The sequence below is a fragment of the Peromyscus leucopus genome, chromosome 19, assembly GCF_004664715.2.
Source record: "Peromyscus leucopus breed LL Stock chromosome 19, UCI_PerLeu_2.1, whole genome shotgun sequence".
NCBI classification, from domain to species: Eukaryota; Metazoa; Chordata; class Mammalia; order Rodentia; family Cricetidae; genus Peromyscus; species Peromyscus leucopus.
In genome coordinates, this window is record NC_051079.1 from 10339620 (window position 1) to 10480989 (window position 141370).

Here is a 141370-nt window from a genome sequence, read left to right on the forward strand (position 1 = left end):
AAACCTATCATCAAGTTCAAGGACACCCTTTGGCTCTAAAACCATTCATAATCACATCTATGGGTTTCTCTCTTCTCACTTCCTTTCATGTTTCAGTTCAGTTCAACGGACTACGGAAAGCTGCACAAATTCATCATGGTTTCTCACCCCCTCATCTAATTCCCATGAGCCCATACTTGCCTGCTAAACATGATATTAATGTCTACTCTTCAAATAAGGAAACCAAGACATATTCATTGATTTGACTAAAGCCTCACAGTGGAAGACCCAGGCTGGAGCTCAGCTCTGTATGATTCAAAAATCTCTGTTTTTCCTCTGCACCTGATGATTTTCTCTAATCAGGAGCAACATCCATACAGTCAGAAATCCTGTAAACTAACCAGAGCATATCATGTAGAGATTTCCGGAGTCTTCAGTCTCTGCTCATTTTTAGGATATTTCTGATACACACATTAGAACATTGTGGTACACATCTTGCTAACAACCATGTTCCCACATCAAAGGTCTTCAAATTTGAAAAGACATCTGTTTCATTATGGAAACTTTATCTAAATAGTTTCCTGGGCCCGTTCTCTCAAAAGATGGACTGAATGATGTAAAATCTGGTCCCCCACCCCCAAATCCACATTTCCATTACATTCTCAGAAATAATTTCTATATGCTTTTTATATAAGACATTTATTACCATATCTCCAGTGTGAAGTATAGTTTGAATTTGGTTAGAGTTTGGTTTGGGTTAGGGTTCATGGTAAAACATAGACCCAACATCCTGACAGACTTGGGCGTTACTGTCACATTCTTAATGTCTCTGACCATATGCAGATTCTGCTGGGTGTCTTCTCACTGCCTGGAAGTCCACCACTCTGTGACTCAGAATATACAAGTTGGACAGCTTGGATGTGAGTTTGCAGAGGTTAGTCATCAGCGTTTCAAAGTGCCTCACTGATTGTATCATGGAATTTTGATGATGTTTGCAGTAGCTTGAGTTGAAAAAAAAAAAAAAAAAAAAAAAACTTCTGCCAAACCAGAAACATGTTTTAAAAACCTGTTCTCTGGTTTCTTGTTGTAACCCTTGTCATAATTGCCAGACTCTACCCTCTGCTCACTCGCTACAACTACAACTGAATCCTTGAAGTTATCAATAGTAGAAAAGTTATATAAAATATCAGTGCACATATACATGTTATACATACCTATCTCATTGTTTGAGACCAAGTAATGAGAAAGCAGTTGATTTAATGAACATTAATTATTTAATTATTCATTCAAGAAACTGTAATGAGGTTGAGTTTGTACAGAGGTTACCATGAGGTAGAGTTGAAATAAGTACTACAAGAACAGGATGTCAATTTCTAAAAAATGGAGCTTAATTTAACTGATATATTTTGCACACTTACTAGGTCCCCATGCAAGACAAGCCAAGGGAAGGGAGGAGCTTCTTTGAGGACCTGGTCACTTCAGGGAGAATGCACACAGCTCCAGACCATAATTCATGCATTCATAAAAACCAGTTCCCAGAGCCACACCCTAAATCTTTTGAGATCCGACTTCCAAGCATGTGAACTCTAAGTGAAGGTTTGGGGCCTCAGTCTGCTGTCCTGGAGATCCCATTCACATCTGATGTCTGTTTTACCCCAGGAGACCTCATGCCTCGTGTCTCCTAATCACCACTCATCGACCATTCATAACTTCCTTTTCTTTGCCTCCCAGAACAGCCCTTAGTCCAGCTGTGGGGGCACTCTTTCCAAAGTCCACCCTCTCATTATCCGAGATAGTTCTAGAATTCACTAAATCTGTTTGTTGTTTCTAGGCACTTAATTTCACCTGCTCATATTTCTCAATAAAATTTGAAACACATATGCTTTATTCTTGAACCTTCACTTTATTTTTGTTTACTTGTCAATTAATTCAAAAGTATTTACAAAGCAATGTCATTTGCTTTGTTTCTAGAACCTTCGCATAACAGTCCAGTAGAAAGTATAGATGTTAAGCAATCAAACATATAAACATAAGCTGCTTCTATACTAATTGCAAAGAGGCTGTAGCAAGGTGATGGTCACTCTTACGTGATATAAAAATGAAGTATAAGTTGGTACTAGACAACAACACACCACATACCTGAGACCAAAGTCTTTTCTTTCCCTCTATTCTAAAGGTCTGTGAGGTTTTTTTAATTGCTAGATTTTTAACTGGTCATCTCAGGGTTACTCTTTGACATTACTTGCAGTCACTAGCATGGTGAAAAGATCCATACTTACCACAGTGGAAGCAGACCTGGTAGTATGGTATATCAACAACCCAGGGGAAGGAAAATAATCGCTTAGTTAAGTTACCAAAATGGAGAGAAGGGGTGTTACTTGAGATATTTTAGATGAAAAATCAGGAGACCTTGGTGATGGATCAAAACTGAAAGAGTAAGAAGAGAAAGATTCATAGCACTTGCTGGGCTTCTTTCTGTCTTACACAAATAGATGGCTGTCTTCAACCCCATTTGCCCAGTGCTGATGATGGGAGCATGAGTTTTGAACCCACTGAATTCCAATTATATTTGCAAATTCTAAGCTATCAAGGAAACTTGTAGATGTAGAGGTCTGGTGTTTGGGAAAAGGCTGACTCTGATGCAGTTCCTACAAGTTGGTATTGTGTGAGATCACTTTAGAGGAAACTATGAGTGAGAACCAAGCCGTAAAGGACACATTGGATGACTGGTTAAGGAAAATACAGGAGCAGATAAACAAAAAGCCAATAGCTAGAAAGCTCAGAAGGAAAATGTTCATGTTTGGGGACCTGGGGGAAGGGCTTGGGAGATAAAATGGTGACGGCACAAACACGAGGGTCTAAGTTCCATCTCTAGCAACCACATGAGATCATAGTGTGGTGGCCCATCTCTGTAACCCCTGTGCTGGAGATGGTGCAGGGAGCTCCCAGCCAGCCAATAGAGTAAACAAGCAAGTTCCAGTTCAGGGAGAGATCCTGCCTCAAAAACAAAGGGAAGGGCAGTAAGAGAAGAAAGTGGATGTGGATCTCTGGCCTCCCTCCCAACACATGCAACCTGCACACATACACTGAAGTGTGTACACACACACACACACACACACACACACACACACACACACACACACACTGAGGGGGGATAGCTCTGTTCTCATGTTTCTCTGATCTTCTGGACTCCTCTAGAAGCCTTTTGTGCTGAAGCCCTGACTATGATTTGAATTACATGGAACAGAACTGGCTCAAACACTTCTTTGCAGCAGCTTTTCTGTCTTCTGTGTTGACTTTTTTTCCAAGCAAATGTAGGGAGGAGTTCCCCCTCAGGTACTATCTTCTGCCTTTCTCTCTAGGCCCTCTTTAGACAGTCTCTTCCACTGAGCAATTTCATTAGTGCGTTTCAACTGACAGTCTTCTAATACCTCTCTGTTGCAGATGGTCATTCAACTTGACTGTAGGCTTACACCACACCAGAATGACAGCCATGAAGCCTAAAATGTTTTCATTGTTTATTATAAAGTAAGAGTGTTTTCAACTATCAAAATAGCTTGAAAGGGTATAAAATTAAGCATTTCCTTGTCCTATATGAAGATCTATGTGAAAAATTCCAGACAAGTTTTGGGCATCTATAGATATGTATCCATAACATAGTTTTCATTTCCATCTTGTCTCAGTTACCACACTTACTATGACTTCGACATCTTCCTCTATTGGCACCTAGATGTATCTCCTAGTTTTTTCATTATGCAAATGTCCAACAGTTTACTCTGCCAACTCTGATGTGATTGGCATGTAAGTTGTTGCAATTTTTCACTATTCTATCAGCAGCAATGCAGCAAATACTCTCACATGTGATTTATAATCTATTGAATTTCTATACCTGCGACTAAGTTCAGAGCATGAAAATTGCTGCATCCAGGACTAGAAAGATGGCTCGGGGCTTCAGAGTTCATGCTGCTTTTGCAGAGGGCCTCAATTTGTTTCTCAGCACTCACATCGAGCAGTTTCATGGGGATCTGACACCTTGGCTTCTGTGCACATTCACACACACACACACACACACACACACACACACACACAATTAAAATATATCTTGAAAGCTTGTTGCAACAAAGTGCTTATGCACTTTTAATTTTTGTTAGACTTTGTCAAATTGCCAGCCCAGCACATTAAGCCAACACAAATTCTCACTTGCAGAGAGGTGCTTCCCGGGTTTCCTATCCTCTTCCTCAAAAGGTATTGTCTAATGTTTTGATGTCAAAGGCTCGTCTGACTGGTGAAACACTTTTTGTTTGTTTTGTTGTCTGTCGGTGTTATTTTTATGTTTCTGACTGAGGTCAGCCATCTTTCCGTCTGCCTGTTAGTCACTGCACATCTGTTGAGTGGCCGCTCTAGTTACAGCTCCTGCTCTGGTTGGATCATGGGCTTTCTTACTGGTTCGCAAGTGCTCATTTTGTGTTATGGAAACCGGACCCTTGTATTTTACACGTGTAAATGGTCTTGCCCTAATTTACCACTTTTCTTCTGTGCTAATGTTTACTTATCAGATAGACTTTCAACTTCCATCTTGGCAAAAGTCACCAGCCTTTTATTTTATGCGTTCCGGGTTGGCACAGGTAGTACTCAGTTCAAAGTACTTCAAGTACTTAAATCTTTACTCAGTTGTTTTCTCCTATAACAGGCATCTTCTCTATTTTTTAAAAACCCTTCATTAATTCTTTGAGAATTGTGTATGTTTTTTACCATATTCACCCCTCCCCCAACTCCTCCTAGATCCACCCCACTTCCCTACCCACCCAACTTTGTATCCTCTTTTTTATATGTCTTTCTATCCATCAGGTCCAAATTTGTGCTGCCCATGTGGAGAGCAGCAACTTAGCAGGGACTACACAGTTCCTGACTCTGCCTCCAGCGGCTCTCAGTTGCCCCTAGCTCCTCAGACAGGCGTGGGACCTCATGTCACCTGCCCTCCCCATGCTGGGACTTAGTCTGGTTTGAGCTTCCAGGGATTATAGAGTAGGCTTCTCTCAGCAAAATCTTCACTCTATTGGAGATTTCTCTGGTATAAGGAGTAGACTAACTTCCTTCCAAGAGCCTAGTCATATTTCTCAGCATTAACACGTTGTCTTTTTTTAGACAGGAGATCATTTCTTAATACACACATGCACAAGCACACCTACACACATGTATGCACTTAGGGGTATGCTTATAATATTGAGTTTCTCTGCACAAAAGCAAAGTTGTTGGTTTTTTTAATCCAAGTTGTCTCCATATCCCTGAGGAAATTTTCAAGTTTCATCACATGAGCTCTGCACTCTTTTTAACTTCACTATGAAGTACTTTACATTTACAGTTGGTACTTTGAGTGGCATGTGTTTCTTTCATTATACACTGCATCTAATAACTGAATTATTTTTCCTTCACTTGAATAATGTGACACTAAGAAGGTTGCTTTTATGATACAAAAGTTTTAGTTTGGTGACTATGCAATTTATTTGCATTCCAGCTTTTCATTTTAAAATGAGGAGTAACATCAAAGTTTTCTAGTTCTGTTTTTGCTCTTTCTCAGCTGTGGATAATCTCTGAGTGAGAACTTGCTCTTCTTCGACATTCTCATCCAAGGAGCCCCACGAGCTCATGTGTCTTGCGAATTCTTTTTCAGTCAATGTACCAGGGATGATAAGCATCATTATTCTTTTGATACTTCTTGCATCAAAGACACTTAGGCTATTATTATGCAGCAAAAGTCTGTTATTAAAAGATACAAAGTATAGCACTTGGAATTAAAGTAACATGATACCTTCAACTTATATTCAAATCTTTTAACAGAATCAAAACAAGAAACATATGTGGAGAAATAGACAGGAAGACTAATGTGACAAAATGTTAATATACTTTAGATCAATTATCTTCCTTTTGCATCTAATTTCTAAAGAAAGAAAGCTTTCCTCCCAAACCCTCACTTCCCCTATCCTCTACTCCCATGTAGCCTCCACTCGGATAATCTACTTCAACTCCATCATGTCTCCAGCATCCTTTCCTAGCTCAGGCTCATTGCCTTAACTATTATGATTGCTTCCAATGTGGCTCCCTAGCGTCTCTTTTCTAACGGTTCCTCACAAAGCTTACTGGACAAACTCATAACACGTGATGTTGACAGTGGATCTCTGTGGTGTAGAGCATCACACTCATTCCTCAGCAGGGCCATCAGAACCCTTCATAGTCGGTCCTGCTCTGTCCCTCACCAACCTCTCACAATTAATGGCTTGAGAAATAAAAATTCCTTTCTGCCTTTGTTCTCCATTTGTTGTGAGCATGGTCATCGTGGAAAACCCCAAATCTCCCTTGTAGATTTCTTCATCTATCTTCCTTAATATGGAAATTATTATCTTAAAAGGGAAATTTGAGATCTAGACAAATTACCATCATCTTTGTGATGAGAACCTTTTAAATTTTGTTTTTATTGTTTGATCATTTCATACATGCTTATAACATGTTTTCATCAAATCCACATCCATTCCCTCCCCTCCAATTCCTCTTCTATTACTCCACCACTCATCTCTCCTAACTTCTTGTGTTTTGTTTTGTTTTGTTTTGTTTTGTTTTGTTTTGTTTTGATTTGTTTTTTAATCCACTGAGTCTGCTTGGAGCTGCCTGTGTGTTCTTGAACATAAGACACTCTACTTGAGCTTAGGTAACCTCCCTGAGACTGTATCCCTGGAGAAAACAGACTCTCCCTCCCCCAGCAGCCATCAATTGCCAATAGGTCCTCAGCTAGGGGTGGGGTTTTAGGAGCCCCTCCAATGTCCTCATGGGGATTTTTGGATGGCTTGATCATGTTCAGGTCTTATGCTTACAGCCATAGCTACTGTGAGCTGATGTGTACAACAGCCCTGGAATATCTGGAAGATATTGTTTCGCTACAGACATCTACTACTTCTAGACCTTACAATGTTTCAACTTCTTTTTCCATGATAATTTCTGTGCCTTGGTGAGGTGTCTCTGCAGGTGTCAAACAGAGAAGTGAACAGCAAGGAAATGAAAATGAAAACTTGGGTCAGATTGACTTCAAGAACCTGGATCAAGACTTCTAAAGAGTCTGATATCAGGAGGTTTATTCCCGACACATTTAAGCCCAGTATAATTTGGGGGAAAAAATCCTGGTGTAATACAATCCTTAGTGCACAAGGAAGCCTATTCACTCAACTCAGGGTGCATGTCATTCCTTCCAAGAAGATGTGTTCTAGAGATAGACTACCTGTGCTAGCTTAAGGGCCTAAGGGTCTGGTCTGGTCTTGGTCCTACAGATAGCATAGAGGTCATTTGGGCTATTAGCCACTCCTGGTCCTAGTTGTGGGACCTTGGGGAACCCCTGACTGTAAGGGTCAATTAGGTTTCTAACCACCTCCGGTCTTGGTTGTAAGAGCTTGATGTGGCTTGGCCCAACAAAGAGCACAGATCATCAGGCTATTAATCACTTCCAATTCTCAGCTTTCTGGATAAAAGAACACATTTTTCATCTTTCCCATTGGTAAGACAATCCTGTGAGCTTAACATTCCTTGTTTGTCTGGAAGTCTATGAACACAAGGACCTTTATACTGTGCTCCCAACAATGTGGAAAGAGGAGTGTGATATAGATATCCTATTTAGAAATGACTGCCCCATAGTCTCTTATTTTCCACACATGGCCAATTCTGGGTCTCTGTGCTAATGGCCATCTACTGCAAAAGGAAGCTACCTTGATGAGGGCTGAGAGATGCACTAATATATAGGTATAAAGGTAAGAACTTGGGGGGACAGTTTATTACTATGGCCATTTTGCAGAATAAAAGGATTAGGTTTTATGACTTACAGACTTTTCAAGTCACAGGTTTTTTGGTTCAGTTACTGATACCAACATGAGTTCCATCTTATGGAGCAGATTTTAAATCCAGCAATTAACTGATCTGCCATTGTCTTAGTAATTGTTCTATTGCTGTGAAAAAACATTATGACCAGGGCAACTCTTATTTAAAAAAAGCATTTAATTAGGGACTTGCTTACTGTTTCAGAGGGTTTGGTCCATTATCATCATAGCAAAAAGCATGGCAGCAAGCAGACAGACATGGGACTGAGAGCTTACATCCTGATCCACAGGCAAGCAAGCAGGCAGAGAGAGAGAGAAAAAAAAAAAAAAAAACAGAGGCAGAGGCAGAGAGACAGAGAGACAGGGAGACAGAGACTGGGCCTGGCATGGGATTTTAAAACCTCAAACCCACCCCATTGACACACTTCCTTCAATGGGGCCACACCCCCTAATCTTTCCCAAACAGTTCCACTAACTGGGAACCAAGCATTCAAACATCTGAGGCTGTGGGAGCGGTTCTCATTCTAACCACCATAGTCACTGCTGTAAATGTAATTCGTGCTGGTATTGAACCAGAGCATCCTCTGTCAAGCCAGTTGTTATTGTAGCTTTCAGTGTTTGCAGCTGGCCGGTGAGACTGCCCATGACTTTTCTTCCCTCATAATATGTGTAGAACACCCAGCACTATGAAATCTAGGCATTTGGGCATGAGGCTTCGATGTCAGTACCAGCTTGAGTTCTCATTGTCTTTTTGTCCAAGTATGTGATGTCTTCAGCATTATGGTCTTACAATCAAGTTCTGGGGATTAACCAAAAGCAACGAAAAGAGCCTGGAAAGTTTGGGGTGTCAATGAGAGACTCAAGCACTAGGCTTTTCATTTAATAGCCTATGGTGTCTATGAGAAGCATTGTCCCCTTACTAATATATATATATATATATATATATATATATATATATATATATATATATGAAGTCTTCAAAATAATAGATTTCCATATGGATTTTTCAAAGGTTTTAAGTGTTAAAACCTTCCCATACTCCCTCCTCTAACCTGTCCTCCTACCTCCTACCTCTTACCCCATTTAGCCCTTCATGATCTATTTATTATTCCCATTTCCTCTTCATACCACCTGTGTTCTATCCCTCTCCCATAAAATTCACCTCCAATGGGCCTCACTAATTTTTCTGACTTCTACATGTACTCCAGTTTAAGCCCACATATCTAAAGATTCAAGGCTGACATCCATGTATGAGAGAGAACATGAGGTTTTTGTCTTTCAGGGTCTAGGTTACTTCATTCTGAATGGTTATTTCCAGCTCCATCTATTTACCTACAAATTTCCCAATTCCGTTTTCTTTACAGCTGAGTAATACTCCATTGTGTATGTGTACCACATTTTCATTATTCATTCATCAGCTGCTGGACACATAGGCTATTTCCATTTCCTGGTTGTTGTGAAAAGATCAGCAATAACCGTGAATGGGAAGCATCTCCATAGCAGGATAGAGGGTCCTTTGGGACAAGTCACAGGAATGGTATAAATGGGTCATAGGGTCAGTCTATTTCTAGATTTTTGAGAAACTTCTATCCCGATTTTCACAGGGGCTATACCAGTTCACACTCTAACCAATGGGAAATAAATGGGAACTTTTGTGATCTGTGTTTATCTCCCCCACAACCACTGTAGGTCCATAATAGTCCTAAGAAATGGTGGAACTGAATTTTAAAAAGACAATAATTTCTGAAAAAAAAAACTGAAGCGAATTGTTTACCTCTTCACAGACTGTTCTCAAAACCTTAATGAAAACCATTCTGAACAGATTTCATTCACCACCGTCAATAAAGGTTAGACTGATATTTTTTAGCTTTTCAGATACCCTGCTCTCTACAAAACTCACTCTGCCTATGCAGAATAAAATTACCCATAGAAACTGTAAGTCTGGTGGCATTCCAATTATAGACAAAAACAGTCTGAGAGCCAAATTTGATCTATGTTTGTAATTTTTCACACCTACTCTACTCTATTACTTTTATTTTATTATAGAAACTTTCAAATAAACAAATCAGAGAGAATACCTTATGCTACCATTGAGCATTAATAGTTGTTAACATTTTACTGTATTTATTTCATCTATTTTAACTGCTGAATGATCAGGAATTTACATTATTACAAGAGTTCTTTTCATAATCAAGCATATATGATATATGTGTGTGTGTATAAATATGTATTGTGACTTACCCTAGCAAACCTTATATTAATTCTCTAATAATCCTGTTTAAACTTCCCTGAAAATCCCCATAACTACTACCAAAACAGCTTTGTTAAACCAGGGATCTAATAAGCATAAAACTGCACTTTTATTCATATAAGGCAGAGATGCATCTTTTGGATATCGTTGTGTATGACACTAACTCATTAAGGCATCATCTCATTTTGAGCAACATAAAACACTCTATCCCTGGAAAGTTAGTACAGATGTAAAACAAACTTTATGAACTGGCCACAAATTTACTCTGTAGCTGAGGATGACAGAATGTCAGGATTACAGGCCTGCACCACCGCCTGGGTTTACACAGCACTGTAGCTGAAAGCCCCTCAGCTGTCCTACATAAGAGAATGTGTAGGGCTGGGGAGGATAATTTGGACCCATACTGAAGTCAGAGGTTCGCATATGTCAAAGTGGCACATTCTCAACGGTTCCTCCAAGCTGTAAGCACTCTGCAAACGAACTTAGATAAGCAGTGAATTCTGTTAGTTATGCCAACAGAATGCAAGCTCAGTAAAATCTATTACCCTTAAGGATTTTGTGTGTGTGTGTGTGTGTGTGTGTGTGTGTGTGTGTGTGTGTGTGTGTGTTCCAAGAAAGGGCTATGCTATCCCAAGTGCTGAGCAAATGCGGAAATGTCATCCCTTTAAGGTAACATTCTGGGGTTTAAAAGAAAATCCCTTCACCAGAATTCTGATCCCATTGTCAAACTTGGTCAGCTCACTCGGGGAACTCCAACTCAAAAATACCCTCTGCCCCCGCCAAATTTCATGAAATTTCTATGAAATGAAACTCACATACATAGTCACCAACACTGAGGGGCGGTTTGGAATGTGTGGTGATGTACAGATGCAAACTGCGTAACAGTTACACCACAATGAGGAAGGGGCCACCACAAGGAGACCACTTGGAAGAACTGGAAACACATGAAGAGGGGGAAGAAGAGATTCGCAGTCTGCTTAAAAGTATCTTCTCAGCATCAGGGCACAGGAGCAGTAAAGAGGCAGGAAAGCATCTGGGCCTACGATTCAGGGAATTCCTGAAAGGAAGGGGAATGAAAGGATAAGCAGACACTTTGGCACACAGCTTCAAGACTAGCTCTAGGGAGGCTGTGGCAAGGAGGTGCTAAGTTCAAGGCCAGCTTGGGCTATGTAAAGAAACTTTGCCTTAAAAATTAAGTGCTAGTTGGAAATGGGAATAAAAGTAGCACACACGTACAAATACATATATTTGCACTACATACGAAGTAAATAAATGCACCTTGCAATGGTCCTATTTCAAATGCTCATCAGGCAGTTAACAGTCAGTGGCCTCCGTATTGGACAGAGCGGTGACTATATCTGCGTTGTCGAAACTTAGACGGCACTGAGAAAATGAAAAGATGAGGAAAGAGGCCAATGAAGAGAAAGGATGACTTGTAAGCGCCCGCCTCACTTTGCTTGATGGAGCTCCTCTCCTGTTGAGACTGCCATTACTCAGAAAGATTGGGGCTCCACCCTAACTCCTCCCCCAAAAGCTGCTAGATAAGTTGCTGCCCCCCAAACCATCTGGTTGGTTGGGATTGTTGGAACAAGGCCTTGAGTTAGGGTGGAGCCAGGGATGGGCTCAGGGAAAGATAATTCAATGGATGAAGGAGGTCCATGCGCTCCCTGGCACCAAGCCCAGAATTCCAGGTGGATAGACCACTTTCTTGTCGCTGACAGCCTACGAGAGTCGGTCCTCCTGCCTTCAGTGCCCAGTGAGTGTTCTGTCATTCCTGGCCACGTGATCCACCTACAAACGCGTTGTTCAAACTAAGTCATAGTTTGGAGTGTCATAGACGGATACTCACATTCCCATTTACTAATGAGGAATTTTGTCTGCTCCTCTCTTACGTTGTTTATTCACACCAGCCAATCCCTACCACAAGCATTTTTACTAACTGCACACACAGGCTCCCTTTATCCACCCCTCTGAGTGCTACAATGAGTTATGTGACATTTCAAACCACTGTCAAGTAACCGTTGCCGCATACCCAGAGCAAAATGACAACATTCTGTAGACTGGCCCCCAGAGAGCTCTCTCTGTTCTGGGATATGTTTAGCATTCTCTGACAGTAATCTACATATTATCACACAGGTCTTGCTTCAGCGTGCCATAGCAAACGCTGGCGATATCCAGCTCCTATAGGGTTCCTGAGACAGTATTTAAGAGAAGATATCCCAAGAGAGTTTCTGAACGTTGCCTCGTCTGGGTCAACATTCTTGCTAACCTCAGGCTCTTGCAGCTCTACATGTGTGGGCAGCCTTTCCCTGTGTTCTAATTGGCTCAGTGTGTAGTCTTGGCCCTGTGCTTGGGAATCGTCACTGACTTTTAACCCACCTCACCTGGAGTACATCTGCTGTTTTCTCATTAGTATTTCAACACCGGACCTCAACAGGATTTTAACTGGGGGCTGTGGTTGTTTCCTTTACATCTACCTGGGCTCAGTTTTCAAGTTTGCTTTACTGTCTTTTCAAAGGACGGACTCTGAAAGAGGAGAAAATTGAAGACGGAGAAAAAAACATCCATAGAGAGAAAATAGAGGCCTCCTGGGACTTAAACAGGTCACTGAAAGGAATTACACAGAGAACCAAATGATTGTAAGGGTCTTGTCTGTTCAGAAATGCTTTTTTAAAAAAAAGTCGTCACTAATCATTAGCAATTTTTTCTCTTAAGAGCTTAGGAAATAGCTGCACCTTTCCTAACATCTACTAAAATGAAAAGCTTATAATTTTCTACTGTGACCTGAGGGTTTGGCTCTGAACATAAGCTGTGCAAGCCTATGAACGACACGGACACTCCAGATACACTCTCCTTCTCAATCTGACAAGGAGCTAACTTTCTAGCCGATGTGGAGCCCTCAGCACGAACAGGAGCCCCCTGTGCTTTGACCATTTTGACTGTCTGCCACCAAAAGCCTTCAGTAGAGAGGCACATCCTACCCCATAGAGAGCAGCTTTCCAGCTGGCAGAAGGGTGTGTCCCTGGGTTTTTACCTGGGAGCAATGATGATCTTGTCAAGCATTTCACTGAGACCAGCCCAAGTTTTTAGGGTGGGGATCCAGACTGGTTATACGTACCTTCCCTCCTTCTCCCAGTGGAAGGCAGAAACACCTCAAAGCCTGCATGTAAGAACATCTACTAGGAAATTATTTTAATCAGACACCAGCTGAGTGGGAGAAAGGAAAAGAGCAGAGAAGAACAAACAAAACTCCCTTGGTCGTGGATGTAACAGAAGCCAGCGGCAGCGATGGACTGGCACTCCTTCAGAACAGCTGCCACGCTGCTCACTTTCCTGGTAAGTGGATTCTGCTGGAAGCCACCCTTCACCCTCCAGCCTCAGCATAACCGAGAAGGCCTTTTCAGAGAATGTTATTTGCAGACACTTCTCTGCTAAACCATTAAAAGTTTATGTTAATGACAAGGTGGTTTTTTTATGAACTGGGATTTTAAGTGGTGTTTCTCTCTTTAATTGAAGACTCCAGATCATATTAATGCCGCAGAGTCCACTCATCATACCACGTCTCTGACATCCCAGATACCGATTGGTCACTCTGGGAAAATATTGAACTGAAAAAAAGTCCTAAAGTTGCTGTATTTGCTTGTTCAAATTCTCATTGGCGGGGATGGGGCTTTTGAACTAAATATTCCAGGTGTGTCTGAGTTTTCAGTCTAAACACTTTCCCCTTCTTTGGGTCTTTTGATTGACAGAGTGATGGCATGTTTTAAAGCCATGAAAGACTTCATATACATTAGGATTGCAGATGTTGTGATGAGCCTCACCGTCCTAGTACCCTCTTCCCTTCCAGATGTTGTCAGACTCCATCCAACTAACACCCAAAACCCTACACTGTTTGCAACTTGAATTAAAATGCCATTGCTAATGTCAAAAACTGCAAGTACAGGAAATTTGTAACTAATAGAGCAGGTGAGGGAATGAGCATAACTAAGGGGTAAACGTAATTATTGATGTGGCACAGAAGCCACACATCTGATGGTCAGACCATGCAGTGCAATGATTTATTGTCGCCCCTCTATGGGTCATTCGTTTTCTCTTTGAGTTGGTAAATGTGCCACACCAATATATCAATGTTCAGCAGTAAGCTTTAAAGTCATAGTCTTTCTCAAAGTTCAAAGTAGGATAAATGTAATCTTAAAGGGCAAGTGCCAGGTAAATCCCCCTCCAGGTTTGGCAGGATATGGCTCTTATCTGTTTTTACTTGCTTAATTTTTGAACTGGAATGTTGAATTTGTATTGTAACAAGTTAGAGTTTTGGTTTACTATATGCTGGCTAATTTGAATTCAGTTTATTCATCAAGAGGGGTCATAGGGCTGGGGATGTCATTCAATGGTGGGACACTTGCCTAGCATACATGAGGTCCTGAGTTCAGTTCCCAGAAGTGAATAATAAAAGGGCAAGGGAATTGTGAGCAGTAACATGTAGTTATAAATGACTCTCAATGGCTTTAGTTCTAAGCTGCCTTTTAAATGTGACTTTTATTCTATAGGCTTTTTAGTGGATTTTTAGGTTCAGTTAATGTCACAACCTGGGCTATGGCAAAGATCAATGAGTATTATATAGCAGATCATTTGACCACAGGAATGTTTGTCTATTGCTAAATAATCAAATACTTTAATTTTTAATTTCATATAAATTTGGCTTATTGTAGCATTTCCATCCATTAATGCAGTTCCAACAACTGTATGCTTTTATTGAATTGATAAGTAATTCTTTATTTATTGATTTCTGTGATTATTTCTAATTAATTGCATCTTATGAAATTCCTCCAAACAGCTATTTCCTGGTTAGTCATTCATCAGTAAAATACATCATTTTATCAAAGTTCTCATGGAACTGTCAGCCCAGAGAGAGAAACTTCTGAGGATTTGTACTTTACTCTCTAAGCTTGGATTGCGTGTGTGTGTCTGTGTCTGTCAGCAGTCTGTGTCTGTGAATTAGTCTTGGGAAGAGGGGGAGTCTATGGCCATATTTACTGTGGAATCCAGCACAAATTTTTCAGATGCCTTACAATATTTATCTGTTTTCACTTAGGTGTATGTATGTGTGAGTCTGTGTAAATGTATGCAACAAATGTGTGGGTTCCCTGGAGCTGGAATTATAGGCAATAGTGAGTCAATGAATGTGGATGCTAAGAACTGATCTCAGGTCCTCGGGAAGAGCAGTGTGTGCCCTTTACCACTGTGCCAGCCCATCTTTAGAAAGCTTTACTGTAATGAATTAAAACACTTTATTTTCAGGTTAATACAGCATTTTTGGTAAGATGTTTCACTTTTGAAGGTTTTGAAGGTCCTATTTTCACTACTAATTTTAGCAGACGACTTGCAATCCCAGTCTTCTGTCTCTAGTCTCACTGAGTGTGTTTTTCTTTATCAAAGGAAAAGGTTAAAAATAAATAAATAAATAAATAAATAAATAAAGTTTTTATAGTCTTCACTGCTCAAAGTCAATAAATGAAAATACATGGTAGAAATACATTTAGAAAAATGCAAATATATTTAAGATGTTTAAAATAATATTTTCATATAAAGCTATTTAGAGAGCTTAGCAATTATGTGTTGGTGGTATATTGCATGACCTGCTCAGCACATGTGGAAGTGGATGCTTTAAGCTTTGTCCAAATTAGTAAGGTAGACCACAGAGACTAAGCAGAGAAGCTGCTCCTTAAGGGATCAAGGCTACTGTATGAGCTTTCTACCAATCCAGACTTCTACTGGACAGATGGTAACTCACATCTGTTACAGCACTACAAGCTGAAGGCATGGGTTGATTCTTTCCCCCCTCCTCTTTCTTCTCTGCCTTTTCCTCCTCCCCTTCTTCCTCTTCCTCCCCTTCCTTCTCCTATTATCTATCTATCTATCTATCTATCTATCTATCTATCTATCTATCTATCTATCTTTCCATCTATCTATATGCAGGAAGTAGTTATAATTTTCTCCTGCCAGAGAACAGTGTTATACCTGTGCATCAAACAGGAAAAAAATCTGTGCAGATAGATGTAATGATTATGAAAGGAAGTCCTTAACCTCCGTGAGAAGGAGCACAGTAAGATCTGAGAACTCTGGGGACTGCTGGGAAAATCACCTGCAAAGTCACCACGTCTGACTACTCCGTTAAACATGAGCACAAATCTGATGACATCCTTTTCTGTAGAGGCACATTCTGCAGATTAAGTTCTAAGAACAGAGAAGAAACTTATTTTATCTGTTAACAAAAATGATGCTAATCATAGTTTTGGATTTTTCTTCATTTTAGATTTTTGATTGAAGGTTTTACTCTGCAGCCGAGGCTAGCCTGCACTCACTATGTAGTAGCCCAGGCTGGTCTTAAGCTCTATGTCCTCCTATCTCAGCCTCCTAAATGCTTGGGTTACAGCCACGCACCACTAGACCAGGCTCTAGTTTACTCTTTTTATGATAATTTTATGAGATTACTACTTCATTCAATTAACTAACACCCAATAAACTAGCCCTACAATTTGAGCTTTGTTAAACTTTTTAAGAATACGAACAGGAGTTAAAATGGTACTCATTTATGACATAGTTGATTAACTTTCTTTATTTGAACCTGACATTGTAAGTTCTCTTATTTACATTCACTGACACCAAAAAAGAAAGTACTGAAGTTCACTGACACCAGGAAAAGTACTAAACTGCTGGTATAGACCCAACAGAAGACAGTCCTGAAGGGACTCTGACGCTTTCTTGTACATATATTAAATTGTTGTGCACTGCAGAGGAGAGCATTTCAGACCAAAATTTTATAGGGAATGAAATCAAGTGTTTCTATTCCTCTGGTTAAGCAGGATTATCTCTGCAGATGTGGTAATGGCAAAAGCTTCCTTTTTTTTTAGACAGGGTTTCTCTGTGTAGCTTTGCGCCTTCCCTAGAACTCACTTGGTAGCCCAGCCTGGGCTTGAACTCACAGAGATCCGCCTGGCTCTGCCTCCTGAATGCTGGGATTAAAGGCGTGCGCCACCACCACCCGGCTGCAGAAGCTTTCTTTACTCACTGGAAATCTAGGAGTAAAATCTTCCTCTTCCACTTTCCATCCTCACTTAATAAGGGCTGTGACAGTGTAGAAGGCATTTCAGTGACAAGAAAAGCTAGCACACAAATGCTGGAGGGATGCATCAAGATGCAGCTATTGGAAGAAGCTGACGGATGATGACAAAGGACATGTGGGTCCCTGTGCATGTCACTTACTTTCTGATACTTCTCTACTCTGCGTTTAACAAGGACTCTGGTGCCGAACATCTGGTGTCATAAGAAGAGACATTGCTTAACATACAGGCAGGAAGCTTGATCTGCGAGGCATTGTGCTTAGATTTCTTCTGCTCCTTCCGCTGAGTTAACACCCTCCAGGGTACTGGGTCATGCCGCCCATTCTAGTTATGCTTGGCCTGCAAACTCTTGTAATGTACCTGGACAGGTCCAGCCTTTCTCATGCCAATGGCTGGTGATCCATGCTCTTAATTGCTCTATGAGCGTGGAGTACAGTCTTTCATACTTGTCTAATTAGAATCACATCCCTACAAATTAACAGCTGATTGCTGCTTGTGAAACTCTTTGACTCTAAGCCATTTGAAGGCAAGCTCCATGTCTGATTAACCTTTGGATCACTCACAGCTCTCTCAACAAAGAGACTCCATACACGACTGAGAGCCACAGTGTCTCACTGTACTGAACAGAAACACCAAAAGGGAAATTGGGGGTATTTCCTTTCTCACACATAATCCAAAGAATATCCTTTCAAGGTAATCAGTGAAGAAATAATTGTGTTGCCTTTTCCTAATGTTTTGTGGTATTGTGTTGCATCCACTTCAAATTTCATTCTAAGCTTACCAGAACTTTCAGGGTCTCAGCCTTCCTAATGCTGCGATCCTTTAACACAGTTCCTCATGTTGTGGTGACCCCCAACCATAAAATTATTCCATAGCTACTTTATAACTGTAATTTTGCTACTGTTATGAATAGTAATGTGAATATCTGATATGCAGGATATCTGATATATGACCCTTGTGAAACAGTCATTGGACCCCAAAGGGGCCATGACCTACAGGTTGAGAACCACTGTTTTAGCACCATTATGCTGTCTTAGAACATTGTAGTACACATTTCTCAAAGAAATGAACAGTCGTGAATAAATATGAAAAATTAACTCACTGAGGTATGGCCAATCCCAACATCATATCCTTTGTCACAGAAAGACAAAAGAAGGATTTTGTTGTTTTGTTTTTGGTTTTGGTTGGTTGGTTTGTTTTTGTTTTGTTTTTTGGTAAAGAAACAAATTTTATTTTACTATTCTTTCTAGCTTATCCTTGTGATGTACCTAATAGTTAACAAAGACATTTTATTCAACAAATTGCCACTATCTTACCATTATTAAATACAAAAGATTTTCCTCAGCAAGAAATTACCCTTCAAGTCAAATTTTAGTATATGGAAAAGACAAATTTTAATTTTAAAAAAACTTGCTGAAATTTACTTTAACTAGATAATCATTAAAAATGTCATGAATTTGCATCCTGTAGCTTTAAAATAAATATGCTTTGATTGGCTGTGGAAGCAGATGTGAAGGGAAGAGCTCACTGAGATGAGCTATTTACTGTTGTTACAGAACTTTTGGACTCCAAGGGAATTTAGTTTTCAATGTTTGTGACAAAACTGTGGCTCAGACAGATTTCCATAAGTTTCCAGTGGGCACAAGAGCAGAGTCTTTTTAAACACCTCAACAACCCACGTCTCTGGGGGAATCTCCACAGCTGTCCACATTGCACAAAATCCAGAATTGTTTCTGAGCCCCAGTTACTCCACCATCATCAGAAAATCACCATACCTCTGCCAGGGAAGAGGGCTCTGTCCTTTAGAATACCTTCTCTCTGACTTTGCTTCCCCTATCCATGTATCAAAATCCCCATCCTTCGTCTCTCTACCCATCCTTCCTCTCTGTACCCATCCTTCCTCTCTCTTTACTCTTTCCCAGTCTGTCTTCTCCTGCTCTCTCTGTCACACTTCTTTTACATGGCTTTTTTCCAATCAAAATCCCTTCTCAACCTTCAAACATAGTATCTCCCTCACCCACACAATTTTCGCTGATTCCCACACCTAAAGCTCATTTGGTCTTTCTCTTTTTTTATCATCAAAATTCCATGGAAAGTATTTTCTGTCTTCCTTTCCTCTCCACCCCTTGTTCTCTTTGGAGAGGGCTGATCTTTGTCTTGTCTACCTGAAAACGTCCTCTAAAAGGACACTGAAACTCTACTATTTCCTCAAATTTTACACAGTTCCGTTTTTCAGATCACCTGACTTTCCTGTCTCATCAGTCTCTGAATGCCCCTTCTTTGACAGCTGTGAATCATTTTATCTCCCCTGGTCCACATGGCACACTTTTGTTTCTGCCTTTCTTCCTTCCATCTGCCTCCCTCCCTTTTACTGTCCTTTCTTCCCCGTCTCTTTTTCTCTCTGTGTCTCTCTCCCTCCCTCCTACCTCTTCACTCCCTCCCTCCCTCCCCACACCCCCACGTTGCACTTATTCCCAGTTAAACAAATGTAGGAGTTCCCTGTGCCATCCTCACCCACAGGCTGTTTCTTTACTACACCCTCCTCTTTATAAGTATCTAATTCTCCCATGATTTTAACAGTTCTATGGGAGTGGATGCACCTCGACGTTACATACCCAATCTAGGGTTTTGCTCAATGGTGTTCCTCTAGCACCTCGAACATTGTCCTATCTCTGGCCCTAGTCCACTCTTTGGGACTGCTAGCTCCAGGGACCCCTCCTGCTCTTTATCTGGCATCCCATCTGCTCTCTAACCTTGCAGATCCTGTCTGTCCAGATCTTTCCCTGTGGCTCCCATTGCCTTTGCATCTACTTAGCTCTTCCTCACCTCTACTTTGATTGGTGCATAGGATCCAACAGCCTTCAGCCTGTAATTTCCAAGTCTTCCCACTGCTCCTACTGACTATTGTCCAAGTAAGCTTTCAAACCTATAATTTCAGCATGCCTTTCCCATGACCAAAATACTTCAATATCCTTCTACGGTACACAAGGATTTGATGGTAGGACTGGAAAGGTATTTGTGTAGAGTCTGTCTACCCACTTCCCAAATGAGATAAAGCTCAGAGAATTACTACACACACACACACACACACACACACACACACACACACACACACACACACACAAACACACACACAATATATATATATATATAGATATAGATATAGATATATAGTTTTTTGACAACCCAATTATCTTTCCATGTCATTATTTTGTCTTTAAAAGCCTAATACTTTGTATCTGAATTTATTCTACACTCTGATTTAAAAGAAGAAGAAGAAGAAGAAGAAGAAGAAGAAGAAGAAGAAGAAGAAGAAGAAGAAGAAGCAGCAGCTCTCATCAACCCACCACATTTTAAAAAGCAGACTAGGCGGTTTTTTTAATTACCCATCCAATTGTGATTCTGACACTGTGGTGAAACCTACTTGGTCTTTTGCCTAAGTTGCTTCTCATGGGAAAGAGAATGACCTGGCTTCATAAAGTTGGGAAGAGTTCTTAGTCACCTGGCCAGTTACCCAAAGCAGTAAGACCTGGCGCTTCACTCCAGGAAGGGAAACGCAGAAACAGATAGCAGATGAGTAAACAAGAGGTGTAGCTATGAAGAAATGACTTCCAAACAGACAGATGAGGCAGTCTTGCAGGCCTGTCCCACCCACAAGCAAGAGCAAGAGAAGGGTGCCCAAAATACCACAAGCAGCAAGAACTCACTGGAGTAAGTGAGGTCTCTAGTCAAGCTCGGCTCTATAGACAACATTGCAGTTGTCCACCTTAACCATTAAGCTGTGTGGATTCCTTTGTTGCCTTGTATTGCTGTTGTTGCTGCTGCTGCTGTTTCTATATAACCAGTACCAGTGGGTCTCGGGAGATGGCCCAGTGGATGAGAGTAGCGCTGCTCTTCATCCATGAGGATCTGAGATTGAATGCTCAGCATCTACATAAAAAGCTTCGTGGCCACAAATGCCTGTGGTCCTACTGCTGTGGAGACGGGGAGAGGATTGCTGGAGCTGGCTGACTGCCAACATATCTCCAGGTTCATTGAGACCCTCTATCAAGGGAATAAGGCTGGAATCATTAGATCAGAAGACTCAAGTGTCATTTTCTCTCCTTTGCACATGTGCACAGGCATTCACCTGAACACACATGTGCTCATACACCAAACACACACACACACACACACACACACACACACACACACACACACACAAAATAACTAATAAAGATAATGTGAAGTTAGATCAAAATAGTAACTTTTAGTTTTCAAGGATGTAATAACAATTCTTGCTTATGTTTCACTTAATAATTTATTTGAGCAAACAGACTGTCTCATACTTGATTGTAAAACAAACACATATGTAGGATGAACTGTATAGGATTGCATTTTGCCATAAGTTAGTAGTCAGGCCTCAGTTTCCTCCCCTATGTAAAGGAGACAACAATAATAATGTCCGTTACTGGGTTTGTAATGATGAGAATGGACAGATTTTTCTGATCACATTGTCTTATACTTAGTTATCACCCATTTAATGGCAAAAGTAATAATTACAATGACTGACATGGTATCGTGGGTAACAATTCTCTTCATGACACTCATGTTGATCATAAATACATGTTTGTTTGTTTAATTTTGCTGTTTTGACTTTTTTTTCAAAACATCTTAGCAACTGAAATTTACATTTTCCTTAAGGATGAAACTGACACCAGGTGTGAAAAACTAATCACTATGTTTAAAATTATTGATATTCATTTTTTAATGCACACTATAGCTTTTAATATCAGTGCTAACGTCTGATTATGAGCATGAGTTTCAGGCTTTGCTGTTAGGAGAAAACTCAATTTGAAGTTCCATACCTCTTATTTGAAAAGATATTTACAAAACTTAAGGGTGTACATTGGTGTTAACTGATCCTCAATGCAATTTAAAACAATGAATGCAAAAAAAAAATGCTTAAGTTTTAAATATACATTTGCCATGTCTTAAACAAAAACAGACACATTACTTTGACATGCAAATTTTGGTGTTTTAAGTGATGACTTTTTTAGATTTTTGGATTCAAAATAATTTAATATATCCTGAGTTCTGTGCAATGCTCCAATCTGGAATTCAACTTAAATGGAGCTCTATTTAATAGCACATGTTTTACTGCAGAGAGAAGTTCCCTAGTAAGAAAAAAAAATGGCTAACAAACATTTACCGCCATTAACTGAGCCCAAATTTGCATTGTTTGGTTTTAGTTTTATGTGTTTTTAGTTATCTGTTAACATAGAATTGAAAACACTCATTAAAAATGAACTATTATGACTGCTTTTTACAGGTGGTGCTTGAAGTTAACAGTGAATTTCAAGTCCAGGTAAGAAAAAGCAAATTTATTTTTTCCATACTGAAAAATAAAAGGGCCAGGCATAAAGTGCATGTCTGTAATCCCAGCATTTCCAAGACTGAGGCATGAAGATTATGAATTAGAAGCCAGCCTTAGCTACATTAAAAAAAAAAAACTCTCAAAAATTACATAATAAACAAACACATTAAAAATAAGAAAGAGAAAAAGAAGGAGAGGGAGAGAGAGGGAGAAGACCAAAGGGAAAGATAGATTAGCAATGCCAACAATACTCAAGAAAACCCTCATTCTTCCAAATACAAAATTACTGCAATGTTGTGATTGCAAATGTTAAAGTTATCAGAATTCTTAATTTTCCGCTTAACTGTCTTCTCTTCCTGACATAATTAGTCTTCCTCCCAAATCTCCACTGGAATACCAATAATAAGTAATAGTTAATAGACACTATGTTTTACTCTCCCTATTCAAGGTAAGAGACTATAATGCCAAAAATGGTACCATTAAGTGGCACTCCAACAGAAGACAGAAACGTGAATGGATCAAGTTTGCCGCAGCTTGTCGGGAAGGTGAAGACAACTCAAAGAGAAACCCAATTGCCAAAGTGAGTATCAACCTCACAGGATGCATCCAAACAGCACAATGGATAGAATCACAGTTCTGGAAGGACTCAGCTTGCATACATTTGGTGCACACATTCCACTGAAAAGTTATGGCCTAACGGCACCTCCCTATTCAAACTACGAAAACCAAAATTCCTAAAGGGATAAACCAAGAAAGTTAGTTACTTGGGCAAACAGCTAAATATTGTCTCATCTCATTGGCAGAAATAATGCACATGAATATTTGTTATGCTAGACTCCAAAAAGACCATGGTTTACTGGTGGGTTTACAGGTCAACATGTTCAGAGTGTGTGATCTCTCTGCTTAGTAATCTATTAGAACTTAACTCCTATTTGTCTGTATTTATAAACATTCAAAGCATGCCTCATTCATAACCTCAAGTTCCTATCATTTTCCCTATTCTCCTTTCTTCATACACAAACTCAGGAAACGACTCTGACCATACACACAGATTCACACCTGTAGACATATAGAAACATATGCAGATACAAGCACAACCATTCATACAGATAGATATGACAACTGCCTTGTAAGATTTGCTTATATTCATATGTTTATTTGAACAAAACAGTCAGACTTTAATCCTTTATTGAGATTGTCTCTTTACTTTCCCACTTTCAGAATTAAAAGTTTCAAATGATTTGTTACTACAAAAGTCTATTTAAATATTTTTCTGTTCTTTGTAGTTTTTAAAGTTGTTTTTTTAGTTAAAGATCAACATTATGTGATAACTGCATTATAAAACTCTCTAAGAAGGCAAGGAATAACCTACTTTAGATAAAGAGCTAGCATAGAGTCCAAAACTAATACAAAAATAAGGCTATAAATGTTTTATGATTATGGCATCTATGCACGACATCTACGAAGACTTCTTAGGGTGACATTTGATTCTTCATTGTTTGGTAGACATAGAAATAAGGTTTGGCAGTGATGGTGCACTTCTTTAATCCCAGCACTCAGGAGGCAGAGGCAGACAGATCTCTGTGAGTTCAAGGCCAGCCTGGTCTACAAAGTGAGTTCCAGGATAGCCAGGGCTATTACTCAGAGAAACCTTGTCTCAAAAACAAAAACAAAAATAAACAAACAAAAAGACCTAGAAATGGAATTATATTGTTACATTGTTATTTACCATTAAAAATACAATACTGACCATGTACCTACTACTCCATTTCCATGTTTTTGACACCTCCCAAGTGATGTCACAGACAACACATTCAACAATTCCCAAGGACAACAGTTGTCATATGTCACATTGAGAAGTCCACACGGCCCCTGTAACATCTTCACCTGTATCTTTCTGCAGATTCATTCTGATTGTGCTGCAAACCAGCAAGTGACGTACCGCATCTCTGGAGTAGGAATTGACCAGCCACCTTATGGAATCTTCATTATTAATCAGAAAACTGGCGAAATCAATATAACATCCATCGTTGATCGGGAAGTCACCCCCTTTTTCATTGTAAGTGGGCTTTGTTTCAATATCTGTATGTAGGTGTAAATTATTCTTGGAAAAATCTTAGACCATACCAGATTTGATTTCAAGAGTCCCAAAATCGGGATTTCTGAGATCTCTCTTAATTCACAGGTACCCTAATAGATGAGAAAAAAATTAATATAGAAACCTTTCCCTCATATGTTAGCAAAAAAGCTAGTTAACATCAGCTTCATGACAAACTAGAGTATTTATTTGGAAGGGCAAATCTTTAGCTTTTACTCAATCTTAAAAAAGAAAATCAGTGGAAATCAATGCTTCCTTTTAGCTCCACTGTCAAGTGATGAGCCTGGAGCTGCTTGCTATTTGTGCCATATGAACATACTTCATCATAACTTCACACTGTTTGAGATCATCTGAACTCTAAAGGAAATTCGAAAACTCACTCATCTTTAATCTCTCTCTCTCTCTCTCTCTCTCTCTCTCTCTCTCTCTCTCTCTCTCTCTCTCTCTCTCCCTCTCTTCCCTTGTAGAAGCTGACACACAACTTACATAGCCTCTCTTCTAATGCTCCACCTCATTTCTCTTTAAGCAGTTCACTCCCCACCCCCAACCATGCCACCTATCCCAATACCTCCCATTCATACACATAGCACTCTCTTTTCTGGCTCAGATACATTGGTCGCTGAGTTTAAAAGCATGATCAGCTTTCTGCCTTCCTGGAGCTTTCCCCCAGGACATGTCTGCCACCCTATTGTTCCTTGTCTCTCGAAGAGCATTATCCTATCACCGACTTTCCCCCTTTTATTCTCCTTAGCTGTTTACTGTCTCCATTTCCATCGATCATCATGGCTAATACTTCTTAATCAAAAACTAAAAGAAAATAAGCTGGGCGGTGGTGATGTGTGCCTTTAGTCCCAGCATTTAGGATGTGGAAGCAGGCAGATCACTGTGAGTTAGAGGCCAGCCTAGTCTACAAAGCGAGTTCCAGGACAACCAGGACCACACAGAGAAACCCTGTCTCAAAATAATGATAGAAAAACAATCTTTCCAATGACCTTGTAGTCTCTTCTATTAAAGTCCCATCAAAGGTCTGAGGATGCAACTCGGTGATCATCATTTGCTTATTGTGTGTAAAAGCCTAGGTTCAATTCCCAGGACTGAAAAAAAAAATAATATTCCAAACTAAGTCCGTATAACCTTCAGTCCTTGCTGTATTCCTTCACACTGCTCATCTCCATCCCTAGAACTACTCTAATTCCTTAACTTCCAAGTCCAAATCTGTACTCTTGACTTCTTCCCTCCAGTACCTCCCTACAAATTCAGCAAATCAGCAAACCAGTCCACCTAAGGCACAGTGTATTGTTACACAGAGCAGATGACCTCTGTGAAATACTACACTTTACACATCTTCACAAGGGAAGCAGTAATAATGAAATAAACAGCCACATAACCCCCCCCCCCAACACTTAAGAACTACACATTGATTTTAAAGTGTTCCACTGACTCTCTGACTGCATTCTCCAAGGCCCTTCCTCTGGTATTTTTTCTTGATTTTAAGCATAGAATCTGCAGCATTTCCTTTGTCTAACGTATCAAGTTACCTTTTTAAGTAGCATTTTGTGCTCTTGTTTGCCTTTTCTTACTAGTTATATGTGTTACACCTGTCTATATTTTAGTAGGAAATAATAATATGGTGTCCCTTAATCCTATGTGGTACCAGGGCAATATCTCTTTTTTTCTTACTAGTTATATGTGTTACACCTATCTATATTTTAGTGGGAAATAATAATATGGTGTCCCTTAATCCTATGTGGTACCAGGGCCATATCTCCATTCTGTAAGAACTTACAAATGCATCCCTCACCACAGATCCTTTTCCTTCATGTCTAGATCTATTGCCGAGCATTGAATGCACAAGGTCAAGATTTGGAGAACCCACTGGAGCTAAAAGTTAGAATTTTGGATATAAATGACAACGCTCCCGTGTTTTCCATGACTACATTCACAGGACAAATAGAAGAAAATTCTAATGCAAGTGAGTCACCTGTTCTACTAAAGAAATTATGTGCTGATGACTAAGTTACTGTTGCTAGGCAACTGGGCTGAGCTGGGTCAAGGTAAACATCAACTGGGAGAGAAAATGTAGAAAGCATTCAGGACCAATGACTCAGTAATTCCAAAGCAAAAAGTGGGATTCACACTCATGCCTCATGGCCTAGCTCCTAGGAGAGTCGTGCAATAAATCCCAAAGGATCTGCACAGTAGTAACAGGCTTAGAGGGATGAGAATTTATTCTCTGCCTGAGTGTGATGAAAAGAACCCCACTCAGATGTGATGCAGTCTTTTTTTCTTATCTGCTGGGTTTGGCTCCAAGAACCCTAAACATAAAGAGATCTAGGGAGCTCACATCCTTTTACAAATTATGTCTTGTTTGCATATAACTCGCATATATCCCTCAATAAATTTTAAATTATTTCTAGATGACCACAATGCCAATGCAATGTAAATGTCATATAAATATTTATTGTCCCATGTTTCTTAGATAACAATAACTAACGATATGAACGGGCCTTTATAGACTCAGCCAAGTTCTTTGAATTGTTCCCACTCATTATGGGCTGAACTGTGGGCATGGAACCCACAGCTGCAGAGGGCACACTTCAGTAGTTCTGTTTGCTCTTTGTTCACGTTCCTGGGTTTTTACACTGGAAGTGTGTTATAAATGTGATTGCATGGGGCTTACTGTGAATATTTGAAGCATATCTCTCAAATGGTGAGCTGGTACTAAGTAGGTAGCACTGAAGAATCCATTCCCCTCTAGCATTTCTCTGCAAGGGCTCTGACAATCTCAAAGCAGAGTCGCTACCCTGTGACCTCCTGAACCTACAAATTTAATTACCAAACACTCAGTGGTCTAAGTGGGACCATATATTAGCCATTTGTACACCACTAAAGATTATTCAGGAGGTATAGATCTAAGAGGGAGAGATGAGATGGGGAAAGAGAAGAGAAGGGATGGGATGCCCTGGCACACTAGCAAATTATTTTGGAAACAATTTAGAGAGTAGAGCAGAATTCCAGTAGATGAATGAATGTTTTCATGCCCACTAGTATCATTCATCAAACTACTTATTAGATTTAGAAAGAAGATAAGGACAGGGCAGTGTATGTGATTAAACAAGCATTTCCCATAAGCTCCTAGTTACACAGGACCTACACAAGAGTCAATTCCAATCTAAACAACAATGCCACTTTTTAAATGCCCAAAATGGACAATAATGTTCATTAAAAGTACATTATTTTGTAGACACTCCATCAATATTCTCATTTGTTATTGAATTCTCGCATGAGTGTGGTGTTATTACAATTCTCATTTGTAACTATGGGAAGTAAAAACAAGACCACATAGTAAAAATAAGGTCATATAGCACAGTTGGGAAAACACTGAATTTTAATGCTATTTTACTTCACCATAAGCATCTTGTTTAAAAGAAGTTGTATCAGAATAAGAAACAGAGAGTCAGAATAAAAGACTGCCTTTTCCCTTCAGCAGTGTCTAGGCTCCTATTCAAATATGGTCTTTTTATCAGGGCAAAGGTAAAGAAAGAAGTTAATATATTGGTATGCTGATGTTATACAGAGCGAAGAAAGTTGAACATACACTGCTTAAACATAGATAACATATTGGATTGTAATAGTGTTCATTGTCTAATTGTGGCAATTGCACTGGATTCCTAGACACGCTGGTCATGGTACTCAACGCTACCGATGCAGATGAGCCGAATAACTTGAACTCGATCATCGCTTTCAAGATTGTAAGTCAGGAACCTTCGGACTCACCAATGTTCATTATCAACAGAAAGAATGGAGAAATCCGAACAATGAATAATTTCCTAGACCGAGAGGTAATTCTTCATCTTTAAAAGGTTTTCATTCAAAAGAATATGGTTCTAGCCGGGCGGTGGTGGCGCACGCCTTTAATCCCAGCACTCGGGAGGCAGAGCCAGGCAAATCTCTGTGAGTTCGAGGCCAGCCTGGGCTACCAAGTGAGTTCCAGGAAAGGCGCAAAGCTACACAGAGAAACCCTGTCTCGAAAAACCAAAAAAAAGAAAAAAAAAAAAAAAAAAGAATATGGTTCTAAAAGTAAGGGTACTTAAGAGAGAGGAAAACTAAAAGAATGTGTTCAAATTTTGCATATTTTTATGGTATTTATTTATCTCTGGGGGGCATGTGGTCATGTGCGTCCTATGATATGCTTGTGAAGGTCAGAGGACAACTTCTAAGAGTTGGTTCTCTCCTTCCATCATATAAGGTGTCTCTCAAATTGTCAGGCTTTGTGGTAACTACATTTACTTGCTGGGCCGTCTCACTAGCCCTATTTTTACATCAACACTAATTTAAATGTTTTTATGCACAGGATATTTTGATTATGTTCTTTTCTCTCCTCTAACTCCTAGATTCCTCTCCTCCCTACCCACCCAATTTCATTCTCTCTCTCTCTCTCTCTCTCTCTCTCTCTCTCTCTCTCTCTCTCTCTCTCAGAAAACAACCATCAAAACAAATTAACAAAAAAATAAGATAAAATATTAAAATAAAAAATTCACATACACACACAAAAATAGGAGTTGTTTGGTGTTCACCAACTGCTCCTGGACATAGGCCCTGCCCTGGTGTGTGGTTGATATGTCTAGTGGCATTCCACTGGAGAAAACTGTTTCCTCTTTCCCAGTGGATATCAGTTGCAAGTAGCTTCTTGGTTAGGTTTGTGTCCACTTCACCTCAGTGCTGAGATTTTTGGAATTTTTGTGGCCCTCCACAATCACAGGGGATTCTGGGACCATGAAGAGATGTACTGAAGTTATACCCATAAATGGGAATTATTATGTTTGTGCACAAGTCTAAGGAAGGTTCCATAATTTTCACTAACTTCTAAAAGTGGAGGCACCACTGAATAGAATCAAAAATAGAAACATCAACAGTGACTCCACTGCCCACCTCTTTATTTGCCTTGAGTACTCAGTGGATCTTCGCTCATGCTATGTATCTTTGATGAAGCATGTCTCTCTCATCTTGAACATTCTGGCCTGCCTCATCCTTTAACGACTTCTCCTCCCTCTGGACATACAATGAGTAAGAAATGAAGTCTTTAACAAAACGGTTGCTTCTTTGAGATTATGCTAGGGAAGCATCATGGAAATGGACGTGACAAATTCCATACTGAGTGATGTGAGATCTGTGGATTTTCATCTCTGTTACCTTGTCTTCTATCATGGATTTGTGTAAATGTTGAGCCAGTGTTTTAAAAGACCTCTGCATAAGACCAGCTGTCTATGCCTAGTGTGCCATAGCCTGTAATGTGTCTTTTTCAGCAATATAGCCAGTATTCTCTTGTCGTGAGAGGCTCAGACCGTGATGGTGGAGCAGACGGCATGTCTGCAGAATGCGAGTGCAACATCAGAATCCTGGACGTCAATGACAACATCCCATACTTGGAGCAGCCATCTGTAAGCGTTTGTTCAATTACATTTATTACATTCCAGTTCTTATAGGAACCCATTCAGTTGTCAGGTGTACTTGCTACATTTGCTGTTTACAACACCAGTGTAGACACACACTTTCTCTCAAATTACTTCCTACAGTAGGAAAAGTGGATTTGAACACTGAAGTATGCAACTGTCAGTGAGGATGGTGCATCTGAACAGTTAACTGTAAACAAGCAGTGGACAGCCTGGTACAGGCTCTCTCCCCCACTTTGCTCTGATATTTTGCCTCTTGTTTCAGTATGACATCAGCATTCAAGAAAACGAACTGCACTCACAGCTGATGGAGATCAGAGTCATTGATCTGGATGAGGAGTTCTCAGACAACTGGCAGGCAATCATTTTTTTCATCTCTGGAAATGAAGGAAATTGGTTCGAAATAGAAATGAATAAAAGAACAAATGTAGGAATTCTAAAGGTTGTCAAGGTATGGCATAATTATCTAAGTAATTTGTTTTGCTGGTCTTTTCTTTTTCAAAACTTCAAAATTACATTGGTATTAACATTATATGAGTGAGTCTATGAAATAATAAAAATTACAATGTTTTAAAATTATATAAAATACAAAAGTCTTTAATATGAATATATATGCTTATATTGCTTCAGGAAAATAAGTATTAAAAATTTGAAACTCTTTTTATCAATACAGTCCTCCAAAGATCGTATGAGGGAAAGCATTTCTAAAGAAGAGGGCTTTGAACAACAAAGTATGATTAAAGTATAATCTTTAAAGTTAAGGTTTTGTTTGTACTTATTTAAAGATTTATTTTTATCATTTTTAATTACATGTATGTGTGCCTATATCTGTGTGGGGCATGTACACATGAGCATAATGCCCTCAGAAGCCAGAGGCATCACATCCTCTTGAGCTGAAGTTATGTGCAATTGCGAGCTTCCCAGTGTTGGTTGCAAGAGCAGTATGTGCTCTTAACCAGTCTGCCAGCCCAAAGTCAATAATTAAACTTTTTTTTTTTCCAAGACAGGGTTTCTCTGTGTAACAGCCCTGACTGTCCTAGAACTTGATTTGTAGACCAGGCTGGCCTCAAACTCACAGAGATTCTGCCTCCCAAGTGCCGAGATTAAAGGCATGTGTCACCGCCATCCAACAATTAAACAATATTTTAAAAAGCAGGTTTAACATGAACTTTAAGAATCTGCCCATGCCAACACTGAGTCTTTAACATTATGCTTTAAGACTATTCATCAAATAAATTAAAAGTGACTATTTTTCCAAGATGATTAAATTAAATCATTGTAATTTTCCAGCATGCTTTTATGGAAATAAACTGAAACTGTGACAATTGTAGAATTATAGAACCTTCATCTTCCCATCTCACTGTGTCTGTTGGCCAAGGCTAATTTTATTTCTCCTCTGAGTCAACTGTCCACCATATTTACATGCAGTAAAATGTCCTCTGAGATGTAAAGTGAAAACCTGACTCCTGAGAAGGTGATAGTAACATTTTCACCCTGTGGTACAAGACTCTAGGACAAATGTCTTAAGTCTTCAATAATTCTTCATGATTGTATGTGATGCACACAATATGAATCATTCATGGTACAATCAATCCTTCTTCATCTTCTTCTTTCTTTCATCCTGCCTGCAGGAGCCCCTCCATTCTCTGGGGATTCTGCCTCTTAGTGTAGACCCAGGGTTCCCCTAGCTCTGTCACTCTGCAATCTCTAGACTTTCCCTTAGTCCTGCTGAAGCCTGCTGTTCAGAAAAACCCTATGAAGCAGATTTCCAACGGACTCAGTCTCTTCCTTCAGGGAGTGTGGGCTTATGCAACTGTAAGTGAGGATGCCCCTTAAGATTTCATTCACTGGGACTATTGCTTCCATTTGCTTAAAACCATTTCCAGATGTTTCTGTCATCTCTCCCAGCACCCCTTGCAGATTAGATTATGTCAAATCCATATTGTAGACAAAAAGATGGAGGCTCAGACAACATGCATCTTACCCTAAATTCATTGCTAGTAAATGTCACTAACACTTAAATCTAGGTTTCCTTATCTGTTAAATTAATTGTTTTTCTGTGATATTATCTAGAACTGGATGCAAGGGAAACTAATTTCTAATCTATTTCCCTACAATTTTATGTTACTCTAAAAATTATTCATCTTATTTGTTCTTAATACCTCTACCTAAAAACTAGGATAGTTCTCCCAAATATGATAGCATACATTAAACCCTTTACTATAACTATCGAGAAGTAATAAGAGTATGGTTGTGTATACATATGCATATATATTTATGCTATACATACATATATGCTATAATTGGTATTTTAATTTGCAAATAAAAGTAATTCCTATGGAATTTTAGATGAACAGGAGAGCTCATTGTATGAATATTTTCATTTAAAATACTTATAAACATTAGAAAATATATTTGGTACATTGGGAATGCATCAGTTATTTGGCAAATTTTATGAATTGTGGGTTTAGATATCAACTTTCATAAGAAAACTTACTGCTTGATTATTTTATAGTATGAAATAATTTTAGAACATATTGAAGAAAAAAGATTTATTCATATATATACATTTATACACATATATATGTATGTATATATACATTGACATTCAAAAAGTCACACTAAAGTGAATTTTTAAAAATAGTTTTTCAGGGATAAAACTAGTTAAATGACCTGTGATATATTTTACTTATATTTTGTTATAAAAAGAGCTACTTTCTCAGAAACGTGCTAACATAAATTGTCTCGGCACTGCAAATATATGAAGTGGATCATATGTTGAATTTAAGTATTTGCTTTGGTGAGAAATTAGGATTCATGTCCTACGCTTTCAATCTTTTCAAGAAAAGATCCAGAGCAACTCAATTTTTTCCCTTACTTATATTTGCATGTCTACGCCTTGAACTAAATACCCAACAGGTAAGACTAGACTAGGTAAATCGTGTGGATTTATGTTCAATTTTATAACTGAAACAAGAATGTAATAAATTGCTTTGACTAGTCTCAAAGGATTTCTCTGTCCTCTGAAATGTTTTCTTACAGTAAAACTAATTCTTTCTGCGTTTTCTAGCCCCTAGATTATGAAGCCATGAAGAATCTGCAACTTAGTATTGGTGTTCGAAATGTAGCTGAATTCCATCAGTCAATTATTTCTCAATATAGACTCACAGCAACTATGATCACTGTGACTGTGTTAAATGTAATTGAGGGCTCAGTGTTCCGGCCTGGTTCAAAGACATTTGTAGTAAACAGTAAAATGGGAGCAAATTACAAAATAGGAGACTTTGTAGCTACCGACCTGGACACTGGTCTACAGTCAACAAATGTTAGGTAAGAAAGGCATTTTCCAACTAAAGTCATAATCTTAGGGGATCATAAGAAGGGAAGAAGCAGTCGTAAGGGAGAGGGAAGGGAGGGTAATGGAGTGCATGTGACATGGAAGTAAGAACTATTTGGGGGGAGGAAGGGAACCAGAGGAGGAGGACAGGAGGTCTGAGGTGGACAAAGGAAAGAAGGATGCATGAAAACAAAGATACAATAAACCCATTATTTTGTATACTAACTAACCTTAAAAATAATGTTACAAAGTCTCTTCTTAAAAGGTAGCTTTAGTTTCTATTGCATTCTTTGAATACAGATATGTAATGGGAAATAACCCGGCTGACCTGCTGGCTGTTGGCTCAAGAACAGGCATAATAACTTTAAGAAACAGAGTTACTATGGAACAATACAATATGCTTAATGGGAGATATGAAGGAACAATACTATCAATAGATGGTAAGAAATCAATTTAATTTTGTTAATTTGAATAAGGGCTTGTCTAACTTGTTGACACACTAGTGGAAACCCATGAACTGTGGGCTGATAGCTATGGAGCCCCCATAGGGCTAGAATAGGCCCTCTGGATATGGGAGACAGTTGTTTAGCATGAACTGTTTGGGGGGGCCCCAGGCAGGGGGATCGGGATTCATCCCTGGTGCATGGGTGGGCTTTTTGGAGCCCAGTGCCAAGGGTGTGACACCTTGCACAGCCTTGGTGCAGGGGGGAGGGGCTTGGACCTCCCTCAGCTGAGTGACTCTGCTGACTCCCTATGGGAGACCTTGATTTGGACAATGTGGGGATGGGGGGTGGGTTGGGGGGGAAGACTGGGGGGTGGGAAGAAGGAAGAGGGGGATCTGTAGTTGGTATGTAAAGTGAATAGAAAATTTCTTAATAAAAAAAATGAAAAAAAAAGAATCTTTGCAACAAACTTTCACTAGAGTAGGTCCTAAGGTTTAAACCTTATGTGTGTATGCAGAGGTTTAAACCCCATATTTAAAGAGTTTGAGTACTATAAACACTGACCACATAGAATCTGAATAGACCTGTCTTTATGGGCACAGCCTTAAATCCCAGTCTGTTAAACTTAACATCCTAACATTTTCTTAAATTATAAAATAAATATATTTCTATTCTTCCCCCCCTCAATGAAATAAATTTTACTTCCTTCCAGGGGAGACCAAATATTCTCAGATAATTTAAAAATTACTATCCTGTTGTAAAGAAATCCCCTTTCCAATGAAAGTTGTCATGTTGAGCACTGTATGCTCAAACTATCAGTAGCATGGAGCTAAGACTGTGAAGACTGTGGTGAGACTGGGTGGCTGTCATGTCCCCTCATCTACTGATTATTGAATCTTATAGAAGCCATCGCACCCATCTATACCCCAGTTTTCTGCAAAATGGGTCAATAACAATATATGCTGATAATAATAAAAATAGCAAAGCATGTAACAATAGCATGAACATCACTGAATGAATAAGGATAGCCTTTGAGGTCAGATAAGCAGACTTAGAAGTATGCCTGTTGCACATCTCCAGAGATTTCATTTCTTTTATTCAGAAAGTATTTTTGAGTCTTAACTAAATAAGTGCCAGCCTTTGTGCCAGGCTCTAGGGCTCTGTCCGTGAAAGTAAGGCTCATGGCTTTGCAATATCACAAACCAAACTCGACTCATTTCCTTATTCCTATCTGATAATCCCACTTGCAATAATCTTTGGGAATGTGCTAAATATAGAAGGCTGTTTGCACAGAGATGCTAACACAGCACTGACTTCACCAGGTACTATTGAAAGCAATAGCCACAGATAACTGAGTAAGGAAACCATAGTCCATTTGCTACAAAATTATGTACCTGTCAGAAACTATGTTAACCAAATGTGTACATAAGCATGAAAGAGTGCGTACAATTTAAAGAAAAAAACCTCTCAAATCTCATTCAAGTAGGATGAACCATAAGATCATATCAATGTACCATAGATAAGTAGCATGAGCTCTATCCCTAAGGACAATTGATCATGAAGGAATCTACAAAGTTATCCTTGTGTACTGGTGCTATGGATTAGCTTCTGGTTGTGACTCACATCTGTCTGTGTTTTTGCATTATTCAACTTAGACATACTATCAAACTTGCAACACCATAAACTATCCAGTAGACAGTATTACTGGTGATAATGATTGGGTTAGTTATAATGCAACCATTGATCGGCTTTAAAACTGAGTAGAAGAACTAAGGAGACAGAATGATAGGTGAGTCTCCAGAACAAAAAGCTGGGCATATCAGTGGACACTTGTAATCTCAATGATAATGGGGGGCCAATCAGCCCAGCCTTTACTCTGGGAGCTTCAGGCCTCTGAGGATCCACAAGTGAGGTTGTCCCCCATCCAACACAATCACACATGCATGACAGTCACACAGACTGACTGGAAAGCTACTGAGTTGATGCGATTAAAGACAGGAACAAGCTGAGGTGGGACAAGAAAGGGGTTCTGGATTTCTGACAATTCCTAGGTTGTGTACAGACGGCTATTCCACTGTGAACCTTGTTACAGATAGTCTCCAAAGGACCTGCACCGGAACAGTCATCATTGATCTTAGTGGCTCTGGCTGGGTGACAAGCACCGATCAAAATACAGAAGATGGAGGCAGTACAAGTGGTGGAAGCAGTACAGGAGGTGACAACAATACAGGAAGTGGAGACAATACAGGAAGTGGCACAAGCGGAAATACTTCCACTGAGCAAACCACAGGATCATGGGACAATGGTGGCGGAAATGGCGGCAGTGGCGGAAACGGCGGCACTGGCGGTGATACCTACGATAATGGTGACGGTGCTGAACGTCAACCAGGTCTTGGTGACAACGTTCACTTTGGTCCTGCTGGGATCGGGCTGCTCATCATGGGGTTCTTAGTCCTAGGATGTAAGTACTTCAACACTTCTTTTGGCATGGGCCTCTCAAAAAAGATGGGGAAAGAAATGGGTTTTTTTTCTTTTTCCTTTTCTTTTCTTTTCTTTTCTTTCTTTGTTTGTTTGTTTGTTTGTTTGTTTGGTTTGGTTTGGTTTTTTTGGGTTTTTTTTTTTTTTTTTGGTTTTTTGGAGACAGGGTTTCTCTGTGTAGCTTTGGAGCCTGTCCTGAAACTCACTCTGTAGCCCAGGCTGGCCTCAAACTCACAAAGATCCACCTGCCTCTGCTTCCCGAGTGCTGGCATTAAAGGCGTGCGCCACCACCGCCTGGCAAGAAATAAGATTTTTTATTCTTTGATGAAATATATTTTACATCCTCTTATATTATGTAGTTATCCTGAAATGTTTGTGCCAGGTATTGAATTTACTGGGAGGAAAAAAATCTACATATAAAAAGCCAAGAGCATGAAAGGCATGGCATTGAAATAGAGAACTCCCATAAGGAAGAAATAAAGGTTGTGCTTGATTGTGCTGTGGGATAATGCTCTTGTACACTGGTTTAATAAAATGCTGATTGGCCGGTAGCCAGGCAGGAAGTATAGGCAGGGCCAGCAGACTAAGAGAATTCTGGGAAGATGAAGGGCCCAGGAGTCCCCAGCCAAACACACAGAGAAAGCAAGATGTCAACACAGAATTGAGAAAAGTTACTAAGCCACATGGATAAACATAGATAAGAATTATGGGTTAATTTAAGCATAAGAGCTAGTCAGTAATAAGCCTGAGCTAATGGCTGAGCAGTTATAAATAACATTAAGCCTCTGAGTGATCATATTAAGCCAGGCTGGACCCGATAAACCTTTGGCCTACAACTGTGTGGTAAGGAATCAGGCTAGGAAGCCAAGCTGGATTCTGAGAGATCTTAGACAGTGCAGGGTTGCAAAATTTAATGTAAAGAGGCAGACAGGACAAGTGTTCAACTTAACAATATAGGTCTTCCAAGGATTACCAAACCATTCCGAGTTTTGCTGTTCTTGCAAAATAATTACCGCTTCTTCCCTCACAACACCACTAGGTGACGGAAATCTGCTACGGGTGATGTCTATAGCACATCCTGGGGCCACTACAGGAGCCTTAGTCATGAACAGAAATACAAGCATAGAGTCTAATGGATGTTTCGGGTGAACTTTAACATTGCCCTGGATTATGATGGAAACGAGTGGAAACGGGGTAGTATCTTGAAGCTTACACAATGTCATTAAGTTAACACAAATGTTGACATTTGCACCTACGTGTGGCAGCACACATCTGCCATCCAGGGAGTTGGGAGGTTGAGGCAGGAGGATCATGAGTTTGAAACAAACCTGAGATATATGCAGCAAAACTCCAAATAAATAAATGCAAAACCGTGAAAATTGCCCTCTTCAAGTGTAGAATCATAAGATCTTGGTAGTAAAATATGTCTCACGTATTTAATTAATTATTCACAAAAATGTACATTGAGATAACTCATATGCAAAATTTTGAAATATTTTTTCTGCCTTCATTTCTCTCATTTCAAAAAAGGTATACTTATATTTACTTTAGGTACATGAGTGTTTTGCCTGCATGTATGTAAACTTTATTAACCATGTAGGCCTACGGCCTGCAGAGGCCGTAGAGGGTGCCAGGAATCCCTTGGAAGTGAAACTACGGGTGGTTGTGAGGTGCCATGTGTGCCTGGTAACAGAACCTGGGTCCTCTGCAAGAGCAAGAGCTCTTAGCCACTGAGCTCCCTCCCCAAACGCTCTTCTTTTCTCCTAATGAGTAAAAAGCTACAAACAGATACTTCTTCACTAGGTTTTCTCTGACTTTAACTCACCTTCGGGAACATTTCATTAACATAGATCCATCTAAACTACAGGGAAATTTGGTCACGCTGAAGAGAACCATTTAAAGTTGAGCACTTTCTCTAGAATTTGAAATACACTTCAAAAAATGAACATTCTGGGTTAAGTAACAGAAATTCATTTCTATTGGCTCATAATAAATAGAACTAAAGACGAGGAAAAGTTCCATAAGAAAGATAATGGTTGAAAAATACACTTTTTCATCAAAATGAACCAAATAAAGGAAGATGTGAGCATACGGACTGGAATGAGAACTCCGCAGGAGCACAGATCATCCTCTGCAATTTGTAGTCAACTCTTTGTTCTACTAAAGCAAACTAATACCAAAGAGATAAATAATGGCTAACTTTCATTTTCAGTTTCCTTAATATCAGTGTCCAATATCAGATAGTGTGGCTCATAAAGACTTTCAATGATATACATAAGCCTTTGGGTTAATAACTCTTCTCTCAGCTTTACAGATTTCCAAAAAGAGCAAAACTCGTCAAATTCTTTGCCTTCTCCCTTTTTTCTATCCTCCATCCACTCCTCCCTCTGTCCTTCTCTGTTTCCTTCTACTATTTACACATCCTTTCTTTCTATCCACGCTTTCAAAATGATCTAGCAGGATTCTCTGACAATAGTCAACATGTGAGTGAAGGCCTCAAACAGATTAGGAAGAAAAAACACTGCTAAAGTGATAGTCTCTATTTATGTGAGAAATGTTTAAAGAAAAGATGTCTCTGTGGGGGAAAGCAATAACCTTCATGAAGATAATTAAGTAATTAAATAAGATTTCCCCTTAAAACAGAGAAAGAAAAATGTGTGAAAATGGAAAAGTAAGGAGAGGCTTGAAGGATCAAAAGTGATGCCTGAATTAACCTCCTTTAGTCTCTGCTGTCCTCTGAGTGATGATAGGGAAAAGAATCAACATTTTAATCATATGATTTTATCTGTAATTTTAATACTGTAAAACAAATTAAAATTCACTGCAGTCTGGTGCTTCCAAGCTCATGCTTACTTGGGGGTCTGACCATTATTAATTTGTTGTCCTGGCATTTAAAATAGTAACTTTAAATTCAGACAGGTCAGGAATTCTCGTTTAACGATTGAAAATCAGACTGTTCTCTTTTAACACAGCCCACCCCTAGCCCCTCACCTCTCTCTCTTCCTCAGTGGTCCCGTTCTTGCTGCTCTGCTGTGATTGTGGAGGAGCCCCTGGTGGTGGAGCTGGCTTTGAGCCTGTTCCAGAATGTTCTGATGGAGCAATTCACACATGGGCAGTAGAAGGCCCCCAGCCTGAACCCCACGATGTAAGTGCTAATCTGTAAGAATGGGATTTGGGGACTCACAAAAACCCAGTCTCCAGACATGCCCTAAGATTGTGCAAATCATTCAGTCTACGCTATTCTTGGTCCTTGGGTAGTGAATGGGGAAAGGAAGAGGAGTGGAAGGTACATCAAGACTCAGTGGAAGTCACCAGGGGAGGCTTAAACATGAGATTCAACTTTCAAGTAGCATTCAGAAGCTTCCTACATAGTATTCTTTTAGGAATTCTGTGATAATTTTAGAATAAGACTATATTCCAGCAGAGAGAGAAAAGCCTTGTTATTAATAGGAAAATGTTGTCTCTTGTCTTTTAGGGTATAGCTACTATCTGTGTGCCACAAATGCCACCTGGTAATGCCAATATTATAGAGTGTATTGACAACTCAGGTAAGCAAAAGAGGATGACTCAGTTTTGTCTTCTTTTGTTTTGTTTACTTGACTTACTCATCTTTACAGAGAAAAATGCATTCATTTTTGGCAGAAGTATAAATCCTGACCTCTAAAACATTTGTCTAAATTCTTAAATTGAAAGCAAATAGACAAAACATTTTTACAACCTTCCCAAGCCCTCAGCTAAGGTTGTGCACATGTGGGGGGGTCTCTCCTTGCGTGGTATTAAGGCTGGATATCTCCAACTCATCTTGAACCAATGTCTGGAGTAATTCCCAAGCAGAAACCAGGAAGCTACTACTGTAATAAAAAGAAAAAGTAAAATAACTTCTTCTGTCAATAGAAATAGTCTTACTACTTTATATTTTTAGCATTAAATGTTACTTATTTCTTTAGTTTTCTTTTAATCTTTTGAGCAGTTATTACTTTTTAAAAACTTATTTATTTTCATTTATGTGTGTGAGTGTTTGCCTACTTGTATATCTGTACACAATGTGTGTACAATGCCCTCAGAGGCCAGAAGAGGACATTAGATCCTTTGGAGCTGTAGTTAGTTGTGAATTGCTATGTGGGTGCTAGGAACCAAACCCAGGTCCTCTGCAAGAGCGGCCAGTGTTTTTAACCAATGTGCCATCTCTCCAGCCCCTATATAATTACTTTTCTACTTTGAATGCTATAAAATGCATCAGACATAGGAATGTTTCTATTTTGTAGAATTTGATTCAATAGTCTGCATATCTCCTGTACAATAGATCACTAGTCCCATTTCTCATCATGTGTCCATTTGTGTTAGTGTTGTCAATATCTCTTCATGCAGAAAACAGAAACTCACTGGATCACATCTGCCCCATTAGTCTGCTGTTAGTTACATAGACCAATCAGTTCATCAAAATCACCAATATTTATTTATGCATTGGTTCTTTCATTATGTCTATGAATTTTCACACAAGTCCTAAAGTAGCATGGAAGGCATCCGGATAATTGGAATATGAAAAGTATGTTTCCCTCAAACTCAAATTAAAATGCTGTGCCATGGGGTATGCATCCTATTGTTTCTTTCTTTCTTTTTTTTAATTTGTGGGTTTGTTTGGTTGGTTTTTTTTTTTTGGTTCTTTGAGACAGGGTCTCTCTGTGTAGTTTTGGTATCTGTCCTGGATCTCTCTCTGTAGACCAGGCTAGCCTTGAACTCACAGAGATCCGTCTGGCTCTTCCTCCCGAGTGCTGGGATTAAAGGTGTGCACCACCACCACCCGGCTGTTCCTTTTTTTTTTTTTTTTTTTTTTTTTTTTTTTGTATTGTTTCTTTTTTATTATTATTAAGAAATTTTTTATTCATTTTACATACTAACCACAGATCTCCCTCGATTCCCTCCTCCCACCTCCTAGCCTTCCCCCTCAACCCTACCCCCATTACCTCCTCCAACAAGGTAAGGACTCCCATGGGGAGTCAGCAGAGCCTGGTCCATTCAGTTGAGGCAGATCTAAGCCCCTCCCCCTGCATCAAGGCTGTGCAAGGTGTCCCACCATAGGTAATGGGCTCCAAAAAGCTAGCTCAGCACGCATCCTATTGTGAACCCCCCACTTATATTTTACTCCCTCGAGTTTGTGACATGCTTCTTCCCACTTCTCACATCCAAGCGCTTATCCAAGATACTTCCAGAAACCTTCCTTCCCATTGTTAACTATGACCTCTTTTGGAAACCCAGTGGCCCTTAAACTTTCTTCAGGATGCCATGTGCATCCAGGAATGCATTGTGGGTATACTGGTACTATTATTTAACTTTTAAAAATAGAGCTACTTAACTCAATTTAATGCAGTTTGAGATCAAACTGTTCAGTCCACAAATTTTTACTGTTTCATTGCATGAAAAGATGTCAACAGATGATGAAATTAGCAAACTTATTAATATTGTTTTATTAATATTAATTTTAAAATAATATAATTATCCATCCTTTGTGCATCATCTTCTTCTCTTCTCTGCTCATAAATACAACATTGAACATGAGAGTAAGTTAGCTTTTAGCTTACACTACACTAGAAAAATCAAATTTGATGTGTTCAATGCTTTTAGGAGTTTATACAAATGAGTATTGTGGCAGAGAAATGCAAGATCTGGGAGGAGGAGAAAGAACTACGGGATTTGAACTGATGGATGGAGTTAAAACATCAGCTGCACCTGAGATATGCCAAGAATATTCAGGAACGTTAAGAAGAAATTCAATGAGAGAATGCAGAGATGGAGGTCTCAATATGAATTTCATGGAAAGTTACTTCTGTCAGGTAAGGCTTTTAGCCACATGCTTTTCTCTCCGTCCACCATATTCCAAGCTTTCACCGGCTCCCCGGAGGGCCTCGACAGCAATCTAGTCTTCATGCCCAACAGCCCCTGCTTGTCGCTGAATTTTTCTGAAGCTCTGACCGGGAGCAATTTACCCCTCCACACTGCCGATGGCTCCCTTTTGTCTCTAGTACGAAGTCCTAAATCCCAGTTCAGGTGCCACCTTAGAGTTCCATCCACCCCTCAGCATCAGCTCACTTGCCTTATTCACAGCTGACTGCCCGCCTCAAACCTCTGGTTATTCTGGTCCACCCTGTGATGCTGTGTGTTGTTGTTGTTGTTGTTTGTTTGTGTTTCCCATCCCTCCTCTCTCACACATTTCTACCCACCTTTCAAGATTCGGTTCATATATTGCCACCTCCCAGAAGCTTTAGCAGTGAACTCTCTCATCCAGAGGCCACGTTTATTCCGTTTGTTGTGTTTTCTTTTTAACACAATTTATAAAATTTATTGTTGCTAAAAATTTGTTAGTTCGTGTGTCTACTATTCTTAATTCCAACCCATGAATTATTTACATGATATGGCAAAATAAAACCTGAATCCAGGATCAAATTGTTCTGTTTTACAAAAAAAAAAAAAAAAATATCAAAACTAGTATCCAGAATCACTGCACCACTTTGCCTAAGTAAGAGAAAACGTAATCTTTCATGAACCTGTCAAATACCCACTTTGGACCAAATATGGATCCTCTCACTAACTTTTTTTTTTTTTTTTTTTTTTTTTTTTGGTTTTTTCGAGACAGGGTTTCTCTGTGTAGCTTCGCGCCTTTCCTGGAACTCACTTGGTAGCCCAGGCTGGCCTCGAACTCACAGAGATCCACCTGCCTCTGCCTCCTGAGTGCTGAAATTAAAGGCGTGCGCCACCACCGCCGGGCTCTCACTAACTTTTTTGTGCATGCTATTTTTGCTTCCCTCCTTCTAAATTAGTAACAAAATAGACATTGAATTTTTGTATGTGATTTTTGTGTTCAAATTGCACTATTTTAAGCAAGTTCATCTAAAGAAAATTTTAAAGATCAAAATGTACTGTAATCATAGCTAAAATAACTTTGAACTGAATTCTTTCAAGCACCTATGAAATCATGTTTAAAGTAATTCTAGTGAATATTAGAATTTAGATACATTCAGCTCTAAAAAAAAGTTGTTACTGTTTGTTTTATTTTTCTCTTTCCTGTACAAATTCAGAAAGCCTATGCTTATGCAGATGAAGATGAAGGACGCCCATCCAACGACTGTTTGCTCATCTATGACATTGAAGGTGTAGGTTCCCCTGCAGGCTCCGTGGGCTGTTGCAGCTTCATTGGAGAAGATTTAGATGAGAGCTTCCTGGATACCTTGGGGCCCAAGTTTAAGAAGTTGGCCGACATCAGCCTGGGAAAAGATATAGACTCATATCAAGGTCCCGAGCCTTCTTGGCCTCCTCAGAGCACTGAACCAGTGTGCCCCCAGCAAACAGAGCCCCTTCCTAGTGGACACCCACCCATCTCCCCACATTTTGGCACTACCACAGTAATTTCTGAGAACACCTACCCCTCTGGCCCTGGTGTACAGCATCCTATGCAGATTCCTGACCCTCTAGGCTATGGTAATGTCACTGTGATGGAGTCATATGCCACCTCTGGCACTCTGAAGCCCTCTGTCCACTTTCATGATAACCGACAGGCTTCAAATGTGGTGGTGACGGAGAGGGTGGTGGGCCCCATCTCTGGTGCTGATTTCCATGGGATGTTAGAGATACCCGACTTAAGAGATGGCTCGAATGTCATAGTGACAGAAAGGGTAATAGCCCCAGGCTCAAGTCTACCCACCTCTCTGACCATTCCCAACCCTAGAGAGTCTTCAAATGTGGTTGTGACAGAAAGAGTGATCCAACCAACTTCCACCATGATGGGCAACCTGAGCATGTCCCCTGAGTTATCAAATGCCCACAACGTGATTGTGACAGAGAGGGTGGTTTCTGGGGGTGGTGTAAGTGGAATTAGTGGCACCGCTGGGCTAGGTGGTGGCATTGGAGGCATAGGCAGCGGCGGCCTGGTGAGCACAACCATGGGTGCTGGTGGCGGAGGTCTGAGTGGGGCTGGCGGTGGCACTGGGCTGAGCGGCTTTAGTGGAGGCGGGGGCCTGAGCGGCATGGGTGGGACAGCCACTATCGGCCACATGAGGAGTTCTTCTGACCATCACTTTAGCCAGACAGTTGGCTCTGCCTCCCCTAGCATGGCTCGAAGTCGAATAACGAAGTATAGCACGGTACAGTATACCAAGTAGTCAGGTCCCAGAGTACTGTTCACCATCATCAATCACTGTGATTTACATTCGACGCCTGCCCCCCAAATCTAACAGTACAATTTATGATGCAGAGCAGGTTAGAGGAGACCTGGAGAGTAAGGTGAGGAGCCACAGTGAGAATAACAAATGGCAACATCACAAGGCGGGAGCGCTGCCTAGCATTGGTAAACCTTTTCTTGCGTTAACACTAATGAAATAATGACGGTGAACGTGAGGCACAGTCTTATTTGTGGCTATGTGGTCTACAGGGTTGGTTTTTGCTTGTTTATTTGTTTAATCTGTGTGCCCTGTAGGCTATCACCAGCATGTTGAATAAATAAAATGTGGTTATGAGAAGCATTGGCTTTAAATGGGAAATGGAAGAATTCTTCTTGATGTTCAAATTAACCAAATTAACCAAAAAGATTTCAATGTGTTGCTTGTGCTCACTGAGGTGAGGAAAATCTGACATTTTCTTCACATACACTTTGTCTGTTTCACAGGCAATACAAATTAAAAACCCTCCCCCAGATTCAGGCCAAGGCTAATGAAATTCTAACTACATAGTTAAGTCTATCAGACTCCAGTTATTCTCACCTTGACTACATCCAAACTGCACTTAATGGAATAATTTTCAAATTAAGAAATATGTCCTAGGAGGAAACCCACAGACAGGAACAATAGAGTGAGACTTGTTCGGCACAAACTGAGCCTGATCTCAAGCTGGAGTTTCAGGTAAGCCTGTGGGGTCAAGGACTTTGCAGGTTCCGGTTGTGTTTCATAAGTATGGTTATGAAGAATCTTGCTTACTGGGGAGGATATAGAGCACAATGCTCATTTTTCTCTTTACCACTGTAGTCATGAATTAATAATAAAGGAAAGTTGCCAAGTTTACATTAGACTAAAGCAAGTGACCATGATGTGGCTGCCCTCACCAGTGTTAAATTACCTCCTAAGTACACAGAAGGGGCAGTATTATATCTTCAGTCTAAGCAGTAAGTGACACTCAATCCTATGCAGGTCTTTAGTGCATAATTCCAAAGATAATATAGTTTGCTTATGCTGAGCTGTGGGGCGGGGTGGGAGGGGTACCTGCAGTATGGCTAAGCTTTGGGGTAATTTTTTAAGGGATCTGAGGGGGGAAACCCCTGTTTTTAGAACATGAAAACTGTCTTGAGTGGGGAATGTTAGAAAAGAATTGTTTGTTCAGTAAAGGAATTGCAAACTATTAGATATAATTGAGTTCAGTGTTTTCCTTTGATGGCCCTCCACTGTCAATTGGAAGTGATTGACCAGGACCCTTTACCAGAATTGATGTTACTTTGGAAAGAATGAAATAGTTACCAGACAAACCCATCCACCAACTAAAATTTTTCATGCATATAACTTTGAAGTTCTTCATTTGATTTGTCAATAATCTCCTGGCTTCTAAGTGTTCTGACAGTTTACAAGTTATAGTATGATACATTTTTCTAGCTTTGAAATTTAGTAATGTGCTATTTATGATGTGTTGTTTCTGTTTGCCATATGGTGTTACCTGATTTAAAATCTCTCAGAAAAATCAAAGCCTTCTAAGAGACAGGTGCATTTTCTATATTACAAGGTAGAGGAATCTTTTCTTGTTTTTAAATTCAAAGTTAAAATAAGCGCAGTAAAGTGAAATGGGACATGGCAAAATAAAAACAGAGAAAATACTAGCCCTGGTGTTGTGAATTATATAAAGCCTTTAAAGATTTCCTTTTCCCCTCACTACCCATTTCTCAGGTTGGTACAGAATCCTAGCATCCTCATACAACTCCCAGCACTTGTCAAAGATCTAGGAGTGATTGATTAGCGCAGCAAGAGTGCTTTGTTCTGCATAAGAGCAGATGCAGTGAATGTCTTAAAAGCCATAATATGTCTAATTTTAACTCTATAGAACATGTAAAATTTTGCTAACTTATAGCATGCCAAAATGCAGAGGTGTAAATAAAGTCACTCAAAGGGAGTTTTTCTCTTATTTTGTTTTAACATTTATAGTAATGCACTGAAGATATGTAATTTTTTAGAAATAAACTCAGAAGGTATTTGTTGAAATATACTTGAAGATGCATTGGTTTGGAAGTTTGAACAGATAGAAATAATGTAATTTTACTTCTTACTTCATCCAAAGGAAAGATCTCTGGCTACAGAAGGTAGTGTACTATATCTTGTATCTTTACTTAGATACATGATGAATTCCAAAGATTTTGGGGGGTTGTCTAACAAGTGACAATAAGACCATCTTTAATAAATGCAATTAGCACTCATCAGTTATATAAGGCCTGGGAAAATAAAATTTTAAATGGAGAACTTGTCTCCCATCTTCCTAGGAAAAGTAACTCCAGATCAAACCATTTCAGGATTTTACAGTAGTATATTGTTTAGTCCTGCATCCTATAACACTTTTTAAAAAATCATTGCATCATTGAAAGGTAGTTGCTCATGAATGACCTTTGGGCAGGACTTTGCTCCTCTCTTTCAGTGATTTAATCTGAATTACAGGTGTTATTTCACAGATATAGGAGAGAGGTAGAATCTTTTCACAAATAAATGGCTAGATTTTAGATTCATAAATTAGGCTCAATCTTAAACTCACATAATTTCAACCAAAGGAAAAAGAAATAAATAGCAACGTAGTGTTATTTGTGTGTGGCTTAAAAATAAACCACAATACAACATCTGGCTTTCTGAAAAGGTAGTCCCTAGGGACAGAGAAAGATGTGTCACAAATTCTTTATTGTTGAATATGAACCAAATGACACTCATGACTGATTTTGACATACAACTCCAGAAATGTCTACTGTGTGCTGTTTACCTCCATGAGTGTTGTGGGGCGCACTACATTTGCCCAGAAAATTTTGCAGAAAAAGTATTTTTCTTTGAGAATTCTTGATATAAGTTCATCTGGACATCTGTTCAGCATTATGTATAAAGATTGCAGTGTTCTATTTCACTCAGTGTAATGTGCTAACAGAATTTTAATTATGCATCTTCAAAAATCACACTTCTATATTAAATAGATGCTTTCAGTTACACCATTTACTTCTGAATTCATGCCAAGATTTTGTTAACAGCTAAGATACATTTTGCATGACTTTAATGGAGCCTTAAAAACATTATAGTCTCTTTAGAAAGACACTGAAAATCCAAGTAAACTCCCAAGTGCTTAGCACGCTTTCCCATGTGCAAAATAAGCCCTAGCCTGTGGGATAGTCCTGGTGTTTTAGGCTCCAGCACATATTGCCCTGGGGTATTCATAATATAGCTCTCATACCCATGCAAGTCAATCTGCCCTCTGCCTCCAGATTACTCAGGTTTTTTTTGTTTGTTTGTTTGTTTGTTTAATTGGTTTAGTTTGGAGCTTTGTTTTTTTTTTTTTAATTTTTTTGTTTTTGTTTTTTTTTTTTGCTTTGTTTTGTTTTGACATAGGGTTTCTCTGTGTAGTTTTGGGGCCTGTCTTGGGTCTTGCTTTGTAGACCAGGCTGGCCTAGAACTCACAGAGATCCACCTTGCTCTGCCTCTGGAGTGCTGGGATTAAAAGCATGTGCCATCACCACTCGGCACATTACTCAGTTTTTGTTAGGACAAAGCTTGAGTAGATCATCCTGCCATCCACAAAATAATTTAAAGTGATGAAAAATTTATTGTTTAATTCTCTATATTCCCTTCCATTTAACTGTATTTGCATAAACGTTTTATGACCAAAGTGTACTTTCTTTAACGTATTTGTCTTATACTGTTTTCCAAGCATTTTGATTTCTCATATCCACCTTTTTTAGTCTTTTAACACAAAGTGCTTTCTTTCACTCTAAACATTTGGGGATGATAGGGCTGCTAGTTCCTTGCTTCATCATCTGTTGACTATTTTAAGACAGTTTGTAATTTCTGAATAGTTGTGTTTACAACAATAAAATGATTGATATGCCTCCATTGTCTTTCTGGAATTATATAGTTGGGGAGATTTTAGATTAGAAGAAATAATTAAAATGTAACAAATCCAGTTATTATTTTAATTCCACATTCAGGAAGATCATTATTTTACTGTCACAATATTTACGTATGTTTTCATTCTCCTTTGCTCAGCTTCCTTTCTTTCTGTGTCCACTGGTAGGCATCTCCTTCCCAATACTGCCTAGTGACAACACAGAGCAGCATCACCAGGAAGCCAGCCACACTCAGGAGAACAGATGAAAGCCATAATAAGGCTTGCATTTAGACTCTCTAAGGGACAGTGTTTCTCTTATAGGACATATTTCTGTAAACAAGAAGTCTGAAGCAGCAATAGCCCACTCTTAAGGCCAGTGCATTTGACACCCTCCCCTCAAGCCCTGGCATTTTCTGGGAGTCTCACTAATGAGATTATTAGCTTTGTGGACAGTGAAGGTACCCTAGCTTTCTGCAACTCTGCCATCTACACTTTCACCTCAGCATTTGGAAGCCTATGAGGTGGCCCCCCAGGAACCACCTGCTGATTTCATTGAAATTCCTTAGCAACCATTTAAGACAATAACTTCACAAAGGACCCAAATCCTGCCTATTACTGTTGTAAAGAGCATGGAGCACAGCTCTTCTCTGAGAAGCCGAGAGCCATCCTCTCGAGGATAGCTCATTCTTTCCCTCTGTCTGTGAACTGACATTCTTAAATCTGTTTAAAAATGCCTTTTAACAAACTTCAGCTCTGCTTCATACTAACTCATCTTCAAATTGTTTTCTGAGACAAAACCAGTCATCAGGCTTTACCCTAGATGGCAAATCTTGGGGGACATTTGACGTTCTGCCCCTGGCCCAGTAGACTGGTGGCCAGCTCATAGTGGAGGATGCTTCATTGCAGCCTCCAGAGTCTCTGTAGTCTTCCTTATCTGTGTGTTTGGGCTGACTTTTTATGTCTCTTATTAAAATATACCAATTATATGTAAGAATGGGTTTCATTATGGTATTTTCATACATATGTATAGTGTTTTCAATCATATTTAACCCTCCTCCAATTTCCCTCTCTAGCTCCAATCCCACTCTCAGCAATCTCCTTCCTCCTCTCCTCTAGCTGTGTGTCTGTATCTGTGTGTGTATGTGTCTGTGTGCCTGTGTGTGTCTGTATTTGTGCCTGTGTGTTTGCCTGTGTGTGTCTGTATGTGTGCCTGTGTGTATCTGTGTGTGTCTGTGTCTGTGTGTGTACTTGTGTGTCTGTGTGTGTGTGTGCGTGCATGTGTCTGTGTGTATGTCTGTGTATGTGTCTGTGTGTTTATCTGTGTGTGTGCATGTGTGTGTCTGTGTGTGTGTTTGTGTCTCTGTGTGTATGTGTGTGTGTCTCTGTTTGTGTGTGTGTCTGTGTGTGTGTGCGTGCATGTGTCTGTGTGTATGTCTGTGTATGTGTCTGTGTGTTTATCTGTGTGTGTCTGTGTATGTGTCTCTGTGTGTCTGTGTGTGTGTGTGTGTGTGTGTGTGTTCCAGTGTGTTTCGTTAGGGTTGGCTACATGAGCATAGGTGAGGTTTGTTTACAGGAGCGTGGTCACTTTACCCGTGACTACACCACTAAAGAAAACACTCCACCTCTCCCATCAACTATTAAGTGTATATAAATCCTTAGGGGGGAGGGGACCTCATGAGCCCTCCCTCTTCCATGACAGACTGTCAACAGGCCCCATCTTGTCTAGATCTTGTCAATGTAATCACAGCTGCTGTGAGTTCAAGAGTTCAATGGCTATGTTGTGTCTGGAAGTCATTTCTATACCACTCCCCCACCCCAACCCCAACCCCAACCCCTCCAGGTCTTACATTCCTTCCATCTCTTCTGTGATACTCCCTGAGCTCCAAGGAAATGATACAGGTATCCCATTTATGACTAAGACTCCACCAGTCCCTTATTCCCAGTACTTTGACCAGCTAGGAATCTCGGCAGTCACCACTGACCACTCGGAGAAGAGATTCTCTCACCAAAGCGAACACGGCACTAACCTCTGGATGTAAACATAGTTATATAGAGAATAACTCCATTGTGTCCATTTAGTAAAACAACAGCAGCTTTTCCACTGGGGTCTGTGGCCTCTTGGCAACAGGCTTTTCATTGCATTTACAGTTCCACAAAAGCCCACAGAGTCTGTAACAGCCCTGACATTGCTCAAAAGTCCAACACAATCTCTCATCCACCCCAAGGCTCCCCTGGATTTGCTGTGTAGCTATGGATGACTTTGAACTTTTGATCCTCCTCCTTCCACATGCAACATGCTGGGATTACAGGTGTGTCCATTATACTAAATTTCTGGGGGCTGGGGACTGAACCCAGGGCTTTCTGCATGGTAAGCAAGCAGTCCACCACTCCATTCTCAAGGCAACCCCGTAAGTGTGTGCCATTGTAAAGTCAAAACACAAGTTACATATTGTCAATACACAATGGCCCAGAGTGAAAATTCTAGTTCCAAAAAAAGGAGAAGTAGAGAGACAGCAAGGAGAGATTGGACCAAAAGCAAGACTGAAACACAGCAGAGCAAATACCAAATCCTGGATCTGCACATCTAGTATCTACTTCCCTGCCCTTCATCTACCCACCTGTCTAGTATTTATCCACCTATCCAGTATCTACCTGCCTGTCTAGTATTTGGAGCTCATGATGGAATCATCTGGGCTCCAAAGGGCATGAGTAGCTCCTCCCTTTCAGCTCTGCCTCCAACAGCACGCGTAGCCTCTGTGTAGGAGCGGGCTCCATTCTGTGCCGGCAGCTTTCCTCCACAGGCTATTGCCAGCAGCTGAAGGAGTTCTTTTTAGAGACAAAATGTGTTTTGGATCCAGAATGTGCTATTTAATAAAATTGGTTCCTCTGGGTGTCACTCCAAGTCAGTTTGCTTCAAAAGGGTCTCAAGTTGCCCTCTTGAATTCAAAAGGGTAGTTTAGAATATTGGTGGAAGTGTCCTTATAATGACGCCCTTCAGGACAATCTGTGTATTGTTTCATTTGGCTCGGGAGTAGGGTATGGATAGCCCTGAGGGATTTCTCTTTCTGGTGTCAGTGGTGTTCATTAAACATTACATGAGTCTCTGGCCAGAAAACAAAGATGCGCAAGCAAAAAAAACATGCTAGAGCAGTCATTGAGGAGACACACCAACAATGCTTCACATAGATGATGGACAAGCCCACAGTAATGTCAGCGTTGGTGGCGGCAGAAACTCTGCTCCATGCTGCCTCCTGCAGTGCCTAGCAGGGCTTTTCTAAGATCTCCACCAACAGAAGCAAGAGTCTTGGTTTTGCCTCAGCAGAAAATTTCAGGATGAGCCCGGATGAAGGAGAGTTGGAGTTCAATAGAAGACTTTCCAACAGGTTTCAAAATGGGGGCTAAAAGAAGAGATGCTCAGAAGAGGAGGAAGAGAAATCCAAGATCCAAGGAGGAGGGGCTCCTCAAAGGAGAGTCAGAGTTCAAGAGGGTATCGGTATTTCTCAAGAAAGAGTAAGGGTTCAGTATCTTTGGAGACACTGGTGTCGGTGGCTTCTGAGGTGGGTTCTCAAACAGCATCTAGGGAAGCTTTGTGTTTTTTTCCCCCTTGGGAAAATGAGAAACAAAGGTTAAGTCTTATGTGATTACCAGAAAAAAAATGTCTGAGAAAAGAGTGAGGACAAACTTCAAGTCAGCCAGTTAAATTTAAATTTCATTGTGTATTGCCTTGAGAAAACGTTGAGAATAATAACATTATTACATTGATCAAAAAGTATGGAAATGCCAAGTGTGGTGGTGTATGCCTTTAATGGTGCCATTTTCTTGCTACGTACGTGGTGCCTGAGTTCAAATAAGACAAATTCTGACAGTGTAGGAGAGACTGACTTTGTGGCACCCAGTCTGCACACTCCAGTCTGCATGCCCTGCCTGCGCACCTGTTTCCTGGTGTTATCCCTTCTTTCAGACTCTCTCTTTTTTTTTTTCCGAGACAGGGTTTCTCTGTGTAGTTTTAGTGACTGTCCTGGATCTCATTCTGTAGACCAGGCTGGCCTCAAATTCACAGAGATCCACCTGGCTCTGCCTCCTGAGTGCTGGGATTAAAGGTGTGCACCACCACCTGGCTCTTTCAAACTCTTTTAAACAAAACCCAGGCGAAAGAAATTCTGCCCCCAGAACATCAGAATATCAGACTCTGTTCTCACCAAAACTCACATGTGGTTTGACCCAGAATGTAAATGTCACCTTTTTTCAAAGGAAAACGTCTTATGCAACCTGTGAGATATTACTTTCAGACAAACCCCCTGATTAATTGCAGGCCTAGGTGTCTCTGGCCTATTCTGGCTGTGATCTAATTTTAGGTTTATACATAATTGGATCACAGAACAGAATTTGGGGTGTGTAGTTGGTTGTTTCTACTCTTTGTTCTTCGAGGGGCTCGCCACCCAACTCCCAAATAAATAGACGGAGGCTTACTCTTTTTTATGAATGCCTGGTCTTAGCTTGGCTTATTTCTCGTCAGCTTGACTTAAATTATTCCATCTACTTTGCCTCTGGGCTTTTTCCTTTTCTTACTTCTGTATATCTTACTTTCACTCTTACATCATGGCTGGCTGTGTGGCTAGGTGGCTGGCCCCTGGTGTTCTCTCCTTGTTCTCTTGCTCCTTGATCTTTTGCTCCTCCTTCTGATCCCTCTAATGTTCTTCTCCTATTTATTTGCTCTGCCTGCCAGCCCCACCCATTTCTCTTTTCTGCCTCGCTATTGGCCGTTCAGCTCTTTATTAGGCCAATCAGGTGTTTTAGGCAGGCAAAGTAACACAGCTTCACAGAGTTAAACAAATGCAATAGAAAAGAATGCAGCACATCTTTTCATACACAAATGCAGCACATCTTAAACTAATATTCTACAACAGGGATAATTTTGGGAAAAGTTAGTGAAATCACTGACAGACATGAAAAGAGAAAGGAAAGGGAAGGCAGCTGACAAAAGCCACAAGACAACACCGGTTGCTACCACAGGCAACCAAAGTGAAGTTCGGTCTGCCTGACAAACAACTGGAAGCCAGTGAATTTTGTGTTCACTGCAGAAGTAAGCACACAACGAGTAAGGGAGGTTGAACATTTATACATGCCGACTGCTTCCAGTTAATAACCTAGGCCACCTGCCACCTAGGTGGGTAAAGCAACTCGGGCATCACTGAAGTAAAGAAATACATATGCTAACTCTTTGGATAGGTGGATATGAGCAAAATATGGAGAGCATTTCATAAAGACCTGTCAGTCATCTGTGCACCTACTCTCTGAATTTTTTTGATGGGACAGGACTTGCTTGGGCATTCCTCTATAAATAAAGATGACACCTGAGCCAACATATTGGTGCATTGAGTAACAAAGACAGATGGTGTAAAGGCCCCCTTGTCACTAACATTGGTGGGTTTATACATCAATTAGATGCTTGCCCCTGCTGAGAGCTCAGGCACTCACTCACTCTTCTCTCATGCATGACTGCTTATTATGAAATGACCTGGGTAGACGGATGTTTGGGAATCTGTTTATTGCCAGAAACAAAGGCGAATGGTTTACCAAAGTCATCACTGCAGCCATGACCTCAGCATCTTCCAACACATTGCTAACAGCATCATGCCAGTGTGCTCTGTATGAGACAGCTAGCTTATCTTAAAAGGGACATCGGTGTTTAATACAGCACTATTCACAACTAAGTAATGGCACCAACCTAGATGCCCAACAACAGAGGACTGGATAAAGAGAATGTTGCTCTTACATACAGTGGAAGTTTTTACAACTTCCATGAAGAAGAATGAAATCATGCTGTGTGCAAGAAACTGGAGGTAATCAAGTTAGATAAATCATCAGTCTCAAAAAGAGAAATATCATGTTTTCTCTCATTTCTGGGCCCTAGACAGTAGAGACATGTTGAGTCATAGATGTGCTGATGATGTGAAACAAGCTAACTGGGGGAGAAAAGGAGACTGACTAATAAGAAAGGGAAGGAGAAAGAGGATACTGAGAGAGCGTGAGGAGAATATGTTCAAAGTATATTATATACATGCATGGAAATGCCCTCATATAACCCTGTACAATTAAAAATTAAACAGGAAATGAAATAACTCAGAGTTAGATCTATAGTCCATAGTCTCACATGAAACAAGACAGAGTCTTAAAACACAGGTGTGCTTAGTAATGAGATTTCTAAGTTTGTTTGTTTAGCATAAGCAAATAAAATAAAACACTGTAAAGGGAGAAAAGGGGCACACTAAAAAATTACATCGTCAAAGATACATATATGTGTGTGTGCGAAAAAATTAAGTAGCAATTTTTGAATTAACATACAACAATTTTTAAATTAACATGTTAAATAGAAGCTTGACAGTTGCTTGCTAAATATGAATAAATGCTGGCTATTGGCTGTTCACATTGTTAATCCTGAACTTCACCAGAGAAAAATCAGTCCACCCTTTTGAGCCTAATTTAAATCAAGCTTTATTTAAATATTAAATACTGACCTAGAAGGACTTTGGTCAGGACCACTCCCTGGAACTTCCAGCTGAATGGCCCAGGAACTTATGTTAAAGAGCTATCATCAAAGGCCGCCACTTTGCTTTCCCATGTGACTTTGTTGTTATTTTCCAAGAACTACAGCTCCCAGCATCTCAGGAAGTTATGCGGTCCTTGGGCAAGTGACATTTACATGAAATCTATTCTTGCTCTGAGGGTCTGCTGTGAGAACTGAGCCCTGGACCACACCACGCTGCCCCTCAAATTCCTATCCCTTCAGAGACAGCTGCTTGCTCTGAATTGTCCCTAAGTGTGATCAGGTCTCTACAAATTGAGTGGCAAAACATCTTAACCTTGTCAGAATGCAGATGTGTTCTTGGCCAAGTGTTTTAAATATTTCAGGGAAAAGATGAGATTTGGAAATATTTGACCTAACTAGTGTCTTTTTGAACCATAAGTCAACTGAAAAGATAATAAAAATGAAAATAAAATGTTATTTTCTAATTATCTGAAAAAGACTTCCTCCTCTAAAAAAAAACCCTCAAAATGGGGTAAAGTATGTGATTTTGTTCAAAACAGAGTCACAGTAAAATAGAAATATGCCCTGAATGCAGTGAGATCCATAGGCAGAGAGTAAGAAGGGCTCTGGTCACTTCCCATTGGGATGACAAGGTATCTGAGAACGTGAGCTTAAGAGAGGAAGGCTGCTCAGCCTCAGAGGTTTCAGGACATGGCTGCATAGCCCTCTTGCTTTTGGCCTGTGGTGTGGCAGAACATCATGGCAGACACAGTGAGTAGAACCTGCTCACTGCACTGTGGTCTGAAAACAAAGAAGCGGGCAGAAAGGCACAGGCACCCAGTACACCCTCTCAGGCCTCTCCTTATGGGAATGAGACCCACCTCCTACAGGTTGTATCACCTGTCAATCACATCACCATCTGGGAACTAATCCTTCAGTATACAAGCTTTTGGAGGACATTTAAACTACAAAACACAACAAACAATATATTAAAAACTGCCTAATCGGTGAGGTCAAATCTATAAAAAACTTCTGAAGCTTCCCATATGCTGTTCATTGCAAGAGAAAAAAAAAAAAGAAGAAGCATTTCCTCTGTAAGGGGAAAATGCTATCATTGCTCAATCCCTATGCAATGATGGATGTCAAAATATCCCTCTATCTTTCCTCTACTCATGACAAATAGGCAATGTTTAGAATGACCCCTCGGTTGCTAGGGCAAGCAGAGGTCATCCTTTACAGAGAAGATGTGGACTTCATGGTTCTCATCCACAGACAGCGTTATTCCACACTAACTAACAGAGTAACTCCTTCTTTGTGCAGCATCTTTTACCACCTGGAGCTGAGACTTCATTGCCAACAAAATGAGATGCTTCCAACATAAACAAAAGGGCAAATGTGAGCCTGTGGGAACCTTTCACAGGGAGAACGCAATGCAAGGGAAGGAGTGTCTCCCTTGTGGCTGAGTCAGTTTTCCTCAGAGGACTGTGACACCTGCGAGCTTCTCTCTCTGAAGCAAGGAAAAGAGACCAGAACCTTGGAAGATACACGTGAAGTGCTTGAAAAGCCTTCATGAATGAGATTATTACTCTGATAAAAAACATACCCAAAGAAGTTCATCACCTCCACCAAAAACACATTAAAACAGAATACAATTTCAGGTAACAGGAGAAAACTATCAGGAAGGAGATGCTATGAATGGAAATAACAAATAAGAAATAAAACCTATATTCAGTTAATAGCATTCAAAATATATTAATGTGTAGAAAAACAACTTATATCTATGCCTAGTGCCATAGATCTTAACAAATATCAAATATGTTGAAGATTAGAGGTGCTAGAAAGTTGAAAAGAATTACTGCTTAAAGAGAATGTAATGCATGCTAGTTTTGTTGCATAAATATATCTAATTTGACCCCCAAAGAAAAATAGAAGAGGGAATTTATAATTAAGAGCAATTAATTAACTCACGGTGGGGGGTGGGGCGTGCACAGCATGTGAGTGGCAGTAGTGGAGCTAGATCTAAATGTCCTGTGGTTCCAGATTACATGCTATCATGCTGGCACAGCATATTTAGCTTAACCTCAGATAAGGATCTAATTTGATAACCGTCAAAAAATGGAATCCACAATTGAGATAGGCTTTAAAAATGTAAATACATTGTAACTCCTATGTAACAAGACCTGGTAATACTGACAAATGAAGGTGTAGGGCAGAGTCCATGCATTTTATTCTACGAGGCTCCAGAAGCTCAAATAAAAATAGCATTCAGAGTAAGAGTGGAAACTAATCCTTCTCCTAAAGGAATTTGAGGGTGGTAACTAATTCCTCTAATCATATATGCATATAACACAAAGAATGTATAGATGTAACCGTCTTGTTAAATAAGAAACACAGAGCCAATGCGGAGATGAAAGCCCAAGAGATCAGAGTAATAGCTAAGTGCTAAAAACCTTACCCTTCACTGGCGCTCCTGTCCTTCCCTCCGCAAGAGACCTCCTTCCTGTGTCACTGTCTTCTTATAGACTTTCTGTTCTGCCTTCTCATTGGTTGTAAACCCAACCACATGATCTCCTCATCACTGCCCATCTATACAGACCTCCAGATCTTCTATGGATGGTATTGAGATTAAAGGCATGTGTCTCCATGCTGGTGGTATCCTTGAACACACAGAGATCTGCCTGTCATGTGATCAGGATTAAGGACGTGTGCTACCACTGCCAGACTTCTGCTATGGCTTGCTATTAGTTCTGACCCCCAAGCAACTTTATTTATTAACATACAAATAAAATCACATTTCAGTACAAATGAAATATCACCATAAGAATGTCTGATAAATCTGGTAAAATCTACATCCAAAGCAGGAAGGTCTCCCAGGTATGTCCAATCTTTTTTTGTTTTAAGTCAAATTCTTGGTTTTTAAATTTTTATTTATATGTATGTGAGTCTATGTGGGTGTATATATGCACAGTAGATAATACATCATTCTCGCTTGTGGAAGCCAGAAGAGGGCATCAGATCTGCAGGAGCTGGAGTTACAGGAATTTGTGGATTTCTAGTAGTTACGTGGATGCACAGATCCCAACTCCAGGCCCCCCGGTATCCAAGCAAGCATTAACTACTGAGCCATCTTTGCAGCTTCGTACCAGAGCCTTTTGACACTGTCATCTACAAATCCTTGAAGCCAGGTACAGTGGCTCACACCTGCAAGCTCAGCATTTGGGAGGTAAAAGTGTAGGATTCCCACAAGTTCAAGGCCAGCCTGGTCTACTTAGCAAGTTCCAAACTAGCCAAAGCTACATAGTAAGACCTTGTCTCAAAAGGCAAAGCAAAGTTCAAGCTCAAGGATCCTGTGATCTAATTTAAAAAGTAACACATGCACAAAACCTCACGATGTTTCAAGTAAGTTTGGAGTTGTAAGTCGGGCCACATTTGTAGTGATACTCAGCCATGTGCAACCTGTGAACATGCCTGGTAGCGCTACTCCATTTCTAGCTGTATTTCAGAATCCGTGCTGATTGCCTGCATACCTCCAAACCAGTACGTTGAAACCTTTGTTATGGTTCACATTGATTGTCAACTTGCCAGGTTCTAAAATCACAAGGAGACAAAAGCCTCTGGGTATCTGATGAGAGATTACTAGGGCAAGTTAACTAAGGTGGGGAGAGCCACCTTGACTATGGGCTCCACCATTCCATGGGCTGGAGTCCAGAACTGAATAAAAAAATGCTGAGCATCAGCATTCATCTCTCTCTCTGCATCTTGACTGTGGATGAGATGTAATGAACCAGTCAAGTACCTGCTGCCATGATGTCTTCACTGTAATGGACAGCATCCCCTCGCATTGTAAGCTGAATTAAACCTTCCATCCCTCAAAGTAACTAGTATAATCCTAAAGCTGAGGTGTCAACATTAGGAGTGGGACCTTCAAGAAATGATGAAGACTTAGTACAGAGCCTTCACAAACAGGATTATTACTCTGTCAAAAACATACCCAAAGAAGGACATCACCTCTTCCACCATGAAAGTGAACACCAAGGTGTCACCTATGAGGCAGGAAGCAAGCCCTTGACATACACAGGATCTCCCAGTGCTTTGGTCTTAGACCTCTAAGCCTTCCGTGCTATAAGAAGCAAATGTGCATAAGCTCACCAGTCTCTGGCTTTTTGTCTTAGCAATATGAATGAACTGAGACAAGAAATTAGTATTCTCCAAAGGTAACATAATCTTTCATAATATAGGGACATCCAGCTATAAAATTACCTGATTCTGGAAACCTGCTTCCACATCATTGATTAGCAGGGGAGGGAATATAGAAGGTCAGACTCCTGAAAGATGTCACCTGTACTTTTTCTAGTAAGTTGGCATGTTTATAAATTAGCATTAATTATATCATTAACCAGATGGACTAAAGGGGAAAGGAAGTAACCCTCCCATATAAAAATAAATAATGGTTAATATTCCCCTCCTCCATGAAAAGACATTAAATTACACCAGAAAAAAACTGTTCACAGACTAGCAAGATGGCTCAGTGGGTAACAATATTAATCTACCAGGCCTGATAATCTAAGCTCAACCCAGCAGGATCCACACAGTAGAGAGAAAGCCAGAATCAACTCCCACAAGTTATCCTGTGTTCCACATGTACACTATGGCACATAGGGATGCTACCACACACATGGGTGTATACACACACACACACACACACACACACACACACACACATTAAATAAACAAATAATATTTTTAAAGAAAAAAATGAGGCTCTTATTTATATCACATCCTCTTTCTCTGGTCCATCCATAGAATAAGATAATAACTCTGAATCAACAGTTCTTTTTAAATATTCTTATCATACATAGTTTACTTTGTGTATAGGCATACAGGAATGGGCACACATATGCATGGAGTATTGAGGAGGTCAGAAGAAAACTTCAAGAATGAGTTCTGTCCTTCCACCATATGGATCCTGAAGATGTATTTCGGTTGCTATAATAATATACCATGATCAAAAGCAACTTATGGAAGAAAGAATTTACCTGGGCTTAGAGCTACAAAGTCCAGTCCACAACTAGAGAGGTGTGTCAGGAAACAGTCAGAACAAGAATCTGAGCAGTCATTTTCTTAATACCAATCATGAAACAGACAGAGCAAAACGGAAGTGGGATTAGGCTATGAACTCTCAAAGCCTGCCCCAGTGACATTCTCCCTCCAGCAAAGCTGCACCACCTCCCAAAGAGGGTCAACAGCTGCGGGCCAAGTGTTCAAATACCCAATCGTGCAGGGGACCTTCTCATCCAACCCACCACAAGATGAAATTCAAGTTGTCAGGCTGGAGGCAGGCACATTTACCCACTAAACTATCTCATTGGCCCTTGAGTCAAAAGTTCTTAACTTCAGCCAACAAACTCAAAATTACCTCAGGAGCGTGTAACAACTAAGTAATTCTTCGGCTCATTCCAGATTTGAATTCAGTAGACTAGAGGACAAGACATCTTCATTTTTTTCCACATTACCTAAGAAATACATCTCAAAGGCCATACCTACTTTAGATCCTCTTAGTCCTTGATTTCTTTCCCAGACTGAGTTGCCCAGATCCTGTATTTGAGTTGGCCAGATACAGAGCTTACATATCAAAGGTGAACAATATACTCAGTACAGCTTTGCCGCAGGAAGGGCACAGCCAATGGCCTTGAGCAAGGCAGAGTGACATCTAAGTGATAATAACATGTACAGGTACCTCTGTCAAAATCGGGAATTCAGAAGCCAATGAAGAGGCCATTTTCAGTCTAAGTATGTAGTGAATATGTAAGCGGTACACTTTAATTAATACACAACCAGAAGCCAAGCTGTTCTGTGTCTATGTGTTTGGAATACATCCTACACACAAAGAAAATCAGCAGGGCACCTCAGTTAGGGTGCATGTATGATTTTAGGGTGCAAACTAGCATCATCCTTATGGTATTAACATGACTCTTCGGGAAACTAACATTTAACCTCCATGATTTCTAACACTTACTAAATCACCTGGTGGCTGGTCCTTTGTCACCATACATAAATTAGCTTTAATGAGGGCACAGAATGTTTATCTTCAGTCCTGTAGGTGACCCATCAGACACATCGTCACAGCAACCACTCTGGGTCAACACAAAGACAAGGCTGTTTGTGTTTGTCCATCTCCCAGGTCCAGGCTAATGAAAACCACCTTCCCTGCCTCAGGTCTAAAACCATTGCATTGTATTTGACAAACTAGCTCATGACCATAAGAATTTCTAAGTTTCTTTTCCTCTGACATCAACTTTCAGAAGAAAAGTTGTCTGGAGATGGCCAAATAGCACTTTCTGGGGACCCTATACTGTCATAATGTGAGGGAAAATATTCACTTGACATTCTCGCCATAGCCTCTTGGCCTGTGTATGTTATCCGTCCTTTTTCTTCCCAACGAGAACTTGCCATGGAAGAAATCACATTAGAAAGTTTCTGTATCATTACTTCAAAAACCAGAAGTGTTAGAAATTCTCACTGTGTTTAACATGGATGTGTGAGAAAGGGGTGTTCTGCTCTTTTGGAAATAGGAAGATAATACACAAACAATGATAAACTACCTAAAGCGTCCTCAAAATTCAAGGAGCATTTTCTTCTAAGAAAGTACCACTAGTTTGATGTCAGATATACATATAGTAAAGGACTTACTAAAATACCATTCTACTCATAAGAACAACTACCAAACTCAAGAGTTAGTAAACTCTGATGTAGCTGGAGCTTTCCTGGTCCTGCCTGGCCTAGGGTCAGGACAAATTTCTCTCATCCACCAGTCCCAGAGCCACTCAGACCCAACCAAGTAAACACACAGAGACTTATACTACTTACAAACTGTATGGCCATGGCAGGCTTTTTATTATCTAGTTTTTTTTTTAATCTTAAATTAACCCATTTTTATTAGTCTATAAGTTGCCATGTGGCTCATGGCCTTCCGGTACCTTACATCTTGCTTTTCATGGCGGTGGCTGGCATCTCTCTGCCTCAACCTCCGGCTTCCCAGAATTCTCCTCTCCTTGTCCCACCTAAACTTCCTGCCTGGCTACTGGCCAATCAGCATTTTATTTACACAGAGTGATATCCTCAGTACTCTGAAGTATGGAAAAGTCATTTTTAAAGTGTAGCATTTGGCGATCAACTATTTTCACCTTCACGTGTGCGGCTAATACTGAAAAGTAGCTGCTGTTTAGAAATCTGTATTGGCTTTGAAGCAGGAGGTGGAATTGTTGCCTATCTTTGGCCTGTCTGAGCTATCAATAAAACAAAGGTCGCAGAGGAAGAAGAGAAGAGGAACTGGATTCTAAGATTTCCACAGGACCTCAGGCACTAATATTTCTTGCTCTGTCCCTGCCATGCGTGGAAGTCCCCAGGATAAAGAGAATAGCTGTTCTTTGTCTGTCTGTACCGAGTGTTGTGGCCACACTTTATCTTTCAAGATTGTCATTGCGGATCTGCTCCCAGAAAGTGTTACTGTAGTTCTTGGGGGATCTGGCTAGTTCCCAAGAGTGTGTGTGTTGTTATAAAATGAGCAAGGCTGAACTCTGACTCTTATTCGCTTTGTATCTTCTATATAATATGTCCCTCCCCCATGATGCCATTGACCATGTTGTGAATCACCAGAGATCCTCATCAGAACTCACACCAATAGGCTCATTCAATCTTGTACTTATCAGCTTCCAAAACTGTATAAAAAAAATTAATCTCTATTTTTACTGTATCTAGCCCTTTATATTTTGTCATAGCAACAACAATAACAAAGACTGATACATGGTCATAAGTAAAACATCTCTAGATTCAGGTTTCAGGAGACACTAAGCTCAAGAGTTACAAATGTAGAAACACAGCCAAACTATCTGGCACTTCCTTCTGTTGCCTGATTTTTTTAAACCTGTTCTATGAATTGCATTTGTGAAGACAGAAAACCTTATGTATCTTTCAGAAGAAGAAAACATGTAAAATACACCTGTCCATAGGACATGTAGACAGCAATAACAAAACAATTATATTTTCCCCTGTGAAAAGCAATGTGACACAAATATCTAAACTGATTACATTATTCTTTCAGAAAAGTAGAATCACCCTAAGTCAATATCACCTGGATGAAAAATGGAACTACTACATTAACTGGCTAAACAGCGGAAATTTAGAGGACGCACGTCGATGAAACGCAGCAGCTTACGTTACCTCAGGGTCTTCTTGAAGTAATCACAAATAGAAAACCACTGCTGCCACTCCCCTTCTCTGTTCCCTTGGTTTCTTTTTATGTTCTGGCTGACCCATGATGTGTAGCCATGAGTTCTGCAGAATTCTCACATTCTGTGGACCTAAGGCCTTCAGCAGAACCGTTGCAGGTCCTCGTGGCAATCAAGTCGTACACAGCCCGGCAAGTAGGTTTAGCAGGTGCTTGCCGCCAACCCTGATGACTTGAGTTTGAATCCTGGGATCCACGTGGTAGAACGGCAGACCTGATGCCCTCAGATTGTCCTCTGACATCCACATGTGTGCCATGGCACACACATGTACATACATGTACACACAATTAATTAATTAGTTAATTAATTGATATAAGTAAAATAACTTACAATCTTAAGTCTCCCATATTTATTTTTGGTTGCTATCCCCAGAGCACAGTACTTGAATACTGAAATTTCTACATATGCTCCAACAGCCTCTGATATTCCCTTTCTGATGAAGACCAAAAAAGCCTTTCTATTCAGGAGCCATGGCGGAGTAGCCGGAAAATAAAAGAAAGGTGCCTGCCATATTTTATCTAGATGTCCATTAACCTGAAACACTTTATATTCTCCTATGCTTCTATGATTCAAATTGTAGGCAGCTTTGCATCTTAAATTTCTGAGCTACAAAACATTTGTATGTGTGTTGACAATAAATTTTAATTTATTTCTTTAAGGCTAGAAACACATATCTGATTATTAGCCAAGGGCTATCCCACATGCACTAACACAAATTCTCACTGTCTTTCTTATTTCAAACTAAACCAAATGCTTTGTGAACTATTTTCAAAAGACCACAATGAAGGTATAGCCAATTAAAAAGTTGACATAGTGTGTTAGAAAGAATCATTTCCACTGTTGCTTGCAAATGGTCTCCAGTCTGCGGCATGGTGTGGACTTCCCACACACTGAGAATCAAGAGGCGCTTCCCCTGTACCCAAGCGTCCACAGTTTATTGCCATCAGTAACAGGCCATACATATTGTTAGTGGAATGTGGGCACTACTCTAGTCTGGATAGAACAATGAAAATCCATTTCTACATAAATAAATTATAAAAAGAATCTCTTTAAACGGTTATTTGAGTATATCTTATTTCTCCATGGTTTGCTTTAAGGACCTATTAAAACATGAAACTGTGGGTTAATAAATCACTGGCAAATATTGGTTGCACTGCTATTGAAATATTGGTTGCACTGCTACAGTCCAAGTGCATGCTCTGCTATTGAAACACGCTGAAATGAATTATAATTTAGTGCTGATTTCAAGCCAACTTTTTTTGCTCTTTCAACTATTTGTTGAGACAGTACAGTTTGTACTCTGATTAGAAATCACCTTTTAAGGTTTTATTCTCCATAGCACCTACCATCAAATAACCCTGGGGCTATCTGAAGAAGCATTTTAAGACTGATATGAGCTTTATTTGTTCACTTTACATAACGTTGAATTAGGCAGATCCTCTAAAAATTGAAGCTTCATTTGAAAGGGATCTTCAAATACTGACTCTTTGTAACAATTCATTTTTCCCCACTATGTGAAAAAACTAAAACTCCCTTCTGTCTTTCTCACAAGAATTTCAAATATATAATTCATTTCTCTTCATTTGGGCACACCACACCAATCTTCATATTGCCTGCTCTCTGTCCTATGCCTCCAATTTTAAAATGTTAAGCTAAGTTTCTCAAGAGACCAAGGACCTTTAGAGACACTCCTGTACTGTAGTCTGTGAGTTACAGTGCTGGGGACCTAAGACACAATTTCCCTTTGAAACTCTCCAGCCAGTGTGGATTAGCAATTAGAGACCATTTAACTGCAATTTTCTTTTCATGTTTGTCAGAGTAGCTGCCAAACTGCATTTCCTTTTTATTCATTAGAGACTCTCACTCCATTCAAGGTGTATCCTCACAAACAGGAAGAGAGGAATTAAAGAGAAAAATGACATCCAAATGATCTGGATACTACTTTGGTGTTTGTTTTCTCCTAAGTCATCTATATCCTAAGTTCAGCTTCTTAACAAAATGTGTGGTGATTTAAAACACGTTCCTCATTTGTGCTATTTACTTTTACTTAGTTGGTTGAAATTGGCACCAATTTCTCGAACAAATTCCATGAGCAGTAAGAAAACTAAGTTTCATAAGCATTGTATCATGGAGGTCCATCTCTGGAAAGAAACACACTGGTACCAGTTAAGTTGGAGTCTCTTCAACTTAACTGCCTATTCCAGGAAATCTTTAAAGTTGAGATTGTCTTTCAACCACGAAACTTCTTAAGAGGAAAGCAGAAAGCACCAGAATGAAAAGAATTTCATGACTCTGTCTCCCCTTCAGTGTCTCCTGCCTGGTTCCTTCTCACAGTGTCCTCTGCTAAAGGTTCTATCGGTTGAAGCTGATTGTGTAGTGGCCATGCCGTGTGTGTGAGTGTGTGTGTGTGTGTGTGTGTGTGTGTGTGTGTGTGTGTGTGTGTGTGTGTGTGTGTTGTTGGTCTATGTAATTTTGCTTTTACAATGTTGGCAGTCAGAAGGAGCCTTCTAATTTTATTCGCCATGATGATAGGCCCTAGCATTTTAATTATTTTTCATGTTGTGAGTAATTTATTATTCATTGGGTATCTTCCCCGTAAATCTTGCCCTCACTCTGTAGGATTTTTCTTTGGTGTCCAACAAAGGGTTTCATTGCAATAAGAATCAAGGTGTGTCTAAGTTCTTACCCAGAACCCAAACAATGCCAGCCTTCCAGACCAGCCCAGGAGTTTGGGGTGGAGAAACAGAGTCATTAGAGAATATCTTCATCCCTCTGCCCAGAGAGCACCACAGTTATCACCCATGCCCTCCTGACAGGGCATCTCCACGCACATCCTGCTGCAGAGCCTAATTTGGGATCTGCAAGATCAGGACTAAAACTGACTCTCGCTGGGCTCAAGGGCAAGGAAGACTCAAGGAAATGGATTGGTTTCTCTTCAGAAATATTTGCCTCCTGATTCTGCTCATGGTAAGTGAAAATTGAGGTCCTGGAAGAAAAGGTCCCGCTCCTGCCTTTTCTGTCCACCTCCAACTTTCTACACGGACTTTCTTATTTTTAATCTGCTTTCTGCACAGACAGAACAAGGAGCTCAGTCTCTGTTGGTTCCCCCAAGACCTCTCTGTAGCATGGGGGACTGAATGGGATGAGAAACAGGGTGAGTACGAAGCTGAATTAGATTAACTCAGTAGGACATCAAATCAGAGTTAACACTAGGGAATTTCTAAAGTTCATAATTGGACATAAAAAATTTTACATTCTCTTTTATTTATACTTAAATTAGACAGATTGCTATGAAAATTCCAAGGGCTTGAAATTTGAAGGGAGCTAAAGTTTATCAAACCCAAATATTTACCTGTGAGTTTCTTGCAAAGTAGAGGATTGTCAACTCTGTCAAAATTATGTTGCAACTACTTATGAAATATTTAAGTCCGATTATAAAAACATCCCTACAGGCTAGGAAGGAAACATCTAAATGATCTATTTATTTAAAGGCGACACTGTGCCTTGAATATAGAACTACTTTCATCCTACTCTGTGGTGGCTCAGGTGTGGAAGACTTCCCACCATGCAAACCTAGCCAGCATCTGACCCTGGAAAGAAGAGTGACAGCTACCTCTAATTCCATGTCTGTAGAAAAGCCAAGGTTGAAGTGGACAAGCTATCAAACTGTTGTCAATTAGAAAATTTTGTTTGAAGAATCGATTAAGACAATTAAGAAAGGATCAGATTTAAGTCAACTGATGATCAAGTGACGGAGCTGGCCAGTCAAAGTGTATCTTAAAAATAAGATAGAGAGAAGGGGAAAAGCATATTTTTTTTCAAAGAGAATCAAATACCTGGCTGTCTACAGTCTCTCAGAAATGTCCACATGTGTGCTCTGACAGAAGCTTGGAAAGTGGCAGCCATGCTGTTCTCAAGCAGTGGAATATCCAGGCTCATCAGAACATTGTTTTCATCAGTCAGGGCATCCAGGCAGGGCTGGGAGAGGTGGGAATGCATCCCTGACCAGTTGGCACAGTAAGTCATTCTGGAGTCTGCATTACAGTGGACTGCAAATGTGGCACAGGTACCAGCTCTGCCCAAGGGCACACAGCCCAAGCTTGACTGGAACATGAGAACAGTGGTAGAACACTCCATCTTCCATTTAGGAGACAAATTATTAAAACATTTCTTTAAAAAAATTAGTCTAGAAAATGCCAGGTACCAGTGCAATGCCCTGTTGCAATGTAATAATAATAATAATAATAATAATAATAATAATAATAATAATAAATGAAAAGGGGACTGAAAGAAGATTCCAGAAGCTACTGGGTACTTCAAAGCTAGAGTCAAGTGTCAGTATGTCCCTCTTGCTACAATTTTATGGGCTATTTTCATGCTTTCATTGTAGTATACCTTTTTTTTTTTTTTTTTTCATGGAAAACTACACCTGTCAAGATTTTAGAAGCAACGAGTAAGCATTCAATCTAGCTTATTGCTTACTGCACAGGCATGTTTAATGATAAAATTGTTTAATTGAAGAGTTCATTCATTTCTTTGATCTAGAATGAGTATCATAATTCAGGTTCTCAGGATCTCACTTGGGTAGTGCTAATTTATTTCTCCCTGGTGATCTTAATAGTCTTAATGATGCTGAATTCTTCTTCAATTGTCATGAAGACTGAAGTTTTTGTGTTTGGCTTTCATGGCAACTGTGGAGGATGTAAGCTCTTAGGCATTTGCAACATCTCCCTTAAGATATCAATTGCTAATGTCTACAACTGGGGAAGAGAAATATCTAGCAAGTATCAAGACAGACAAATGCAAATGACTGGTGAGAATCTATATGATATTATATGAAAATAGGCATCTTCCTAGTTGTCTTTAGTTTCTTGCTCTTGAACTCTGTCCCTTTTCTCATCAACTAAATCAAAGACTGTCTAGGGCATCAGTGTAGCTTACACCTATGAGGGCGTGGCAACCTCTCAGGGTTACTGGCACTTTGTGTCAGCTACCTCTCAACCACAAGAAGTACTTATGACAAGGTTTTGATAGATAGCCAATTAAAAGTACTCAGGGGGTTTCAGTGGGATGTTTCACTTCATCACAAGGGTGCTTTGCTATTTTTCTCCTAAGGATATTCATCATGATCTTCTGCCATAAACCGGATGGGGAGGTGAGAAACAATTGACACTGTCAGAGACTCGGCTGTCTGAGGTTTGAGTCACAGTTCCCTTCAAAGAGGCTGTGTAGCTTTGGGAAAGCCATCTGTTCTTCCAGGGCCTCATTGTGCCCCATGGAGACTGTGCACTTAGACATGATGTCACTAGGTTGCTTCCACAATAGAAACTCTGAAATTCTCTAATTACTGCTACTGGTGACTTATCCAGTAGAAGTTCATGTCTTTCTATGGAATTCAGTTTTCACAAATTTCCTGGAGAATCGAAAGAGGTGGGCAATGCTATACACTGTATACATTTTATTAGGCAGGAATCACCAGAGACTGGGCAGTTATTAACCAAATGAGGCCTGTATTTAATAGAGTTAGTAAGATAATAAAAAGTAGCCATTGATCAGATACGAGTTTTTATCCACATATGGTGACCAATCATTCTACAAATGAGATGTAAACATTCCAATCAAATACCCTGCTTCTTGGAAAGTAAAATATGCAAGTGATGATGCAGGTGATATTATCTTACCCTAAGCTGAAAACAGGCATTAAAATTTAAAAGCATACTTAGAACTAACCTAGCCTCATTAATTTAGTCCTCACAGTAAACAACATTATTTTGGTACATAGAGCCCAACTTATCTTTTCAAAATTGGCATACAAACTTTCAGAAGTACAATGACAGGTGGGAAAAACCCATTGTCTGAATTTTCCTTTGTACTAGATAGCTAACCCTAGAAAGCACTAGATGATTGGCTTCAGTACTAACTATTACAGAGGCTGTTAACATCCTCATCACACCACAGACTGTTGGAACGAAATCTGATCTCTTATTTTGGTAGTGGTGATGGTGATGCTGGTGTAAGTGGTTAAAGACTTGTGTATAGTGCATACATTGTATAAGCCAACTGGACACTTTTATATTTTCACCTTCAGATGATTGCATACTTTGTGGCAGGAATTCTACATCAGAATAATTTTTATATCCTAAAAGATACTTAGTATTACTACCATACTATCATCTCTAACTTTAGCACAGCTTCCTCAATAGTATCTACCTAGAGAGAGAGTTGCAGGATAAAAATCCTCCCCTAATCCCTTGAGCACACTGGCCAGCCAGCCTATCTGAATGAATGAGTTCCAGGCCACCTAAAAGACTCGGAAAAGAAGGGGAATGGAGCATGTGAGGAAGAAAACCCAGAGTTGACCTCTAACCTCTGTGCACATGCGCCCATACCCACATAAATATATTATGTGTGTACACACACACACACACACACACACACACACACACAAAGCAGAGAGAGAGAGAGAGAGAGAGAGAGAGAGAGAGAGAGAGAGAGAGAGAGAGAGAGAGAGAGAGAGAGAAGCTCAAAAATATTTCATGGCTTTTTAGACCAAGATGCTTTTTACTTTTAAAAGATACTCTTCTTCCTAAGAACATCCTGCATCCTAAATACCTAGTTTTATGGTTCCTTCCTAAAGCCTGGATAAGCCAGGGAAAAGTTCTTTATGGTGCAACCAAACCGTTGACTGGGCTGTGGTCATGTGTCCTTCCTGTTCCCAGGTGCTATTGCAGCTGGAATTCCCCACTGACGCAGGCCAGTTCTGATGATAGGCTGTGAGACGGGAGTGACCAGCATAAAGCCCTGGAACATTACTTGCATGAGAAATGTTTGCTCTTCCTTTCTACATAGAAAATTACATGGCTTACAAATGAAAAGGCCAGTACTTGATATACCTTCAATTACAAACAAAAGTAGTATAATTAGGCTTGAACTTGGCATCTCTACCATATGCCTAGGAAGATGGTAACTGCTTTACTCAATAATTTTTATGAGCATTATTTGAGGAAGAACTGCTCATTAATAAGTTGGTTCTGGATGTACAAATGACTCCAAAACTGACTTCAAAAAGACAAGCCTTATTCAGTAGCTAATACTTTCAATAAAAAATAAAATGCAGACTATAAGGGAATAACGTATTTTAATATTGCAATGAGCCCAGGTAATAATGTTGATGGAAAAATCACCAGATAGCCTGGGAAAAAGAATGAGAAGAAAACATCAGGCCAAGAAGATTTTCTGGTATTTGCTAAAACTAGATAGCAATGAAATATTGTATATTTTACTATTCCTTTGGAGTTTAACATTAGAACTTGTCTTGCATACCAAAGACATTGCCCTGCCATTTACTTTTGTCAACAAAACGTGTTCAGTGAATAACTAGATTCGGTTTCTAGTATGCATCCTAGCTCATCTCCCACCCACTCACTGACAGGCAGCTCTTATACAGGTAGTGGGTTTCACAAGTGAGCCTGAATGCCTTTACTGAGGTGAGGTCTGCCATGGCGTTGCCATTCTGTCACTTCACAGTGACAAAACAGTTTACAGTTACATAGTTATTTTAAGATAGTCTGAAAAGTGAATGCATGTTTTTCTATATTGGAAATTTTTTTAAAGGCTCAGAACAAAAAAAAATAAGCTAGAACTTATAATTCAGACTGTCTAAGGTTAAATCCAATACTTCAAGACTAAAATTCTTTCAATTGTACTAAAATCCACCTTCTCCACACCTTGGGTATATTTCCAACCCTGGACAACCTTCTGTGTGTGTGTGATGTTTAATACATTCCAGTATCTGTTCTGTCTTTATTGCTGCTCTCAGACTTATTTTTCACTACATTCTCATACGTTAGCACAGATATATGGGAGACACCATCACATTACCTGAAATGTTTCCTTTCATAGATTCAATTTAGTATAAAATGACACCCACAAGAGAAGAGCAGATAAAAAGTGGTCTCATGGCTGGGGCCCACAGAAACCCAGAAAATTCACATGTCCCTGGGTTATTTTGCTCCCTCAACAGCAGGTGCCTCTAATTCCCTTTTCTAGTGTTCTACTGTCGTCCTGACAACTGGTTCATCCAGTTTGCTTGTATGTGGGAGGCTTTTAGGCAAACCTTCCAGCCAAGCCACATCAGAAGAGAATGCCTGGCCCACATAGACTCTGAAAAGGTGACTTTCCCAGGCAAGGGATTTCTCCAGCTCTCTGGGAGCCCAGAGCTCTTCTTCAGACCTTGAAGTCCATGCTGCTCTGCTACTTGGTAGAACTTGACATGCTGCTTCATTTAGGGCTTCTTCCAAAGTACCCGTTCATAGGTGCTTCCCTGGACAGTGAGGTGAGAGGCTTAGGCTCACAGTCACACATGCTGAGATCTTTCACGGAGGCCTGAATCTCAGTGATGAGATCCCGAGGGAGGGATTGACCACCGTGACTATCATCAATAAAGATAATTGGACAGAGGGCCAGAAGCTACCACAGAGGCCTCCGTCAGGCATTTCGTGAGTGTTGTTCGATAACACATCTACCCAGAGATCTGGCATTGTAGATGCCCTGCCTTTACAATGCAAAGGTCAGTGAGAGAAGAGGGATGTGAGGGTTATGGGCAAAGATCCTTGGGCTGCCCTGGATGTGGAACATTCTTCAGTTGAGCTGGGATCTGTGAAGAGGACAAGAGGCACTTTGAAACCTCTTTGAACTAAATTCAATATCTAACTAACGTGGGAAATTTCAGCTCTTTGGGAATGATTAACCAGCACTTTTGCATAGCAAGGAACACCAGCACAACGCTCTCCAACGCAGAAGGCCTCTTCCACTCTCCCTTCCTCTTCCCAGACATGCCTAGCATCGGGGCATCTGTGCTTTCCACATCTTGACTATTTAGATGAGGGCCTGAAGCAAGACGAGCTGGGGGACTGTCTGAAGCCACCTCCTAGCAGAGGACAAAACCAAGACTCAGATTCTGTTCTCCTGTGTCTAAGACCCAGGAATTTGTCTCAAATGACAGTGCTTTGTGTCAGATCAGACTGCAGTTTAAGGTGCATCACCTGCTGTGGTATATCAACTCTTTAACTCTAAATCTATGCTGATTTAAGAGACTGGGTAGTGGCTTGGTTACAGTCATCCTTAGCATTCCGACTTGCCCCCTTGCGACCTAGCCAATATGCAGGAAATCTTGGCCTGCTCCGGACCCTGACAAAGTCATGTGCTCATTGCTATGGAGTCTTTCTGCACATGTGCCATGTCCCCTCATAAACGGGGACAGGGACAGCTATCTCTCTCTCTCTCTCTCTCTCTCTCTCTCTCTCTCTCTCTCTCTCTCTCTCTCTTCTCCCCCACATGAGGTCACATCTGCACTTCCTCTCTCTTCCCGTTTCCCATCTCTTTTTCTCTTCTCTTCTTCTTCCTCTTCTCTCCTCAGCTCCCTTCTCTCCCTCCCCCCCCCAATAAAACTCTCCACATGAGTGCGGTCTACAGAGTGTATATCTCACCATGGCTTCCACCTCTGTGACTGCCACGGGACGTTTTAAAAATACAACATTCATAATAACAGTCATCAGTTCAAGAAGGTATTTTGATGAAGTTCACAATCGCGTTAGTGGTCTAAGTGCAAAATTATTTTTAAAGGAATTGTTTTCCAGATCCTCAGCTTTCATACATGTGTAGGTAGACCCATATATTAGGAGAACATTCTTTCCTCAAGTCAACATACCTGAGCATACCTTTAAACTTGAGCTATCAAGATAGTTCTTCTCCCCCAAATTTCCCTTTAAAAGCAATTCACACTAACCACACAATTCACAGTAACCATTCACCCTTGACAAACAGAACTAAGATGCATTACAATGCACTTTAAAATTGTCTGAGAAAATAGACTGGGAGATAATCCCAGATGTGATGGTGGCATTGACCCAACAGCTCTTGAAGAACCCTTTGGAAGTAAAGTGGTTTTGAAAAGGTCAGCAAAACTAGGCAGCCACTCTGTAAGACTCAGATTGCTTTATAGATTTAGGTCATACAAATCAGAATACGTTTAAAGAATTATCTAGGCATGGTGGCACAGGCCTGTACTCCTAGATACTCAGAAAACTGAGGCTTGAGGAGCATAAGCAGAGGACCACCTAAGCAACTTAGTGAGATGCTGTCTCATACTAAAAAGTACAACAGACCTGGAGCTACAGCTCTGGGTTGAACACTTGCCTCGCAGGCCCAAGGCCCGGGTGTCTGTCTGTCTTCAGTGATGAGAAGAGAATCTAATGATCCTGGCAAGGGAAAGATCCAGTGATGCTGTCTACACACTAATGTGAACAAATTCCCTAGAACTGCACATACAATTAAAGGATGAAGTCAAATGAAGCATGATGTGAAGCTTGTTTAATTCTAATAATAGGCTTATCCAAATGAGTTTTGGAAAACGCCATCCATCTTTAGCCACACATTTCTGATCAACTTTTACTTTCTACATTTACTTCTCTCACATTAAAATCTCCACATTTGGACATTGTCTGTGAATTATGCTGCCCTTTATAATTGTAAAGCTAACCCAATCCATTACTTCATCAATAGAAACAAGATACTGGACTTCAGGAAAAGACAGGAAGTAAACAAATCCCAACTCTTAAAGCATTTAGTCATCTATTGTTTTTCTAATGGATGATGTGAGCATCAAGTAACAGCGACATTTAGATTCCAGTTGCCCACCCTTAAAATGATACAAATATTATTTTAAGCTTTCAACATTTATAATATATGAGAGTTTATTTACCCTTTGCAACCAAGTGACCTTACAAGAAAAGATTTCAGCTGTCAGCCACTGTAGAAAGAACTGAGGAAGCACATCTTTCATTTCAAATATTGTTAGGATTTCATGAATAAAAGCTGCAAGATAATGCAAGCTGTCAGTACATATACTAATAGAGAGCCTGGGGCACAAGTAGATGGTACCAAAACTCGGAAAAATTAAAGCAACTTGATAAAATGCTACTAGATGATTCAAATGCATCTTTAGGTGTTGAATAGAAATCAGCAGCAGCAGGACAGGGCCACATTCACTTGCTGTCCTAACACTGCATAGGTAGGTAATGCAATGTTAACCTCGTAGGCAGGCTTGGAGGCAGGGAGAAACCAGGGGGAGATTGTTTCCACTGCAAAGTGAAAATTACCCGGCAAATCTCTACTTGATTTATAAGCAGGACCCAGCGAAGACTCACTCTCACTGCTTTCAAGTTAAATTAGACTATCGGTTGATTATAGCTCTGATGCACCCAGCCCCGCTCGTCTTCACCAAAGGTGGGTGGGGATGCACGGTAATGATGCTCCTGTGGTTCTGTCAGAGCCAAGATGGAGTCAGGAAGAGAGGAGGGAAACGAACAAGAAAAGAGCCAAGGGAGAACGGAAGAAGGTGGAGCAGAGAGAAAGTTGGGTCCTGAGGATGAAAACCAAAGTTTTCAAGTGTGGAGGGGGATCACACATGTGGTTAGGTGTGTGTTTGTATATGCGTGTGAGGGCTACATGTGTGTTTGTGTGTGCAGGGTTACATGTGTGCACAGGTGTGTGTTTGTGTGAGAGGTTACAATGTGCGTGTATGTGTGTGTGTGTGTGTGTGTGTGTGTGTGTGTGTGAGAGAGAGAGAGAGAGAGAGAGAGAGAGAGAGAGAGAGAGAGAGAGAACATGGAAATCAGAGGAAAACGCCAAGTGTTGTTCCTTTGATGCCTGCCACTTTTTAAGAGACGGGATCTTCCACTGGCCTGGAACTCACCAGGTAGCTTGACTCACTGACCAGCAAGCTTCTAGGGCCCACCTGTCTCTGGCACCCATGCAACCACCCACAGGATTACAAGCCTACATCACCATACCTGGCTTGTAACATGGGTCTTGACATGGAATTGAACACAGGTTCTCAAACTTGGGAGGCAAGAGACTTAGCCACAGAGTCATCTCCCACAAATTTTCTAGGTAATGATCTCACATGCAGAGGTCACTGACCTAATGTTACTAAGGTGGGAATTGGATGTGAGCTTTCCTCTTCAGTCCTCACAGTGGAGTGTGTGTGGTTCTTAGTTACCCTAATTCCCCAGCGACCAAAATGAACAAATAGCTACTGCGATATACATGGCAGCCACCAAGCAGTTATCTACAGTCTTCACTACACAGACCTTTACCACAGTAATCACTGAGTACAAAAAGCTAATTGTAAATTTGTATGTATACTTTCTTCTGATCAACTTCAATTGTATAATTACATGTTTGAAAAAAAAACAAATGGAAATTGTCACTCTGGACAGTAAGATTCTGTTTGATTTGAAACTCCTCATCCTGTTCATTCTGTTCTTCCTTGTCCCAACATGTCTATAGACCCTTCACCAGCTATGGAATAGTGGTTTTATTTTCTTGTGCATGTATGTGTACATGTGTGTGTGTGTGTGTGTGTGCATGTGTGTGTGTGTATTTTACTAGAAATTGAACCTGTTAGAATTAACTAAAAATGTTAGTCAAAAGCTCTAACACTGGGTTACAGCCTCAGTCTTATTTCTAAGTTTCTGAACTCAAAGGTTTCCCAATTCAAGAACACCAAAAGTCCTACCTCTTTTTCTTAGTTCTGTGTCTCCTTCTCTAGCACAGACCTCCAGAGGCTGCTACAGTCTCATTAGAACTCCCACATCCCTGCTCACCACAAAAGATGTGGCATAGTGGTGTGTGAAATGAAACCAATTATTCTCTGTAATGTTTTTCTGTTTTTGCTGTATTTCTTCATTGTTTTATAAATGTATTTGTTGACACAATGTAGCTGAAGTTTTCTCTAGTCCTGCCAGCCCCACAGACCCTGCAACCGCTTATAAAATAATCACTCAAAAGCTTATAATAATTAAACTGCTCGGCCAATAGCTCAGGCCTACCACTAACTAGCTCTTACACTTAAACTCAGCCCATTTCTGTTAATTTATATGTCACCACATGTTCTGTGGCTTTATCTGTTGCCTTTACATGCTACTCCCCGGATGGCAGGCTGGCATCTCCTCTCAGCCTTCCTGTTCTCACAATTCTCTTCTCTGCTTGTCCTACCTATACTTCCTGCCTGGCTACTGGCCAATCAGCATTTTATTTATACAGAGCAGTATCCACAGCAACACAAGTTCTTATATACTTGTATCATAAGCTGGCCTCAAACTCACAATGTAGGCATGGGTGAAATTGAACTTCCAATCTTCCTGTCTCTATCTCCTGAGCATTCCAATGACAAGTGTGATCACCACACCCAGTTTCATATGGTGCTAGGAATCAAGCCAGGGCTTCGATTTCATAGTGTGCTAGGCTAGCACTCTATTGATTGAATTACATCCCCAGTACAATAACATATTTTTATATGTGATGTATGTGTGCATCATTATAACACATTATATTATATATACAGCATATGTATTGATATTTCCATTCCAGAAAGATATTTGTTCTCATGATCAAGTATCTCTTTTATCTGCACATTTTCCTCGGGTTTTGGTTTTCTTTATGCTGTCACAGATGGAAACCAGGGTGTCAAAATACACAAAGTAAGTGCTGTACTATTGAGCTACATCTCCAGACCTACCCTGAACTTCTAATCATTTATTCCTCCCCAACCCCTCCTCCTTTTCCTGTCATTCTTTCTCCACAATACCCTTCTCCTATCCTTATTGGTTGTATGTTTAGTCTTGGTTTAAAAAAAAAAAAAAAAAAAAACTCCCATCTAGTTAACCCTCGAACTGCATCAGGCCTCTGACAACTTGTTGAAAATCGAATCCACCATTGCAACGTTCCCCTGCAACGTTCCCCTCCTCAGTAACATCTTCGCTGACTCTTACAACCTGACACACACCATGTACAAAGTTAACAAGGACCCCTGCCTCAAGATCCCAAGATCCTCCCAGTCCCCATTCTCCCTGACTTCCTTCCAACCCGAGGTCATTAACTACTGCTGCTGTACCTGGCTTCTCCTCACTCTGCGTCCTTTTTGTTCCCGCCCCTGCCCACCGCCCCTGCTCTTGTGTCACAGCTCTCTGCCTTTGTCTTCCTTGCACAAAAACCAAAACCAAAACCGTACGCTCAGCCCAGGTTCTGCTCGCTGCCTTGCTTCTGTTATCGTCTCCTTTTCTGACACACGACTTCACATAGCCCAAGTCAGTTTCTCACTTGCTATGCTGCTGACTAGAGCCTTGAACCCCTGACTCTCCTGCCTCTGCCTCCCAAGATCTGGAACAAAAAGCATGTGCCACGACTACTGTGCTCTTTTTTTTTTTTTTTTTTTTTTTGTTTCCTCAAATGACTTAGATTTAATTGCCGGAAGCAAACGAAATGGAAAGCTTACAATCGAGAAGAGACACCCGTCAGGGCTTTTTGCAAACTGAGATGGAACAGACTGGGGGCAACTTGATCCTTTGCAAACAAAGATGTCCACAGTGTTCCTGGAACTCTGGCTCAGGAAAAGGGAGACTTTTGTTTTTTAAAACCATTTCATTTGATGTTCATATTTCCTTCAGCTCTGAATAACAATACTCTGTGTAGAAATCACAGTTTCATATTTTATATTTGTCTTAGTTAGGGTTTCTATTGCTATGGCTGTGAAGAGACCCCATGACCACAGCAAACGAATATCCTTTAATTAGGGAGCTTAGTGTCAGAGGTTTAGTCCATTATCTTCATGGCTGGACAAGATGGCATGCAGGAAGACACGGTGCTGGAGAAGGAACTGAGACTTCTTCTATGTCTTGATCCACAGACAGAGGAAAGGAACTATGTATCCCACACTGAGTGTAGCTTGAACAAAGGAGGTGTCAAAGCGCACCCCCACAGTAACACACTTCCTCTAACAAGGCCACACCTACTCCAACAAAGCCACATCTCCTAATAGTGACGCTCCCTTTGGGGGCCATTTTCTTTCAAACTACTGCAGTATTTGTTGAAAACATTAGAAGTATGAATGAAAAGAAGGGACTTAGCTCAGCATTTTACAATAGTATTCTCCTGCTAAATTTTGTTTCTCTAATCCCATCATTTTCTGCGAAACAATCCCCTGCTTCTGCATCTCCACCAATACATAAAGGCAAGCTCATATCACACCATCTACCAACTCTTCCCTCTGTGTATGAGTCTCATCAGCTCTTTGCTAGTATCTCCATCCTCCATGCTCAGCACTATCTCAGCACAGTGTTCATGTTCCCTGCCCTTCTTAAGCAATTGCTAACTCTCAAGTACCACAACATTGAGCACTTCTCTTGCAACTTCCTTTCACAGTAATGGTGTATTTAAAGGCAACGATTTTATCATCCCATGACATTCCTTAACTCCAAATATGTTATAAAAGGTACCTCATGACCTGCCCCCAATTGCCATTCCAGACTTTATCTCCATGGTGTTTCTAACTTCCTGACAATAATAGTTACCATCACCCTCTCCTCTGAAACTCAGTGACTTAGCAGCTTTGTTCTTGTTGTCTTCTGGCTGAAAATGGTCTCCCTCATCAATCTCTCTGGTAAAAAATGGCTTCCTCCTACAGAGTAATTCAAATCATACCCCTCTATGAGACCTCCTTACAATCCATTTTGATAACCTGAGTAGCCCTCCTCAGCCTTCCACTGAACCTGCTGAGCCTCTGTTGGAGCTAGTTTCCAAACTCATCATATTGGAGACATGTGTGTGTGAGCGTGTGTGTGTGTGCGCGCGCGCGCGCGCGCGCGCGCGCGCATTTACCCTTGCATGCATGTATTGAGATCAAACATCAACATTCTTATTTTTCAAAATAGAGTCTCTTGTGGAACCTGGAGCTCTCCCTTTTGGCTAGATTGGTTGGCCAACAAGCCCAGGAATCTACTTCTACCTCCCTATGGCCAGTGTTACAGATCTTTCCCGATGCGCCTAGCTTTCACAGGAAGTGTGGGAACTCTAAACTCAGGGCCTCATCTTTGCACAGAGAGCCTTTTACCTGCTCAGCCATCCCCTCGGCTCAGGAGTTATCTTTTTGTGCTCTTGTAAAGTTCAAAAGACTTTTAAGGAAAAAAAAAGTCAACTTTGCATTGCTTATCTTCTACTACCAATTGTATTTTACATTATTAACTGTATATATATTTTAAAATGATAAAAGAATATCAGAGCTTTATAATAATGCTTCCTTTAAATTATACAAATGTATGCTAATGTTTTGCCTTCTATTACAGGAAGTACTGGGAGTAAACAGCGAATTTATCGTTGAGGTAAGGTACTTAAATGAAAAGCAAATTGGATGTTAAAATGCATCATGTGTTAAAATATTAGAAACTGTGGCTATTTTGACAAAAAAAGTAAAAGACAGGGTCTGGGTCAAACTGAAATAGCAATAGGAAGTCCCCGGGTCCTGATTTCTGTGCTTGTAAGGCATGTAGCAGCTTCTTTTTTTTTTTTTTTTTTTTTTTTTTTTGGTTTTTTGAGACAGGGTTTCTCTGTGTAGCTTTGCGCCTTTCCTGGAACTCACTTGGTAGCCCAGGCTGGCCTCGAACTCACAGAGATCCGCCTACCTCTGCCTCCTGAGTGCTGGGATTAAAGGTGTGCGCCACCACCGCCCGGCCAACTAGCAGCTTCTTTACAGATGGCTTAGCCGACAGCAAAGCAAGTGAAGCCGAGAAGCCCTTTAGATGGAAGAGGAATGGAGGAATGTCACTGAGAAAGTACCACTGATGCCCTGTAAATGAAAGAAAGCTGTAAAGTTAAAAATCATAAGTCACAACTAAACAGACCAGCAGAGAATCTACTTCCATTCAGAGTGGGATGGAATTAAGTATAAGGGTCTGTACCTCCTGAATTCATCACCATCATGAAATCCTCATCATGATTGTCTCAAATCACTGGAGAAAGTAAAATCATGTTTCTAAGCTCCATTGACAAATAATAGATACATGGGACATTTCGGAATGTGGGATTAAAGTGGGAGGTATAAACTCATTGGTTCTTGAAATAATTAACTCCATTCATGTGGGGCTTCTGCTTTCTCCAAGAGCAGCATTCAAAGCCATAAATAAACATGGCCATCTATGATCCAATAAGGATATTAAGACTTCCAGAAATAAATACACATTTAATTCCTTTACACATGCATACATGTGTGTTCATGATTGAAGTAGAATTGCTGCACTCTTCGGTGGTGTCAAATTCTTGGGTCAATCCATGGACAACAGCAACGTAATACCACAGAAGGACAAACATCCAGGAAGATACAGATAAAATATACATCAGGAAATCACAGAGCTCCCCACAGAATAGTCACCAGGACTGTGAATGCAGAAAACATTATAATTTACAATAACACACATAAATCTCAACTACAGTAAACCACTTATCAGTGGGAGAGAAGAATTTCTTCCCTCATTTTGTATGGGACATGTTCACATGGGGCAGTGACAGGGACGGGAAAGCCCAGTCAGAGATCAGGAAGGGCGGGCAAGCAAGGTCTTTACCTAGGGAGAAAGATGTGCTGAAGAAGATCTGCACCACGTGGTACAGTACAGCTATAGAACACCAAGTACAGCTAATGAAACCTGTTCCCATAGGATAGTCTAGGGTTATGAGACCGTTCCATACCCACACAGTCAGGGGTGGGAAGGTTACGTATGTCCAGAATGATAAATTAGAGAAACGATTCCTTTGTTTCTCAATTTATCACTTCTTCTGGACACATCTTACAATGTCAATAAATTGTGTCAGTACAAAGTACCCTAACACTATGAGAAACATCAATCGTGTGTGCCTTAGGTAAAGGAACTAGATGTTGAAAATGGCAACACAACCTGGCAGACTGTCAGAAGACAAAAGCGGGAGTGGATCAAGTTCGCTGCTGCCTGTCGGGAAGGAGAGGACAACTCCAAGAGGAATCCCATTGCCAGAGTGAGTGATGGAGCCAGCGGGGGTAGCCTGACCTCATGGAGGAAGTGTGGCTCTTCTTCCTCGGCATGGTTGACTGTGTTGGTCCACAAGGGTGGAGGGAGCCGAAGTGGGAACATAATTCGAACAGCTGTGGGTACGATGGAGACAGCTCTCCTAGGGTGAATCTGCTCACCTTTATTCCAGAGTATAAGGAATATAGGATTGGGGAAGCTTGGGACAAACCCTAATTTGCATTGAGTGGCAAGCTCCTATCGTAAGGCATCGGGGCCCTATAGCAAAGCTCTTAGCACAAGTCTTAGTTTCCATACGTGCAGCAGGGGAGGCTTCCAGCAGGAAACTGGGCCAAGGGTCACCCTAGAGATAATCCAGGCATCCAGGCTTAGAGACAGCTTTCAGATAAGGTCAATCCTCTGGGCTCAGGGACTTCTCCAGATAAGGGCAGGTAGAGAACAGGAAGAGTCCCCATGTCCCCAGGCTTTGAAAAAAGCTTCCAGGCCATGATAGATTGCAACCTCTTACCAGCCACCAAGGCCTCCTAACAAGGAAGCATTTGTAGTCAGAAAGCTCGGGAATATTTCAAGGATTTGCAGCCTCTGCCGCCCAAGGAGATGTAAAGGAATGGCAGGCTGTCATTGGCTTATATTGCTCAGACGTTATTTTTCTAATGTGTGTGTAATGCGGTACGTGTGCAGATGCACTCGTGTGTATGGGTAGACATGCAGATGTGTGAATGTGTCTACGAAGCCATTGGATGACTTCAGCTGTGCCTCAGTGATGTTCAGCTTGTTCTCAATGACCTGGAGCTCACTAATTAGGCTAGGCTGGGTGGCCAGTGAACCTCAGGGATCTGCCTGTCTCCACTTGCTGTGCACCAGGATTACAAGTACATGCCACTATGCCCACACTTTTTTAATGTGGGTTCTGGGGATCAAACACTGGTCCCCTTGCTTACAAGGCAAACACTTTACTGACTGGGACATATTCCCAACCCTAGAACACTATTAAATATCCCAAGCTGGGGGTTGATTCACAACAGAAGGTCCATGGTAAGCCAGTCTGAAAGATGGAGCTGTATCTTCAGCCTGAGTGGAGAGACTCTGTTGGCTACATTCTCACCACTGTTCCCTGTAAATGTCACCGGTTTACGACAGTGGGAGATGACTCCTGAGTGTCAAGGACTTTCCATACTGGTTAGTTTTAGAATGTAAGGGAGTCACTGAAAATGCAAATTAAATCTCTAAACCCTGAAACTAAGGGTCTTTTTCTAGAGAAAATTTTAATTACATTTGTATTTGTAATACAAATGAGAGAGAGAGAGAGAGAGAGAGAGAGAGAGAGAGAGAGAGAGAGAAGAGAGAGAAGAGAGAGGAGGCCAAAGGACAAGTGAGGAGTCTCTCCTTCCATCAGGTGGATTTTGGGGATCAAACTCAGCTCATCAGGCTTGGCAGTCAGTGCATTTACACGGGGAGCCATCTCACTAGCCTTGAAACTCCAGAGTCCCAACAGGCCTCCACAAGCACAGGCTGGCAGTACGGAAGAAAGGCTATGGAAGACTATGCACTTTCTCAGTCCGTGAAAGCTGAAGGCCTCTTCCTTCTGGGCCTCTTGACCCTGGACCTTCACCGACGTCAAAGAGGATGGTCCACCAAATCCCTTCTTTACAGCTCTAGGCTGAACAAGTGTCAGCAAGGATATTGCACTGTGCAAGAGAGAGACATTCTCTCCCAGGAGTCCAGATCTGAGGAAACCTTTCCAGATACTCTTTCCATTTAACTCATCACTAGTTACAGAGTGGTTATGTAGCTTGTATTACAAACTCAATTTTCTTTGCTTTGGGGGAATTCCTAGGTTTCCTTCTATGTAGACAAGATCTTTAGAACTAAGCAAACCAAAGATGTATTCCCAGCAGACTTGAATCATGGTGTTTAGGTAATAAATCTTAGGATTTTAACATATATTCTCATCTGCAGTATAGAGGTAAGATTCCAAAGTGCAAACAGTTTAAGTTTATGGTCAATGGAAATAAAAAACTATTAAAGCAAAATCCATATGGCAGATTAATAACTATACTATCTATTGGTATAAAAGTAGCACAGCAGATTTATATATATATATATATATATATTTGTTGTCTCCAAACACTACTTTTTTCTCCTGATTTTCTTCACCTATATATCATTTTAAGTCTCAAACTAAAATCTAATCAGAGTAATACTAATATAAACCAAATTTTTTCTATTTATTTTATTTATTTTCTTTTTTATTTTCCAAAGTTTCCCCTCCCTCCTCTCTTCCCAATTACACACACACACACACACACACACACACACACACACACACACACACACACGCACCTTATTTAAAAATTACATAAATTAAAAAAATCAAACCACTAGAGATTCGCTTATTTTTCTCAGACTTTCTAGGCAAACAAACTCAGATCATTGACAGTAAACATCAACTATGTGTGTACTTCAGGCACATATTCATCAAGTAAGAATTGTGCACACATACACACACCCTGGTATAATTCTGTAATGAGCCTATGAGCTAAGGTCATCATGTTCTCCATACTATGGACCTTAGAGAAGGTTGGTTATGATGTTCCATCTCAAACAACACTGCACCTAAATTAGGTCCCAATCATAGTCATTTCTCTTACAGATTAGATCAGACTGTGAAGTGAGCCAGAGGATAACATACCGAATCTCTGGAGCGGGGATTGATCGGCCACCTTATGGCGTGTTCACCATCAACCCTCGGACAGGGGAAATTAACATCACCTCAGTGGTGGACAGAGAGATAACCCCGCTGTTCCTGGTAAGTCCCAGCAGCTTTTATTTGTTTGTGCTGTTTTTTTTTCTTCTTTTTTAAAAAAGAAAGTAAATCAAATCTGTGGATAAAAAGAAAATAGAATGAAACAAGTGAAGGACTTGAAAGAAAGAGAAAAGCCTGAGAGAGCCAAGCTGGTGTCCCATGTGTTACATCTGTTTAGGAACAAGTGATAGTTCAATGGCTAGGCTCCAGTATAGTCTGAATTTGGGGAAAATGTTATATCTTGGTGTGTTTCTTCATGTATTTGTAAGCGCATTGCTTGATTTGCCTTGGTGGAGAAGGACAGCTTTTCTCTGACTTTGCACAGATCCATTGTCGTGCTCTGAACTCACGAGGGGAAGACTTGGAGAGGCCTCTGGAGCTGAGAGTCAAAGTCATGGATGTGAACGATAACCCCCCGGTCTTCACTCAGAATGTGTACACAGCCAACATTGAAGAAAACAGCGACGCCAGTGAGTGGACCACCGCCCTTTCACTGCGTCAAGTCTGGTCACTTCCTCTGCTCCAAAGCTTTGGAAGATGGAAATGCTGGCTTACTCGAATATCAGAAAAAGCCAAGCTCCATGTTCAATAAGGCCCAAGCATTCTAACACAACTCAAATGCAAACATAGACGGTTAAAATCCTAGCTATCTTCTTATTCGTACATGATTCTTACACAGGCAGTTGAGCCAGTGATCAGCATCGGTCTCAGAAATGGATGGGGCTGACTTAATCTGAATGTGAGCTGAAGAAACCTGAAACCACAACAGACTCCATTCTGATCAGACTCCTGGAGAGGTCACAGCTGAACCACACTAGTGAGCTGTGGTGCAGGGCCATTGTCTCCATCAGAGCCACTGCTGAGAGCATCCCTGACTTCAGGCTGAAAGTGGCATTCTATTCTCTCTCTCTCTCTCCCTCTCCACCGCCTCACTTTCTGCCTTTTCTCCAGTGTTTTCCCAGCCTGTGTCATTCCAAGTCTCGTGCCTCCCTAACTTTCTTTGTCTTCCTTTTTTCCTTCTCCTTACTCTTCTCTGCTGCTGTCACTTTCCTCTCTCTCCTCCTGAGTTACCTACTTCCACCTCTGCCCAACCCTCTAGTATTCCTCAGCCTTTCAATTCTGCACCTCACATTACACCTCGAAATTCATGCCAGAGTCTATCTTAGCAAGACTGAGAAGGAAGGCAGGTCAACACAGGTGTTTTGAACACGCAGACTGAGAAAGCATGGAAAGGTAGAAAGATTTTGTCTAAGGGGCACAAGAGGCAGAGCGAGGGGGAGACTCCGGCCTTAGCTTCCTTGCTGACTTCCTCAGAGCCGCCTTGGTGAACTAAGAGGAGAAAGCCACAACTAGTCCTGTGCAACTACCACCTCTTCCTCCTCCTCCTGTAAGCACAGCTTCTAAACAATAACCTACGGGACCAGGCCACACCTTCATAAGCTCTGAAGTCCTGGTGCCCCTGCCTTTTCTGTTCAAGGGCACCAAGATTCTCTGCAGTGGGGTCTTCACTTTGAAGTCTGGGAGGTGAAATATCTGCCAGTCCTGGAAAAAGCAACCCTGTAGATGGATGATGCCAGTGGAGACTGGCCACAGGGCCTGTTCTTTCTCTGAATGAATAATTAAGAACGCCTTATATTTCTCTGATCAATTATTCATTTTCATAACTATATAGTTTTTATTTTGATAAGTTATCTTCTAGTGTAAACAGTTATCTTCTAGTGTAAACACTCATAATAATTCTGTTATGAGTGACATTTAACAACATACATATTTGCCAGGTATTGGGGCACACGCCTTTGATCCCAGCACTCAAGAAGCAGAGGCAGGCAGATCTGTGAGTTCAAGGTCAGGCTGGTCTATGTGAGTTCCAAGACAACCAGGGCTCTATAGAGAAACCCTATCTCAAAACACACACACACACACACACACACACACACACACACACACACAAGCAATAAAAGGGTGCAATATTGAATTTAACTAAGTTATCAACTTCTTAATTAAGCAATATAAAATAATTTCATATTTCACTTCCTTTGACTTTATGATAGTCTACTAAACTTTTTCATACATTAAAGATCACTAGTGGACTACTAACTTATCATTAACAGAATGAAATAATAGTCAAGAGTTTCATGTATGAAATACTGCTGTGTCTGTAACTACTGGTGTAGGTGATGGGACTCCCTGGCAAAAGCTACAGTAACATACTCTCGAGGAAAGACCTACCCCTCTTTGTACCTAATGACTTGATGGATCGATTCTAGTAGAATTCCAACCATGCTCTCCCTTTACCTTTACCAATAGATGCACTTGTGGTAAAGTTAAGTGCCACAGATGCAGACGAAGACAATCACTTGAATTCTAAAATCGCCTACAAGATCATCTCCCAGGAGCCTGCTGGTGCACCCATGTTCATGGTGAACAGGTACACCGGAGAAGTCCGCACGATGTCCAATTTCCTTGACAGAGAGGTAACACCTTCTATGAATGAGTGGTAACAGAGGGTTTGGTTTTGGAAAAACAAAGAGAAAATGGTTTGTGCATGTCCTTAGTCCAATGTACAAAAGGGATGGAAAAATACTTGAATCAATTTTAATAAAAAATTAAATGATTACTGATAAATATTTCATTTTATGCATCAATTAAAAAAACAAATAATGGCATTGGGTTGTATTGGAGTCACAGGACCTAAGCCTCATGATTCTCCTTCATTCTAACTAAGCAACACAGTATGTACAATCTACTCGTGAGGGGCTCAGATCGGGATGGAGCTACAGATGGGCTGTCCTCTGAGTGTGACTGCAGAATCAAGATTTTGGATGTCAATGATAATTTCCCCATCCTAGAGAAAACTTCAGTAAGTCATTAAATTAATAACTTGTCAGTAATTAGTTTGCCTTCATGCTTATTCAGAAGCCTGATTGTTACAGTGTGGAAGGACTCAGCTTTCTTACATAAACCTTAGCATTTCCTCTATATTTAGCCTTTTATTTTTATTTACATTTTATTTACTGTGTGTGTGTGTGTGTGTGCTATGTGCCAGCACACAGGTAACGTGGTGCACATGTGGAGAGGAGACAGCTTTCAGGAGTTGACTCTCTCCTTCTACCACATAGGTCCCAAGGTTCAAACTCTGATTGATAGTCTTGAGAGCAAGTGGCTCTACCCATTGAGCCACCTTTCCTGCCCCTGTATACTTATCTTTGACTCACTCTTCCAAGTAAACCTCCTCTGTAAAAACAGTCTATTCCACATGCTCTATTCACAGAAACATGGGGAATTTGTTGACCCGATAAGACGAGAACAGTATTTTTGTACAGGCGTTACAACTTGCTGAATTAATTATGAGTCCCAAATATCCTCCACTCCCACTCTCACGTTTATCTTCAAGTATCACAAAATCAGGACTAAGGATGTAGTCCATTGACAGAATGGTTGCCTAGCATGCCTGGAGCCCTGGGTTTGACCCCTAAATACCACATAGTGTGAGTGTGGTGGGGCAGGCCTGTAATCCCAGCTCTCCATAGGCAAAAGCTAGAGGACCACAAGACCAAGGTCATTCTCAGCTACATAGAAAATTCAAGATTAGCCTGAACTATGTGAGACTTTGACTAAAAACAAAAATTACAAAACCCAAATAATAGGGCCAGGAATGGCTTGCAACCCATTTTATAAAACTGTATCTTCTTCATTCGTCTCCCATGCTGTCTTAACACTTTGTGCTGAACAGCGAAGGAATAAGGAATACCACTGTAGAGTTTCTGACCCACAAAGTCCAATGTGCTTACTATTTGGCCATTAACAGATTTTTTTAAATGTATAATTACTTATTTAAAAGAGGGAAGTAAGTCAAAAGTAAATAAGAAAAAAATTAATGCCAATAGGATATTGATTTCACATGTAGCATTTGAAAATAAATTTTATTATCTTATAATCATGTTGTTCTTATAGTTTTGATTGAATAGATGCCACTTAAAAATGATACAAAAATTATTGGCATAGTATTTTAAAAGATAATTCTATGATAGTAAATCTCTTTATTCCTTTAAAAATCATAGCATAGACTTGACCTCTTTATTCTAGTACTCAGCAAGTATTGAAGAAAATTGTTTGAGCTCAGAACTGATACGATTACAAGCCATCGATCTTGATGAAGAAGGCACAGATAACTGGTTGGCCAAATATTCAATCCTCTCTGGCAACGATGGGAACTGGTTTGAAATCCATACAGATCCACGAACCAATGAAGGCATTTTGAAAGTGGTCAAGGTAAACATGGGGTCCCTAAGGTTCCCTTCCAAAGAAACTCTAAGTCATTCTTAGACCAAGATTATGCCTTCAAAAAGTTCAGAACCCGAATGGTCTTCATATCCATGAGTTACCTGCCTGTGATGAAGGAGTCTTCCAGGCTAGCAACACAATATTTATTAGTAAGAAAAATAAGGCTACCTCATTGTCATAGTACTCAGTATTGCAATGAGAAAATAAGAGTCCGCTCAAAGTAGATAACATGTCCATCAGAAGTACAACAAATAGTGATGTCAGCGTGGGATGTAAAATCCAATCAGGGGATGGGGTAAATACGAAATAATGATGAGATATGAAAAGGTGAGATCCTTCTGAACCAGGTTGGTCTGAAAAGTTTTCATGCAACGAACAAGGGAACTGGGGACCCTCTCAATGGGCTTTCTGATGCTATAATGAAAAGAACAAACACTAGTCTTTATTATGCATTACAATATTCTACACCAGCTGTTATACTATAATCTAACCCACACCACTCTGGACAGAAAATTTGTGATTCCTTTTTATAAAAATCGAAACAAAAATCAAAGATCGAAGTGTCACAGTTCACCTGGGTGGCAACTGACAAAGACAGAATCCAACCAGATCTGTGGGATCCCAGTCCCAAGTTGGTAAACTGGGATTCAAGAAAGAGCCAGCATTGCTTATTCTAGCTGTCAGAACAGCGCTTCACAAACACTGCCCAGCACACCCTGTTTCTACAACGGCTTTTCACTTATAACCTTTCATGTTCCCACATCAATCACTCTGGATCAAAAGACCGCATTCACCTTTCATCCGGAAAACTCAGTTCAAAGGTGACTTTTCTCAGGGTGTGGTGGCATTACTTATTTGAGTGTGCCTAATAAAGGAGACATCTTGTCCACCAGACCAGTACAACTAAGTTATAGCATCAGGCTAATGGTAATAGCATGGTTTCTTAGAATTGTTTGCATCATCTAAAATAATAACCTTATGTTTGCTTACATCATGCGTATTGTCTCCTTTACTCTGTTATTACTACTTTACAGAGAGTCTCAGATGTGAATTCTACAAAAGAAGTTTGAAACCTAATTACTCAGTCAATAATTCTGGGTGAATTTTGATCCATTCAGATTTACTTTTTATTTTTTTATAAAAAGAAGTGTCATTTTTCATTTTAAAGTTTTTTTTATGTAAAAAGTTTAAAATTCCAAAATATGATCTCAATTTTAAGTCACAGGCTTAGGGATGGAGATATAGCTCAGTGGTAGCACACCCATCTAGCATGTTCAAGGCCCTGGGTTCTATTCCTAACCCATAACAAACAAAGATAAACACATAACAAATAAGCCTATCAACTTAACTAACCTACACACGTGCAAAAGGTTTGGGTGACGACATGTATAAAATACATTATGTAACTAAAATTATTTCAGTTTAAAAGTCAGAATTGCATAGTTCCAGGACCTTGACTGATGTACAGACTCTTGACCGTGTTTCTTACTCTATCTTAAGGGATCCCTGGGCTAGGAAGATGGCACAGCTGGGAAAGTACTTGCCATTCACACCAGAGGCTCGGAGTTCAAATCCTCAGGTCATTTGGACATGGATGCCCTCCTGTAATCTAAAAGCACAGAAAACAGAGACTGGGGGGACCTTAAGGCAATCTGGCTAGCCAGACTAGCCAAAAGTTTCAAGTTCAGAGAAAGACTCTGCCTCAATATAAAAGGTGCATAGACATGGAGGAAGACACCCAACATCAACTCAGGCCTCCATGTGCACATATACATGTGTATCTACTCCATCCATGAAAACACACTTAAATACGGTTGTGGACACCACATATATATCCTCTCAAAGACAGAACCCTAGCTCAAAGCTGTTTGTTTCTGTCCGTCATTTCAGGCGCTGGATTATGAACAAATACCCAACATTCACCTCAGCATTGGAGTTAGGAATCAAGCTGAATTTCACCACTCAGTGGCGTCTCAGTTCCAAATGCACTCCACCCCTGTGAGAATCCAGGTTGTCAACGTGCGCGAAGGACCCACCTTCCGCCCAAATTCCATGACGTTTAGTCTACGAGAAGGAGTAAGGGGAGACTCCTTAATGAACTATGTGCTTGGCACATACACAGCCATCGATACAGACACAGGAAACCCTGCAACCAACGTCAGGTATGACAAGTGCTTTTCTCACGCTTGCGTGGCCATTGTTCATTCATGTGGTGTGTGCTATAAAATTTGTGTAGTATTTGGGGGGTGGAGGCTTTTTCTCTTGTTGTTGGTTTGAGGGGACTATGACAGCATTTGGCATTTTCTTGAAATTGAAGAACATGTTAGTGGCAATGGGAAATCTAGCTGGTTATAGAGTAAGTGCGTCTGGGGAACAACTACAACATTAAAGAGCTCCCAATGTTGCCATGAGAGTCTCTTTGATCCCTTGAGCTCAGCTGTACTACCCTGAACTAAGTCTGATTAGGTCATATTGTAGCCAGTAACACACCGTAAAGCATGAGTCACTCACTGCCTGTTCCCATAAAACCTGTGGCCATCTTTGAGATGAGTTTCAACTCTCTGCTTGATCTAAAAGAAAAAAGTAAACTAAAGAAACTGAAACACAGGGGCTTCAGAAATGTGGTGAACATAAAGAGGCAAAACAGGAAAAGAAAATAGAGCACATTAGGGCCCTGGACACAGTGCAAGAGCGTCTAGAAGTCACCTCAAATGGGTCTTCTCTTCACCCTCTCATCTTTATCTCCTCCTCTTCCTCCCCAGTACTTTCAGAGTGAGCACATACCAATTCAATAATCTAATTGGCTTTGCGGCAAACTTCTGAAGTCTGCTCACACAAGGAAATGACAGAAGGAAGTGAGGGTGTGTGATCTCACCTGCTAGAGAACCAAATGTTCTTCCACTCAGCTCAAGTCCTTTGGATCCATCTTCATCACAAGACCCAGATAGAGAGGTGGATAAGGACTACCACACACCCCTAAGCAGACAGATACTCTGAAACGAGCCTGCCCCAAGTCCGCAGCCAGCAAGCGGAGTCTGCCATGCCTGAAAAGAAATAGTATTTGTTGTTCAAATTGGATAGAGTATATTTGATATAATTCAGTATTATTAATTATTAAGTAATAATTAATAAATGGGCCTGAGATATATTCATACATTTTACTATATAACTGAAAATCTAAAAGAGAAATGATGAAATTTTGCTATCAACCTAACACAATATATTTAATACTGTATTCTCACTGACATAGACACACACTCAAACAGACACACACACACACACACACACACAAGCATACATTTTATAAATTAAGACAATGATGAATCAAACAAACACAATGTGGGTTCATTGATTGCATGGCAGTTCTTGTGTGATTTAAAAGTGCTAACTTTCACAGAAGCATAATGATGAACTTGTTTATTTAAAAACAGGTATATCATAGGGCATGATGCAGGCAGCTGGTTAAAGGTTGATTCAAGGACTGGTGAGATACAGTTTTCTAGGGAATTTGACACGAAGTCAAAATATATTACTGACGGGATATATGCAGCAGAAATCCTGGCTATAGATGGTAAGAAATTTCTTTTCAATTTTAATATGATTCATACTACTATATGAACTATTATGAGTACAACTATTCTAATGTTGATAGTTGTGTCCGCCAAAATTTATTAGTTTGTGGTATCTTAAAGCTTACAGGAAGTTTTAAGCACATTAGATTAGGAGCTAAACTTACCAAACCTAAGAGATGGAGAGAATTCAATTACACTCACAATCATAATTTATATTTAAGCCATAATTTATCTCATTTAGTTCCAAAACAGAATCATGTGTGATTTATAGTATAAAGCATTAAAGTTAGATATGTATAAATAAAAGTTTGTTTCTATTTATGACCACAGAGCTTGAATATGGCTAATCTCACTTGTGGAGTATGCTAGGAATGCTTTCATCACAGTCAGGAGTACAAGCTTGTGTGTGAAGTTCATTACGGGGTCACCTTGGTGGGAGGCAGTGTGCGTGAGAGTGTACTTACTTTAGATTCACCTGAACTGAGTCATGATGAGAAACCTGCCTGTTACTTAAGTAGACACACTGTCCACTGTAAAATGCTTGGCCAAGAAAGCTCCATTTAATTTAAATTACACCAACTTTATGCAAATATTACATGGAATTAATTTGTGATTCAGTCCTTTCTCTCATGGGAAAACCTATGACCAATTCCTTTTGGTGACCAGCAACAGGAATTTGTTTATTTGTCGATAATCAATGATTCTCCAGAGCAGTGCCGAGGAAGCCAACTACTACAGAGACAAACAAAGTGAGGTCAGTAGGAAAGAAGACAGGTAAATGTCCCAACTACAGGCCTAAGGGGAGTCAGAAGTTAATGAACGGCTGTTTCTGGCCTTCACAGTATCCAGAGAGAAAGGTGAATGAACAAGGCAAGGCTCAAAAAACAAAGACATGAGGAAGTCCAAGAAATGAGCCACACATGCTGGTCTCATCCTAAGAATAGCTCTTAACAGTCAGATCACTTATATACCTAACATTGTCTTGCTTATTTAGGTCAAGATTCTGTAGAATCTAACTATGTTGGTCATACCTTGGTCACGTATGAAAATAATCTGCATTAAGTAGAATAAAAAAAGATAATTATGACACAAGAATGAAGAGAAAAGGTGATAGCAAAATGCACCAGAAGACTGGAGTTTCTTACCTAAGCCCAGGACCCATGTAGGTACAGAGCATCGTTATCCAGGGGGTTGTCTTTGAGCCAGAATGTGTAGACAGGCAGCAAGCCAGGAGGCAGCAGCGCTGGAGAGCAGGCTTTGTGAGCAACAGCTTCAGCTCTGGTTGACAAATCACAAGGCCACCAGTCAGCTACAGAGGACCAGAGAATGACAAATAGAACCACCTGTGGAAGACTATAATGAGTCTCTAATAAAAGAGTAAGCAAATAGAGACTAGCAAGTCCCGTGAGGATAAAGTATATGAAGAGAATCACAAGAGATAAGACAGACTCCTGGTTTCTCACCACTTAAGTATACAAAAGCATCTTTGGGGCAGGCAAGAGGGCCCGGTGAGTAAAGGGGCTTGCCACCAAGCCTGATGACCTGACTTCTCTCACACACAAATAAATAGACAAATGTAATAGAATATTATCTTTAAAATCAGTACATTAACATTTTATAAAATGATTTATCTGGCCAACCTAGAGAGGGTAGTATCTAGAGGATAATATCTAAATTTTCAAATAAGAAAAGTAAGGCTCCTTGCAGTGTGAAAGTAATACTTTATACACTATAACACAGCTTAAAGTAGGAAGTGGTCTGTATTCAGAACCCAATTTTGATTCTGTGTTTTTTCTAGTGAATTATACTGAGCAATACTTTTTGTAAGTAGACTAGGGGGAAAATGGATATTTTTTTTTCCTAGAAATGTCATTATAGAGAGAAATAAACTAAAATTCTCACCAACAAAGAAAATATGCAAGCAATTATTTACACACACACACACCCATGATAGTTTTGAATACTGTTCCATGCACAGAGCCAGTCAGACCCTGAGTAGGGAGACTGACCACAGCTGTGGGGTCCGCCTCGTTAGGACAGAAGGAGAAGAGCAAAGGGTGGATGCTCTTTGAAGGACATGTCATCTTCCATTTCCATCTCTGTTGAGATCAACAAAATGCATCTTTGCAGAGGTGAACAGTAAACTGAGAAGAAAGGCTGAAAGGACGTTGGAGAAGCCACACTGACTGAAGAGACCCAAGCAGGCAGAAACCGTCCCACCTCACACGTCACTCGCACTCTTCATAATTCCTGTGGGGTAGGAACGGAACTCTTCTCCCTGACATCGCTTACCCTAACTCCCATGATGCTCTCGTTTTCAGATGGCTCTGGGAGAACAGCCACGGGAACCATATGCATCGAGGTTCCTGATGCCAATGATTACTGTCCAGTCATTTACGCTGAGAGACGGAGTGTGTGTGTTGATGCTTCGTCTGTCAGGATCTACGTCAGTGATCATTCTTTCGGGGCTCCCTTCACCTTTTGTGTGGTTGACGAGACATCAGACACAGCTAGCATATGGAATATCAGATCAATCAATGGTAAGCGGGAAGGAAGCCGCTCGCACTTGAAGCTCCAGAGCAAAGCAGTAACCAAATAACTAGTCAGGTAGTCAAACACAGTTCTCTGTCTCTTTCCTTAACACAGTCACATTAAAGGAAAAAACTCAGGTATACTACACATTTTGTGGAAAATTAGCCTCAGAAAAAAAAGCCAAAATACTTCAATACTGCAGTTATAAACTATAGTGTGTAAATGCCAGCTAATTAATCATCATCAAGTAGGCAGTAAATCAATGTTTAATCACTTGAAATAAACAGATTATCTGACTAACTCACCAAAGGTCACAATTCCCTACATTAAATAATTCCAGGCAAACACCCAAATGTCTCTGACATTCTTGTGTCCTGTAGAAAATCACTCACTTTCTCCTCACCAATGAGATTGTTTCTATAATGAGCTATGAGTTCATTTTTACTTAAAGTTAAAAAGTGAAGTCTGAATCACCAAATATTACAGAAACAGTTGAACAGGCAGACCATGGTCCGGACATGTTACTAACATATGTGCTCTTGGATGTGGCAGTACATGCTACAGTTGGTGACAGGAGTGACTTATGGGACATGGTCCTGACCTATATGGACAGCCTTCAACTCTGGACTTAAAGACACAGAACTTGGAGAGAGGGGCTGAGTCTGCCTTGGGTGTCAGAAAAGGTTACTCCCAAGGAGCTTTAATCTGTTTCCTGTGTCTTCCTTGTTCTTCAGAAACCTCTGCAATCCTTATGACTGAACAGACTTTGTCTCCAGGAACTCACCAAATCCCCATCCTCGTGACGGACAGTCACAACAGAGCGTGCGAACTGCCACAGACTGTTCTATTAGATGCCTGTTTTTGTGACGAGCGTCACGTGTGCGTGCACTCCAGCACCACAGGCATCTACAATGGGGACCCCACCTGGGTGACAGAGGACACATACTGGACTGGCACTGATGATGGAGTCGGACAGTCAAACGTCAGACTTGGACCAGCAGGGATTGGCATGATCATTTTGGGCCTCTTACTACTTCTCTGTAAGTACTAGAAGCAGTCTCTTTATAGACACATGGGGACTGCTAAGTTCATTGGCCATTTCTCTCTGGTATCTGCAGCTATCTTGAGGCTGACAAGGGCTTGCACCTGTTTGATAATGATAACTACAAAGACCAGGGTTAGTGATCTTCCTAAATACTGAAAACATACGCAAATCATAAAGTATAATCTGCAAGCATATAAAATAAATCCTATAACAGAAACCTCATGAAAATATTTCAAAGCAGAAAGGCAAGAACAAGTAACTCAAAAGACAGGAGTTATGGAAATTTTTACAAAAGTGGATTTGAGCTGGGCCCCGAAAGTTGAGGAATTTCTCAGAACAGTGATGCCTGTGAGTAAATCTAAAAGGCAATCAAGGACAAAGAAGCATCCCAAGTAAACACAGAAGGGCTGGGGGTGGAGCCCAGTGGAATACATACAGCAAGCCACTAGTAAGTGAGACCCTGCGTTCAGTCTTCAGCACCAAGGAAACAACAAACAATAGATCGGGAAAACATTGAAGGGCTTAGCACAGGGAGGAAGCAGAAGAAGAAAAGGTAAACAGTAGACCGTGTGTGATACACCTGGAGCATAAAGTGTTCCAGGCTCTGGTCACGGGCAGTGAGGGACCAGTGATCACTGTGCCTCGGGTGAGCTGCTCCCTCGGATAGAGCAGGGTCCAGGGGGGCTTCAAGAAACCTCAGACTCTACCCTAAGACCCTGCTCTGAGGAACGGCAAAGCCACAGAGCAAAATGCTCAGAAGGAGGCTCACCTTTCCCTGTGCCTTGTTTTTAAGGATGCAGATCTTCAAAAGAGAGTTCAATTGTATATTTTAGATTGCTACTAAAGTGTTTAGACTTCATGGGGAATCTAACACTGACTAAGCTCACTAAACTATGCTGTTGACATATGTTTGTGAGTGAGCACAAGCCAAAATGTTTTCATTTTGAAATATAAGAAAGTAATATCTGATGCTTGGATAGATTTTCTTAAAATGGTCTATGAATTTGCAAGGTTTATAAAAATCATGAATGATTCTCAAAATGTCTTTGGTAATGTCCCAGAACCTGACTAAAGGTGTCTTACCTGACCTAAGGCATCTTAGGCATGCACCAATTACTGAAAGGTCTTTGCAAGGATTCATGTCTGACTCATAACCCAAGATGGGACCTAAGCATTGGCACCTTAAGCCCTCATGAACTAGGCTTTAAAACCCACTATCAACATTTTCATCAGGCTACATATCCTGGGGAAAGGTCTAAATTCAAATTTCAAGATGCAGCTTCCATTGGCTATATGTTGTTCCTGAAACCTCCTAGAGGAGGTTTCATGTCACGTGGGAAACTGTCATAAGTTGAGGACCATCCATGTGTATGCCCAGTCAGTAGGTGCATAGTATCCATAGACATGTTCAGATTTTCATGCATGTATATGGGAGACTAGAAGTCAGAGAACTGAGTCTGAATCCTGAATATGTTACCAGTCTGCTCAGAAATCCTGGACTCTGGGAGAATCAGTCCTTCCTTTCAAATCATTTAGTAAAGTCTGGATTGTAGAGTCCCACACCCTTTCTGCTTCCGGCTCTCAGGTCCCGTGTGATTCAGTGATTCAGTGTTGTATTTATAAACATGGACAGTCACATCTGATACTTGATCCTCTGGTGAGGAAGTATCTGATACATTGTCACCTTTGAATTTACCCTGGTTCCAGTTATGGTACCACAAAAAAGCGACTTCCTGACAGGGCAGTGGAGGTTAACTCTCGTCATTCTCTTGGCCAGTGTCACCTCTTTTACTGCTCATATGCTGCTGCAAGCGAAGACAGCCAGAAGGCCTGGGGACAAGATTTGCCCCTGTGCCGGAGGGAGGCGAAGGAGTGATGCAGCCCTGGAGAATAGAAGGAGCCCATCCTGAAGACAGGGTGAGTGGACTGCCGCTTCCCCCAGAAGTGCGGGGTGTCAGCGGGAATTCAGCCAGCCTGCACAGCTCCAGGCAAAAGCAAAGTCTCAGCTTTCACGTGAAGAACATGAAATATTTATTTTAGAATTTGTTTTTCTTTCAGGATGTGTCAAATATATGCGTACCCATGACGGCGTCTAATACCCAAGATCGCATTGACTCCTCTGGTCAGTCACCACCAATTCTGCTTTCCTTTCTAAGATTAACAAAATTATTCTATCAAACCAGTCTCAAGGGAAAGTCCCTTGTATATTAGCATGCATGTGAGTCTCATTCAAAGAGTAAGTGACATGTCTGAGGTGGCCGCTCAATCTTTTTATCTGAAGTTACAGTCAAGCAAAACATAATGCTGCCATTTAACAAGCAAAGTCTGAAACCATCATTGGAACTTAGTTCCTAGCTCTGCACTTGCTAGTGAGAAGTCCCTAATCCAGACCCAGCCTCTCCGGACGTATATCCTCCTCCTTGAAATGAAGGTGACACAGCAATTGATGTTGTAATTGTAATTCTATATATAACAGGATTTTTATTCTTTTTTTATTCTTTATGAAGCATTGATTTAAAGATCTTTTTAAAACCATATATACGTTATATAAAATATATAAGCATGCAGGTGTTAGGTATGATGTATGTACATATGTTTATATTTTCCTGGTGCTACAATGTATATAATTAGAATTGGAATAGTGCCTGGAATGCAGTATAGGTTATTGTAATGATTATCTATAATAAAAGTTATTTAATGAAAAGGGAAGAAAAGAGAAACAGCAATGTGTTCTTTGAACAATAAGCTGAAGAACACTTTAAATTCACATGTGCTTTGCCCACACCAGTGTCTTATACATTCCCACATAGCATGAAATACTTAGTAGTACTTCAAAATTGGGAATGACTGAGCCCAGCAGGGCCTGTGCAATTCTAGAGCAGACATGAGATTTTTCAGTAATGATTCCTTAGTACCCAAAACCTGGTACTTCCATGCAAAGAATTATGCGTTGTTCCAAGTGAGCCAGCTCTCCAGTGCACGTGCAAGTGAGGACTGAAGATTTGGCTTCTAGGAGCAGCCTGGTCCTTGCTTCAGCACCATAGGTTTTACCCTCTTAAGTGGGCAAGGGCATAGGGATTGCTGTGCCTGTACAGATCCAGCACCTGGCTCTACATTCTGTATCTTTAAATATCCAGGCCAAGGTTGTGTGCGTAAGAATGAGCCATGTCCCATAGCTGTCTCCTTCAGTATCACCTCCTTTGGTCAAGTCTGACAATTCTGATCATGCATTGCCTATCTTTCTAGAATCATTTCTGTGCTATGTTGGTGGTGTGGTGGGGGAGGGGCTAACAGTGTTCTGTGAGCATAAGCCATCCAGGCAACTTGGGCATCATCATGGAAACACCCTGTCTTTTCAGAAATCTACACCAATACTTACGCTGGTGGAGGAACAGTGGAAGGGGGTGTGTCGGGAGTGGAGCTCAATACAGGTGCGGGGACAACGGCAGGCCTGGTGGCTGGAGGAGCAGCAGGGACCCTGAGGAAGAGAAGCTCAACCATAGGGACTCTTCGGGAATACCAAGACACCGGCATGAACATGGCCTTCCTGGACAGCTACTTCTCCGAGGTGAGCCTTACACACAGACCTAAAATGCATCACCCAGGAGTAGAAATATGTTCAGTTGATTTTTAACCCTATCCCAATCTTGAATTAAAAACATTTTTTTCCAATTCTTAAAGCATAAAGTCAATCTGCAGCAGTGTATAATATTTAACTATTATGAAAAGACCAGCATCCCATCATCCCTTGCTTCCTTTTTCTTAACATCTTCCCTTCTGTTTCCTTTTGATTTCTCCTTTTTATTGCCTTAGCAACAACAGAGCAAAAGGATGATGATAGAAAAAATCAAAGCTGCATTCATGATGCCCTTCTTGTTCTCCAGGTGGATCCAATGAGAAGAGAGAAGAGGCAGGACAGGGCAGTGATGCAGCTTAGTTGGTAGAGTATCTGTCTAGCAGACACAGGACCCCGGGTTCAGTCCCCAACACAAACCAGACTTTGTGGAGAACACCTGTAATCCTAACATTTAGGAGGTAGAGGCAGGAGGATCAGAAGTGTGAGGTCATTCTCAGCTATCAAGTTCCAAGCCAGCTTGGGATAGATGAGAACCTGTCTCAGAATAATGATCATGATAATAATAAGAAGAATATACAAAATAATAATAATAGTTATTATTACCATGATCATTATTAGTATTATTATTATGATAGAAAGGGGAACAAATGGATTTAAATCTTGATTATGCATTATCTCAACTTGGTGACAGATAAGAACCTAGGGCTCTTCTTCTCAGTCTAGGGCCCTCCTATTTGTGTCCCTAAGGAAAAAGTGTCAGGGTTCTGTCAAAATGCCAAAGAAATGCCCCAAGATATTGTGTTCTTCTAACAGGTTGTCATAAACAGTCAATAAGGTTGGGCTAGAGATATAGATCAGCAGTTAAGAGCATTAGCTGCTCTTCCAGAGAATTTGAGTTCAATTCCCAGAACCCATATGGTGGCTCACAACCATCTATAACACCAGTTCCAGAGGATCCAACACCCTCTTCTGGCACCAGGCATACATATGGTACACAGATATACATGCAGACAAAATGCCCATAACATAAAAGAAATCAGAAAACAATTTAAAAGAGTAATTTTTCATATTGAGAAACTTTATTTTGTTTAACAGGCAATACATTTTTATCTATCTCATTTAGACCAACTTATTACTCAAATGCTAATGCATGAATTTCACCATTGCTCTTTGATAGAAAAAGTCTGAGCATGCTGTGGTTTAAACTACATGTAGCACCTGTGCACCTGTGCACAAGACCAGGCTCTCCAACATTCCATCACGGAAAGGGAGGTACACCCAAGACCCCACCCCTACATGAAGAACCATTGGCAATTGATGGTTTACTAACAGAAGTGAGAAATGGACATTTCCTCACTTATGTGCTCACAAGTGAGTAGTCCGAGCTCCAACAAATACTCCTGTTACCTGTGCTCATACAAGCAACCGCAATTGAGTATATGAAAAAAAACATAAAAAGCCATGAAAGCAGCAAGGAGACTAGTCAGGAAGAAAAGGAGGTTCAGAGGCAGTGGGAGGGGATAAGAGACAGCAATGAGGGCATATTCACAATAATACATTGTACACGTGTATAAAATTATAAAAAATAAGCAAAAAATTTAGTAGTTAAATATTATTGCAAAACTCATATTGTATGTGAATAATATTATTAAATAGTGGATCGATATTGCTAATAAGTTTAGTCAATAAGTAGGCTCAAATTATATGTATCCCAGAAATATTTTTAAGTCATTCAGAAAATCATAACTATATATTATAGACCTTCCACTCCGGCCACTAACTAGTGTTCCATGCAAGTTGGGACTGTCTGAGTGGTTATGATGTGCAATCACTCATTTCTAGTGGAGAATGCAGAGTCCAGCACAAAGCACATGAAAAGCAGTACAGTGTGAAAGATGTGATTTTCTTTGAGATTTTATTCTTTAGCTATTTGAGACTTGATCATGCAGTTCATCTTTCTCTGTCTCTCTGTGTGTCTCTTTCTCTCTGTCTCTCTCTCTGTGTAACTCTGTCTCTGTCTCTCTGTCTCTGTCTCTCTGTCTCTGTCTCTGTCTCTGTCTCTCTCTCTCTCTCTCTCTCTCTCCCTCTCTCTCGCTCTCCCTTCCATATTTAGTTATTTTATAACATAAAAAGGAGGTCAGACTATGTGCAGTGACATCCTGCAGACCCTTAGGATCCCATGGGAGACCACATATGGTGACACACATCTGTAATTCCATATATCTAAGAGTTGGAAGCCAGTCTAGATAACATAAAAAGGCCCTGCCTCAAAAGAAACATTGAGCCAAACAGAAGCATGGATGGGGCAGGGTGTCATGAAGTCAGTTCACCCTTCACTGAGGAGCTATAGGCAAGTGATGGCTGCTGAGCAAGTGAGTCCGTTTTCTTCAGGGATGTAGCCCCTGAGAGGCTACCCTTGCCCCAGGAGATGGTGCTACAGCCAGGACTCTGGGTTTTTACAAAGAAAACAAGAAGTTGAGAGAACAGTAATGGAGAAGGGAGGGGGAGGAACTGGAGAGAAGAGAATGAGGGGGGCTTGATCAAAACACATTATATGAGTGTGTGAAATTATCAAACAATAAAAATAATTTTAAAGAAGAAATATGTTGTTTGAGACTGAAGGGAAAAAAAAAAGATTGTATGGAATCCTTCAGAGGCCCAAACAGGAAGGAGAAGCCGATGGGTGTCTACTTCCACCCCACTGTTCTGAACAATTGGTCCACATCCCGTCTCCTTTATCATTAGGCTTCTGATAATAGATGAAAGTCTTAAAAGTCCTTTTTAAAAGATAATTTGAAGCAAGGCATGGTGACACACTCCTATAATCCCACCCTCAGGAGTCTGAGGCACAAGAAGGGTGGGTTTGAAGCCAGTCTGAGCTCCACAGTGGAACCGTCTCAATAATAGTAATTTGAAAAATGCCACAGGGGTCATCTCTCAGACCTGATACCATCTTTGAGTGGCTTAAGCCACATAGAACTTCCAGAACATTCTGAGGAAAGTCTCTGACTTTTATAGAGATTTCTATCTTTGTATATGGGTTTATTCCAAATTCATCTAATGTCTCTCTTTACATAAACATTTGGAGACCAGCAAAATGACCCAGCATGTAAGGGTGTGTGATGCCAAGCCTGACAACCTAAGTTTGATCCCCAGGATCTGCATGTCAGTAGGAAAGAACTGACCTGAAAACTGTCCCCTGACCTCTGACCTCCATATGAATTTCACATGCCCACACACATGCATGCAAATAAATAAATGTATAAGTGTAAAAACATTTAAAAATAGATATTTTGAACATAAGCACATTTTATTTCTTTGTCACCTCAGAAACAAAGAACTATAAATCCAAAAGATTTATATATTATCTGATTCAAAGCACATCATTTATTAGTTTTTCAATTAGAGAAATTCACATATATTCCTCAAATTCTATGCCCCATTAACACACATAATGATCTCCATTTTAAAACACAATAATTTAGTATTGTTTCATTTCTCAATTTAGTCCACAAAGTCTTTAAGTCAGAAGTCTCTGGAGCATTGCTGTTATTGTTCATTGGTTGTTGTGAAGGAAAAGAAACCTCGAATTTCCTATCTTTCCTCCCAACTTAGAAAGCATATGCATATGCAGATGAAGACGAAGGCCGACCAGCCAACGACTGCCTGCTCATTTATGATCACGAAGGAGTTGGGTCTCCCGTGGGCTCCATTGGCTGCTGCAGTTGGATTGTGGATGACTTGGATGAAAGCTACATGGAGACTTTAGATCCAAAATTCAGGACTCTAGCCGAAATCTGCTTGGACACAGAAATCGAGCCATTCCCTTCACACCAGGCCTGTATACCCATCAGTACTGATCTCCCCTTGCTTGGGCCTAATTACTTTGTCAATGAATCTTCAGGAATGACTCTCTCGGAGGCTGAATTCCAAGCAGAAATGGAAGCAGCCTCTGAACCCATGATTCACGGGGATATCATAGTGACGGAGACTTACACCACTGCTGACCCATGTGTACAACCCACAACGATTGTTTTTGATTCTCAGCTTCCGTCCAATGTAGTCGTGACGGAAACCGTAATGGCACCCGTCTATGATGTTCAAGGAAACATTTGTGTGCCTGCTGAGATAGCCAACACACACAATGTATACTACGCGGAGAGAGTGGTGGCTAGCCCTGGTATGCCTGACATGGGCACCAGTAACATGGCTGATGCTTGTATGGGACCAATGATGAGTGGAGGTATTTTGGTAGGACCAGAAATTCAAGTGACACAAATGGTGAGCCCAGACATTCACATAAGCCAAACCATAGGCTCCAACTCCCCAATGACGTCTCAACGTCGAGTAACAAGATACAGCAACATACATTACTCCCAACAGTAAGTCCTTCATGGAGATTGTGTGCCTTCATGACCACCAACATATCCATCAAAGATATTTAATGTGCTGTAGTCAATGTTTTAATGTTCAGCAAACATTCAAACGTTCTAGGTTCAACAGGACTCGATGACAGCCATCAAGGAATAAATATGACTGCACACTTTAGATAAACCTCTTTTAGTTATTTCTGGTTGTCAATAATAGGCCAAAACACGTAGCCTTTAGGTGCTGTCTAAAAAATAGCACACGACTCTTGGTGCAAATCCTGTAAGTCCCATGGCTGAATCAACAACCTTGGAAAGATGTTGTGAATTTTTATCTGCATCTTCTACCCATATTTTTCTTTAGAGAAATATTTTGACTATTGTTTAAAATTCAGGACAGGGCTACATAGTGAGACCTTATCTCACAAAATTTACTTCAAGGCTGCAGATGTAGCTCAGTGGTAGAGTGCTTGCCTAGCATGCAAGAAGCCACAGATTCAATCCCCAACACCAGAAAAAATTAACTGAAACAAATGACATGTAAACTTCTGAAAGGAAAAATGAAAAGGAACGTGGAGCAAGTGTCAATAGATACAAATTTGTGTCTTCTAAGAATTTTGCAAGACGTGCAATATTAAGCATTATTATAACATTAAATATTCCTTGTATGAGGAGAGAGTTTTGGAGCTAGAGGGGTGGCTCAGGGTTAGGAGCATGTATTGCTCTTGCAGAGAATCCAGACTTGTTTCCCAGCATCCAAACAGTGGCCCACAACCATCTGTAACTCCAGTTCAGGATGATCTGATGCTCTCTTCTGACCTTATTGGGCACCAAGAATGTACATGGCACACATACATACATGCAGCCAAAACACTCAGAAAATAAATCTACGAGAGAGAGAGAGAGAGAGAGAGAGAGAGAGAGAGAGAGAGAGAGAGAGAGAGATGGGGAGACGAGGAGAGAAGGAGAAAGTTAGAAAGAGAAAAAATAAAGAAAGAAGGAAGGAAAGAAGGAAGGAGAGAGAAAGAAAAAGAAGGAAGGAAGTAAAAAAGGAAGGAAAAAGGAAAGAAGGAAGGAAAGAAGGAAGGAAGGGAGTTTGTTAAATGCAATCATTCCTCAAAAGGATATTTACAGACATATATTCAAGTATATTTATATATAAATTTTATTGTACTTTATTGATTTATATTAATTGTAAATTGATTCAGGATCACACACAAAAAAAAATGACAACTGTTATTAGAAATTGTTCTTGGAGGAGGATATATTAGCATTTTCCTCCTTACAAGAAATTTGTTTCCTTACTTTTGCTAATAATGTCAACAAAAATATGACATATTATTTAATCAGCTTCTTTGGCCCAAGTCATGGACATTTCATTTCTCCACCAGAAGTTCTCCAGCCACACATATACAATTACTATGATTTTAACAATATCTACTTGGGAACTGCTAGGTTTTGAGCACTGGACTCGGCTCTCTTGGCTTTATGGATATGGAAGTAAAGAGGACAGACTGCCTCAAGCTTCACAGTTGTTTCTAGACTTAAAAGAAAAACTGAAAGGTATTATTTTTAATGCCTCTGAGAATAATTAGAGAACAGCTGAAGTCTGTTACCAAACTGTGTTTCTCTTGCTAATATTGCTCACAATGCTGAGTGAACGAAATGGAAACATTTGACACAGAGTTCTTGTATTCAGTAGGCATAAATCAGACTTAAGAAAAAGAAATCATCATGGTGTCTAATTTAATTCTGTAAAATATGTAAACTATACAGTAGAAACTATAATATTACTGGAAAGACAATGTACATGAAATAAACTTCTTTTTAGGACTTATTCCTTCCTGAAAGAAATAGTGGGAGACCTTGCTTTTTGCTGTTCATTTATTTAAAAGCTATTGCATTTGAGGTATCTATCATGAGCTTTTACTTAATTTTGTATAGAAAGGAAATAGAGAGGTAAAGTAACCGTGGCCTGTTAGTGTTGGTGCAAAATCTTGAACCCATTGCTCAGATCCCCTGGCTGGTGTTCTGATGCTGTGACTACATCAGAACAGAGGAAAATCAGGCTGGTGAGAGGGACCAGTGGGTGAAAGTGTTTGCCACCAAAACCGATGACCTAAGTCCGAGCTCCAGAGCCCACACGGCGGAAGGAGAGAACCAACTCCTGAAAGTTGTCCTCTGGCCTCCATAAGCACAAAAGCAAATGTTTAATAATAATTAAAAGAATGGAGAAAATCCAGTTTTGTCTACTGTATAGACTTTGTTAATGAGAACAGGAAAGAACTCTCTTTAAAAAGTGGGGTTCAGGAAGCTTAAGTACAGAGTAGCTAAGACATCATGATGGCAGAAGACTCTCCACCATTACTGGGTAATTATGTACCTGAACTATTTGGTAATCGTTTTCAAATATCACACACTGTGGTAGCCATCTTGAGTTAGTCCCATCAGAGATTCAGCTGCATTCTCTACCTTATAATTCGGTGAGCTCCGTGGAGCAGTCCAGAGCTGTGGTTCCATAGTCATCTTAAGGGTAATACCCAGGCCTTAGCTGACCATAGACTGGCACCTATACTCTCAGTTTTGAGACACATCCCAACATGGGTATTATTTTCTTGATGCTGACATTCTACTGAGCCCAAGATTCCAGAAATCAGGAACCAGCTAGTGAGTCACTAAATACAAAGTGCCAGTCAGTCAAAACCCAAAACACTATTTTACAAATCTGGGACAAATGTCTAACTGACGTGCCTATGTAACAAATCAAAGTGGACCTGGCTACCAGGTTCTCCCAGCATCCTTCAGTCCCTACCTGTTACAGGGAATGACTGACATACCTCTACCATTAACTCGGCAGGCCAGGGGTTGGGATGCCCTTTGCCCAGCTGCTCCTCCCTCTATGATCTAGCCATTTTAGCTATGCCCGTCCTTTTTACCCTATTTGCCCTCTTGGTCTTCTGGTGTCCTGGTTACACACACACAAACACACACACACACACACACACACACACACACACACACACACACACACACACACGGCCCAGCTCAGCCTGGTCATGTCCACTCTGGACTCTTCCAGATGTCCCTGCCTCTGGCTATGCTCTCCATTTTATCTACAGTAAACCTTCTCCTCCACCACACCTAGGAGCAGTCATGTCCTCCTTTTTATTTCTTTTTTTTTTTACTCAACTATGAAATTTGAGAAATAAAAATAAAATAGACCCAATCATGAGAAGAGAAGGAAAAGGTGTCTGTGAATGTTTTCTTCTGCTGCTTTACCAGTGTGCTTCCAAAAGAAGATGTTCACCCCAGGCTGGGTCCTTCCTCCACTCCACACTGTCTGTGGATTCAAGATCAACAGCATTTCACTTTCTCTTTCTGCACTATCAGTCAGCAAAAATCAGACCACCACGCTGAGGTGGTCAAGACCTATCATGCACAATTCAAGTTTCTGAAATAGGCTTATTTTTGAAGATCTTCTCAAGAAAATAAAAGGGATAAAGCAAGATAAGAGTTGGAGTATTTGGTAAGGAAGTAAACTTGCTATCACATTTACATTAAGGCTTAATAAAGAAACATGAAAGCCTAGGCAATACATTTGATAAATAAGCATAATAAAATATGCTTGACTAACCTTGAGAAGATAGAATTATTAATGAGTAAATAGGCTCTTATGGGAAAGTCTTGGGAAAAAGGAAAGCATTTAGAATATGACAATATTTATAAATTTATTCAAAAACTTATTTCAAAATTTTCCCTCTTTGGGACTAGATATTTCTGATTGCAACATAGTACTAAATATGCTGATGTTTTATATTTTTCTTCAATAAAAGCATATGCATTAAGAAAATGACAGTGTTTCATTTGACTATCGGTGTGGGTAGCATTTCATACATGAATGTAGACACACAAATCCTGATAATTTTTACTATTGTGTAATGACAACAAATAGTCAATGCTTCTTTTTACCATCACATGTTCCATTCAGGACATGGCTTTATTTGTAAACTGGAATTCTGAATAATTGACATCAATAGAATCATTGTTTTGTTTATGAATGGCCAGTACAAAATAACAAATCAATTGAATAAGTAAGAGAAATTACTGTAGACATTGAAATTATAGTTAAGTACCATCTCTTCACATCCCTTTTAAAAAATAAAATGAAATTACCACTATTATTTCTGTAATAGACTAGGGAAGAATAAATAATTTCATTGACAATTGAGAAAGGCTCCATAAGCATAATAAAATTTGATAAGGACAAATAGAATTTTGCCTAACAAGGATCAAGGAGATACATGAGCCAGAACTACAGAATATAGTCAAAGACAAATACAAAATTGAAGTCTGAATTAAAACAGGAATTATAAAGTTATCACATAGGCAGCCATTTTTAATTATAATTATTGTACCAATTACTCAAAATATATTATCTTGTTGAATATCAAAACAACACTATGAAGTATGATTTATACCAATGTCATGGATGAGTACCTTAAAACTAGGAGAAGTTGTTCTTATAATGAATGAGTTTAAGTTACAGCAAAGCTAAAATCAAACCCAGGTCATCTTTTCTCCAGATACTTTATTTTGATCACATTGTGACACTAATTCTGGAAGGCCATTTGAGAGGCAGATTGAAGGGGTTCTGGTATCTCAATGTAGGGTTATGTTTAATTCGGTGAAAAAAAATGGACAACTGTAGCAGGTATTATTATAAGGTCTTACTAAAAAAACAAATCTGGAGCCAGGTATTGGGGTGACCTTTGGAAAAGCAGAAAAGCAGAACAAGCCACAGCCACATCACCTTGTCAATTCCTCAGCTGATCCTGTTTCCTCAGACTGGAAGCCTCTGAGTCCTCATCCAAATGGATCTCAGCTGAACTGCTTCTCAAAAGCCTAAAAGCTTAACCAGCCAAATGCTTCTAGTTTCTGGTCCTCATGCCTTATATACTTTTCTGCTTTCTGTCATTACTTCCTGGGATTAAAGGCTCACTTCCTGGGGTTAAAGGTGTAAGTCACCATGCCTGGCTGTTTCCAATGTGGCCTTGAACTCACAGAGATCCAGACAGATTTCTGCTTCTGGAATGCTATGATTAAAGGCATGAGTGCCACCATTTTCTAGCCTCTGTATCTAGTGGCTGTTCTGTTCTCTGACCCCAGATAAGTTTATTAGGGTGCACAATATTTTGGGGAACACAATACCACCACAGACAACCAATGACATTCATGTGCCACACAGTGGCCTAGTCTTGTTGGATGAGATGACCCTGGGACGGTCTTCTAAACTCATTGAGATAGTTGGTGTGCCCTTGACCACCTTGACACAGACACACGTGACTGGATTGCTCAGGCAGACAGGCTGATGATTATTTCTGTGGTGACTGGGACCTGATAAGCCAGCATTCCAAGCTTAAGAGATCCTTTAGATCACTGCTAAGGTGAGCAGATCCATGTTGGGATGTCTACGGTGATGCCAGCTACCCATAGTGGTACGTGTCCATAATCCTAGCACCTGGGAGGTGGAGGCAGAAAGGTCGGTAGTTCAAAGTCATCCTCAGCTACATGGACTTCCAGGTCAGTAGCTTCAAGCTTCATGAGACCTTATTTTGAAAAGCAAGAGAGGGTAGGGAGAGAGAGGGGGGAGAAGCAGAGAAGGAAAAGAAAGACAACCACGATGAAAAGAAAAGGAGGAGAAAGCAGAAGGAAAGGATTGTCTGCTTCCCCTGCCCCATCTGATTGCTTAGCTAGCTCTCTTTCCTTGTTCCCTTTAACACTGAACATAGTGCCTTTCCTATATCTGTTAGCCTGTGTGCTGATAGAAAACAAAGACAATTCTCTTCCTGTTTTCTGTATCTCCAGTGTCGTATGTCTTATACGCCGCCACCAGTCATGAATTTTATAACACAGTCCAGTTCTAAAAGCAAGTGTCTGCAGTTCACCAGTACTGCCTCTAGAGGGCACCCTTTGGAATGATCTTCCCAGAGGAAATACATCAAGGTCACCCTTAGCAAGAAGATGCATAGCCATAGTTCACAACATCAATTACAACTCAGGAGAAGTTGACCTTTTGCCACACACGCACACACACACACACACACACACACACACACACACACACAAGGATAAAGCTATGAAAACTAACTTCTGATGCTTTTTAATGGAACTTAAGGTAGAGATGAATAAAATCAATATGACAGAGAAAATTTAGAGACATAGAACTCCTTGAACACATTAAAATTAAATGATCTGCACAAGGTCTAGGCAGCCAAGACTCCACCATGAATAGGGTAGACCAAACCCTACCATAAGTGATGAGCTTCTGCCAGGCGATGGCTGTTGAGCAAGGGAAAGCCAGTCTTCTTCAGTAGTGTGGTGCCTGGTAGGTTGCCCACCCTCTGGGGGCTGGCCCTACACCCTTGTGCACATGGATACCACTAATTGTACTCCATGGATTATGAAAGAAGACGGAGGAGAAAGAAACATGAAGTTGGGAGGAGAATGTCAGGAGGAAACTGGAAGGAATTGGAGGAACAAGGGGAAGTTTATATGATCTACATTCATATGATCTACATTTGAACTTACCAAAGAATTTAATTCTAAAACTTAGTGCCAGGCTATACATCTCAAGCCCCTTGGCCCCACATCCCAGAAGTCCACTTCCAGCTAGTCCCTACCTCCTAAAGGTTCTACAACCTCCCAAACAATACTATTAGCTGGGGACCGCGTATTGAAACACATGAGGCCATGGGAGACATTTTATATCCAAATCATGACAGGTAGCATAGAAAGGCCAACAAATTATGTGACTAAAGCTGGCTGCATGGAAATAGAACATTGAAGTCTCTGTGTGTGTGCTGAGGTTGCCATAAAACATCAACCCAAAGCATTGAAAAGGTTGCTGTGGGCTGGGGAGATGGTACTGTGGTTAAGAGCATTTTCTGCCCTTATAGAGAAGGCAATTTCAGTTTGCAGGACCACTGCCACCCCCCTCAGGCAGCACACAACCACCTATAACTCCAGCTCCAGGGGATCTGATGTTCTCTTCTAGACTTCAAAGGCACTGAACTCATATGCATATGCCCACACACAGACACACATACATACACATCATTTTAAAACTAAATATAAATATTTTAATTAAAAAGCCTTTTTAAAAAATAAGATTACACTTTGGTTAGAAATCCATAGACTGTTCTTCCCTGTGAGCACCAGATGACTGATTTCTAGGTGAGAGATCTGCTGAGTGTGTGTTTGACAGACAGGTTGTGTGTATCTATAATGAGTCATGGTGAGTGTTAGGGCAAAGGTCACAGGGTAAGCATGTGATCACCAAATACATATTGACTAGAACAACTTCATTATGAGTTTAAGAGGGAGGCACTGACTGGGTGGAGACTTTGGTATCAGTGAGGTGTGAGCCATCAGGTGTGAGGTACATGAAACTAGGTGGAAGTTAAGTTATAAAAAACAAAGAGTAACAAAACCAAGCATTTGTTATTATGTGTTTCATGGTATGCTAAATGCTTCTTAAATTTTTCCTCATTAAATCTCTTACAATTTTCCTTTTATGGATGAAGGAGATTCAAAAGGATAAAAATTTTATGAGAAGCACTGTGACCATGAGAAGTCCCAATAATCATGTGGTTTTATGTCGCTATTAGGTTGGGTTTTTTTGTTTTTTGGTATTGTCCTTATTTGTCTGTGAACCAATTGCTAGAGACAGAAAAATAAATCGAGGTGGACATCAAGACCCTCACAGTCAAATGCAGGAGGAAATAAAGAAATAGAATCCAGTCATATCCAGCCATGCGCACCTGAGAAAGACAGCTTGAAGAATGACCTTTGGCTCCAGTCGGAAGTGTGTTAGTGTTTCATCATAGCAACGGACACCTGTCATAGGCAACTGAAAAGAAAGGAGGATTGATTCGACTGGGAGTCACCTGGCTCCATGTGTCCAGGTCAGTGGGAAAGCAGAAGATCACGGTGAAGACCACATTATTGTTGAGCAGAGCTGCCCAGCTAGAGGCAGTCAGGAAGCTGACGGAGCAGGGTCTGTGCACAAGATGTAACCTTCAGAGGCATAATCTAGAGAAAAGCTTACCCCAATAGGCTCCATAAATGTTTACGCAGCTACATCAAGGATAAGTACGTTGATATATTAGGACCTCAGTGACCAGTCAATTCTCATAAGCCTATAGCTAAAAACTAAGCCTTAATGCACCAGTTTGGGGAGGCCACTTTTGGATTCAAACCACAATAGGAATGAACTACAGGAAACAGTCAAAGGACAACTAGAAAAGGCATTCAATACAATAAAACAAAAGAGGAGAAAGATGGAGAAGTCGGAAAGGTTCAAATATAGATCAGACAGATCCTCTGAATGCTTGAAGCAGTTGGAAAGACTCATGAATAAAGGATAAGGGTTAGTTAGACCACAAAGAGAGCTTGGGACATAGCTCAGTTGGTAGAGAGCTTGCCTAGCATGCTCAGAGGAAGCCCTAGTTTCAATACCCATCACTGCATGAAACCAATTACTTTAGTACACAACTGGAACCCTCTTATACCAAAGATAGAAGCAAGAGGATCAGAAATTCAAGGTTACCCTTGAATATATAGCAAATTTGAGGCTAGCCTGGACTAAAAGAGACATTGTCTTAACAACAACAAAAAATGACAAAGAGTCAGAAGCCTGAATTTGTTGATATGCTAATAAGCCTATATTAATCTGAAATTGAAAGCTAGCTGCTGAAAAAACTGCTGAGAGTGTGAAAGAAAGAATCCTTTCAACATCCTTGGTAAAAATCTGTATTATTGCAGCCACTATGAACATCTGTGTAGAGATTCACCAAGAAGCTAAGGATAGACCAACCATATGACCCAGCTATACTACTCCTGGTACACACCTGAAGCAATCAAAGCCAGTATAAAAGAGATATTCCTGCACAAACATGTTTAGTATAACAGTATCCACAACAGTCATAGTATTTGGAATCAGCTTGTGTGCCCAATAAGAGATGAATAGATAAGGAAAGGGTAGCATTTAGACTCAAGAGGGTATTATTTATCATTGAAGAACTAAGTAATGTCATTTTTGGAAAAATAGATACAGTTGTTTTTCATCATGTTAAAATTCAGCCAGACTTAGAGTAATTTGCACATTTTCTAACACATAAGGAACGTAATAGGGATGACTACATGGCAAGAAGCAGGTGACCCATAGGAGAAAAGAAGGGGGGACCAAAGAGGGTAATAGAGGAGGTAAATATGATCAAAGCATAAAAACATCAAAATGAAGTCATTTATTTGGTATAATTAATACATGTGAATAAAACAATTGAAAATAAATAAGATTATTGTTGAAATACTTGATAGAAAACAGTGAATGTGAAATCACTTATGATGTCTGCTACAGCACGAATAAGAGGCAGGTAAGGCCTCCAAGGAAGTATTTCAATAATCCAAAGCAGTAAAGGAATGGTTTGAGTTCTATTTCTCAATCCTCAGGATCACTAACTGGCTAACCTACTGCTGACTCACAGTACTTATTACAATTGTGCATTTGACTTCATCAGAAAATGGTGGCATCCAGTTAGGACAGCTGTGTCCCAAAGATGGCACTGTAGCCTAAAGTTCCAGAGCCTAGAGAATCCCTCACATTGTAAGTCTCCCTGCAGGTCTGTGAGCTGAACTGAATAAGCAGAACAGAGAAACTAACACCCAGAATTTTATCTCAAAAATAATGAGTTTTCTGCATGAAGAAGAAATAAAAAAGAAGTTGTCTTACTCTTCTACTGCTGTGACAAAATGCCGTGACCAAAGTAACTTCAAAAAGCATTTAATTGGGACTACAGTTTCAGAGGATTAGAGTCCATTGTGGTAGAGCAAAGGCCTGGTGGCAGGAATAGCTGAGAGCTCACATATTGATCCTTAAGTAGGAGGCAGAGACACTGGAAATGGTGCAAGTCTTTAAAAACCACAAAGTGTAGCACAAATTGTTAGAAAGTCTTGTTAATAAAATCAAACCCAGAGTTAGGTATGAATGCTGGACAATCAGAGAAGCAGAACAAGCCACAGCCACCTCAATCTGTATTATTGCAGCCACTATGAATATCTGTGTAGAGATTCACCAAGAAGCTAAGGATAGACCAACCATATGACCCAGCTATACTACTCCTGGTACACACCTGAAGCAATCAAAGCCAGTATAAAAGAGATATTCCTGCACAAACATGTTTAATATAACAGTATCCACAACAGTAATAGTATTTGGAATCAGCTTGTGTGCCCAACAAAAGATGAATAGATAAGGAAAAGGTAGCATTTAGACTCAATAGGGTATTATTTATCATTGAAGAACTAAGTAATGATAAATAATATCATTTATTATTTATCAGCTGATCCTGTTTTCTCAGACTGGAAGCCTCTGAGTCCTCATCCAGAATGAATCTCAGCTGAACTGCTACTCAAAAGCCTAAAAGCTTAACCAGCCAAGTTCCTGGTCCTCATGCCTTATATACCTTTCTGCTTTCTGCCATCACTTCCTGGATTAAAGGTGTGAGTCACCATGCTTGGCTGTATCCTTGAACACACAGAGATCCAGGTAGATCTCTGCCTCTGGAATGCTAGTATTAAAGGCATGTGCTACCACTGCCTAACCTCTATGTTTAATATTGTGGCTGTTCTGTTCTCTGACCCCAGATAAGTTTATTAGCGTGCACAATATTTCGGGGAACACAATACCACCACAACAAAGCCCACCCCTAGTGACATACTTCCTCCAATAAGGCCACACCTTCTAATCCTTTCCAAGCAGTTCTACCAATTGGAGCCAAGCATTTAGATGGCCTATGGGGGTTGTTCTCATTCAAACCACCACATTCCAATCCCCATAATCCTGTGCCCTTATCATAATGATAATGCAAAATGCGATTAGTCCAACTTCAAAAGTCCCCATAGTCTTTCAGACTCACACTGTTTAATAGTCCCAAGTCCAACATATCTTCTGAGACTCAAAGCAATTCCTTAATTCCCTTGACAATCCCCTGTAAAATGAAATGCAAATTACATAATTCCAACATACAATGGCACAAAATATACATTACCATTCCAAAAAGTAGGAGCCTGGCATAGTGAGGAAATATTTGGACCAAAACAAGATGGACCAAAACAAGTTTGCCCTGCAGGGCAAACTCCAGTTCCTGTAGTCCCATGTCTGACCTCAGTGAGATGAGATGGTTCTGCAGTTCTGGCTTCACCCCCTGCAACACACTCCTCATCCTTGGGCTGGTTTTAATCCTTATGTACAGCTCTCCTTGGTAGATAGCCACAACTCTGGCACCTCTAACATCTTGGGGTCTCCAACACAATCCGGGCTTCACTTTTACAGTTTCACATCTGGCCTCAATGGCTCCCTTAACTGGGACGGAGACCCTGTAACCCCTCTACTCCCATGTCCTTCATAACTCTAAAGCCCAAACCACATGGATGACACTGCCAAGTTTGGCTCCCAACTTGAGGTGACCCCTGCTCCCCGTGAATCACATTTGGTCTGCTGTTGCTTTGAGGGAGTAGAATATCCTTTAGGCCTTTTTCTTTTACAAGGTGTAAGATTAGCTGGTTGAGGTCTTGCCCTGAGGGTGCTCCTCCCTTTATTCCAGAGTGGATCAGGCCTCTCCTTAGTCTCCACATCAGTTTCAAGCCTTACCTCCAGCATTACGTTTCCTGGTTTCCTTTTCCTCTTCGGAGTACACATTTTGTATTTCTTTTTGCTCCACTTGTTCTTTTCAATTGTCCACCTACATATGAGAGATCACTGATAATCATGTGCCAGGGTCAATATTTGATTGTCTTTAAATCACCTCTGCCAAAGAAATTCTCCCATTACCTTTTAATTCACTCCCAGACAAATTGGTGCTGTTTGTTTGTTTGTTTGTTTGTTTGTTTGTTTGTTGAAACAGGGTTTCTCTGTGTAGTTTTGGAGCCTGCCCTGGATCTCACTCTGTAGACCAGGCTGGCCTTGAACTCTCAGAGATCTGCCTGCCTCTGCCTCCCGATTGCTGGGCTCCCAATTGCTGGGATTAAAGGCGTGTGCCACCGTCGCCTGACTGGCAAATTGTTAAGTCAAGGACAGAAGACCAAACTACAGCAAGCATTGACTCTAGCTTAGTTGCCAATATTGTTCCCCTGTGACATCCCTTGAGCTGGGCCGCTACAGTCTACTCAGCTCTTAGCACTACTATCTTCCAAGGTCCTAATTGGGTAGCCCACTTAGCTCTGCTTACAGTATTCAGGTTTTTTGTCCAAAGTCCCAGAATCTTCTACATTCCTCCAAAAACCAGCACGGTCAAGCCTGTCACAGCAATAGTCCACTTCCTGGTACCAACTTCCATATTAGTTACTTTTCTACTGCTGTGACAAGACACCATGACAACAGCAACTCATAAAAGGAGTATTTAATTAACTTATGGTTTCAAAGGGCTAGAGTCCATGATGGTGGAGTAAGTGTGAGAGCCAAAGTTATGTTTTAAGTTTTAATTCTGTGCCTAAGAGATCTATGGAACAAAGAAGCTACTAACTTGTAAGCCCCTTGCCCAAGGACAGATCCTTCCTGAAATGCTGGAAGCTATTGTTTATGGGATATAATGAGCCACATGTTTTTGCTCCTCTGTCTTAGTTAGGGTGTCTATTGACACCATGACCACAGAAACTTTTATAAAGGAAAAGCATTTAATTGAGGTGGCTTATATTTTAGGAGGTTTAGTCTATTATCATCATGATGCAACATGGTGGCACACAGGCAGACATTGGAGAAGGAGCTGAGGGTCCTACATCTTGATTTGCAGGTCATGGGAATTGATCTGTACTAGACTTAGCTTGAGCATAGGAGACCTCAAAGCCCACCCTCACAGTGGCACACATCCTCCAACAAAGCAATACCTACTTCACGAAGCCACACCTCCTAATAGTGACACTCCCTAGGGACTTATGGGGCCAACTACATTTAAACTACCACACTCCCCTAAACAAATTTGTTTGACTCAATTGATGAGAGAGTATGGAGGTCAACATGCACTTTAGTATGCTGGTAGGTATCACAATTACCTGTTTGTCCTGAATTTCTTTTGGGCCTGGCACTCCCAATCCTTCCCAAACAGTTCCATCAACTGGGAACCAAGTATCCAAACATAAGAACCTAGGGGATCATCCTCATTCAAACCACCTCAAAAGTTAAAAGAAAACACTGTTGAGACTTGAGGCTATTTTCCTTTCTAGTAATTGTTGATGATTCTGCTTTTATAATACATGTTTATTATAGAAAGCTAAGACATGTAAGGACAAAGTGGACATCATATCCCAGCACCTAGAAATGTCTAAGTGCTTAAGGCAGTTTTCTCAGCCAATGCTGGCACAACTCCACCCTTCAAAAGGCAGATTGTCCTTATAAAATGCAACTTTGTCACAGCATTTAATGTCCACCTTCACTGTGTCTTTTAAATTGGGATTACTATGCATACAAGCTCGCACTTACCTCTGACATTAAGCCTTCTTTGTAAAAAGCATCTTAAGGACTCTTTCCTCCTGGGAGTGGGTAATGAAGTTTCCCTCTTTCATGTTATAATAATGATGATTGACATTCTCATACACACAGTTCCTATGTACTTCATATTATTTTTGTCAGAGCTAAATTTCCAAAGACTATGCACAGAGATGCATGCAGCATCTACCACACAACATGAGCATAACAAGACAGTCCCGGATGTTGCTGATAGCAGCTTACACCAATAGGCAGCAATGACATAGTGTCTTAACTCTGAAATCCCATTTTTCTTCTCAGTTCTAGACCAAATCCATGAGTTCAGTATACACACCACATCATTCTGGAACCTTCTTATAGCACATCTCACTGTGGTGAACTAATTGAACAGACAGACAGCCCTGCAGCATCATGGCTAAGGCTGGCCCAGTCTGTTTTGGTGGCTGCAAAACTTACTGTTTTTGAATGAAGTTGATGCAGGTTCTGCTATCTACAGATGGGTCCACCCCTGCTTGTATATTGTGTAACCCTAGAACTAACATTGTAGGATATAATTTTCTAAGAAAACAATAAACTACATTTGACAATTTAGATCCTAGGGGGAAAAATGGCATGAGAAAATCTAAATTACATTGCCACTCCAATCTCTCCCAGATACCAGCCATGGCTGACTGATGGAGTGAGATTCTTAAGCCAGGCATTAATGGTCCAGATTTATAATCCTAACACCTGGAGCAGAAACAGTAAAATAATGAGGCACAGGCTAACCTGGGCTACCTCACGACACATACCCTCAACTTGGGTAAAATGTCTGAGATTCAAATGTGAGCTTTATGGGGTGAAATACATTCTTGGCATGATGGACGTGATCTGACATGATCCCATGACTCTCGTTCTATGTTAACACTTACTGCTTGTCCTCATCCTAAATCTAAACCACCTGAAGATTTCTACACAGTCTGGAGTGCATGACACTGAGACCAGACTCTCACGGCTTGTAGGTGTCATGTTCTAACTTATCTTCTGTCATTTCCGTTCCCCACCTTAGGAAACCTAACTTCTCTGTCTCAGCTGCCCTGAATTGTCAGCAGGAGAGAAGCAACTGTGACAGGGATACTGAAAAACTACCATAGAATACTGTTTTACCCCTTAATAAAGAAGATGGGGGGGGGGACACACCTTTAACTCAGGAGACAGAGGCAGGTGGCTCTCTGGGAGTTCAAGGCCAGTCTAGTCTACAGTGCAAGTTTTAGGGTAACCTGGGCTGTTACACAGAGAAACCTTGTTTCAAAAAACCCAAAAAAGGAGAAGGAGGAGGAGGAGAAGGAGGAGAAGGAAGAAGAGGAGAAGAAGGAGGAGAAGGAGGAGAAGGAAGAGGAGGAGGAGAAGGAGAAGGAGAAGGAGCAGCTTGGGCATCTGGAAGAACACCCACTACTTTCATAACAGTCATAGCCTACTCGCCCAAACACATATGGCAAGCTAGTAAGATTCATTAATGTTCTCTGGTGGCTCTTATCTGTACACTGTAGTCTAATCATCAAGCTTTCTTCATCAATGACTCGGGGCACCACTGACTATGAGATCAAGCCGTACTTGAAAACCAAGTCCCACAGCTCTCTCTTTCTTTACAGGAGATGGAATCCAGGGCCCCAGGCATGCTAGGCAAGAGCTTGACCCCTGAGTTCCATCTGTGGTTCAGACACAGGAGACTCTTTAAAAAGTCACCTGAATAAAAGATATCCTTTTCCACCTCTCTCAATTTAATAAAATGCATCCTCCTGCCAAAAATTCCTCCCAAGCCTGGGTCCTGAAGGCAACCACAGGATGCCATTATGATGAGCAATGACAGAGGCGGAATGGTTCAAGTGCTATGGTAAGAGGCAGATCTAAGGAGGCAAGGCTGGTAAGGAATGGGGTAATATTGGCAGCCTGCTTGCCACCCAGGGTCAGGGTAACATCTGGGCCTGGGCTGTTGCCTAGGACTGTAGGGAGCCGCTATTCAAAGATGGCGCTGGCTTCCTGGTAGCCTAGCTGTAAACAACTCCATATTTGGCTATGATGCACGAGTATGGTAATCGGCCTTATGTCCTCAGCCTATCCCGTGGCTCCCCGTGCTAGCATTCTGGCGGGACCCAATCACAGTCGGCACGTTTGCCTGATTCCCTTTATAAGCAGCTGCAGTTTAGTCCTCGGGGCCCCTCACCTCCCGCTCTCCCTTGATCAAGAGGCGCTCCAATAAAGTGTGTTCTGAGACGGATCCTCGCATGGTGGTCGTTCTTCCTCGCTGGCTGAGGAGCTCGCCGCATAGGACCATGCCTGGGTCTGTGATCCTACCACAACCAGGGTCTCTGCTAATGCCATGACCTGTGTTGTCTCCAAGGTCACCACACAATCACTGGGGTCATGTTGATCTGAGGGGCTTGATCTGAGCCCAAGCTGCTGCCAGGGTCCATGTGTGGGTCCATGGGCCTGCAGCAGCCAGGGTTTGTGTCAATGTCCATGGCTTCAGTAACCACTGAAGACCATGTGAATGACTGGGGTCTGGTCAGGCACCTGAGTCCATGTTGCTGTCCTAGGGCCATGCTGCCACTGGGGCCACACTAACCTAGATGTCCTGTGCTGTCACCCAAGGCCATGGTGACATCCATGCCCAGACCATGGTATAGGCCCAGACCATGGTATAGGCCCTATACCACAGCCAAGGTCTGGGTTAATATCCATGGCTCCTGATACCACTGGAGACTGCAAATACCCAGAGTGTGGGTCGTCACCTGAGGTCAGGTGGAGATCTGAGGACCATGCTGGGGCCATACATATCTGATCAGTCTGCATTACAACAAGGTGTCATGGTGACATCCAGGTCCAGGCTGCAACTGAGGGCCATGTCTGGTTCAGTGGCCTTACTGTGTTGACGTTTGTGGCTCTTGATACCTTTGAAGGCCATGCCAATGCCAGAGGTCTGGGCCACCACCTGGGGCCATGCTGGGGTCTGAGGGCCATGCTGCCACTGGATCCATGCTGATCTGAGTGACCTATGCTGCCACCTGGGGCCAAGATGACATCCAAGCCCAGACTTCTGATTAGGACCCATGGTCCTAACACAGCCAGGGTCTGTATTAATGTCCGTGGCCCGTGGTGCTGCCAAAGGCCACATGGATGTCCAGGGTCTGGGTCACAATCTGAGGGCTATGCTGCCATAGGGGCCGCGTTGATCTGGGCGGCTTGTGCTGCCACACAGGGTTGTGGTGTCTTCTGGCCCCAGGCTGCTGCAGTAGGCCACGTCTGGGTCAATGACTCAGAAGCAGCCAGGGTCTGGGTTGATGTCTGTTGTTCCTATTGCCACCCAGGGGCTGTGCATATATGCCCAAAGTCTGGACAGCCACCTGAGACCATGTTGGTGTCTGAGGTCCTTGCTGCTGCTAGGGCCATATTAATCTGGATGGCCTGTGCTGCCACCAAGGCCACAGTGACATCCAGGCCAGAGCTGCAGCAGAGGGCCATGTCTTGGTCTGTTTTCCTGCTGCAGCTGGGATCTGTGATGATGTCCATGGCCCTTGTTACCACAGGTGGGGTCACAGGAACCAGGGGTGTTGAAAATCCAAGGTCCATGCTAATCTGACCCCACCCTTCACTGGCCCTGGGATAGCTGGCCCTGCCCCTCCATAGACACTGGAGGAGGAGAGCTGCCCCCACCCTCCATAGGAGACCTGATCCCCCTCCATGCACTTGGGAGAAATGGCCCCACCCCTCACCATGGGTGTGGGAGAGCTGGCCCCATTGACATGTGTAGCTAGTTTTCCTGCCTTGCCCACAGTCAGGACAAATCTCTGTCACCTGCCAGTCCCACAGCCACTCAGACCCAACCAAGTAAACACAGAGACTTATATTGCTTACAAGCTGTATGGCCATGGCAGGCTTCTTGCTAACTGTTCTTATAGCTTAAATTAATCCATTTCCATAAATCTATACCTTGCCATGTGGCTCGTGGCTTACCGGCATCTTCACATGTTGCTTGTCATGGTGGCGGCTGGCAGTGTCTCCCTTTCACCTTCCTGTTCTTTCTTTTCTCCTCTCTGTTAGTCCCACCTATACTTCCTGCCTAGCCACTGGCCAATCAGTGTTTTATTTATTGTCCAATCAGAGCAACAGATTTGACATACAGACCATCCCACAGCAGGCATGGGCCTAGGAGCGCTGGCTCTGCCCCTTGCCTGAGGGGGCCAGTCCTAGTGGCCACGACCGACCAGCTCAGCTACCACCCCGAAGACCCACATATTGGGCCTTGGGTTAGCCTACCCCATTGAGCATCTACCCCATCTATGATCTGTTGGAGTGTGTGAAGGGTCTGGTCCTGCAAGACGATAACTGCAGGATCTCCATGACTCAAAGCAACACCAGGATATCTGAGAGGAGTTTCAGTGAGGGTCTAATGATGATGCTGTGCCAGAGACCTTGAACCAGACCAATGACCCATCGAAATGAACATTTTGTGGGTGGAAAATGATTGGACCAAAGGGTACACTGCGTGACACACCAAAGCTCCTGATGCCACTGGGATGAATGAAGAGGTGTTGAAAGATGGAGAAATGAGGTAGGTTTTTTGTTTGTTTGCTTTGTTTTGTTTTTAATTTTTTGTGGGGAGAGCTCTTTTGGGAGAGCATGTTCCAAGGGTGAAGGGTGAATACGGAGGGACTGGGAGGTAAGCGGGATTGAGGTGCATGATGTGAAATTCCCAAAGAATCAATAAATAATTGTGCTAAAAAAAAAACAGCAACTACAAAAAAAGCCACCCGGATTTTGAAACTAGATGAAAGGTTGAAGAAAATCGTTAATTTCATAATCCAACTTGGTTTGGTTCAAGTGTGAGATTTTTTCCTCCAGACCAGTGCTTCTCAACCTTCCTCATGCTGTGACCCTTTAATATAGTTCCTCATGTTGTGGTGACCCCAGGCCACAAAATTATTTTTGTTGCTACTTCATAACTGAAATTTTGCTACTGTTATGAATCATAATGTAAATATCCTTGTCTCCTGATGGTCTTAGGTGACCCCTGTGAAAGGGCCGTTTGACCACCACACCAAAGGGGTCTCATGTTGAGACCCACATGTTGAGAACCACTTCTCCAGACCGTCATGGTTTCTGATGTAAGTCAGGAGACTGTTCTGCAAGGCGGCAGCAGACTGGTTCTGTGGACAAGGATCCCTGGCCAGCAGAACAAGCGGGAAGCAAAGCCCAAGGCTCCCTTGGCCCTTCCTCTCCTTGTGTCTCCAAGATGATGATGGCTCCAGCAGGCTGTCTCCAAAAATAAGGCCCAGAAGTGAAGAAGGAACCAGCTTCAGGCTCTCCTGCCTTCCTGCAAGAGGGCAAAAGGAGAGAGTACGTAGGGAGAAAAAAAAAAAAAAAAAAAAAGACCAGAAAATCCTGCTGATTTAGGAACTGCGGTTTCTGTGGGTAAAAAGAGATGTTCTTTCTCTGAAGGTCAGGGCGTGTCCAACTCACTGCATGTCTTGGCAAAGTGCTTGCAAAGCCCTGTCATCTACAACAGAATAACACGTGACTGAACAGGAAAGAGACTGACAAAGGAAACCTGGAGGTGGACACCCCTGAGCTTCATGACAGACACACTGATCCACTGATGTGCAGATAAAGCTGAAAGAGAAAACACTTTGCCAACTGGAAAATATCTAGTGAAAATAAGGAAACACTTTGTAGTTAGCCTTGGTAGAGCTGGTGATTTCGAGGTGGAGTGCATAATTAGTTCTCCTCCTTTTTTGTGCACCCAACACACCCAGAGGCAGGATTATAACACTGTCTCTGTCTTTGGATTTTGAGGTACAGGCTGTGTCCACACTTGTAAGATATTTGGAAAGTACTGTGGAGTGTATGTTCGATGGTTTAATTAGATTTCTGCAATCAATTCTTAGTAGTATTACAAAATCTTATCTATAAAAATACATTATTGCCCTATCAGGGATGGGGAAACAGACTCCAAGATTCAAGTCCTACCTACACACCTTGAATCTCTGAGAGATAGAATGGAGAATTCTATCCATATTTGAGTCCTGTTCTCCAGTAAGTCCCCTGCCTGTTTATGAAATTAAAGAATTACACTAAATCACTGTTATCAGATAGGTAAGATTATTACAGATAATACCTCTTTCCAGGAAGGGCTGGGGAAATAAGGAAGTACTAAACCCTGAGATACAAGAGAAGAATTCATAAAAATGAGTCGTCTGGGATCTGCATCCACCAGGGGCCTATGGTAATTGTTCTCAGGAGACTATTCATCTACATGGAAAAGATGCCATGAACTGGAGGTACATATTTCTTCACTCATTTACATTAAAACTCTCTCTCTCTCTCTCTCTCTCTCTCTCTTTGAGGGGGACAGGATTTCGTTACGAACGCAGCTCTGGTAGGCTTAGAACTGGAGATCTTCCTGCCTTAGCCTCCACAGCACTGGGATTACAGGCAGAAATGAACACAAATTCACTTTGACTCTTCTTCTTTCATCTTCGGCTTCCTGGGCATGAAACACACTACATTTTGTAAAGATGGGTTCTTGATCCCATTATCCAGTGGCACTCTGTCATCCTAACCTCAAAACCAGGTATGGGACTCTGGCCCCAGTTCTACCCATGATGAGCAATTCAACGGTAGAGAAACCTACTATCTGGGTTTCATCACCAGCAAAATTTGAGTTTCTCCAACACCAGGGTCTCTAGGTACAAAGTTATTCAGTGCTCAACTGTGTGTGGGGGGTGTATGAGCAGGCACGTGCATGCATGTTTGTGGGTGGGTGCCCACTTGTGCATGGACATGTATAAACTGAAGAACAACCTTGACAGTGTCTTTTATAGGTACCATCCACTTTTTATTTTTGGAGACATGGTCTCCCTATGACTTGGAGCTCACCAGGCTGTCTAGACTATCAGGCCACCAAACCCCACATATCTTTGCCTCCCCAGCATTGGGATCACAAGCACACGTTGTCTCATGTGCCCCACCCCCCTGCCCCCACCACAGAGTGATTTCAGGGGATTGAACTCAGGTCCTCATGCTAACACATCGGGGATTTTACTCTTCCCAGCCCCCGTTCTGCTATATCTGGGCAGATAGTAGATGTTTTTTAATGCAACAGTGACTTGAGGCATTCCAGGCATTTTGTTCAAAAAGAAATCAATTCTGAGGGATACTCTTTGTGTGCAGCAAACTTCCCAGGATGCTAAGAGAAAGTAGAGAATGACACTCTGGGAAGACAAGGAGCAGCTGAGCTTTGAAGGGTAACTCTCCTGGAAGACTGGGATTCCTGGTGGGTGGGTGCCCTATGGTTTTCCCTGTCTGCCACTCTGGGTAGGAGTAGAGGGTGAAAGGTCTGATAAATGGTGCTGGTGGTGGCATGCAGCACTGGTGGCACTGGTTACCAGCAGAAAAGTCACGAGACATGGCCATAACTGCCTAGTCGCAGAGAGCTTTATTGGGAGGAAGAGAGGGGAGAGGAGAGAGGAGAGCCAGGCCTGGAGAGAGAGAAAGATGGTGTGGTAGGCTGAGAGGGGAGCAGAGCAGAGCAGAGAGAGCAGAGGGAGCTTGGGGTCTGCATCCGGCTTTTAAGGCACAGATTGTGTGACCACACCGTGTGTACGTAGTTGCCAGTGCCCACTAATGACGTAAGACGCAAGACCCCAAACTGTGCATGTGCAGTCATGTAGCTGGAGTGAGGGTAGAATTCTAACAAAGGGGACCTGGGCTCTAGTGCTTCAACTTTTATTAATATCAGGCTCAGAACATCCCAACCCACCCTCAGCAGCTGGTTTTTTATCAGGGTCAGTTTTAATGGCTCCTAAATGAGTATCGAGGATTGTAACTAACTGATCTCTCAAACATGAAAACAGAATGTTACTTGAGGGTAATTACCTTTTCAAGTGAAAGTATGAGAGGTAAATTCCCTCTGACCGATAGATGAATGCAGATTTCAGTTCTACCGTGTTCCCAGTGGGAGCTAACACGAAGGAAAAGAAAACAGGGACTAATAAAACAAAAAGAGATGAGAGCATAGGGAAGACTAAAACAGCAAAAAAAGAGGGAGACTCGCCTGCCTCAGAGATGGAAGGGCGTGCCCTGAGGGTGTGGTGAGCTGTGCTCACTCGCCTGCCAGGGATCCAGCCACACCCAAGTCTGCCCAGCCTTCTCCAGCCTTACCAGGAAGCACAAGTCACATCCAGTTCTCAGCATAGGTGAAGTCCCTGTTCTGAGAAATAAAGTGGCTTCCTGATTAGGAGTCAGAAGGACTAAATGGCTGCCTGTTCTGATTCCTGGTGGATTGTTCCTGATGTTGACTCCCAATTTTCTATTTTTGTTTTGTGCATTTATTTTTCTCTAGCTAGTCCTAACTTAGACATGCTTGAATCTTCTTCATTTGGGTTTCCAAACATTGCTGACCAAACAGTCTCAGGCACTGAGAATGGCCCCATCCTACCATCTGACTGGTGTCTCTCACCCTGATCTTAGGTTTGCTCTGGAGACTCCAGCCTTATAAACTGATGTCATCCTCAGAACCATAAGCCTTAAATTTGTGCAAGGTTCATTGCTGTTCAACAAGTATTGATTGGCAGGCACTCAGGGTACAAAGGAACAAAGCATGATCCCTACTATTGGAAAATATCACAGACTAATTAGAAAAGTCAATTTTTTAAGACAGAGTCTCACTATTTGGTCCCGGCTGCCTAGAACTGGGTTGACCTCAAAGTCATAGAGCTTGCCCTGCCTCTGACTCCCAAGTACTGGGCTTAAGAGATCAACTCTTAGGCAAACATTTCAGTATAACATTGAAGAAAGTTTTCCCAGGGCCTCTGGACATGCAAACACAGAGCTCCACCTGCATGGCTGATCCCAGGTAGATACCCGAAGAAGACACATCTTGAGCTGAGTCTGGGTAGCAGCTAACAAAGTAATGGGAAGTGTGTCTGCGGCTGTCTGTGGTCAGGCCACAAAGGACGAAGTGCATGCTGGGAATGCCAGGAAAGGAGGCTGGGAATGTCCACTGGACCAAAACAGGGAAAACGGCCTGTTACTCTAAAGAGGGTAGAGTGTGTCATGTGTCCTTCCAGCAGTGTTGAGCTTGTGGAGAATAAAGTTAGATGTGGACAGGAAATGATGTTGACAAAGTTTTCGGTTCTGCGCCTCTTATCCTGCTTGTCCCTGTGACCATCGGTGACATGCCAGGTGCCTTTGGAGGCAGCTGTCTTTAGACCATGAAGAAGCAATAAAACAGCTTAATATCTGGTATATTTCAGAAATCTTATCCTGCAACTAGTGAAGTGTTTGGGCATTCAGATCAAGGGCTACACAGAACACCACTACAGGTCACTAGAAACTTTTAAAGTCTCCATTCTTCTTTTTCCCTGAGTTAATTTGAGTGTAGGTCAAGAAAGAAAGAAAGAAAGAAAGAAAGAAAGAAAGAAAGAAAGAAAGAAAGAAAGAAAGAAAGAAAGGAAGGAAGGAAGGAAGGAAGGAAGGAAGGAAGGAAGGAAGGAAGGAAGGAAGGGGAAGGGAGGGAGGGAGGGAAGAAGGAAGGAAGGAAGGAAGGAAGGAAGGGGAAGGGAGGGAGGGAGGGAGGGAGGGAAGAAGGAAGGAAGGAAGGAAGGAAGGAAGGAAGGAAGGAAAAAGAAACAGAGGCAGTGAATCAATCAACTCAGACTCCACCTTCCGATGAGATGCAGAATGAAGCAGACAGAATGCGTCCTTCATCAAAGCATTTCATGTGAATCTAATGAATCCTTGGAGACAACAAGAAAAAGGCAAAGGACTGGAAGTAGTAAAGGATGGGGCGCCAAGTAAACCTGACTGCGAGGTCAACACAAAAATGGTACGCCTGTGGGAGTAACTGGCTCGGACACACGGTAGCTGAGGTCTGTAAAGAGCACAATAGAAGGGCACTACTGCGGAGTCTGGTTTGCTTCTGGTTGCTGTAATAAAACACTGACCTAAAGCAACCTGGGGAGAAAAGGGCTAATTTGACTTACAAGTTAGAGTCCATCCCTGGAGATGGGAAGCCAGGGTAAGGGGAACCTGGAGGCAGGAACCCGAAGCAGAAGCTGTGGAGGAGAGCTGCTTACTGGCTTGCTCCCACTGGTCTGCTCAGTCTGATTTCCTACAACTCAGGACCACCTACCTGCCCAGGGATGCGATCACCTACAGTGGCTGGACCACACATGAAGTGTTTGGGAATTCAAATGAAGGGCTAAACAGAACACCACTACAGATCACTGGGAACTTATGTCAATTAGCAATCAAGAAAATGTCCCACAGGCCTATCTGGCAGGAGCAATTTCTCAATTGAGATGCACTCTTCGCAAGTATTTCATGTTAGTAACCAAGACTAACCATCACAGAATAAACAGCATGGACGGTGGAACTGTGGCTGAGTCAGACCCTTGGATTGGACAAATCAACTCTTTTCCTTTTTTTTTTTTTTTTGGTATGGTTGTTTTTGTTGATTTGAGATTTAAATAAGATCTGAGTGTCACAGAAGATGTTCATTAACATAGAGAAGGTAAGATCATTCACAGAAAAAACCAAGGACAAAAGAGCACATATAGTAGACTCTTGTTTAAAAAGGCATGTGATACAGAAGTAACAGGAAGAGATTGTGTGCGGAAAGGGAAGAGGATATACTGTGTACTCCCTGCTCTTTGCATGCTTATCTAGGAGGATTTTCTCTTCCTTTTTCCTCCAGAAACATCTATATATTTACAAACCCACAGTTGTATGCATATATATATATATATATATATATATATATACAAAAGAGAGGGCAATCTAAAAATTAGATCATTCTTAATTTATTTTGTTATTTGACCAATACTCCTAAAAGTTACTAAATGTGAAGATTTTTTATTTCAGATACTTATTTAGTTATCTTATTCTTTCTCCCAAACACCTAGCAAAGAAGATGCCCATGATTTTACAGACAAGACATATACTTTGAAGGGTGAACAGAGATAATCTCAGAATTTGGTGACAATTTTTCATTTGTATTTTCAACAAACATTTGTGTTTTTATTTATTAATTAAAAAGTCAATAATACAGGAGTCTAAGAAATCTCAAATTTAAATATTTTGAATTAAATGAAAGCATGACTTTTAAAACACTGCAGGGTGCACAGAAAGAAGTCTTCAGAGAGGAATTTGTAGTGCTGAATATATATGTTCAATAAGGAGAAAAAATCTAAAGTCAGAAATCCTAGTTTCTGACATAAATAGTAAAAATGAACTGGGTGTGCTGGCATACACATATGATCCTAGCACTCTGAAAGCAGAGGCAAGAAGATTGTGAATTCAAGGTTAAATTAAGCTATGTAGCAAGATCTTGTCTCAACAAGAAAGAAGAAAGGGAAGGAAGGAGAAGAAAAGGGGGGGAGAAAGGAAAAATGAAGAAAACAAGAACAGAGAAAAGGTTAAAGCAAAATGAAGAACGAGTTGAATCCAAAGAAAAACAATGAAAATTAGCAAAATAAAGGAATTAAAAAACAAGAAAGCAGTAAAGATAACCAATAAAATTGCAAGCTGGCTCTTTACAAATATTAATAAAATTGATGACCTTCTAGCTGGGATAAGAAAAATAGAGAGATGATGCAGGCTACTAATAACAAAAACTTAAGAAGAGACTCTAGCAATTGCTCTTCAGTTAAGAGCATTTGCTGTTTCTGCAAAGGACACAGGCTGCATTCCCAGCACCCACGTAGCATCTCAGAAGTGCCTGTAACTCCAGTTCCAGATGATTTTTACACCGTCTCCAGGCCTCTGCAGATACCGCTATGCAGCTACCTAGTGTGTGATTCCAACTATCTGACACTATGCAAGAGGTAAGACTATAGAAATAGTAAAGATCAGTGTCTATTAAAGGTTGAGAGGAGGATTAATCAGCAGAGCACAGACATTTTTAGAGTAGTGAAAATACCCAGGATGAAAACATGACATCATCCATTTCAAACACACGCCCCTAGAGTGAATGTTGCCTAGCCTGGTCAATACAGCAAGACCTGAGTCACAGAGGTGAGGAGTCGGGGAGGAACAGAAAGAGGGAAAGAAGAAATTAGACACAAAATAGGCAGTAAAGCTGTCATGTCTCTCTCGTGTCACACACAAACATCAACAAAGAACACTTCTGTGACTGTGAGAGTCAGGGGATTGTTAACCAGCAGCAAGCAAGCCATCTGCAAATCTACATCAGAAACTCGGGGTACCCTCCAAACCAATTCAGCCTGACACGGCCCACCTACAGCCAATGTCAACCTCAGGGTTTGAGAACTTGGTCCCCAGGCTGCCCACACATGGTTTAGATGTCAGTCACAAACCCCAGGCTACATCACCTTGCTTCTGACCCACCCATTAAAAATCAATTATCATCCTTCAGATTTCATTAATTTCTCTTGAAGCTCCCAGAACTCAGGGAAACGTTTACCAGATTTTTATGTAAAGGATATTATAAAGGACACAGGTAGAGACGAAGAGGGGAAGGTCTGGGAGAAGGAGTGAGAAGCACCCACCCGCTCTCTGAAGCCTCTATCTTCCCCATATTAAGGGTCCAGAAGTCCTCTGGGCCCAGTCTTTTGGGTCTTTATGCAGACTTCATTGTGTGGGAACAATTGCTACCAGACTGGGTGTGTCCACTTCAGTATTTTTCTTGGCTTCTCTGAGCACCATGCCTCCCTGCTGGGCATGCACAGAACCACTCTGGGATGAGGAGGGGATCTTACAGCCTGCCATTGTACAAAGATAAGCCAGAGAATTTATTTAGGGACAGGTCCAAGACAAAAAAGGCAAATCTAATGTATGAGCCAGGAAACGAGTGCAAAGACAAAATAAAAACCCCACTATGAGAAACATACAGATCTAAGGATATTTGACATTTCAATAACTATCATGATTTTAGAAAACTAGGACCATGGTACATAAGTCCGTTTTGTTTCCAGCCCACCAGTGAGGTACTTGCAGATGACTATCCTACTTCCTGCCAAGTTACATAATGCTGTAGTAGTGATGTAGTGATGTAGTGATGATGTAGTGATGATGGCCTTTTGAGAGACCGACATCTGGCCCAAATCCTCAGCATACCAGTATTGTGACTTTGGGTGAAATTCAGTATTCATTGCTTCAGAGCCTTGGCTCTCTGGTAAAACAGAGTTAATAACATCTCTAATGCAGGGCATTTAGGGTAAGCTAATTAATATTTAAATAAGTGCTGAGCAGCACAATTAAGTATGTGTTCACTGAATCTCAGCTTCTAGACCTGGCTGAAGTCAGCTGTATAGGTGTTGATGGTCTTTAGACTGTAGCCTGAAAGGAATTAAGGGCCATCAGTAGAAGATCCTTTGCTCTGTCTCTGGCACATCTGGAGCCTACCTAAGAACCACATTCAATTCCCCTCATCTCTTCACTCTCACCCAGTGATGAGTCCATGTACTCACATACTCAATAGATGCATAGTGAGAGTCAAGTAATGAACCCAGTGAGAAGTGGAAAGTGGCAGGCATGGGCCCTGCCCACTCAGAACTCGTGCTCTACTCCTTTGGAAGAGTCCCACTCTCTTGAACTGCATGCTCTTTCATGTTACATACTTTATTCAAGGCTGTCTTGATTTAAGACATAGCAACATGACTCAAGCTGCCACTTGGAATTCCTGTTAGGCTCTTGGATTAGACACATCTGATGCAGATGTTGGCTCACATCTCAGCAGCTTGCGCATCTCAGTAGACTTTCCAAAGACATTGCCTTGAATTGATGATGAGGTCAGCTGGCAACACATTCACCATTGAGGATCTACCCATTTACGCTGGGCTGTGCCTTCCATCAACAGATCTGGGATCTTCCTCCTCCTCTTTCTTTGTTTCTGATGGTGCTGAGAATTGAACCCAGGATCTTGGCATGCTAAAAGCAAGTACTCTGCCACTGAGCAAACATCTCAGACCTGGAATCCCTTTATGAAATTTTTCATGTCTCTAGAAATTCGCTGGTGAGTCTCAGAGCTGTTAGCAAGGTCATTTTCTATAAACACCCATTGCCAGGACTGCAAAACTCTTATCCTCCACAATAAGGATGCTATTTCCAAATAATAAAAGATGCTCATTGGGCTTTTCATTTCAAGGCACGGTGAAAGGAATGTTCTTCCTCAGTCCTGCTGCTGTTTCTCTCTTCAAATGTCCAACCCTATCATCCATAATAGAAGAAAAAGCGTGTAGTTGGTCAAGCTGCCAACACCTTCAGCACAGCGTGTGTAGCATCATGTCTTCAGACTGCATTTCTCATTGAGAGGAAAAGATGTGGTTCAAAGAAATTCAATAGTTCAATGTTTGTATGGTGTTTTTGTTAGTAGACAAAGCTCTAAAGTAATAATTATATATAACTTTTCATGATAGGGCCAAGTTTTCTAGATAGTTTTAAATATCAACTGCTTGAAAAAATAAAAGTACATTTTAATCAAAATATTTTATTTTTCAGATGCATGTATTATAATTGGAATAGGTGAATGTGGTAGTTTGAATGTAATTGGCCCCCATAAGCTCATAGGGAATGTCACTATTAGAAGGTGTGGTTTTATTGGAGTAGGTATGGCCTTGTTGGAGGAAGTGTGTCACTGTGGGAGTGGGCTTTGAGGTCTCCTATATGTTCAAGCCATGCCCAGTGTCTCAGACCATTTCCCGTTGCCTGCGGGTCAAGATATAGGACTCTCAGCTCCTTCTCTAGTACCATGTTTGCCTATACACTGCCATGTTCCACCATAATGATAATGGACTAAACCTCTGAACTATAAGCCAGCCCATTAAATGTTTTCCTTTGTTACAGTTGCCATGGTCATGGTGTCTCTTCACAGCAATAGAAACCCTAACTAATACATGCATAAATATAATGTATTAATATATAAATTAAAATAGTAACATAAAAGTAAAACAGTGATAAGAGGTTCCAATGAGACCTTTTTCATCTTCTTCTTAGTTGAATGACTCTTCCCCTCTTTGGAAATATGTACTAGTAACAATATTTTATGTGAAAATTTACCCTAACTGCTTAGCATTTGTCCTTCATATTTTCTCTTTATTCAAGCAATCATTTTAACCATATAAAACATATATATATGTATATATATAGTCACATATTAATATATGTAAAAATATGTGCAATTTTATATCTTGGTCTTCTTATGCAATGGGATTTAAAACATATCCCAGGAAGTCAACTAGGATGTCTTAAATTAATTCTTATTATTGTTTGCAAAATATTCTACTTTCTGCCTTCTGTTTATCTTATTTATCTACTTGTGGAACAATGTCATCCTCATCGAGTGTTGGGGCACTAATATTTTTCACCTCTACATAGTGGGAGCAATTGAGAAACAAATGAAAAGAGACAGACAAAAGTAGTATATTATGTGTGTGTGTGTGTGTGTGTGTGTGTGTGTATAACCTAAATGGTGACTGGTATGGGTAAGACAGGCCACCACAAGATGCACGCAGACTCTCATCTCAGAATATGACTTGCCTAGCCATTGTATAGCCTACACTAGCACTACCACTGTATGGAGTGTGTCCTGCTGAACTTTAGCTAGAATAAGATTAGCATGTGTCTGCTCATCAGTATACCCCCCTAAAGAAAGCCCTAGATGGGAAACCAAAGAGACAAGGTTATGGTGGCTGAACCAACTTGATACCATCTCCCAAGCTTACAACTAGACTATTTCTTCTTCTGTCTGCAACAGGAACAAAGAAAGAGTTAGAAGCAAAGTCAGCCTTGCTGTAACCAAAGCCTTCCATGAGAGCCCTGAGTTCCAAAGCAATAGTTTTTTTTTTAATATATTTATTTTATTTTTAGTCATGTGTATGTAGGAGGGGCATGTGATCATGAACACAGGTGCTGGTGGAGGCAGAGCATCCTCGTGGGGCTGGGTTACAAGTAATTGTGAGCTGCCCAATGTAGGTGCTGAAAATCAAACTCAATGCCACTCTACTACTGAGCCACTCCCTAGGCCCCCAGAAGCACCACTTCTAATAGTTTCTTCGGGGATAATAGCACTAGGGTAATTTTTGATAAAGCAAGACCCTTCAGCCTTCTTCTCAATGATTATGTTTTTGTTATTATTGAATTTCATTGGGCAAAATGAGCTAGAGTTTGAACCCATGGTGTCTCACATGGTAATCACACACTCTACCACTCTGTATAATATCAGCCTCAGTTTTTCCTCTATGAGAATTTAGGAATTTTTTTTCTTCCATGTGATCTTCTAGTGCCCTAGCTCCATGTACTGCTTAGACTACAGTCAGTCCTGAAAAAGGACAGATTTTTAAAAAAAGATTTGTTACCTTAAAACAGCAATTTGTCTCGCCCAGGAACATAATATCTTACTGTTATTTTCTTGTATTTTATAGCCTTCTTTAATTATCTTCTGTGAATCCTTAGGAAAATTACTTCCAAATATTTGATCATTTTTAGCTAAGATTCTAAATAGATTATTTTCTCATGTCACTATCTAATTTCTCATTACTCCAGGAAAGTTACTTGTTTTCTGCATTTTTTTCTATACTTCCCCTTAAATGTTTCTAGGAATTAAATTTTCCTAAGGAAAGTACTACATGCAAATATGTGATGATAAATGTGAAAACACTGAAGATATCACCTGACTCCTATGAAAACACTAATTATGAAAAATGTAGTTCCTCTTCAAAAATAAGAAAACATCAGTAGTCTGATTGAATGTTGAGGATGTTTAGAGCAAGGACACTCTTACCTAGCGGTTAAGTAGCCTGAGCTCATCACTTCCTCCAAGTGATGTCTGATCAGGCTGCACTACACCTCTTCTATTTCTAAAGCAATAAAAGGGTGTCTTGGGAATGTGTCAGCCTGATTCTGCACCAGAGAATGGAAGATTAATACTAAGCCACTATATTGCACAAGATGAGGGATGAGAACAAACAACCATCAAATTTGTCTTTTGTATAATTCACCAGAAACTAAACCTATCATGACTCATGGAGCAGCCGTCATGGTGAGGGAAGAGAGAGGTGGAGTCTTCTCTGTTTTCATCCCTCTTTAGATCAAGCTTCTAGAAAGGGGGCCACATATGCTGCATCTGGTCTAGTCTTGGTTCAAAGGATTGTTCTTAGACAGACACATCTAACATTCAGACTACATAACCCTTGGGATCCTAGAGAAGTTTAAACAAAGAAAGTAAATTGTAATTATAGTCTGAAGCAAAGCAATGTGAAATAGTATAGAAAATTTCTGTAGACTAACCAACATATCTCACTAAGACGGATTTGTGAACAATTGAAGTAGACAGTGGAGTCTACCCTTAATGTCAAGGGGTACAATGATGATGTTGCAAAGAAAGGCCAACCAAACATATTTCAAACTGTAGGTCAGCATTTTCCTGACCACAAGGTGAATGCAAAGTAGGTTCTCATGAGGTAGTGTTGTTCTGTCCCCTGAAAAGCAGAAGTGACAAAAATCCTTTTGAAATTTCTAATCTCACCGGTTAATCATTTCAGGAAGTGTCTCATAACTTCTGGTTATGATACAATAGAAAAATCACAGAGCGCAGTGAGTTGTGCAAGTTTTACAGGTCTTGCAAATTTACTGGGAACTACTAATCACATGAACATAGATGCCCAGTACCTCACTGGTAAAGCATGAGTCTTGAGTCAAAAATGCACAGGCCTTGAAGAATTAAGTTGACATGTTACTTGCAGTTAGATATACGCCTTTACCTTACCATGGCACAGCTGGTGGTTCCCCACTGCACTGAAAACTGAGGTCTTTGGACCGCTTCTTCTCAGTGTGTCGTGATGCTTACAGCACGTGTATGCTTACATACACATGATCCTTCCACCATCAGCATGTGTGATGTGACAGAGAGCCCAGGCGCTGACCAGTGGTCACTACATCTCCAGTGTGGGGTTGAGAGCCAGTAGAATATTCCACTTGATATTTCTTCCCTTAGAAGAAAAAATGGGTTGTAATTTAATTCACAAAAATTATTTTTACCCAGCACTCAGGAGACAGAGGCAGGTGGATCTCTGTGAGTTCCAGGCCAGCCTGGTCTACAGAGCAAGTTCCAGGACAGGCTCCAAAGCTACACAGAGAAACTTTGTCTTGGAAAAAAAAAAGAAAGAAAACAAAAAAAAATTGCTAATAATGATACTGGTACAATTCAACCAATAGAAAGAACAAGTCAAGGATGCTGTGGTATTTAAAGCTGTAATAGGCAGATTAGATTCTGTCTTTAATACACAGTAGACGGTATCTTTTTTATTGAAAATAGATTCTTCCGTCTTACAATACGTCCCAACCACAGTTCCCTCTCTCTTCTCTCCTCTGAGTGCCCCTCCCGCCAGATCCACTCCTCCTAGGGTTGCCTTCACAAGAGAGCAGGTCTTCAAGAGACAACAACCAAATACTACAAAACAAGATCCAATAAGACAAGGCAAAAACCCTCAGATTGAGGCTGGACAAAGCAACCCAATAGGAAAAGAGTCCCAACAGCAGACAAAAGAGTCAGAGAAAAGCCTGCTCCATCTGTTAGGAGAAGACTCCCACAAAACACCAAGCTAACAACAGTAACATATACCTGGTGTGGACCCATGCAGGCCCGTGCTTGCCTCTTCAGGCTCTGTGAGCCCTTATGAGCCTTGACTAGTTGATTCGGTGGGCCATGTTCTCCTGGTGTCCTCTGTCCCCCTCTGACTCCAACAGTATTTCCTCCTCCTCTTCCGTGGGGTTCCCTAAAGCTCTAAGGGAAGGGACCCAATGGAGAACTCCAATTCAGACTCTGCATAATGTATGAGTGTGGGTCTCTGCACCCACTCCCATATGCCACCAGAGGAAGCCTCTGTTGACAAATGGAGAACAAGGCACCAATCTGAGGTCTCTGGGCTATCCTGGTTCCTGGTCATTCAAGCAGTGTCAGGAATGGGCTCCCTATCATGGCATGGGCCTCAAGGTAAGTCAGACATTGGTTGGCCAGTCCTACAAGCTCTGTGCCACCATTACCCCAGCACATCTTACAAGGAGGACAGATTGTAGGTCGACCATTTTGTGGCTAGGTTAGTGTCCAGGTTTCTTTTTCAGTAACCTGAAGAAAACCTTCTCACACCAAGGACACTAGAATGTAGGGGTGAAGCCTCCATGCAAACACAAGCTCAACCTCTCTAAGTTCAATAAGCTGTGTGCTGATGTCCTCAGCAATGGGGACACACTATCAGTTTTCAAAGAACAACACACTGTCCTAGCTTCACCCTGGGTAAATGGGACCCCTTGGCCAACAACTCAACTAAATGCAACCCAGCCCACCGCTGGAAGCCTTATCTAGCTACAAAAAAAAATTCCCAGCTTAGACTCTGTATCTTCCATTACAAGGAGTCCTCACTAGGGTCACCCTCATAGAGTCCAGGAAGTTTCCACTATCCTAGGTGTCCACACCAGCCCCAAATACTCCCCAATTCCAGCCATCCCTCCCTGGACTCTCTCCCTCCATCTCATTCCCCTACCACTTGATCCCTGCCACTGTCATCCTCATCCACCCCCAGTCCAACCACAAAATCTATTCTATTTTCCTTCCCCGGAGAGATCTGTGTGTCCTCCCTAGAGCCCTTTTCTCTACCTACCCTCTCTGGGCCTGTGGATTGTAGCCTGATTATCATTTACATAACAGCTAATATCCACTTATTAGTGAGTACATACCATATTTGTCTCTCTGGGTCTAGGTTACCTCACTAAAGATTGTAGTCGGAAAGTTTCTCCGGTCCCACCCACTACCACCCCACCCCACACCCCACCCTCCCGCACCCTGCAGTCCAGACAAATCTCTCTCACCCGCAGTCCCGCAGCCACTGGGACCCAAGTAAACACACAGAGGCTTATGTTATTTACAAACTGTATGGTCTACAGCAGGCCTCTTGCTAGCTAGCTCTTATATCTTAAATTAACCCGTTTCTATTTATCTATGTTTTGTCATGTGTTCCATGGCTTACCAATCTGCTGGCATGTTGTTCCTTGGGCAGCAGACTGACATCTCTTCTGCCTCTGCCTTTCTTCTTCCTGTCTCTCTCCTTTCCCGTCTTCCTCTAAGCTGCCTTGCCATAGGCCAAAGCAGCTTATTTATTAACTGATAGGAACAACATATATTCACAGCATACAGAAAGACATCCCCCAGCAAAGGATGATTTTTTTTTCTAGTTTCATCCATTTGCCTACAAACTTCATGATGCCATTTTTTTTAACAGTTCGGTGATACTGCATTGTGTAATTGTACCACATTTTCTCTATCCATTCTTCAGCTGAGGGACATCTAGGTTGTTTTCAGTTTCTAGCTATTATCAATAAAGCCACAATGAACATGATTGAACAAGTGTCCTTGTGGTAGGATGGAGCATCCTTTGGGTATAGGTCCAAGAGTGATACAGTTGAGTCTTGAGGTAGATCAATTCCCAATTTTTTGAGGAACCACCGTGTTGATTTCCATAGTGGCTGAACAAGTTTTCATTCCCAACAGGAATGGAGGAGAGTTCCCATTACTGCACATCCTGGCCAGTGTGAGCTGTTACTTAGGCCTTCTGACTGGTATAAGGTAGACTCTCAAAGTCAATTTAATTTGCATTTCCCTGACAGCCAAGGACACTGAACATTTCTTATGTGTTTTGCCAGCCATTTGAGATTTTTCTATTGAAAATTCTCTGTTTAGATCTGTACCCCATTGTTTAATTGGATTATTTCTTGAGATCTAGTTTCTTGAGTTCTTTATATATTTTGGATATTAATCCTCTATCAGATGTGAAGTTGGTGAAAATCTTTTCCCATTCTGTAGGCTGCAGTTTTGTTCTATTGGTGGTGTCTTTGGCCTTATAGAAGCTTTTTAGTTTCATGAGGTCCCATTTATTAATTGTTGATCTTAGTGTTTGCACTGTTAGTGTTCTGTTCAGAAAGTTGTACGTGGATTTTTGTTTTGTTTGGGTTTGTTTTTGTTTTTGTTTTTCAAGACAGGATTTTTCTGTGTAACCCTAGCCATCCTGGACCAGAATGATGTTGAACTTAGAGATTTGCCTGTCTCTGCCCACCTGCTTGGATTAAAGTCATACACCACCACCACCACCCAGCATGGGAGATAGCATCTTTTTTTAAAAGACTTCATGTGAGCTGTTAGTGAGTAGCGATTTGAGCAAGAACCAGGTTGTAAATCCTTGTCTCCACCATGAGAGTGATGCTAGGAACTTGGCTAGGGTGGCTAGGAGAAGAAAGGAACTCATGACTTCAGTATACATTTTTGTAAAAGGACTCAAGTCTGTCAGTTTTACCTCCAACAATCACAGGAACCAATGGTAAATTTATTCTAAATCTACATCGAGGTTCATCTGGAAAAAAAATCCCACAAGTAAGCAATTACTAAATCAAACCAACTCAGAGCAAAGAGAGCCTGACTTGGTTCCCAGATACATTCATTTTTAAAATGTAAAATTACCCTCTGAAGTCTGGACTGGAGTCAGCATATAAGTCAGGATGTAGCTCAGTAATAGACTGCTCAGTTGGCCTGTGCAAAGTCCTGGGCTTAATCCTTGATACCACAAGCAAACACATGCCAAAAAGAAAAAAAAAAAGATTACATTGTGCTTTCTTTAAAAATATTCCCAAGAATCACAGAAGCATGATGAAGAATTGTGGGACAAGAGCTTGGTTCCCACTAATTAAATGTATGCTGTTCTCTGTAGCACTGTCAGACTTCCTGGAATGTCTGAATGTCTCCCCTAGATGATCAGAATGGAAGAGGTATATAGTTCCCACTACCTTGAAAAACAAAAGAAGACAGACCTATACTTTTTGCAAGCCCTCTCCAAAGACAGGTACATTTTTGATTGGTGGCACTAATCTCAGTTCATAAATTTGTGAACATTCAAGCACAATTAAACATGAAAAAAGTAGTAAATGTGACATGGACTACATACATGTTTCCAGTGGAAGCAATGGAAACCAGCAAAGGCTTGCCAGGGAAACCGAGGTCTAATTAGTGTTCTGTACTTGATGGATGAGGGAGCTACTGTAGATAACGAGCTTCAAAAACGGCCTGGAAACTTCTGGAGACTCTGCCCATTTGAATAAGTATTCGCTTTCATTGCTTGGTTTCCGAGGTTCAGTTTCCAGCAAAGAGAAGATGAGTTTTTCAGCTTGTGTTGGATCTGCTTTCAACCTGTCCTGTCTTCACATGGTACATTAGTTGGGGCACACAACCAACACATACAATGAAGCTCCCCTTTAATTGTTATTGTTATGATTCTCGTTTTTATTTTAGTCTCTTGAACAAGAGCCAGTTCAAGCTAGGCTTGGGCTTCCAAGCCATTATCCCAAGAATAATAGCACCATTGCTCAGACAGAAAGCACTGAAAAACACTCAATGGTTAAGAGCACTGTCTGTTCTTCCAGAGGAGCCGGGTTCAAATTCCCACCACCACATGACAGTTCACAACCTCTTTAACTCCAAACACAAATTAAGTGGCAAGAGAAAGCCCCATTAAGTGTAGAATACACTACCTAGAATCACTCTCCAGACTAGCTTTACAACCACATAAACAGAGCTATACCAGAGTACTTACCTTGCTAAGAGGCCCATCTTTCAAAGAACAGGAGCCATGGGCTTACAGCCACTGTGTAAGTCAGTATGGAGGATCCTCAAAAGACTGAAAATAGATGTACCATATAACCAAGCTACACCACACTAGGTATTTACCCAAAAGATTCCAAGTCAACATATCACAGCAATTCTTGCATATCTTCCATGTTTACTGAAGCACTTTTCACAATAACTTAGTTATGGAACCAATCTATGTGTCCATCAACAGAAGACTAGATAAGGGAAATATGGTCTGTATACACAGTGGAATGTTTTTCAGTCATAAAGAAACATGGAAGGTATGTAATTTGTCAAACTATTGATTCATATGGAGACAATCATATTAAAGCAATTACATCAATCTCAGAAAGACAAAGATCACACGTTTTCTCTCATTTGTGGGTCCTAGATTTAATATAAATGCATACAATCATATATGCATAGATGGCGTAAAGTAGAAACAAATTTGTCTGGGAAAGTTATTAGGAAAAGAGAAGGGGAGCAGGGCATGGGAGAACACACCACAGGTATATCATACACTTGCATGGAATTTGTCTTATGTAACCCAGAACAGTAAAATATAAAGGAACAGAAGAAGAAGAAGAAGAAGAAGAAGAAGAAGAAGAAGAAGAAGAAGAAGAAGAAGAAGAAGAAGAAGAAGAAGAAGAAGAAGAAGAAGAAGAAGAAGAATCAGAGAGCCCCATCTGCCTGCGGATCCCTTTGCCATTAGCTCAAGGATAATCTAAAGAATTGCAAGATAATAAATTCTGGGAGAAAAATGAAAGCACTTGGCTTGTCTTTTTTTCCCTGCCTATTGGAATATTACTCACAAAGCCTTGCTTTCTTCGCATTATCTCTTAAGGAGCTTACCTTTTTAATTGAAAAACTAATACATTCTCTACCTGCATTTGATGGTGCCCATCTGCAGTCTTAGCATGCAGAAGGCTGAGGCAGGAAGACCTGGAGTTCAAGACCAGCCTGGTCTACATAGTGAGTTCCAGTCCAGGCAAGGGATACATAGTGAGAGCCTATTCTAAATAGATAGATAGACAGATAAATAAATAAATAAGTAAATAAATAAATAAATAAATAAGAGTCAAAGGCAGCACTTTAGGAATGACACTCAAGGTTGTTCTCTGCCCTGCTACAGATACACACACACACACACACACACACACACACACACACACACACACACCAAGTGTACTCTTAAAAAATTTTATAGTAACATTCCTGTTTATTTCACCACAATTTAAAAAGAAACAGACAAAATTTTTCCTATCAGATATTTTTTTAAAACTCCTGGCCTACATAGTCTTTTCTGCTAAATGCTCTAGGATTAAATGAATTCCCTGAAACAAAATACTTCTAAAATGATGCATGAATACTTTCAAAGATAAAAATTGTTCTTCCTCAAGTACTTCTTTGAATATTGTGAAACCAGCAAAGATCTAGCTCCCTCCCCTAACCTGGGGTACCGCCCAGATGTTGGGGTGCTTCTGATCATGCAGCAGTGTGCAGGCTGACTGCCTCCAGAAATTAAAGGAGTAATTAAAAGAGCACTGTGATAACCTATCTGACAGTTGATCTACTTTCCCTCAGTTATAAGCGAACAAAGACACAATAGGATGTCACTTCAGCATCAACACAATTGGATTCTGCAATGCATTAATCATGTACTTCAAACCGCAGCGCACCCATGGAGCTGTCTGTTTATGTTTATTTCTAATTGACTTTATTCAAACCCTGTACTCATAGTGGCTAACTATGGTGCTCTCCTTTCTTGATTGTTTGTAGACCTTTCAATAACACACATT

At 41.0% G+C, this 141370-nt stretch overlaps 2 protein-coding genes across 2 annotated transcripts; both read left to right on the plus strand.

Annotated features, from left to right (window-relative positions):
- Nucleotides 1-13166: 13166 nt before the first annotated feature.
- On the plus strand, nt 13167-46512 carry Dsg1 (desmoglein 1). Its single transcript, XM_028886566.2, has 15 exons — nt 13167-13422; nt 22519-22554; nt 23012-23143; nt 24467-24622; nt 26489-26633; nt 28337-28503; nt 29968-30102; nt 30380-30565; nt 33185-33444; nt 33752-33891; nt 35987-36355; nt 39381-39517; nt 39848-39920; nt 41995-42203; nt 43446-46512. The coding sequence occupies exons 1-15, from the start codon at nt 13375-13377 to the stop codon at nt 44523-44525; spliced, it is 3273 nt and encodes a 1090-aa protein (XP_028742399.1). The 5' UTR covers nt 13167-13374; the 3' UTR covers nt 44526-46512.
- A 19559-nt stretch (nt 46513-66071) lies between these two features.
- Dsg4 (desmoglein 4) lies at nt 66072-104148 on the plus strand. Its single transcript, XM_028886570.2, has 16 exons — nt 66072-66255; nt 79473-79508; nt 81040-81171; nt 83836-83991; nt 84314-84458; nt 86296-86462; nt 86714-86848; nt 88075-88260; nt 90163-90434; nt 91704-91843; nt 94166-94384; nt 95111-95416; nt 97199-97338; nt 97480-97543; nt 98781-98989; nt 102614-104148. The coding sequence occupies exons 1-16, from the start codon at nt 66208-66210 to the stop codon at nt 103382-103384; spliced, it is 3126 nt and encodes a 1041-aa protein (XP_028742403.1). The 5' UTR covers nt 66072-66207; the 3' UTR covers nt 103385-104148.
- Nucleotides 104149-141370: the final 37222 nt, after the last annotated feature.

What these genes read in the sequence shown, in the direction of transcription:
- Dsg4 (XM_028886570.2), top strand. Translation starts at nt 66,208, where the DNA reads ATGGATTGGTTTCTCTTCAGAAATATTTGCCTCCTGATTCTGCTCATG. An exon ending in CCATCCTAGAGAAAACTTCA is followed by an intron (nt 86,849 to 88,074) that starts GTAAGTCATTAA and finishes TCTTTATTCTAG; the next exon opens with TACTCAGCAAGTATTGAAGA. An exon ending in AACCCTGCAACCAACGTCAG is followed by an intron (nt 90,435 to 91,703) that starts GTATGACAAGTG and finishes ATTTAAAAACAG; the next exon opens with GTATATCATAGGGCATGATG.
- Dsg1 (XM_028886566.2), top strand. Translation starts at nt 13,375, where the DNA reads ATGGACTGGCACTCCTTCAGAACAGCTGCCACGCTGCTCACTTTCCTG. An exon ending in ATAATTTCCTAGACCGAGAG is followed by an intron (nt 28,504 to 29,967) that starts GTAATTCTTCAT and finishes TGTCTTTTTCAG; the next exon opens with CAATATAGCCAGTATTCTCT. An exon ending in AACAATACTATCAATAGATG is followed by an intron (nt 33,892 to 35,986) that starts GTAAGAAATCAA and finishes ACCTTGTTACAG; the next exon opens with ATAGTCTCCAAAGGACCTGC.